Consider the following 143,614-nt stretch of genomic DNA (forward strand, 5'->3'; position numbering starts at 1 on the left):
CAGCCAGACCGCCTGGGGGACAAGCTCACTGCATGTGTGGCCGTGTGCTCACGTGTGTGTGTGTTGTGTGTGTTTAAGATGGTAATAGGATTGTAGCGAAATTATAGAGAGAGAGCACGAGGGCAGTATATGAAAAGATGAAGTTAGTGATGCAGGGAACTTGGAGAGAAGAGCAGGAAATCATTTTGATCCCCACGCCCTACCGCCATACACCCCCCCCCACCTCCTACCGCCACACCCCCACCCCCCACTACACCCACCGCCACCCCCTACCGGCAAACATCCCCCCGCCCCCTGCCACCATACACACCCCCGCCCCCACCGCCACACCCCCACCCCCCACTACACCCACCGTCACCCCCTACCGCCATACAACCCCCACCCCCTACCGCCATACACCCCCCCACCCCCTACCGCCATACACCCCCCCGCCCCCACCGCCACACCCCCACCCCCCACTACACCCACCGTCACCCCCTACCGCCATACATCCCCCCGCCCCCTACCGCCATACATCCCCCCGCCCCCTACCGCCATACACCCCCCCACCCCTTACCGCCATACACCCCCCCACCCCCTACCGCCATACATCCCCCCGCCCCCTACCGCCCCCTACCGCCCCCTACCACCATACACCCCCCCACCCCTTACCGCCATACATCCCCCCGCCCCCTACCGCCCCCTACCACCATACACCCCCCCACCCCTTACCGCCATACAACCCCCCACCCCCTACCGCCATACACCCCCCCACCCCCTACCGCAATACACCCCCCACCCCCTACCGCCCCCTACCGCCATACACCCCCCCACCCCTTACCGCCATACAACCCCCCACCCCCTACCGCCATACACCCCCCCACCCCCTACCGCCATACACCCCCCCACCCCCTACCGCCATACACCCCCCCACCCCCTACCGCCATACACCCCCCCACCCCCTACCGCCATACACCCACCATCACCCCCTACCGCCATACACCCACCATCACCCCCTACCGCCATACACCCCCCCACCCCCTACCGCCATACACCCACCATCACCCCCTACCGCCATACACCCACCATCACCCCCGACCGCCATACACCCACCATCACCCCCTACCGCCATACACCCACCATCACCCCCTACCGCCATACATACTTTCATCCCCTTCCTTCCCCTTTCATCCCCTTCCTTCCCCTTCCATCCCCTTTCATCCCCTTCCTTCCCCTTCCATCCCCTTCCTTCTCCTTTCATCCCCTTCCTTCCCCTTTCATCCCCTTCCTTCCCCTTTCATCCCCTTCCTTCCCCTTTCATCCCATTCCTTCCCCTTTCATCCCCTTCCTTCCCCTTCCATCCCCTTTCATCCCCTTCCTTCCCCTTCCATCCCCTTTCATCCCCTTCCTTCCCCTTCCATCCCCTTTCTTTCCCTCCCTTTCTCTGTCCCTGTGTATCTACCGTTGTTGTGTGTACTGTTCACTACTGCCTCCCACCTTTGTCCGCTCTACTTGCTCCCTCACTCATCGGGGCCGTTAAAGAAGCCTAATCCGGGTTATTTGCTTTCCCATGCTTGTGGCAGGTTGGCTGGAGGTTGCCTGGTGTTTGGCTGGGGGCTGGCTGCCACATCCCTCTCTCTCTCTCTCTCTCTCTCTCTCTCTCTCTCTCTCTCTCTCTCTCTTTCAATTCAAACCAATTTGCTTTATTGGCATGACGTAACAATGTACATATTGCCAAGGCTTATTTTGGATATTTACAATATAAAAATGAGGTCTCTCTCTCTCTCTCTCTCTCTCTCTCTCTCTCTCTCTCCATTCCCCCATCCCTTATTTATCCATAAGATGTGGTCGATGAGGGTTGGTGAGTCAATACGATCTCACCTCCACTCTTTAATCTACTCTCTACATTCCCTGTTGCTCCAGAAAGCCCTTTGTCTGCCTTTCTATTCCCTGACATCCATTCAGGCCTCAACGAGGAGTCCCTAAAGAGTTGTGTTCTCATAATGGGGCCTAATTCATTACTGTAAATAGCAGTGGCAGTCATTGCATTGTCTCCGTGAAGCAGTTGGTTTAGAGGCTCTTTAGGCTGGTAATTGTATTAATCCCAGTGGTGGTTCTTTTGGGGGTTTTTGGGGCCTTTATCTGGGCCATGAAGCAGAACATGGACCCTGGTGGCTTTCTTAACCCCCTTAGGTATGTGTGGAGGTAGGGGAGGTAAGGGAGGGAGGTATGGGAGGGAGATACTTGAGGAGTATGCAACTCTACATTAAGCCATTGTATGGTGAATAAACTGGAGTCTGTAGTGTTGCTTCCAGAAGAAAATGCTTTAGTTTCTGTGTGTTATTTGGTATACTTCTTTATTTGGTGTGTGTGTGTGTGTGTGTGTGTGTGTGTGTGTGTGTGTGTGTGTGTGTGTGTGTGTGTGTGTGTGTGTGTGTGTGTGTGTGTGTGCGTGTGTGTGTGTACACACGCATGTGTAAGTTGCTCTCTATGTGTAATTCTCACAGTCAAACTTTCCGCTCAACCTCTGTAAACCTGAGTTTGAAGTACATCTTGGTGCTTTTATTTTACATTCTCTCCATCATGTACCTCTCAGGGTATCTGGCTTTGCCCCTGTGGTGTCAGCCACCTCACAAAAGTCTGCCCAGCGCCAGCTGTTCTCTGATCCCACCAGTCGTCAGAGCATTGGTTCTGCATCCTAAATGGCGCCATTTTTTCCTACATAGTGCACTACTTTTGACAAGAACCAAGAAGTGGTGCACTACATAGGGTGGCATTTGGGAGACACATAGAGCAGAGGCCTGTGCTTACAGCATGGCCTCTCGTCCCCTCGCAGGCCGTGTTTATGTTCTGTGTAATCGCAGGCCTCAGTCTGAGCAGCAGGCCAGTGTCTGTCAAAATAACCCCCCGCTCTCCACTCTCTCTCTATGTACTCCCCTCCATGCTGTCCCAAATCACATTAACTCTCCAACCGCCCTCACCTGGGTGATGGCAGGGCAGAGCTGAGAACACTAATACTACTACTACAACAACTACTTATAATTCTAATACTACTACTACAACAACTACTTATAATTCTAATACTACTACTACAACAACTACTTATAATTCTAATACTACTACTGCAACAACTACTTATAATTCTAATACTACTACTACAACAACTACTTATAATTCTAATACTACTACTGCAACAACTACTTATAATTCTAATACTACTACTACAACAACTACTTATAATTCTAATACTACTACTACTACAACTACTTATAATTCTAATACTACTACTACAACTATTTATAATTCTAATACTACTACTACAACAACTACTTATAATTCTAATACTACTACTACTAAAACTACTTATAATTCTAATACTACTACTACTACTACAACTACTTATAATTCTAATACTACTACAACTACTTATAATTCTAATACTACTACAACTCATCAGTAGCCTACCATGGAGACCTGGATTCAGAAAGGATATAAGCTGTTAGAGCAGAGATGGGCGACTGGTGGCCCTCCATTTTTATAGGGGGGGGGGGGGGTGACTCAATTAGCCCGTCTCAGCCAAGAAAAATTTGATTGGTAAGCCAGGCCCCCATTGATAGTCAGATATTATATACAGAACTGGAAACATTTGTCTCCATCCTATGGCAAAATTAGCAGAATAGCGTGAAACTATTTTTTATCTCTTCACTGTAAAAGGGGTATTCTAAAACGTTTTGTGCGCAAGGTGTGGGGAGGGGTGTTTCGCTTTGGGCCCCGAAAAGGATACACTCTCATGTGTGGTTTCACAGACCCGCAAGACACTGCGGCTCTTCAAGATGAGTTCTGATTTTTAGTTTCCCCCACCCCCATTCAAAGTTGCCCATCCCTGAGATGGGTAATTGATCTGTGACCAAAGAGACAAGGTCTATCTTTAAAACGGACCACAACTACTCTATCAACCAGCTACCGACTGGCCCAAAGGCCTCCTCTATCAACCAGCTACCGACTGACCCAAAGGCCTCCTCTATCAGCCAGCTACTGACTGACCCAAAGGCCTCCTCTATCAACCAGCTACCGACTGACCCAAAGGCCTCCTCTATCAACCAGCTACCAACTGACCCAAAGACCTCCTCTATCAACCAGCTACTGACTGACCCAAAGGCCTCCTCTATCAACCAGCTACTGACTGACCCAAAGGCCTCCTCTATCAACCAGCTAATGGCTGACCCAAAGGCCTCCTCTATGAACTAGTGAATACACACCCAACCACAGATCCAGACCATAACAAGGCCTTCAGCTACAATAACCGGCAGCTCTGACCACAACCTCTGACCCTAAATCAATGATCACAACCTCTGACCCTAAACCAATGACCACAACCTCTGACCCTAAACCAATGACCACAGCCTCTGACCCTAAACCAATGACCACAACCTCTGACCCTAAACCAATGACCACAACCTCTGACCCTAAACCAATGACCACAACCTCTGACCCTAAACCAATGACCACAACCTCTGACCTTAAATCAATGACCACAACCTCTGACCCTAAATCAATGACCACAACCTCTGACCCTTAAGCAATGACCACACCCTCTGGCCCTAAATCAATGACCACAACCTCTGACCCTAAATCAATGACCATAACCTCTGGCCCTAAATCAATGACCACAACCTCTGACCCTAAAGCAATGACCACACCCTCTGGCCCTAAATCAATGACCACAACCTCTGACCCTAAATCAATGACCACAACCTCTGACCCTAAACCAACGACCACAACCTCTGACCCTAAATCAATGACCACAACCTCTGACCCTAAAGCAATGACCACAACCTCTGACCCTAAACCAATGACCACAACCTCTGACCCTAAATCAATGACCACAACCTCTGACCCTAAATCAATGACCACAAATGGACCTCTATGACCTGATGTGACCGTGGATACTTGACCACATCCCTCTACTCCCAGTCAGGGAGAGAGAGGGAGAGAGGAAGGGAACCGGTTAGAGCAGGCATGGGCATCTCCAGTCCTCGGGGGCCAGAGATGTGCCACACTTTTTCCCCATCCCATCCATTATGAACTGAAAATCATCAAATTAAAAATAATTATATTGGTTGCATACATATGTTTAGCAGATCTTATTAAAGAAGGGAATTAAGAAATATAAGGACGAGCAAAGTCGGAGTCGGGAGCATAAATATATAGACAACATGGACAGGATATGGATAGAATATGTCGTATATCTGTAGAATAGTTTATGTACAACAATAGTTAAATAGGGTAGGCCTTGACTAGAATACAGTATCTACAGTGCATTTGGAAATTATTCAGACCACTTTACTTTTTCCACATTTTGTTACATTACAGCCTTATTCTACAATGGATCAACATACACACAATACCCAATAGTGATAAAGCAATTAAAAAAAAAAATGTAATGTGCAAAATGCATTTAAAAAAAACTGAAATATCACATGTACATAAGTATTCAGAACCTTTACCCAGTACTTTGTTGAAGCATAATTGGCAGTGATTAGCCTATAGTCTTCTTACAAGCTCAGAACACCTGTATTTGGTTTAGTTTATCCTATTATTCTCTACAGATCTTCTCAAGCTCTGTCAGGTTGGATGGGGAGCGTCGCTGCACAGCTACTTTCAGGTCTCCCCAGAGATGTTCGATCAGGTTCAAGTCCGGGCTCTGGTTGGGCCACTCAAGGACATTCAGAGACTTGTCCCAAAGTCACTCCTGTGTAGTCTTGGCTGTGTGCTTAGGGTCGTTCTCCCTTTGGAAGGTGAACTTTCGCCCCAGTCGGAGGTTCTGAGCGCTCTGGAGCAGGTTTTCATCAAGGATCTCTCTGTACTTTGCTCCTTGTTGCTCTTTTCCTTCACCTTTCCCTTGATCCGGACTAGTCTCCCGGTCCCTGCTTCTGAAAAACATCCCCACAGCATGATGCTACCACCACCATGCTTCATCGTAGGGATGGTGCCAGGTTTCTTCCAGACGTGACGCTTGGCAGTCAGGCCAAAGAGTTCAATCTTGGTTTCATCAGACCAGAGAATCTTGTTTCTCATGGTCTGAGAGTCCTTTAGGTGCCCTTTGGCAAACTCCAAGTGGGCTGTCATGTGCCTTTTACTGAGGAGTGGCTTCCATCTGGCCACTCTACCATAAAGGCCTGATTGGTGGAATGCTGCAGAGATGGTTGTTCTTCTGGAAGGTTCTCCCATCTCCACAGAGGAACTCTGGAGCTCTGTCAGTGACTATCAGGTTCTTGGTCTCCTCCATGACTTCATGGCTTGGTTTTTGCGCTGACATGCACTGTCAACTTTGGGACCTTATATGGACAGGTGTCATTCTAATCATGTCCAATCAATTGACGTTACCACATGTGGACTTCAAACAAGTTGTAGAAACATCTCATAGATGAAAAATGGTAACAGGATGCACCTGAGCTCAATTTCGAGTCTCATGACAAAGGGTCTGAATACTTATGTAAATAAGGTAATAAGGTATTTTATTTTTAATAAATTAGCCGGGGCAAAAATGGGCTGGGGCAAAAGTGTGACACCAGTCAGGCCCCCGAGGACTGGAGTTGCCCATGCCTGGATTGAAAGGTAAAATTCCTTTACGTTCAGCCTGGGACCTAGCGTATACAGTGGCTTGTGAAATTATTCACCATCCTCGTCATTTTTCCTATTTTGTTGCCTTACAACCTAGAATTAAAATTGATTTTGGTGGGGGTTTGTATTATTTGATTTACACAACATGCCTTTCACTTTGAAGATCCAAAATGTTTTTTATTGTGAAATAAAACAAGAAATAAGACAAAAAAATCTTGAGCGTGAATAACTATTCACCCCCCCAAAGTCAATACTTTGTACAGCCACATTTAGCAGCAATTACAGCTGCAAGTCTCTTGGGGTATGTCTTTACAAGCTTGGAACATTTAGCCACTGGGATTTTTGCCCATTCTTCAAGGCAAAACTGCTCCAGCTCCTTCAAGTTGGATGTGTTCTGCTGGGGTACAGCAATCTTTAAGTTATACCATGGATTCTCAATTGGATTGAGGTCTGGGCTTTGACTAGGCCATTCCAAGACATTTAAATGTTTCCCCTTAAACTACTCAAGTGTTGCTTTAGCAGTATGCTTAGGGTCATTGTCCTGCTGGAAGGTGAACCTCCGTCCCAGCTTAAATCTCTGGAAGACAAACAGGTTTCCCTAAAGAATTTCCCTGTATTTAGCACCATCCATCATTCCCTCATTTCTGATCAGAATCCCAGTCCCTGCTGATAAAAAAACATCAGGGGTAATGAGAGGTGTTGGGTTTGTGCCAGACATAGCATTTTCCTTGATGACCAAAAAGCTTAATTTTAGTCTCATCTGACCAGAGTATCTTCTTCCATATGTTTGGGGAGTCTCCCACATGCCTTTTGACAAACACCAAATGTGTTAGCTTATTTTTTTCTTTAAGCAATGGCTTTTTTCTGGTCACTCTTCCGTAAAGCCCAGCTCTGTGGAGTGTATGGCGTAAAGTGGTCCTATGGACAGATACTCCAATCTCCACTGTGGAGCTTTGCAGCTCCTTCAGGTTTATCTTTGGTCTCTTTGTTGCCTCTCTGATTAATGCCCTCCTTGCCTGGTCCGTAAGGTTTGGTGGGCGGCCCTCTCTTGGCAGAGAGAGGGGGCGGCCCTCTCTTAGTTTGTTGTCGTGCCATATTCTTTCCATTTTTTATAATGGATTTAATGGTGCTCCATGGGATGTTTTAAGTTTCAGATACATTTTTTTACCCAATCCTGATCTGTACTTCTCCACAACTTTGTCCCTGACCTGTTTGGAGAGCTCCTTGGTCTTCATGGTGCCGCTTGCTTGGTGCTGCCCCTTGCTTAGTGGTGTTGCAGACTCTGGGGCCTTTCAGAACAGGTGTATATATACTGAGATCATGTGACAGATCATGTGACACTTCGATTGCACACAGGTGGACTTTATTTAACAAATTATGTGACTTCTGAAGGTAATTGGTGGCACCAGATCTTATTTAGGGGCTTCATAGCAAAGGGGGTGAATACATATGTACTCACCACTTTTCCATTTTTTATTTTTTTGAATTTTATGAAACAAGTTATTTTTTTCATTTCACTTCACCAATTTGGGCTATTTTGTGTATGTATATTGTATGAAATCCAAATAAAAATCCATTTAAATTAGTGAGTTATTTTGCAAAGCACTGTAACTCTGTGTGTGTTTGTGTGTGCGCTCCGCTCAACCCACACACACAGCGTCACTCCGGCACCACTACTCATAGAATTCCAGAGCTTTTCCCACCAATTTAGACAATTACCAGTCCCGGTCACAGTGCTCAAAGTCAGAGTTTATGACCCCAGTCTCCATTGACAGCCCTAGCAGCTCAGCCGTGTCTCCTTTGTATTCAATAAACACCAGACCTCTCTGACAAATTCATCATTGACCTCTCAGTGACAGGCTCCCTGATTTGTTGATTGGTGATCATAATGCTCTCTGATTGATGTAATGTGTGCTGTTACGCAAAATGTGGCCCACCACCTTGATTTGGTTGTATGTACAGTAGCAACATTTTATATTGTGTTTTTTACATTGGATGAAAGCAGAGACTCTGCTCTAGAAAATGGTATATCTTACACTGCAGTTGAGGAACAATGGGAAAGTAATTCTGCTTTGAAAGTTGATACACTTTTAACCCCACTTTTGAGAAAATGGTCCGTGAATATTTTACTACACCTACTGGAGAGCTCTTCTTTTTCTACACCCATTCAGCATCTTTCACACCATATTTAGCCTTACCCCCATTCATCTCTTTGAGGATTCATGTGTGAGGTCATGTGCTAAACACAGTCAGTAAAGTAGTGTAGTAAACAACCAAATATTAAGACTAAAAGTGGTTAAAAAAAAAGTAGTAGAAAAGAGTAGTAGTAAAAATACACAAAACAATCTAGTTGTTGGCCTATATCCGAATCTGACTTTGGTGCAGGTCATGTTGTTCTTCACATTACCATCTCTAGTAAATACACATTATATCAAATAAAATGTAAGTTTATTTGTCACATGCACAGGATACAGAAGGAGTCAACGGTACAGTGAAAAATGGTTACTTGCATCGTGGAGTCTTTTGTTTAGACCCAAAATCCTATCTCATACTACCATGCACCATACATGAATCGGCAGGTAGGTAATTCTCACCAACTAGGCTCAATTTTAGCTAGCTAGCTAACATTAGGCTGGGTTGGCGCCCCCCCTTGGGTTGTGCCGTGGTGGAGATCTTTGTGGGCTATACAAAGGGGGACTAGGGTCAGTTTGTTATATCTGGAGTACTTCTCCTGTCCTATCCGGTGTCCTGTGTGAATTTAAGTATGCTCTCTCTAACTCTCTCTTTCTCTCTTTCTTTCTCTCTCTCGGAGGACCTGAGCCCTAGGACCATGCCTCAGGACTACCTGACATGATGACTCCTTGCTGTCCCCAGTCCACCTGGCCGTGCTGCTGCTCCAGTTTCAACTGTTCTGCCTGTGATTATTATTATTTGACCATGCTGGTCATTTATGAACATTTGAACATCTTGGCCATGTTCTGTTATAATCTCCACCCGGCACAGCCAGAAGAGGACTGGCCACCCCACATAGCCTGGTTCTTCTCTAGGTTTCTTCCTAGGTTTTGGCCTTTCTAGGGAGTTTTTCCTAGCCACTGTGCTTCTACACCTGCATTGCTTGCTGTTTGGGGTTTTAGGCTGGGTTTCTGTACAGCACTTTGATATATCAGCTGATGTACGAAGGGCTATATAAATAAATTAGAATTTTGAATTTGAACTAGCAATATAAATGGATTTCTGAGATACAAATAATATTACTACACAGCTCATACACATAACGCTAGCTAGCAAAACAGCTAACGTTAGCTAGCTAGCTAGCTAAAAGTACGCTTTAACTTGCAATTAAACTTATTTTTGGACTAAATTAGAAGCGTATAACGCCGCGTTCAAAACAACTGGGGACTCAGAACTGGGAACTTGGAAATCTCCACCCACCGACTTTAGTGTATTCAAGACGACTGGGGACTCGGAACTGGGAACTCGGAAATCTCCCCCCACCGACTTTAGTGTATTCAAGGCGACTGGGAACGAGTTCGGACTGGGATTTTTTTTTTTAACTCGGAATTGCAACTCAAAAACTCTGGCCTCTTTCTAGAGCTCTGACTTTCCAGCCTGAAGATCACTGACGTCATGATTTGACCTTGTATTTTTCTGAGTTCCCAGTTGTCTTGAAAGCACCATAATATCTGAAAATGTAGCTACTCTTACCCGTATGCATGGATGAACACTTCTACCTCTCTATCATGGATGCCATGGTTGCCCTTAGTTTGAAGATATAATCCGGAGACAGGTGTTTTAAACAACAGCCATCTGCACAATCATAAATTGCTTCCACCAGGCATTCCACTGATTTCAAAACTCTGTCAACTTTTTCCGTGACAACAACACTGTTTCTTCCCCATCACTGTCATCAGAAGACTCTACAATGTCTGGTTCAATGAAAATGGTTTTACTTAAATCAGGGATTTCCTCATCGTCTGATTCATTTGCAAAATCAGAGAGAGTCAGCCTGGCACGATCGTCCTCCAGAAAGTAGTCTATCACAACCTTTTCCCACAGATCTTTGTCGATAGCACCTGTTAAATTTAGTTGTGAGCAGTAGCAGCACTTTTGCAGTTCTTCGTGATTTCTTTAAAAAACGCTGTGGTAGAAAGGATTATCTACACATACTGAGCTTCTCATGTTATGGACAGAAGCATGCTACATGGCAGACCAATCCGAACTCATCTCTCGGCATGTACAGCCCATCCATTATCTAAGCCAATCATGGCTAGCGGGAAGGTTCCTGTTTTTTCCCATGGCTAGACCAACTAGGCTCGTAATTTAACAATTCTATTGGTATTTACAGCTGGCATAAACATTTGTTATTAAGCCACATGAAAGTTCACATGTTCCAGAAGGCATTTCTGCCCAAAAACGCATTTAGATTAAAAAAATATATTGATGTGCGACATATGCCTAGATTCCTGTAAGGGAAATAGTTAGCTTTCAGACATAATGTGAAGGAATGCAAGAATGACAGTTATATTATACTAGAATATATATATATATTTATACTAGAATATATATATAATATATACAGAATATATTTTACTAGTTTGGGTAATTATGTCGTTGCTTATTGTGTTTATGTACAGCAGCAAACCACCCTGCATACCACTGCTAGCTTGTTTCTGAAGCTAAGCAGTGTTGGTCCTGGTCAGTCCCTGAATGGGAGACCAGATGCTGCTGGAAGTGGTGTTGGAGGGCCAGTAGGAGGCACTCTTTCCTCTGGTCTAAAAAAAAACATTATAAAAAAAATATTTGAGATCCCATGGCACTTATCGTGAGAGTATGGGTGTTAACCCTGGTGTCCTGGCTAAATTCCAAATCTAGCACTCAAACTATTCATGGTCACCAAATAATCCCCAGTTTACAATTTGCTCATTCATCCCTCTCCCCTGTAACTATTCCCCAGGTTGTTGCTGTAAATGAGAATGTGTTCTCAGTCAACTTACCTGGTAAAATAAAAAATGTTGATGTAGTCTGATAGATTTGCACTATAAGATTGGGAGTAGAGCACTTCTCAAACCTGCATGCCATTAGCCCCACACAAGCTCCTAACCCTAAATGTGTTGTATTTGTCATGCTGCTAAACATACTGAGGATAGAAACATTTTACTACTACTCCTCTGCATGATTAGTCACACTTAGTCTAACAGATATTTAGGAGACCTTATGAGCTGTCCTAACCATTGAAGTTACCAACAGACGTCTTGCAGAGAGTCACTGGTTCCTGCGCCAAATGCAATTGCTTTGGAGTTGTTAAAATAATGTTTTGATATACTGTTTGGTATGATCAATCCATAAATAATCTTGACCTACATGCAACAGTATCAACAGTACCGCTTTCGACAAAAATATCACAAGGCCTATTTCACATTAAATGCCTAAATAATTTTAACCAATGACTAAACACGTTTTTCTTTCCATAATTTAATGACCTACATCATGATTTTTCAAATTATCCCATTGAAGCGCAACATCACGTTGTTAAAAAATATATTTTGGGCATGCCTATACATTGGCCAATTAAAGGCATCTAGGGTTTATGTTAACTTTAATTGTGTTGTATGAAAATTATAGACCTTTCAAATGTTGTATGCAACATTGTACTCAACATTACCTGCAAGTGACTCGATACCTACTGTGCTAAAGGGACTTTTTGTTAAATGGGAGTGACGAGTGTATTGATATAACATATTGTCCAACAACCATCAGAATGTTTAGTTTATTTATTTAACCTTGATTTTGACAGGGAGACATGCCTAAACAAACTTCTGCTTTTCAGAAGATCTCTGTAATTACAAAAAATATACATATCAATACACTACAAAAAGCAAACATATCAGGCAATAATTGGGAGTAGGCAAAGTGATCTAGTCAGGCCCAAATGACATCAAACGTTTTATCATTGCAACATTTGATGGACAATCATATTCACTGTGGTTGTCTGAAGTCTGCTATAGAGTTCACAGCTGGTGCTGCCTCATTGCGTTTGGTTATTCCCAGTGATTTGCAACAATGGCATTGGGCGTCATCACTATCTTTCCTTTGTGGCACCTCAAACTGTCATGATTACCAGCTGAGATAAACTTTTATTCAAAAGTTCATTTTACTCCTGTCCCAGAGTTTGTCTGGGCAATGTCTTAACATCATCTCAAAACCTACTTCCTAAAACCTACTCTCAGAAACATGAGTTTCCTGTGTTTTATATATATTTCCACACTATGAGGTTGGAATAATACTGTGAAATTGTGAACATTATGATAATGCCCTTTTGGTGTAAGAGATGTTTGAAAATTCAGCCTGGTTTGGTGGGATGCAGTTTTGGCCTGTCTGGTGACATGACCAAGCGGTAGATTAGTTAATAGACCAATAAGAAAGATAGTTCCAAACCTCTGCCAATAACATCTTGTTTTTTTGTTTTCCCCTTTACACTCAGACCACTCCCAGACAGTCCGAGCAAAATTCTTGCTTGAGAAATTTCTCCTTGTTAAGAAGCAATTTGAGGTTTTTTTTTAACCATTTTAATTTAACAGGTACTTAATTGTTACCCAGAAATGATTGATATTGAGATTAAAAACAGTTGCATTGGACCTTTAAAACAGGTTTTAACAGCATTCCTACTGCAGGACCTTTTCTGGGATGCTTTGTGGATACGGGCCCAGGTATCAACCGTCATCATGGCAGTTTACCTCTTTGCTGAGTCGACAATCATGAACAAGGTCATTTATGTTTTTCCTGTATTTTGTTGAGTTCATAAAGGAGTGCAGAATTTGCTGTGTCTATCCAGCGGGGAAACATTTTCCCATTTCGTTTAAACTGCCCTTTTCTAAGAAATCTGTTTGACTGTAAGAAAGGGTTAAGATTATTTATTTATTTTATGTATCATGTCAAATACAGTCTATACTTTTATTTAATTAGGCGAGTCAGTTAAGAACACATTTTTATTTACAATGACGGCCTACCCCTGCCAAACCTGGACGACGCTGGGCCAATTGTGCGCCGCCCTATGGGACTCCCAGTCACGGCCGGATGTGATACAGCCTGGATTGAAACCAGGGACTGCACTGGGATCTTGCATTATAGATTACGTTAGAGTTTCAACTTAATTAGAGTGGAATTGACGTATGAAGCAATATGAGAAAAGTGAATAAACTTATTGGATAATAAGCTTGTTTAATGGTGTTTTTATCACGGTCACTTTGATCAAGCTGGCTGGCACAAACTCTTAAAATGGCAGTGTGCATTAAATTTAGCCCAGGGCCTGTACATATGTAGGATCTTCATTTGAGCCAGTTTGCTATGGCAGCAACATTATCCTGCAGTAACAGGAAATGTCAATTATTATGTGAATTTTAATTAATGGACGTTTTTGTAGGGGTTGATACATTTTTCGTAAGGGAAAATCAAGTCTGAAATGTCATGGTGGAATGAGTTACCGCAAAGGAAAGATAGTAGTAGTACTCATTGGGTTGTGTCACAAAGTGTAATCAAACAGTTGGTGAGAGAAATGATATACATGGATGAATAGGGAGGCCATGACAGGCCTCAGACTCCAGTACGGTAGGTGGCAGTGTATGCACCTTTCAATTGGTTGCGATTCGTCAATACATATTCAAAGAAGAGTAGACTAGATGGACACATAGTAAATGTAAATCCAGGATACTTACAGTGCCTGAATAATTTTGCACGCCCAATTTTTCAGTTTTTGATTTGTTCAAAAAGTTTTAAATATCCAATAAATGTCGTTCCACTTCATGATTGTGTCCCACTTGTTGTTGATTCTTCACAAAAAAATACAGTATTATATCTTTATGTTTGAAGCCTGAAATGTGGCAAAAGGTCGCAAAGTTCAAGGGGGCCGAATACTTTCGCAAGGCACTGTACATTAGTATGATACAGTGTGTTATGTTTGGTATGGTTACAGAGGACAGGTTGTTACTTAAGACAAAAACAAAAGTAGTATAATGTGAAATTCTATCAACCCAAAGATTGCGAGTTCGAATCTCATAACGGACAACTTTAACACTTTAGATCATTTGCAACTTTTAACTACTTACTACTTTGTTGCAACTTTGCAACTACTTAGCATTTCAGCTAACCCTTCCCCTAACCAACCCTAACCCTTTTTATCAACCCTTCCCCTTTAACCTAACTCCTAAACTTAACCTTAACCCCTAACCCTTAGCCTAGCTAATGTTAGCCAGCTAGCTAACGTTAGCCACCTAGCTAGAATTCATAACATATTTATTGTATGTTTTGTAAATTCGTAACATTTATTACGAAATGTAATTTGTTAAAATATCATATGAAATGGTTGATGGACAACAACAAATGAATACATGGCATATACGAAATGTAAGATATCATACTAAATGGAGTGTTTACGATTTATGTACATAATAATTCAAAACGCTCTGAAACCAGGTGGCTTTAGCACACTTCAGACAACCACAGTGACTGTGACTGTACATCTAATATTGCAATGATAAAATGTTTGATTTCATTTTTACCTGACACGATCACTTTGCCTACCCAAAATGATTGCCTACTACACTGGCATGCATCATTTTTTTTTAACCAATTCTGATGGTTGTTAAAAGCGGAATTTTGACTATTAACGTTATATCAACACAGTCAGCACTCCCGTTTAAACACTCTAAATCACTTTTGCACAGTAGGCATCAAGTCACTTGCCAAATCGCTTTATCAACTCATTTGCCAGGAATGTTGCGTACAACGTTGCATACAACATTTGAAAGGTCTATAATTTTCATCCGACACAATTAAAGTTAACATAAACCCTAGATGCCTTCAGCTGCCCAATCAATATATAGGCATCTTTTGTTTTAACAACTTGATGTTGCGCTCCAAAGAGATCGTTTGAAATAACATGACGTAGGTCATTAAATTATAATGATTTATAAGCCTAGTGGTTCGAAGTATTTAGGGATGTCATGTGAAATCATTGTCAAAAGTGCTACTGTTGATACTGTTGCGTGTACGTACGTCTAGATTATTTATGGATTGATCATACCAAAACAGAAAATATCAAAAGATGATTTTGAACAACTCTAAAGCGTGTGACGCAGGAACCACTGACTCTGCTCTTTTTTATGATCAAGACCTTTGCTGGTAACGCTTAACTGCTTAGGACAGCTCATGAGGTCTCCTAAATATCTGTCGACCAGGTGGGACTGTTATGACTAAAGAGCTTTATTTTACCCATAAGAGCAGAGGTGTAAAGTACGTAAGTAAAAAATACTTCAAAGTACTACTTAAGTAGCTTTTTGGGGTATCTGTACTTTACTATTTATATTTCGGGCTACTTTTACTTTTACTTCACTAAATTCCTGAAGAAAATTATGTATTTTTTACTCCATACATATTCCATGATACCTAAAAGTACTCTTTACATTTTGAATGCTTAGCAGGACAGGAAAATGGTCCAATTCACGCACTTATAAAGAGAACATCCCTGGTCATCTCTACTGCCTCTGATCTGGCGGAGTCACTAAACACAAATGCATCTTTTTTAAATTATGTCTGAGTGTTGGAGTGTGCCCCTGGCGTTCAATACATTTCAAAAACAAGAAAATGTTGACCGCTGCTTTGCTTAATATAACGATTTTGAAATGATTTATACTTTTACTTTTGATAATAAAGTATGTTTAGAACCAAACGCTTTTAGACGTATTTTACTGGGTGACTTCCACTTTTACTTGAGTAAATTTCTATTAATGTATCTATACTTTTACTCAAGTATGACAATTGGATACCTTTTCAAGAGTAGAAGTAAAATGTCTCTATTCTCCACCCCCTCTCTCTCTCTCTCTCTCTCTCTCTCTCTCTCTCTCTCTCTCTCTCTCTCTCTCTTTCTCTCCCTCTCTCCCTCCCTCCTCCTCTCTCACCTTCCCTCTCTCCCTCCCTCCCCCTCTCTCTCTCTCTCTCTCTCCTTCCCTCTCTCCCTCCCTCCCCCCTCTCTCTCCCTCCCTCCCTCTCTCTCTCTCTCTCCCCTTCCTTTGCTCCCTCTCTCAGTTGAATGCAACCTCATATCACCATTACAACCAGGAAAGTTTATGGTGAAGTAACTATTAAATGATCCCGTTTGCTATACTGTGTTGACTACCACTACCTATAATAATCCTCAAGCCGCATGTCTGGCTGTCAAAAACACCCACATGCGTTCCGGCGTACCCCTTCCCGGCACCACCATGGGTCTCTGCCCAGCACCCGTCTCCCCTCATCTCCCCTCTCTCTCTCTCTCTCTCTCTCTCGTTGCGTCTCAAATAGCACCCTATTACCTATTTAGTGCATTACTTTTCAGCAGAGCCCTATGGGCTTTGATGGGACTCTGGTCAAAAGTAGTGCACTAAATAGGAAATAGGGTGCCCTTTAGGATGCCCACCCTCCTCTCAGGTTGCGGTGCGGGCAGTAAAGATGCTGTTTCATCGCAGGTGTCCCATCAAAGCCCAGGCTTGACTCGGTCCGCTGGCTGGATGACATGGCTGACTGGGAAGCGAAGGTAGGGCAATGGCAGGCGTGGGTCGGGGGCACAACTGAAGGGGCCTGAGGGGGCTGAGTTGGCCCCTATGTGGGCTGTCTGAGGCTCGTGCTGCAGGGGGGTGTCATCCCGGGGGTGTCTCAATCTGAAGCCATCTGGGCCTCTCTTTCTCCTCTGCCGGCCTCTGTGATTGAACATGTATTTATTGTAGGACCGGAGGCTGGAGGCTGAATAGAGGAGAGGGAGAGAAGAGGGAGGCTACTGCACATAGAGATGTGGCTGAGGTTACAGCAACAGGGCCTGGCTCCTCTTCAGCAACACCAACTCTCTCTCTCTCTCTCTCGCTCTCTCTCTCTCTCTCTCTTTTGGCTGAATGCTTGTATACTTCTCCCGCTCTCGCTCTTTCTCTTTTGGCTGGATGCTTGTATACTTCTCCCTCTCTCTCTCTTTCTCTTTTGGCTGAATGCTTGTATACTTCTCCCGCTCTCTCTCTTTCTCTTTTGGCTGAATGCTTGTATACTTCTCCCGCTCTCTCTCTTTCTCTTTTGGCTGGATGCTTGTATACTTCTCCCGCTCTCTCTCTTTCTCTTTTGGCTGAATGCTTGTATACTTCTCCCTCTCTCTCTCTTTCTCTTTTGGCTGGATGCTTGTATACTTCTCCCTCTCTCTCTCTTTCTCTTTTGGCTGAATGCTTGTATACTTCTCCCTCTCTCTCTCTTTCTCTTTTGGCTGGATGCTTGTATACTTCTCCCTCTCTCTCTCTTTCTCTTTTGGCTGGATGCTTGTATACTTCTCCCTCTCTCTCTCTTTCTCTTTTGGCTGGATGCTTGTATACTTCTCCCTCTCTCTCTCTTTCTCTTTTGGCTGGATGCTTGTATACTTCTCCCTCTCGGCTGGATGCTTGTATACTTCTCCCTCTCTCTCTCTCCTTCTGTTTCAGTCAGCCATAATTGAGGACCTGAGGGCCCATTACAAATGATTATCCTCAGTACATCTTGTAATTTCTCAGGAAATTCTGTCTTCATTTACTACTCTGAATTATGATATCAACGTCCCTGACTTGCGCTTGGCACTTGAATAAGAGTTTTTTCAAGAAAGCAATGAGAAACGTGTTTAGGGTTTAGGGTTGTGATGGCTATGTTACATTACCCTCCTCAGTGACAGACAGTACATAATGGATTTGGAGAGATGTAGAATGTTCCGACAGGGAGAGTATCTGTGAAAGAGGCTGTTTACCGTTACTGCTATTTTTTTTTTACCATACATTAACTGTTGAGTAGAGTACAGGAGACTAGAATAGACCATTGGTACAGAGTCTAGGATCATGAACCATTCAAAAGTGCTTATGGAGAATACTAGGGTCCTCATCTCTCCTGTGGAACCGGACTAGGTGAAGAGTGTTGGACTGTTGGTCTCAGGTCTGCACCCCATTAGACTAAAGCAGAACAGTTTCCCCTTGTCAGGGGGGGGGGGGGGGGGGGGGGGGGGGGGGTGTTTGCCTGCAGACGGTGGGGGGGTGGGGGGGGGGGTATGTTTGCCTGCAGACGGCTGGGGGGGGGGGATGTTTGCCTGCGCTGCAGACGGCTATATCGGTCTGCTAATACAGGACTAGTAAAGGCCCAGTGCACTACTTTTGTTAAAAAAATTATAATAAGGTTTTATATTTTATAAATACTTTTTTGAATTACCAGGTAATAACATGGCTATATACAGGGAGTACCAGGTAATAACATGGCTATATACAGGGAGTACCAGGTAATAACTTGGTTATATACAGGGAGTCCCAGGTAATAACATGGCTATATATAGGAAGTACCAGGTGATAACATGGCTTCATACAGGGAGTACCAATACAGTGTCGATGTGCAGGGGTATGGGGTAATTAAGGTAGCTATGAACATATAGGTAGGGGTAAAGTAACTAGGCAGCAGGATAGATAATAGACTGACTGAGCTGAAGCAGCAGAGTTTGTGGAACAGTAGTAGTAGTGTATGAGGTGAGTGTGAAAGTGTGTGTGTGTGTGTGTGTGTGTGCTCTCAGTATGCATGTGTGTGCATGTTATGTGTGTGTGTGTGTTGGGGTGTCAGTGTAAATATGGGTGAGTGTGTGGGTAGAGTCCAGTGTGTGTGCATGGAGTCAGTACAATAGAGTTAGTTTTTTTTAATCGCAGATAGTCCGGGTAGACATTTGATTAATTATTTAGCAGCCTCGTTTATCAGTTTAATGGCTTGGGGTTAGAAGCTGTTCAGGGTTCTGTTGGTTCCAGACTTGGTGTACTGGTACCGCTTGCCATGTGGTAGCAGAGAGAATAGTCCATGGCTTGGGTGGCTGGAGTCTTTGACCTTCCTCTAACACCACCTGTTAAAGAGGTCCTGGATGGAAGGGAGCTCAGCCCCAGTGATGTACTGAGCCGTAACCAATACAATCGCCGGCAGCATACCACCCTGCTGGCTTGCTTCTGAAGCTAAGCAGGGTTGGTCCTGGTCAGTTCCCGGATGGGAGACCAGATCCTGCTGGAAGTGGTGTTTGAGGGCCAGTAGGAGGCACTCTTTCCTCTGGTCTAAAAAAATATCCCAATGCCCCAGGGCAGTGATTGGGGACACTGCCCTGTGTAGGGTGCCGTCTTTCGGATGGGACGTTAAATGGGTGTCCTGACTCTCTGAGGTCATTAAAGATCCCATGGCACTTATTGTAAGAGTAGGGGTGTTAACCCCGGTGTCCTGGCTAAATTCCCAATCTGGCCCTCAAACCATCACGGTCAGCTAATAATTCCCAGTTTACAATTTGCTCATTCATCCCCCTCCTCTCCCCTGTAACTATTCCCCAGGTCGTTGCTGTAAATGAGAATGTTTTCTCAGTCAACTTACCTGGTAAAATTGCCAGACGATGCAGCCAGTCAGGATAACATTATAACAGGATAATGAGGATCTGAGGGCCAAATCTTTTCAGTCTCCAGAGGGGGAAGAGGTGCCGTCGTGTCCTATTCACAACTGTGTGGGTGTGTGTCGACCATGTTAATTCCTCAGTGACGTGGACAGGAACTTGATGCTTTCGACACGTTCTACCCACTCCACAGTCTAGACATGTTTTTCTCTCCCTTGAGTATAGAATAGTTCATGTGACATTGCTCAACACTCAAACTTTCTCCACCTCATCAAAAGATATGACCCATAATTGTTTATGCTATTACCTTGTTCAGTCATGTTACCTCATTAGCTAGCTGTAGCTAACAACCTGGGGGTACATTCAGCAGGACGTAAACGTTTTGGAACGTTCAGACAGAAGTATGCTATGTAGAACAGACATGCCTCTCTGACATGTTGAATAAGGAATAACGTTGGCTCTATTAACAGAAGTTTTATCTGCAACGTTGCAGAACATTTAGCAACTGAACGTGGCCTTGGGAACTTTACCAGTAGCCTACAGTATTTGCAAAAATGTTGTGGCACAGAAAGAAAGGAAAATGGATAAATATCTTTCTAAATCCCTCTAACCACTACACTATATCTGACTGGATAAATATCTTTCTAAATCCCTCTAACCACTACACTATATCTGACTGGATAAATATATTTCTAAATCCCTCTAACCACTACACTATATCTGACTGGATAAATATCTTTCTAAATCCCTCTAACCACTACACTATATCTGACTGGATAAATATATTTCTAAATCCCTCTAACCACTACACTATATCTGACTGGATAAATATCTTTCTAAATCCCTCTAACCACTACACTATATCTGACTGGATAAATATCTTTCTAAATCCCTCTAACCACTACACTATATCTGACTGGATAAATATCTTTCTAAATCCCTCTAACCACTACACTATATCTGACTGAATAAATATCTTTATTTTGAGTTAATGGGGACCCAGTGACTCAGACTGTTGGACTGGGACTCGAGCATGGACACTCAGATTTCAGCCATAGGGACTCATGACTCGACCATGATTGACTCGGACTTGTAGTAGAGGTGCGTGGGTCTGGGAAGCCAGTCCAGAAAGAATATTACAACCTACTGTGTGTGTTGTGATAATTGCGTTGTTTGCTCTAGGACCTGTTAGTTCATATGCCTTGCCACTGTGATATATAGGCCTAAGGCCGAGACAGTAAGAAGACATAGTGGCAGAATAAATTCAACCACACCTTTGTTTCATCACAAAACCGGAGAGAAACCTCTGTCTGTCACAAATCATATTGCATGTAGCAAACAGTTATATGACCTACAGCATAATCAAGCAAGTTAATGTTTCTGGCTTTTTACTAAACAACTATTGATTTAGAACCACAGAGAGTTAACATAAGGAGCTGCCTCCACTATTCCAAGCACCATTTCTACTTCAACATTTCAACATCATCAAGTCAAATCACCTTCTAATACGGTGAAAGACTAAAAGATACCAAAAACGATGTGGTCCAATCAACGTAAGCTAGATATGATGTCAGATATGATGTCAGGTGGATACTCTACACCTACTGAGACAGAGAGGCGCTGTTACGTTCACCCGGATGCTTTCTCCTGTGAGATACATTCAGCCTCTTGCAAATTGAAGAACATTTATGAAACACAGAGAGATGAAAGATCAATTAAATTGAATGTTTTTTTCTTGGTACATTTATTGTGGAGGCCTGACTTCCCTTGGCATCCATGACTACACATCACTGCAGACTGGGACTCGGACTGGAGCGCAGGGGACTTGGGATTCCAGGTTTAGCGCCTCGACTACATCACTAGGCGAAACAGGCATTTGCCCCCATTCTACTTCTGGACATCAGTGTGGCATCTGTGGAACGTTGACAACAATGACTTGCCTGGCTATCCAAATTCCTTGCTCCGCCCAAACTCTACGCTACACCCACGCATGTTAGCTTCTTCTCCGCAATGAGTCTGGATCTGAGTACCTCGGCATTTTTTTTTTACGTGAACACATTCTAACCCTTCTGATTGGTCACACAGAGAGACAGAAAACACGTGGTTAGAGCGACGGTTTCAAAATCCGTCATTGGCATTGACACTCTGATTGGTTAGAGATTATCCAATCGCTGATTACTTTGTTTTGTACAACACCCCTCATTTTGAAGTCAGCACAGATGAACCCATACAAAACCTATACTACTTTACCAATACTTTGAGGTACCATCTGGTGATTGTGCTCTCTCTCTGTCTCTCTCTCTTGCTCTCTGTATCTCTCTCTCTCTCTCTCTGTCTCTCTCTGTCTCTCTCTCTTGCTCTCTGTATCTCTCTCTCTCTCTTTCTCTCTCTCTCTCTCTCTCTCTCTCTCTCTCTCTCTCTCGCTCTCTCTCTGTCTCTGTCTCTGTCTCTGTCTCTGTCGCTGTCTCTCTCTGTCTCTCTCTCTCTCTCCCTCTCTCTCTCTCTCTCTCTGTCTCTCTGTGATAACTATGGAGGCTGAATTATGAATTTACATGGCCAGATAATTGATTTTTATTCTTATATATATTTGTCATATTTCTGCTGTTGGGAAAAGAATAGGATGTGTACGTCCATTGGATAACATGACCAGTGTGTATTCAGTACATCAAAGTTCAAAAGTGACATGTTTGATGGCAAACATTTTTGATACTTGAAAGGGATTTTAGATGTCTCTTCGATCAGTATCTAGTGTAGCATCACACTTTGAAAAAGCACTTAGCATTTACAAACACACTAACGCTAATTGTGTGGTGGTCTTTGAACATAAAGGCACCGGTGGAGGCCACGGGGCATCAGTAGTGTGCCCTACTACTCTCTCCCCACATCTGTCTCTGCTTGGATCCAATCTATTCCTGAGCTGTTCAAAATGATCTGCGGGTTTTCTTAAGGCGGCATCTGAATGTGATTTTCTCCTTCTTAACAAAGAGGAAGGAAATCGCTCTGAAAGGTTGCAAATGTGTCCCTTTTGTGCAGCCTCCAGGAGGGCGGATGGCGTGAGTGGGCCTTGAAATCGCCCACAAAAGGAGCCAAGGCACAGTAGTAGCCCTTGGCTGAGGACTGTTATCGCTTGCATCCGCTGCCTGCCTGCCTGCCTAGTTGCCACCGCGCTAAGACACCATGGCTAAAACAGAACCACTACTGGTATCTGTTGAACCTTCTGCTGGAGGCAAGAAAAAAGGGGAAGGACCAAAGAAAATAGTCTGCTAACACGACTGGCTAACTGAGAAATCACCTCAGCGAATAGCGACTAGGTCTTATTTTTTACGGGCTTGCCCGGGGTAGGCTCTTTAGCTCTTTGGCTGGCAGTCGGCATGACAATGGTGTTCCAGAGATAAGTTAAAGACGTTGGGCTGGGATGAAATGCTGTCCGCTAGCATTGTCTCGCCTGCGATTCTCTGACTCCCCTATGACGAATCCCAGTAACAGAGACACTTGGCAAACCAAAGTGGGCCGCAATAAAAGGGCCTCCGCTCCAGGAGAAGCCAAAAGAGAGCCCTTTAAAAAAGAGCCAGATGTAATGCAGATTTTTGACGCTCATTCTGGGTCTCTGATAGACAGCGGCATGGATTTGTATCCCAGTTACACTGAAAGGGTTGCTGGACTGGATCGAGCTTTAATGTGACGGGGGAAAATCGGCCCTCAAAGGCACATTTCAACTGGAAAGCCTTTCTTTTAAGCTGTCACTCCTTGGTGGTTGACAATCCTATTATGGCAACAACTTATTGTAATTAAGGGGAGAAGAGAGGTACAGGGGGAAACATCGCTCATCGGCCATCGCAACACAGATCTAACTTTTGTCGCTGTTATTGTGTTTTCAGGGATCTAACAGTGCTGACGGTTCAAATCGACTTATTTTGCATTGATGTGTGATTGACAGGTGACGGCTTGGGCCCAATTTTTTGGGGGGGCTCTGTCACTTCGGCACTGGGCAGCGCTTTAAAGAAGAGACGTAATGGAAAGTAGGTTTCATGGCTTTTCTTTTCTTCCAGTTTGGGGGTCGGGAGAAAATGGAACTCTTAAAAAGAAAAGCCTGGTATATAATGATCCCTTACCTCATCAGCCTCTTTGCTAAAGTAGAAATACGTTCTGCACCAAAATGGTGCCCAAACCCCAATATAAACCACATCTGGAGGAATTGTGTGCGGCTCGTCCATATGCCACTATTTATTTCCCTGATAATAAGAGGATTCTTTCTTTCTCTCTTTCTCTGGTCTGCTTTTGAACTAAAGGACAGACGATAGGCTGCCATTTGGGCCCTGATGACAGCCGTACAAAGTCACTCTTGCATTGTGGGTGGAACAGGCTTAGATTTGGCGATCTTGCTTGGTTCTGTCCTCCCAGGGAACAATGCTGCATGCATTTTGATCCACCCCAACCCCACCCCCACTTACTGAACGCCTCTCCAAGATTTCTGGGTCACAGTGAAGGCATGTGAAGAACACACCAATCATAATTTTTGTACACTGACAAATTCCTCTGCTTTTTCTTGTTTTGTGTTTGGCATGTTTAAGCAGGGCTAGTAAGGGCAGAGGCCCTACTTACAGCAGGACTGTACATTTCACCTCTGACCCGGTTGGTCAGAAGCACTGTGCCCTGCCCTATCGTCACTCCCCTGTGCCCCCGTAACCTCCGCACCCATCCCCTACCTCACCCCGCTCTCGGTCACTCACACACACACACACACACACACACACACACACACACACACACACACACACACACACACACACACACACACACACACACACACACACACACACACACACAGGGAGTATTTCTCACTGGGAGGCTAATTGGCAAGGGCCTGCTCCGCCTGTCCTAATGCTTCTCAAAGGACGGAGCAACAGCCCATAATGAATTGGTGTTAATGAGCTGTTACAGTATTTTACAATCGCTAGTAACCATTTCTCAATACTTAGGTCACTTTTTCAAAACTCTTCACACAGTTCTCCTAACCAACTTTCAGCTTGGCACAGCAGTTAATTTCACATCTAAAATGCACTAAAACTACCAAAACACTTCATACATGTCTCAAATCAACTCATTCTTCCATAACACTAGCAAAGGTTGTCACCCAACAAGCACTCTTTGTCACTCATAAAACAACGACCTAAAAAACACTAACAACAGGTAGCATTACACAATGTTTTCTTTGGCAAAAAACAAGAATGACACCTCTCTACTGTTTAGAATTCCCTGCAGTATATGTTATAGGAATGAATCAGACATGATGCAATATGCTTCAATATGTTTTGTCATTCTTTAGCATTGAGTGATTCCAAAATACAAGAATTTGTATATACACCATCTACCGATACAGATACAGTAGCAATGCTAGTCAACCCCGTCTTCTGCATTTGGCCACAGGTTCTCATCCACATCCACATCTTGGGCAATACACCTAAAAAATAATATTTTGGCATGCCTGGTCCATCCCTGGCAATCTTCTGCAGATATGTCCAGGCATCCAGCATTCATTGCGTCCAGGAGGAACATTTGATCATGTGGACGGTGGTCATAAACCTTCCACCTCCATGAGGAAAATAATTCCTCTATGGGGTTGAGGAATGGAGGGTAAGGTGGGAGGAAAAGTGCCACCATCCTGGGATGGGCTGCAAACCACTCTGTGACTGCAGGAGTGGTGAAATGTCACATTGTCCCATACAATTACAAACGTTGGCCGATTCACTGCAACCCTTTCCTCACCTGGCACAACCCTTCCATAGAGGTCATCCAGGAATGTAATGAGACGCTCGGTGTTGTACGGCACAACCCTTCCATAGAGGTCATCCAGGAATGAAAGGAGACGTTCGGTGTTGTACGGCACAACCCTCCCATAGAGGTCATCCAGGAATGAAATGAGACGCTCGGTGTTGTATGGCACAACCCTCCCATAGAGGTCATCCAGGAATGAAAGGAGACGTTCGGTGTTGTACGGCACAACCCTCCCATAGAGGTCATCCAGGAATGAAATGAGACGCTCGGTGTTGTATGGCACAACCCTCCCATAGAGGTCATCCAGGAATGAAATGAGACGCTCGGTGTTGTATGGCACAACCCTCCCATAGAGGTCATCCAGGAATGAAATGAGACGCTCGGTGTTGTACGGCACAACCCTCCCATAGAGGTCATCCAGGAATGAAAGGAGACGTTCGGTGTTGTACGGCACAACCCTCCCATAGAGGTCATCCAGGAATGAAATGAGACGCTCGGTGTTGTATGGCACAACCCTCCCATAGAGGTCATCCAGGAATGAAAGGAGACGTTCGGTGTTGTACGGCCCAACCCTTCCATAGAGGTCATCCAGGAATGAAATGAGACGCTCGGTGTTGTATGGCACAACCCTTCCATAGAGGTCATCCAGTGTTGTACGGCACAACCCTTCCATAGAGGTCATACAGGAATGAAAGGAGACGCTCGGTGTTGTACGGCCCAATTAGCGGTTTGTGTAACAGCAATCCAACAGAGGATATTGCTGGACACATTGTGATGTTGGCACCCCTCTGGCCCGCGACATCCACTGTGGCTCTTTTCCCAATACATTCCTTCCTCGCTGCCTTGTTTTTAGCCAAGTTGAAACCAGCCTCATCCACAAAGATGAATATGTGGGGTGTTTGCCTGGCTTCAATCTCCATGATCTCCTCTAAAATAAATCCACAAGGCAACATAAGAGTTAGGCTATTACGGTAGTTTACATTATACCTTAAAACATGCCATTGTGTGCCTCTGCCCTGTTTGGTTTTGTTCAAAACCAGTTCTGTATTTTATAGTCATCTTACCTGGACACATTGGAGTTGCTTGACTCATTCAGAGTTCCTCTCAAAGGGGACAATGTACAACTGGTTCATCCTGATGTTGTTTCAGGACTCTAGAAATAGTTGTTATGCTTACATTGTGAATATTTCCAAATGTAATGTTGTCTGCCAACACTGTCCCGAATCTCTGTGAGTTTTATGCCATTGTTTCTGATGACCATATCAACAATTGCAGTTTCCTGCACAGCAGTGAAAATCCTACCTCTCCCGCCTGTGGAAGGTAACCGTTGGGTCCTAAGCAGAAATACAAAAACAATTACACACAAGTGGGTTTGGAGGCTTTGCTCAATTTACTTCTGTAATGTGCAGTTCAGTCAGATGCTCATCTTACCTGTTGTTTTAATGGAAATTTCTCACAATAGATGCCACTGTTGAGCTTTGCAGATTTGTCTGCACTCTCAGACCAGCCTCTCGTTGATAGACCATGATTTATTACAGGATCAATTATAGTAGCCCTAATCTCATCTGAGACTACAGCTCTTGATCTTTCTCTCGGTCTTCTTCCACCACGCATACGTACTCCTCTCCCTCTTCCTCTTCCTCTCCCAGCCACTCTTCTTCCTCTGTCAGCCACTTCTCTATCTCTGTCTGGGTCCATGTTTACATTGCAATACAGCATAATTCCTAAAATGTCCCCTTTTGTATAGATGGTAATGAAATTGAAAGACTAACACCTGGGTGGGTGTTCATCTACAATGGGAATCAGCTGTGGTTGGTCGAATTGTTTTGATTGTATTTCATTTTTTAGATTTTGAATATATTTCAATACGGTATTACAGTAGAAATGTAGCAAATTGATGTCTTATTCAATCTTATGAGCTTACGTTGAACAGTTTTGAAAAGAGTATGTTAACATGTGCTAATTGGCCTGTAGGTACATAGAGTTTTGGTGGTGGTTGTGTCTGAGTGAGAAAATAATTCATGAAATTTGAAAGATGTAGTCATCAAATCAAATCAAATCAAATGTTATTGGTCACATACACATGGTTAGCAGATGTTAATGCGAGTGTAGCGAAATCCTTGTGCTTCTAGTTCCGACCGTGCGGTAATATCTAACAAGTAATCTAACAATTTTACAACAACTACCTTATACACACAAGTGTAAAGGAATGAATAAGAATGTTTACATATAAATATATGAATGAGCGATGGCCGAACAGCATAGGCAAGATGCAGTAGATGGTATAGAGTACAGTATATACAAATGAGATGAGTAATGTAGGGTATGTAAACACTATATAAAGTGGCAGTGTTTAAAGTGACTAGTGATACATTTATTACATCCAATTTTTTATTATTAAAGTGGCTAGAGATTTGAGTCAGTATGTTGGCAGCAGCCACTCAATGTCAGTGATGGCTGTTTACAGTCTGATGGCCTTGAGATAGAAGCTGTTTTTCAGTCTCTCGGTCCCAGCTTTGATGCACCTGTACTGACCTCGCCTTCTGGATGATAGCGGGGTGAACAGGCAGTGGCTCGGGTGGTTGTTGTCCTTGATGATCTTTATGGCCTTCCTGTGACATCGGGTGGTGTAGGTGTCCTGGAGGACACGTCACACACATCACACATCACACATCACACATATACATTACACACACATCACACATATACATTACACATTACACACACATCATAAACACACATCACACATTACACACATACATCACACACACACATCACACATACATCACACACACGTCACACACACATCATAAACACACATCACACATTACACACACATCACACACACATCACACATACAGATTACACACACATCACACACACACATCACACACACATCATAAACACACATCATACATTACACACACACATCACACATACACATTACACACACATCACATCACACACACACATCACACACACATCATAAACACACACACACATCACACATACACATTACACACACATCACACACACACATCATAAACACACATCCCACATTACACACACATCACACACACACATCACACATACACATTACACACACATCACACACACACATCACACACACATCATGAACACACATCACACATTACACACACATCACACACACACATCACACATACAGATTACACACACATCACACACACACACATCACACACACATCATAAACACACACACACATCACACACACATCATAAACACACATCACACATCACACAATACACACACGTCACACACATCACACATCACACCACACACACACATGTCACACGCATCACACACACACATCACGCACACATCACACAATACACACATACATCACACACACACACACATCACACACACAGCATACATCACACAATACACACATCACACACACACATCACACACACATTACACAATGCACACATTTATCAGACACATCACACACACATCACACAATACACACATCACACACGTCACACACATCACACACACATCATAAACACACATCACACATCACACATCACACAATACACACACATATCACACACATCACACACACACACACACACACACACACACACACACACACACACACACACACACACACACACACACACACACACATCATGCACACACATATCACACACACACACACACACACACACATCACACAATATACACATACATCACACACACACACACACACACACACACACACACACACACACACACACACACTACTATCCCGCCCAACCCACCCCGTCCCCCAACTCACACATACTCCCTCCCTCTCTCACCCCCCACTGACTCAAGCTCAATGGGCCCTTGCTAGGAGGCAGTCCATCTTCCTCATGTTGACATGTGCTAAAGCACACACAGAGCCGCTGTGTTGGACAGGTTCTCAGGCACTCCTCCAGCTCTGGCAGACAGGCAGGCAGGCAGCCACACAGGCAGACAAGCAGACAGCCAAACAGGCAGACAAGCAGGCAGCCACACAGGCAGACAAGCAGGCAGCCACACAGGCAGACAAGCAGGCAGCCACACAGGCAGACAAGCAGGCAACCAAGCAGGCAGTCACACAGGCAGACAAGCAGGCAGCCACACAGGTAGACAAGCAGGCAGCCACACAGGCAGACAAGCAGGCAGCCAGCCACACAGGCAGACAAGCAGGCAGCCACACAGGCAGACAAGCAGGCAGTACAGTGGGAACCACTGGGAGCTGCAGCACAAAGGCTCTCTCACCCTCACAATGCTGACAATGAGGAAACCTATGTAATGCTGATCCTGAGTCAGATAAGCATGCGCTGCACTTCCTCAAACACACACAACCCATCACTTGAGAACCGCTGGGTGAAGAGAAAACAAATATCTGTTTGTTTTTCTGTTACGCCCTCACCTGAGGGGTCTGTTTGTGTTTTACCTTTATTTAACCAGGCAAGTCAGTTAAGAACAAATTTTTATTTACAATGACGGCCTAGGAACAGGTTACCTGCCTTGTTCAGGGGCAGGACGACAGAGTTTTACCTTGTCAGCTCAGGGATTTGATCTCACATCTTTTCAGATACTGGCCCAAAGCTCTAACCACTAGGCTACCTGCCGCCCCAGTGCGTGTTTGTGCATCTTTGCGCGTGTGTGTTTGTGTGTGTGTGTGTGTGTGTTTGTGTGTTTGCGTGTGTGTTTGCATGTTTGTGCGTGTTTGCGCGTGTGTGTTTGCATGTTTGTGCGTGTTTGTGTATGTGTGTGTGCGTTTGTTTGTGTGAGTGTTTGCGTGTGTGTGTGTTTGTGTTTGCCTGTGTGTGTTTGCGTGGGTGTGTTTGCGTGTGTGTGTGTTTGTGTTTGCCTGTTTGTGTTTGCGTGTGTGTGTGTGTGACTTTAAAACATTCTGAGGTAAAAGGCCAATTAATGGAGGATGCTCTAAAGTGATTTGGGAGGCTGTTTGGAGATTTAAGGAGAGGAAGAAACGTGGCTGCCAGCGAGTTGCTTTATTAGCCTCTGACAGCGTTCCACCTCTAGAGCTAACAGATGGACCAGGTGTGAGCTCTTTGCTGTCAGTACACTGCCTGCTTCGTTAGGACTACCTCTAACAGGGGGACTGTGCTTTAGAGAAGGGCATGAAGTCTCTCTCTCTCTCTCTCTCTCTCTCTCTCTCTCTCTCTCTCTCTCTCTCTCTCTCTATAGAGAGAGAGAGAGAGAGAGAGAGAGAGAGAGAGAGAGAGAGAGAGAGAGAGAGAGGTGTTTGTCATAGAGGATCGGGCATTCTTTCCCTGTTTGTTGTGGCATATAAAATGCCTCAGATCCAAGGAATGTATAGTTTCTGTGATAACACTAGACAACATTTTACAGTCCACCGTGTACAACCGTCAAAACCACCAAATGTGTGTTTTTAAGTGACCCTTTAACTTTTTCTCCGTCGTCACAAAATCTGTGTATTACATTAGAACAGGGACATTTACTGGGCTTTGATGATGCAACAACAACGGTGTAGAGAAAGGGAGTTTTTTTTTACACCTCTGAACAAGAATGCAATTAAACCCCAGTGAGTAACTCTTTTATTGAAAAGCACTTGATGTGCAATGAAACATTGATTATATGCTTATTAGAGGTACTTAATCAGCAAGTGCTTCCTAGAGCGGCTCTACCTCGCCGGGGGGTGGACAGGGAACATGGGGGAGCAGAGGGGTGTATGGGATTCTCCTGCAATAATTGTAATTTGGGCGATAAGGAGCTTAAGAACCAATTGGGGGGGGGGGGGGGGGGGGGGGGGGGGGGGGGGGCTTGGGAGGAGGCATACAAAAGATTATTATTTGGAGGGCACCACCCCCCAACCAACCCTCATCTCTCACCCAGCAATATTAGCTACAGGTCAGTCATCCCTAATACTGCCCGAGCTGTCCAGGGTGAACAAAGGTGTTCACCTCGGTCCTCTCCCCCAGGGTTGGGTAATGAACATTATGACCTGGTTCAGTGGCTAAAGCTATGCAGGCATCCACTCAAAGAGGCTGTTTTCTTTGACGATCCTTTCATTTTTTTTGTGTGTGTTGGAGTGGTTATCCCCCATGTCACAGGAACTGGCCGCACTGCTTGTAAAAATGACATCCCTCTATCTGTCCGTCCGTCCGTCCGTCTGTGTGTCTGAGAGGGAGAGGAGGAACTGACTGGAGAGACATTTAGCAGACCACTAAACTCCACTCAGGCGACCGCAGGACTCCGAGAGACTTCTCTGTCAAACTTTTCAAACACCAACGTAACTGTTGTTGAAGCAGTGTGTTCAACCTTTTGCACTTTCTTTGTGTTTTACTCCTACCCAAATGGCTTCATCCCTCGGTCCCTAGCATAGTCTCTCGCACAACCTTCCACATCTAACAGACTACCCAGGATGTTCCTCTCAGGAAAAACCCTGAGAAACCCTGTAAAAGATTGAATGGACCCATTTCATGACAGAGCTGCTGTGTCAGTCAACATGTGGTGACATCATCTGGTGTAACTCCTAAAGATAGACAGACATGTTGGGACAAGAACATGCTCTTCCTCCCCTCCACATAAAATCAGAATTCATTTTAGAGCTCGCAAGAAAGGACTAATTCCACAACAGAAGATTATAGGTTGGAATCTCCCTGATGCTGTGCCACAATAAAAAAGTGAATGTGTTTGCATGATTAATGCAGAAGCAAATGAATTTTCATGTGTCCTATCTGTGCTTATAGTTCAAAACAGTTAACCCAAACTAAGCTAGCTGTGTATTTAAAAGTGCTTATTGAAACATGTTCTCTGAACTGAACAAATAACCTAAAAAGTCCATTCTCAGAACGTTAATAAAACCTACCAGGAAAACATTCAGGGAACCATTGTAAAACGCTCTCAGAACCTCCCTGCAATGTAAAAATGTACGTTCCCAGAACAGGTTAAATTTTCAGTTCCGTTCTCAGAACGTTTATAAAACGTTCTGTTTTACCGGTCAGGAAACGTATGGCTTCGTTCCCAGAACCAATGGGAAACCAAAAACGTACGCTCCCACAACTTCCAAGGAACCAAATGTGCTAGCTGGGACTCAACACACTTACCGTGTATCCTTGCACAACCTCCCTAACACACACACATCATCCCTCACTCCTTCCATCCTGCCACACTCCCCTGGGGACTTTGATGCCTTTTACTTGATGTGTATGACAGTAATCTGTTTCACCCCTCCGAAATGAGAGAGCCATGGGAAGAAAGCTTCCGCTCTATCTTTCGCCCCAGCTCTCGAGTGAGACAAAGTTCTCCGTGGAGCGTCACGGTGCGGTTCAACTGCCGCTGAAAAGACTTGACCAAATCCCCTGTCATAAACAACAAAAACACTGTAGCCTTTTCAGTTACTGCCCAGAGAGAAAGGCTCTCTGTGTCTATCCCGCATCACAGATGTTGACACTGTTTGTTTTTGGTTAAGATGCCTCTCTAAAAGACCATTGTCTCTCTTGTATCTCCTTCGTTATTTCAGAAAGAGAGTTTCCCTCTCTTTCTGTGAGAACCGGGGCCCCCCTCAGACTGGAAGCTTGGCCCTGGCCGAGAGAGGGAGAGCAGTGAAAGACCTCCGGATGGCGGCTGGAGCTCCAGGGGGTCTTTCTGCCCATAGCGGCCTAGCCAAAGGGCCTCATTGTAGGGATCAGCAGGCAGCTGTGGAGGGCTGTGATGGCTGGATGGGTCCCTCTCCAGAGTGAGGACCAGGGGTCAGACCCCCACTGGGCTGCTGCATACAGATGTAGGATCTTAATTTGAGTCAGTTTACAACAGCAGGAAAATAATCCTGCAGCAACAGGAAATGTGAATTATTAAGTGGATTATAATTAATGGACATTTTTATTGGGGTTGATACAGCAACCATGAAATGTCAAAGTGGAAATTACAAACTTCAGAAGGCTTTTTAAACCTCAAACTACAAGCTTTACATTTCCTGCATTGCAGGAAAGTTCTCCTGCAGCTGGGTGATCAAATGAAGATCCAACATCTGTACCTGCTCTCCGCTACAGTCCTAGGGAGAGGGAGGCTGAATAGAGAGCAGTCAACAAGGCATAAAGCTCTTAACATTAAGAGGTAGCAGAGCGGACAGGCTGATTCCGTGCAGTCTCCTTTTTTCAGTGTAAAGGTAACTGAATGAATGGGTCTGTAAGAGGCAGTAGTGAGTGGTGAGGTCTTGTGGATAAGCTCAGAACAAGTCCATACCTTCTCAGGATAAAAAACGTATCTCTGGCTGAAATCAAAACTCTGATGGTACCTGGACTAGTTCCATTGTTGATATAGGTGTGTGTGTGTGTGTGTGTGTGTGTGTGTGTGTGTGTGAGTGTGTGTGTGAGTGTGTGTGTGTGTGTGTGTGTGTGTGTGTGTGTGTGTGTGTGTTTAGGGGGGGTGGAGGATGGGGGGGTCAAGAGGATGGGGTGGTAGAAGACCATGTCAAACATATGCTGAGCCAGAACCCATTCTTCCTCCTTATCACACTCCTGTGCCTCCAGGGAATCTCCAGAGTCATGCCTGCATGCACCGTCAGCAAGGGGAACACAAACACATAGTTTTCTTTGACCACACAGAGTTTAGAAATGTGAAATATGGTTTAAATATGGAATATCGTGTAGAAATATGGAATCAGCGTCCACTTCACCACACACAGATGCTACTCCGAACAACCTTTCCTTCTCAGAGTTACAGTACCAGTCAAACGTTTGGACACACCTAGTCATTCAAGGATTTTTCTTTAATTATAAAATGTTCTACATTGTAGAATAATGGTGAATACATCAAAACTAAGAAGTAACACACATGGAATCATGTAGTAAAAAAGTGTGAAACAAGTCTAAATATATTTTAGATTTTATTTTCTTCAAAGTAGCCACCCTTTGCCTAGATGACAGTTTTGCACACTCTTGGCAGGTAGTCACCTGGAATGCATTTCAATTAACAGGTGTGCCTTGTTAAATGTTCATGCACTTGAGCCAATCAGTTGTGTTGTGCCAAGGTAGGGTGGATATACAGAAGATAGCCCTATTTGGTAAAAGACCAAGTCCATATTATGGCAAGAACAGCTGAACTAAGCAAAGAGAAACAACAGTCCATCACAACTTTATGACACGAAGGTCAGTCAATCTGGAACATTTCAAGAACTTTTAAAGTTTCTTTAAGTGCAGTCGCAAAAACCATCAAGTGCTATGATGAAACTGGCTCTCATGAGGATCGCCACAGGAAAGGAAAAGCCAGAGTTACCTCTGTTGCAGAGAATAAGTTCATTAAAGGTACCAGCCTCAGAAATTGCATAAATTGATAAATGCTTCACATTGTTCAAGTAACAGACACATCTCAACATCAACTGTTCAGAGGAGACTGTGTGAATCAGGCCTTCATGGTCGAATTGCTGGAAAAAAAACACTACTGAAAGACACCAATAAGAAGAAGAGACTTGGGACAAGAAGCTTGAGCAATGGACATTAGACCGGTGGAAATCTGTCCTGTGGTCTGATGTCCAAATATGAGATTTTTGGTTCCAAACGCCGTGTCTTTGTGAGAACGGAAGGTGAACGGATGATCTCCGCATGTGTGGTTCCCACCGTGAAGCATGGAGGAGGAGGTGTGATGGTGTGGGGGTGCTTTGCTGGTGACACTGTCTGTGATTTATTTCAAATTCAAGGCACACTTAACCAGCATGGCTACCACAGCATTCTGCAGCGATACGTCATCCCATCTGGTTTGCACTTGTTTTTCAACAGGACAATGACCCAGCACACCTCCAGGCTGTGTAAGGGCTATTTGACCAAGAAGGAAAGTGATGAAGTGCTGCATCAGATGACCTGGCCTCCACAATCACCCCACCTCAACCAAATTGAGATGGTTTGGGATGAGTCGGACCGCACAGTGAAGGAAAAGCAGCCAACAAGTGCTCATCATATGTGGGAACTCCTTCCAGACTGTTGGAAAAGCATTCCAGGTGAAGCTGGTTGAGAGAATGCCAAGAGTGTGCAAAGCTGTCGTCAAGGCAAAGGTTGGCTACTTTGAAGAATCTAAAATATATTTAGATTTGTTTAACACTTTTTTGGTTACTACATAATTCCATATATGTTATTTCATAGTTTTGATTTCTTCACTTATTATTCTACAATGTAGAAAATAGTAAAAAAAAACAATAATAATAATTCAATGAGTAGGTGTGTCCAAACTTTTAACTGGTACTGTAGATAACCTGTTCGCAACCATGAATTGCTTGATTAAAGGCCCTGCAGTGCTATCTAACACTGTCATTGGTTTAGTTTAATCTGTTTAAATACATAACAATTTAACAGTAACATAGTGGTTTGTCATTTTGTTGACTTTTAACTCTATCTAGCACTGTCATTGGTTTAGTTGAATCTGTTTTAATACCTAACAATTTAACATTAACATAGTGGTTTGTCATTTTATTGAGTTTTAACTCTATCTAACTCTTCTTGCACAGACCCACTCCTTGTCAAGATATTTTTAACACTTTAATTAAGCCCTTGTCTTTCCCCACAACTTCAATATATTCCAAGTATTTCATTTGGATCAATCAGCGGTTTTGTTGTTCACCTCAGCTAGAAACCAGAGTGACTCAGTCAAAGACTCTATTCTGAGACAGAAAGCCATCAAGTAGCATCGGTAAGTGAGAGAGAGAGAGATGAAATAACTTAATTCACGTAGTGTCTGAAAGTTTATGACAGAGGACTAGGTATGGTCAACAATGAGTGCTGCTGTCAGTGAGTAATGTATGAGGGGCTGAGGGGCCACCTAAAACCCCGACCCTCAGTCGCCTCTCACAGCCACCGGGGTGCCCCCCCTCCTGCACTCCCCCCTCTAAACTCACCGCATTGTGTTCTCCCCCTAATCATTGTGTGTCCCGCTAAATAATGTCCCCCTTGTATTCCTCATTGATTCCTCCACTCCTAAACTAGAACGCTCACAACCTCCAGAGCAGCGGGGTAGAGTGGTGGCCGTGCTGCCCAGCGTGAGTGTCCTCCCAACGGGAGCTTGACCAGGGGCGGCAGGTACCTTTCATCCAGACTGGAAGGACAGTTCCAGCATGCTGCTGCTGGAAATGTGCAGTCCCCCTCTGGGTATCTTTCTGGGAGTGTCAGGCGCTGGGCTCCTGATGTGAGATTTGTTGATATAATAACTGGATTCGGCCCCAGCATGGATGACATGGTGGCAGAGAGCCAGCCATCGACACCCAGGGAGGGCCTGATCCCACTCCTTAACCTCGCCTCCGGAGATGGCAATTAGTGCTAGTAATTGGTTAATTAGCATGCTGGGCCCTGGCTTCATAGATTCTCTCTCTGTGATTGGGAAAGATATAGCAAGGGTCTGGAGACCTCTGTTTCTTGTCATCATCTTGTTTGTCCCATCACAGCCTTTTCATCTACTTTAAAACAGTCCTTTCAGAATGTTGATTTGCGTTGGCAACTGATAAAGTTTTATCAGAATGTTGGTTAGACTATTTCTAATATAAAGTTGGCTCTCTGACGGTCTGGATGAGAATATATTGTGGTCAAGGACTGTTTTCATAAAGTGTCTCAGAGTAAGAGTGCTGATCTAGGATCCGTGTTTTATTTTAGGTCAAAATGTACAAGATGACGTACAGGTGTAGGATCTTAATTTGAGCCAGTTTGCTACAGCAGGAAAAGAATCCTGCAGCAACAGGAAATGTGGATTATATTATACGTGTGTTATAATTAATTAACAATTTTGTATATTTTTCTTAGGGCAAATTAAGTGGAAATTAATAACTTTAGATGCCTTTTAAAAAGTCATATACACTACAAGTTTGCATTTCCTGCTTTGCAGTAACAAAATAGTTAGCAAATTAAGATCCTTCATTTGTAGACAGGGGTGACCTGATCCTAGATCAGCAGTCCTACTCTGGGACTCTTTATGAACATGTTTCTGGTCAGAGTGCTTTGTGTTGATCAGGTTGATGATTGGTCCTGGTCAGACTACAGTGTGTTGATCAGGTTGATGATTGGTCCTGGTCAGACTACAGTGTGTTGATCAGGTTGATGATTGGTCCTGGTCAGACTACAGTGTGTTGATCAGGTTGGTGATTGGTCCTGGTCAGACTACAGTGTGTTGGTCAGGTTGATGATTGGTCCTGGTCAGACTACAGTGTGTTGATCAGGTTGATGATTGGTCCTGGTCAGACTACAGTGTGTTGGTCAGGTTGATGATTGGTCCTGGTCAGACTACAGTGTGTTGATCAGGTTGGTGATTGGTCCTGGTCAGACTACAGTGTGTTGTTCAGGTTGGTGATTGTGCTGACTGGGCTGATTCTAGAAGGCTCAGTCTGTGTCCCAAATAGCATCCAATTCCCTATAGGCACAACCTGATCAACACACTGTAGTCTGACCAGGACCAATCACCAACCTGATCAACACACTGTAGTCTGACCAGGACCAATCATCAACCTGATCAACACACTGTAGTCTGACCAGGACCAATCATCAACCTGATCAACACACTGTAGTCTGACCAGGACCAAGCATCAACCTGATCAACACACTGTAGTCTGACCAGGACCAATCATCAACCTGATCAACACACTGTAGTCTGACCAGGACCAATCATCAACCTGATCAACACATTGTAGTCTGACCAGGACCAATCATCAACCTGATCAACACACTGTAGTCTGACCAGGACCAAGCATCAACCTGATCAACACACTGTAGTCTGACCAGGACCAATCATCAACCTGATCAACACACTGTAGTCTGACCAGGACCAATCATCAACCTGATCAACACACTGTAGTCTGACCAGGACCAATCATCAACCTGATCAACACACTGTAGTCTGACCAGGACCAATCATCAACCTGATCAAAACACTGTAGTCTGACCAGGACCAATCATCAACCTGATCAACACACTGTAGTCTGACCAGGACCAATCACCAACCCGATCAGCACATTGTAGTCTGACCAGGACCAATCATCAACCTGACCAACACAAAGTACCAGCCTATACAGGTAATAGGTGACATTTGGGAAACAGATTCATTCTGCTTGTGTTTGCCATTTGCATCATAAAACTGTAGCCGAAGGTCTTATAACGTTTCATCCATTTCATGTTGGGAATGGGGAAATACATGTGGCGACTGTATACTGCTAAGCAAGGATGTCTCCATGGTTACAACCAGAGGCATATATTTAGATGGCTCTGGCTACAACTATACCCCAGCATAATATCATCTACAGTATCATACAATAACATCTATATGGTTTTATTTGACTGAGACAGACATTTCAGAGGCAGGAGTTTAAATTAAATGGAGCTGTATGGTCTAATAAAAAAGACATACATAAATAGAAATATACACTGAGTTTACAAAACATGATGAACACCTGCTCTTTCCATGACATAGACTGACCAGGTGAATCCAGGTGAAAGATATGATCCCTTATTGATGTCACTTGTCAAATCCACTTCAATCAGTGTAGATGAAGGGGAGGAGAAAGGTTAAAGAAGCACATGTAAACCAGTTCAACTTTAAACCAATTCCGCCAATTTCTTATTAAAATCTAACTCATTAAAATTCCACCAAAGTTGCAATTGTTTCCACTGGGCGGGATTTGCATATCAATTTTGACCAGGACCAATCACCAACCTGGTTACCTCACTTGCTTTAATCAGGAATTCCAATGGGCTTCAGGGTTTGTGGAGCTTGTCAACATTGGTGACCTCTGACCCGAGCCACACTGTGGGGTTTTTTCCGACGGATTCAAGGTGTTACCATCTCTGTCCGACCCCTCTTCTATGATGGACTCTTTCCCCCCTCCACTCTCTTTCTCCAGGATACCTGCTGTGTCCAGTGTCACTGCGGTGGAGAAGCTGCTTACTGTGGGCTCTTTTGTTTGCCTTCATCAACTCCTCAACCCTAAAGAGAGAGAGGGGAAAAATAAATCTGTCTTCTTTGAGGACACATACTTGTTTAGGGTTTAACTTGTAGGCACACAGTTTCAGCTCCCCTAGTCACTTTAATCAGAAAAAAGAGCAGCAAGAATACCATGACCACTATTTGGAGCTCTTTAATGGCAGATACATTGTGTGTGAGTGTAGGCTGTGCATGCATGTTTGTGCACGTGCATGTGCGATTGCTTGCACACATCCAAGTGTGTGGATGTGGTTAATATGCAGTTGTCAATGTGTAATTGATCCGGGCAAGTGTGTTTGAGACGGTGCTTGCGCATCTTTCTAATCTGCATTGAGTTACCCAGGAATCCCTGGCATGTGCTGGTTTTGACTGTTGACGTGCGAGGGAGGCTCTCATTGACTGTGAAACTGGGATGCGTCCTCTTTGGGAATACTTCTGACGTCTGTGTGGTTGGCCTCATTTGGTAAGATCGTAGCACAAATCAACAACGGGAACAGTCCCCTCGTTTTAAACCCTTACAGATGGAGAACATGGCAGTGACTCACAGCCATGCTGCACCCAAGGTGGCACCCTATTCCCTATAGGCCCTGGTAAAAAGTTGTGCACTTTATAGTGAATAGGATACCATTTAAGACACACACCTCCATTACATTTTCAATCTGTGATATCTCACCTTACTCATCTTATTGAGGAACGAACACTCAGTCCCCATTAGGAAACATTGGAAATCATTTCCATACAGAATCAGCACACGTCATTCCGCCATACGTGTCGCTATACATTAAAGTGTATAGAAATGCTCTGTGATTGGAATGGAAATTATGTTTACTGAAAAGTAAGTGGCTTTATAAACAAACTAATTCTCTATTTACACCCAGCCTCTCTCTACTGATGGTTTGCTGGTAGATTGATGCTCTCAGATGATTCCTACTGCTGAGTCATCGTTGTTCTGTCTATTGGTAATAGTTGTTCCTCTGACTGAGCGGAGTGCACCTTTGACATAGCAGTGGTAACTAAAGAACTGACAGGGGAAACTTTAAATCTGTTGATTCTCACTGGAGGACAGCACTACCTAGTGGAGAGAATTGGAATGGGGACACATAAGTATTTAGGTGTATATTTTCCTAAACTTAGCTTAAACTCAACACATACAGTGTCAATAATGATTATGCTTTATATGAAATATTACACAATGTTTTTCAGAGGGCCTAAGAGATATGTACTTATACATATTGTACAAAACCATTAGTATTGAGTCTGCCAATATGATACAATCCTGCCATCTAATGGCTATTCTATACTATAATGTCAGAAAGCCATTCCATCCCATCAAGAGAATGAAGAGATATTCCATACTAATTTTATGCTTTTACTAGTAATCTTTGACCTGGTCAATGGTATTTAATACAGTACTGAGAGTGGTTATCCATATACCACAGTGCTTGGACTGAAACTGGATCTATATTCATGTAAATCTGGGTTTAAATAATGAATGTATTGTGAGATGTATTTTTTACATTTGAAGTCAGGATGCAGCCTATAATGAGCATTGGACAGGCTGCCTCCAATTCAATCTCCCTGGCCATGCCTCAAATGGCACCGTATTCCCTATATAGTGCACTACTTTTGACCAAAGCCCTGGCCAAAAGTAGTGCACTAAATAGGGAACAGGGTGCCATTTGGGATGCAGACCATGCCTCCAGTGACATGTGACCTGGGCCCTGTCACAGCCACACAGCTGATGGCCCTGGGCACTTTGAAGAGCTTTGAAGAGTTCGAGAGAGAGCCACAGCTCTGCTACGCAGTAGGTCAGAACTGGTCAACTCTCCATCCCCTCCAATTTCTCCCCCCTCCCCCCCATCCCCCTTCTTTCGCTCTCTCCCTCTCTATGAGCAATGACAATGGCGTCATTCAGCCCTCCAATAACATGTGATGACAGTGGGTTCACCGTTGGCCCATGCCCCCCTCCTCCTCTTCTTCTTCTTCCTTGGTAATGAGGCTGGCTTCCTGCCCTGCACCTGTGCTAGCTGCTAGCTGAGCTCCTCATAAAGGGCTTAATTGAGGCGTTTTCCCTCCAGGGCCATGCCCGGGCACTGACCTGGGTCACCCCAAACACACAGCTCTTCTCAGGGGCTCCACTCCACTACCTTTGTGTTGACTGATCCCCAGCCTGTGAGATAGAGAGGTTCCATACATTGTCATGTGTTATTTCTTTTCACCACTTTGTCCATATTGTTAAATGTGCTCAGATAACTTAACCAGTTTATTCCTTTTTTTGTTACAAACCTTTTATTATTTATTTTTGACCACTTTTTTTGTGAGGGTTTCAGATCACAGACAGGCAATTATAGAACAATAGTATATATCGCAGTTGTAAATGACAACTTGTTCCCAACTGGCCTACCTGGTTAAATAAAGGTGAAATATATTTTTTGTATAAAAATATATGAAGAAACCAAAAACAGTAGAAAATGAATGTTGTGAACACATCTATGCATAAAACAAAACATCATGGGTAACTCATGATTGTAAAAGTGTTTGTGTGACCAAGGCACACGTGAATAGAATCACCCTGCATATATCAGTATTTGACACAGATATTCAAAATGATAACAATTGGTCAATTCAAAGATGATTACATTACATTAACTCATAATAAGCTTTTGACCTTTTCGACTGCTCTATTGAATGTATCTAATGTTGTTTCCTTGGCGCTGCTCACACGAGCCATGTAGAACTCTAGTGAAAGAATGTCAAGTAAGTTTTGTAGCCATCGAGTTATGCTGAGTTTATGTGGAGTCTTCCATCTTGTCACTAACATTATTTTTGCCGCAGTCAGTCCAGACAACCATACTCATTTCTTGGGCACTATAAGAGTCAGTCTTTTCATACAACATCTGTGCTTTGAAGGAATTCCTCTCTGAGTCATCCCCATACACATTATTGTAATGAGTAGAATAATTATTTGTCTATTTCAGATTACATAAGTACCAGTGTACTGTGGTAACAGTAGGCTGTGTTTTCCCACACATCGTCTCATGATGAACTACCTTTCATTCAACTCTAGCACCACCTACTGGTGTGGAATGACAGTGCACTTAACATACTGATGTACAGTGTCCATATTAGGACAGCCTCTGTATTGATACTACTAGTATGTATTTATCTGAAGATGTGTTACAGATATACAAAACCCCTCTCCTCAAGCCTCCTTCAAGTTTTGTCCCTAAACTGGCACACCTGATTTAATTAGTCAACTAATCATCAAGCCATTGACTAATTGAATCAGGTGTGCCAGTTTAGGGTTAATACAAAAATGTGAAATGTCTGTGGGGGACCAACAGGAGAAGGTTGGGAAAAGCTGATCTAGGCAGTGTTACCTAGGGAAGGGTTATAGCTAAAGCAGCGTTTCCCAAACTCAGTCCTGGGGGCCTTAAGGGGGGCACGTTTTAGTTTTATCCCTAGCACTACACACCTGATTCAAATAATCAAAGTTTGAAGATTGGTTGATTATTTAAATCAGCTGTGTAGTGCTAGGGGCAAAATACAAAATTGTGCACCCCCTGGGGTCCCACATGACTGAGTTTGGGAAACGCTGAGCTAGAGGATGAAGGTAGTGAGTAACATGCTACAGATGTGTCATGTGGATGGCAGGTGTGCCCCTGTGACCAGTTTTAGAATCAGCAGGAAGCCGATACAGAATAATTTGTTATGTAAAAGGCTTGTTAGTTTGGAAATGCAGTATAAAGCATCAGTCCAAGTACTCCATCGTGGCCTCGATTCAATCAGATCCAGAGCTAACCGGCGATAGCCAACACCAGCATAGCTGATGATTTTTGTCGGAGGTGTTACTGGAGCTATTGATCACGAAGCCACAACTGTCCCACCCACTCACTCAAGTTCAGAATGAGAAAGTGGAGCTATGCGGATATCGGCTAAAGCGGATGTTTATTTATTTATTTCACCTTTATTTAACCAGGTAGGCAAGTTGAGAACAAGTTCTCATTTACAATTGCGACCTGGCCAAGATAAAGCAAAGCAGTTCGACAGGTACAACAACACAGAGTTACACATGGAGTAAAACAAACATACAGTCAATAATACAGTATAAACATGTCTATATACAATGTGAGCAAATGAGGTGAGATAAGGGAGGTAAAGGCAAAAAAGGCCATGGTGGCGAAGTAAGTACACTGCTCAAAAAAAGGGAACACTAAAATAACATCCTAGATCTGAATGAATGAAATATTCTTATTAAATACTTTTTTCTTTACATAGTTGAATGTGCTGATAACAAAACCACAGAAAAATGATCAATGGAAATCAAATTTATCAACCCATGGAGGTCTGGATTTGGAGTCACACTCAAAATTAAAGTGGAAAACCACACTACAGGCTGATCCAACTTTGATGTAATGTCCTTAAAACAAGTAAAAATTAGGCTCAGTAGTGTGTGTGGCCTCCACGTGCCTGTATGACCTCCCTACAATGCCTGGGCATGCTCCTGATGAGGTGACGGATGGTCTCCTGAGGGATCTCCTCCCAGACCTGGACTAAAGCATCCGCCAACTCCTAGACAGTCTGTGGTGCAACGTGGCGTTGGTGGATGGAGCGAGACATGATGTCCCAGATGTGCTCAATTGGATTCAGGTCTGGGGAACGGGCGGGCCAGTCCATAGCATCAATGCCTTCCTCTTGCAGGAACTGCTGACACACTCCAGCCACATGAGGTCTAGCATTGTCTTGCATTAGGAGGAACCCAGGGCCAACCGCACCAGCATATGGTCTCACAAGGGGTCTGAGGATCTCATCTCGGTACCTAATGGCAGTCAGGCTACCTCTGGCGAGCACATGGAGGGATGTGCGGCCCCCCAAAGAAATGCCACCCCACACCATGACTGACCCACCGACAAACCGGTCATGCTGGAGGATGTTGCAGGCAGCAGAACGTTCTCCACGGCATCTCCAGACTCTGTCACGTCTGTCACATGTGCTCAGTGTGAACCTGCTTTTATCTGTGAAGAGCACAGGGTGCCAGTGGCGAATTTGCCAATCTTGGTGTTCTCTGGCAAATGCCAAACGTCCTGCACGGTGTTGGGCTGTTGGGCCCTCATACCACCCTCATGGAGTCTGTTTCTGACCGTTTGAGCAGACACATGCACATTTGTGGCCTGCTGGAGGTCATTTTGCAGTGCTCTGGCAGTGCTCCTCCTGCTCCTCCTTGCACAAAGGCGGAGGTTAGCGGTCCTGCTGTTGGGTTGTTGCCCTCCTACGGCCTCCTCCACGTCTCCTGATGTACTGGCCTGTCTCCTGGTAGCGCCTCCATGCTCTGGACACTACGCTGACAGACACAGCAAACCTTCTTGCCACAGCTCGCATTGATGTGCCATCCTGGATGAGCTGCACTACCTGAGCCACTTGTGTGGGTTGTAGACTCCGTCTCATGCTACCACTAGAGTGAAAGCACCGCCAGCATTCAAAAGTGACCAAAACATCAGCCAGGAAGCATAGGAACTGAGAAGTGGTCTGTGGTTATCACCTGCAGAACCACTCCTTTATTGTTGGTGTCTTGCTAATTGCCTATAATTTCCACCTGTTGTCTATTCCATTTGCACAACAGCATGTGAAATTTATTGTCAATCAGTGTTGCTTCCTAAGTGGACAGTGTGATTTATTGTCAATCAGTTTTGCTTCCTAAGTGGACAGTGTGATTGACTTGGAGTTACATTGTGTTGTTTAAGTGTTCCCTTTATTTTTTTGAGCAGTGTACAATATAGCAAGTAAAAAAAAACATTTAAAATAAATAAATAAATAAAACACTGGAATGGTAGATTTGCAGTGGAAGAATGTGCAAAGTAGAGATAGAAATAATGGGGGTTCAAAGGAGCAAAATAAATACAGTAGGGGGAGAGGTAGTTGTTTGGGCTAAATTATAGATGGGCTATGTACAGGTGCCGTAATCTGTGAGCTGCTCTGACAGCTGGTGCTTAAAGCTAGTGAGGGGGATAAGTGTTTCCAGTTTCAGAGATTTTTGCAGTTCGTTCCAGTCATTGGCAGCAGAGAACTGTAAGGAGAGGCGGCCAAAGTAAGAATTGGTTTTGGGGGTGACCAGAGAGATATACCTGCTGGAGCGCGTGCCACAGGTGGGTGCTGCTATGGTGACCAGCGAGGTGAGATAAGGGGGGACTTTACCTAACAGGGTCTTGTAGATGACCTGGAGCCAGTGGGTTTGGCGATGAGTATGAAGCGAGGGCCAGCCAATGAGAGCGTACAGGTCGCAGTGGTGGGTAGTATGGGGCTTTGGTGACAAAACCAAAACCAAGTCTATCACTGTGATAGACTGCATCCAATGTGATTGAATGGACCCCCTAAAGTTCCCTTTGATTTGATTACATTCATTAGGATCCCCATTAGCCGACGCCATTGGCAACAGCTAGGCTTACTGGGGTCCGACACATAACGAAAAGGACATTACAGAACACTTTACAATTTACATACATTTAAAAACATTGACATGAAGTGTGTGTGTGTGTGTGTGTGTGTGTCTATCAGTTACACATACATGTCAGTACATACACACAACAAGTAGGTCACATGTCAGTACATACACACAACAAGTAGGTCACATGTCAGTACATACACACAACAAGTAGGTCACATGTCAGTACATACACACAACAAGTAGGTCACATGTCAGTACATACACACAACAAGTAGGTCACATGTCAGTACATACACACAACAAGTATGTCACATGTCAGTACATACACACAACAAGTAGGTCACATGTCAGTACATACACACAACAAGTAGGTCACATGTCAGTACATACACACAACAAGTAGGTCACATGTCAGTACATACACACAAGTAGGTCACATGTCAGTACATACACACAACAAGTAGGTCACATGTCAGTACATACACACAACAAGTAGGTTACATGTCAGTACATACACACAACAAATAGGTTACATGTCAGTACATACACACAACAAGTAGGTCACATGTCAGTACATACACACAACAAGTAGGTCACGTGGGGGAGAGGCGTTGTGCTGGTTTGCTGTTCACTTGTTCTATATGAGATGGAAAGGAGGTCCATGCAATCATGGCTCTGTATAATACTGTACTTTTCCTTGAATTTGTTCTGGACCTGTTGACTGTGAAAAGACCCCTGGTGGCATGTCTGGTGGGGTAAGTGTGTGTGTCAGTGTTGTGTGCAAACAATTTGGAATTTCCAACACATTAATGTTTCTTGGAAAAACAAGAAGTGATGCAGTCAGTCTCCTCAACTCTTAGCAAAGAGAGACTGTATTAATATTATTATTCATAGTATTAATATTCATATTTGTATTAATATTAGCCCTATGATTACAATGAAGAGCCTGACTTGCCGCTCTGTTCTGGGCCAGCTGCAGCTTAACTAGGTCTTTCTTGGCAGCACTTGACCATATGACTGAACAAAAATCAAGATAAGATAAAACTAGAGCCTAAAGGACTTGCTTTGTGGACTGTGTAAAAAAATGTTTTTATGACGGACAGACCTCTCCCCATCTTTACAACCATTGAATATATATGTTTTGACAGTTTACAATCTCAGGTAACACCAAGAAATGTAGTCTCCTCAACTTGTTCAACAGCCACACCATTCATTACCAGATTCAGCTGAGGTCTAGAACTTAAGGAATGATTTGTACCAAATACAATGCTCTTAGTTTTAGAGATGTTCAGGACCAGTTTATTACTGGCCACCCATTCCAAAACAGACTGCAACTCTTCGTTAAGGGTTTCAGTGACTTCATTAGCTGTGGCTGCTGATGAGCATGTGGTTGAATCATCGGCATACACAGACACACAGCCTTTGTTTCAAGCCAGAGGCAGGTCTCTTTCTTTAGGAGTACATTTTTTTTTTATATATATTTTGTCATCAGTAGACAATGCAGAGAGAGCCTTCTACCATGACTGGTGACTGGTGACTGGTGACTACCATGACTGGTGCTTACAGGAACAACATTTATTTAGTTTTGAAAATAAAGAATAGTATCTTCAACTATGTACAAATTAAACTATTATTATCATGTTATAGCATACGATGTAAATAGTGATATACACTGAGTATACAATACACAACATGATGAAGGGGAGGAGACAGGTTAAAGAAGGAGTTTTAAGACTTGAGACAATTGAGACGTGGATTGTGTATGTATGTCATTCAGAGGGTGAATGGGCAAGACTGTATTGTGTTACTGTGTTGGACTACTGTGTTACTGTACTGTAACGTTTTACTGTATTGTGTTGCTGTGTTACTGTATTGTGTTGCTGTGTTACTGTATTGTGTTACTGTGTTACTGTATTGTGTTGCTGTGTTACTGTATTGTGTTACTGTGTTACTGTACTGTAACGTTTTACTGTATTGTGTTGCTGTGTTACTGTATTGTGTTACTGTGTTACTGTACTGTAACGTGTTACTGTATTGGACTACTCCTAGGCTGTTGCACCCCAAAGACATCGGCTGATGTAAAAACGGCTTCATAGATACATTTGATTGATTAATATTTTTGTGTTTATTTAATTTTCAAAAAAGATGACTAACATTCCCTATTTTCTTCCGCCTTACCCCATCACTAGGGCTTTGTGATGTGCACAATCATGTGAACCCCCCCCCCCCCTCTAATCACAGACCCACAGTCTCTGTCACCTTGACTGGCCTCAGCGTGATCTCCTTCCTGTAGGAAAAGTGAGTCAGGTTGACCCGTGTGTACAGCCTCTCCCTGCGCTGGAGCAAGCTGTACAGAGACAGGGTGAACTTAGCCAGCACCAGGGTGCAGCCTATCTCCACCACCAGCATGGCTGTGTAGGATATCATCTGGGCCCTGCACTGCGAGGTCTTGCTCCAGGCCTGGCGGGTGTAGTAGGAGGAGGACGGGCGACGAGAAGGTGCTATGTTGGGACAGCTGAAGATCCTGGGCGTGGTCAGTGGATCTGTTGAATCTCTCATGGTGGTTCTTGTGATGGTGGTTGTTGGGATAGTGGTAAAAAGTGTGGTGGTGGGTATTGGGGTTGAGACAGTGGTTGTGGTTGTGGGTGTGGCTAAGGTGGTTGTAGTTGTGGTAGGGGCTAAGGTGGTGGTTGTGGTAGGGGCTAAAGTGGTGGTTGTGGTAGGGGCTAAGGTGGTGGTTGTGGTAGGGGCTAAGGTGGTGGTTGTGGTAGGGGCTAAAGTGGTGGTTGTGGTAGGGGCTAAAGTGGTGGTTGTGGTAGGGGCTAAGGTGGTGGTTGTGGTAGGGGCTAAGGTGGTGGTTGTGGTAGGGGCTAAGGTGGTGGTTGTGGTAGGGGCTAAGGTGGTGGCTAAGATGGTGGTTGTGGTAGGGGCTAAGGTGGTGGTTGTGGTAGGGGCTAAGGTGGTGGTTGTGGTAGGGGCTAAGGTGGTGGTTGTGGTAGGGTCTAAGGTGGTGGCTGTGGTAGGGTCTAAGGTGGTGGTTGTGGTAGGGGCTAAAGTGGTGGTTGTGGTAGGGGCTAAAGTGGTGGTTGTGGTAGGGGCTAAGGTGGTGGTTGTGGTAGGGGCTATGGTGGTGGTTGTGGTAGGGGCTATGGTGGTGGTTGTGATAGGGGCTATGGTGGTGGTTGTGGTAGGGGCTAAGGTGGTGGTGGTGGTAGGGGCTATGGTGGTGGTTGTGGTAGGGGCTAAGGTGGTGGTTGTGGTAGGGGCTAAAGTGGTGGTTGTGGTAGGGGCTAAGGTGGTGGTTGTGGTAGGGGCTAAAGTGGTGGTTGTGGTAGGGGCTAAGGTGGTGGTTGTGGTAGGGGCTAAGGTGGTGGTTGTGGTAGGGGCTATGGTGGTGGTTGTGGTAGGGGCTAAGGTGGTGGTGGTGGTGGTAGGGGCTATGGTGGTGGTTGTGGTAGGGGCTAAAGTGGTGGTTGTGGTAGGGGCTAAGGTGGTGGTTGTGGTAGGGGCTAAAGTGGTGGTTGTGGTAGGGGCTAAGGTGGTGGTTGTGGTGAGTGAAGGGATGGTGGTCAGAGGAGATACAGGACATATGAGCTGGTCCTCTTTGAGAGACATGATTTCTTGTCCCTTTAAATCCTCCGGCTGGTTACAGATCTCAGGAGTCGTAGACTTGATCTTGCCAGGGTTTGCCTTCATCCAATTGAAGAGGGGGACCAACCTGCAGTCACAATGCCAAGTGTTGTTGTTTAAATAGACTTTGCTGAGTTTTGGTAAGGGGTCAAATACACCCTCTGGAAGTGTCCCCAGGATATTATGAGCCAGTCTAAGGGTGGTTAGTGATGTCAGCTTTTCAAAGGTGTTTGCTTTCAATGATTTGATGTGGTTGTATTGAAGATTGAGTTCTGTTAGCTTCTCAGGGCCCTCAAAAGACTCTTCAGACACGGTTAACAATTGGTTGTTAGACAGATCCAACTTCCTGAGTTTCTTAAGAGGACTAAATACTCCCTGAGGAAGGCTGGTAAGACTGTTTCGACTGAGACTCAACTCAGTCAGTTTGGGCATCTCTCCAAAGAGGACAGGAGGTAGACTTGCAAGTTTATTTCCATTTAGTGTCAATGCTTTAAGCAGAGGAAAGCCCACAAATATTTCTGGAGGCAATTCAGTCAACATGTTATTGTCCAAAAGTATCTTGTTTAATTTGTCTTTATGTGGGAACAAATTTGCTGATATTGAAGTGATGTTGTTACTCTGTAGAGCGATCTCCTTTAAATTGGATAGATTTTCTAATATATTGTCAGGAATGGCGGTAAGTTGGTTCTCATAGAGCCTCAGTACCTCCAGTTTGTGCAGCTTCGAGAACAGGGCGGAGGACACAGAACTGAGGTCGTTTTTGGCCAGATGGAGGGTCCGAAGGTTTTCTAGGTCATCAAATGTCCCCTCCTCAATCGTGTCAATCTTGTTTATGTGCAATTGGAGTTCTCTCAGTTTCTTAAGACCATCAAACAATCCTTTCTCCAGACTACGGATCTTGTTGTGTTTCAGCAGAAGTTCTTCCAGGTTGTGCATGTCTTGGAAGACATCTACAGACAAGGATGTTAGTGGGGTATTGGAGATCTCAATATGCTTGAGGTTGACCAATCCCTCGAAAGCACCGTTCTCTACGGACACGGTGGGGGTGTTGATGAATGCTACCTTTTCCAGCTTCGGGTTGGTGGCGAAGGCCCCCTTTGGGATGACAGTGATGTTACTGTCCACAAAGAAGACCTCTGTGACACCTGCTTTCAGACTTACTGGGATCTGTGTCACGTCCAATCCATAAACATCCTGGTTTTCTTTGGAACAGTCCTTCTGACAGGACTGAGATGAATACCCAATCAGTAAAGGCAGAAGACAGATGAAGGTGTGTCCTCTAGTCATTTTTCCTGAAAATATATAAAACATTTAATGGAAAGATTTTGTTTTTGATATTGCAAATAACTTGATATATTCACCTTTATATTACTGATTCACAGAGAAAAACATCTCTAAAGTGATATCTGCAGCAAAACGATAAATGCTAAGCAGAGCAATGACGGTATACTGTACAGGCTAGTCAACTTTTTCATGTAAGTGACGTCTGACACAAAAGCAAACAGCCATACCTGATGATTTCCTCTCGTCTTGAGGCTTATAATCGACAGAGGCGAGTAAGACAGTTATAGAGAGAGTCAGGCAAACACACCGTTATATAGTTTACTCCTGTTAATCAGCTTATCTAAGTCCTACAGCAAGCTTCTAGTGTGCTATCGTGGGGCGTGAATAGAGAACCCTCTGCTTTCAGAGATAAGAAGGAACAGAGGCGTGAGCCCATAGAACACACATTGGGGAGGTGAATGTACATATTCATAAACTAGCAGGTTCATAAAGTATTAGGTAGTTTCTATCATTCATTTAGGAAAGTTAAGGTGGCAATGTCTTCATTTACCTGCCGAAAGTTGGCGGAAAGCTTACATGCTGCATTATTCAAGATAGCCTATGAAGCCCTAAACCAGCTCTCTTGCAGTTGTGTATAATTGTGTGTTAAGTTGTTTACTTCCCATTTCCTGTCTGTTTGAATTTAGCCTCATGTGTCCTCCACCACCACTCAGTTGCACCATTCTTCATTGGCAGCTTTCTTACCAAAATACTACAGGTACAATCAAATGTTCCTTTGTCAAACCAAGGCCTGGCTAGAACGAATCAGTTGGACGGGCATTTGATTTTATGAGACTTCCTTGCACTCACAAACTGTTTTAATTGGTTTTATAGTAAAGAGACTGAAAAACAGCTTCTATCTCAAGGCCATCAGACTGTTAAACAGCCACCACTAACATTGAGTGGCTGCTGCCAACACACTGACTCAACTCCAGCCACTTTAATAATGGGAATTGATGGGAAATGATGTAAAATATATCACTAGCCACTTTAAACAATGCTACCTAATATAATGTTTACATACCCTACATTATTCATCTCATATGTAAACGTATATACTGTACTCTATATCATCTACTGCATCTTTATGTAATACATGTATCACTAGCCACTTTAACTATGCCACTTTGTTTACATACTCATCTCATATGTATATACTGTACTCAATACCATCTACTGTATCTTGCCTATGCCGCTTTGTACCATCACTCATTCATATATCTTTATGTACATATTCTTTATCCCCTTACACTTGTGTCTACAAGGTAGTAGTTTTGGAATTGTTAGCTAGATTACTTGTTGGTTATTACTGCATTGTCGGAACTAGAAGCACAAGCATTTCGCTACACTCGCATTAACATCTGCTAACCATGTGTATGTGACAAATAAAATTTGATTTGATTAGATTTTTAACTATAAAATGTATTACCTTCCTAGAGTCGATGTCTGCTCCCCCAGAAATCGAATTAGCATAATATTAAAATATAACCATAAAAATCTGTCAGTTTAAGCTAGAGATATCTGTTGGATGCGTCTCAACCCATCGCATCAGCCGATGTCGGACTTCCGCATCTGCGGTGAAAGGTGACAGAGCTAGAGTGGTGTTTGTCAGAATATGAGACATCCCAAAAATCGGTCTTCTCCCAAAATCGTCTGTAGTGAACCCCTCTATGGAAAGATGAGACTCTCCCAAACACTCTCCCAAACACTCCCTCGCAAGCGTCTTGGGATTCTTCTGAAGTCGGTACAGCCGATCTGCCAACTTCTGTCTGTAGTTTCCCAACAGTTTGGGCTACACACTAATAAGGTGAGACTCTCATGGACACATATATGTCGGTTGTTTTGATCTAGGACTCCCACAGGCCTCAGAAAACAATCTTGAAAAAATGAATGGAAGTACAGTATATATGGAGACTGTTCAGTTTAAAAAATAAGGGGTTAAATACAATAAAAATAACAAATGATTCCTGATATTTCTTATATCTCTCAGATATAGGACAGACACTTCAGAACAAACTTCCTTTTGATATTTTTGGGGGACAATCTGTTGATCTATGTAGTGAATCTGTTATTCAATGTGTTTGTATGGGCTAATAGCAATAAGTTCAAAATGTATTTTTCATCAAATCATTTTTTATATACAGTACCAGTCAAAAGATTGGACACATCTACTCATTCAATGTTTTTTCTTTATTTTTATTATTTTATATGATGTAGAATAATATTGAAGACATCACAGCACTTAGTGCAACTATAATTTATTTTTCAACAGGACAATGACCCAAAACACACCTCCGGGCTGTGTAAGGGCTAATTGACCAAGGAGAGTGATGGAGTGTAGCATCTGATGACCTGGCCTCCACAATCACCCGACCTCAACCCATTTGAGATGGTTTGGGATGAGTTGGACTGCAGAGTGAAGAAAAAGCAGCCAGCAAGTGCTCAGCATATGTGGGAACTCCTTCAAGACTGTTGGAAAAGCATTCCCCATGAAGCTGGTTGAGAGAATGCCAAGAGTGTGCAAAGCTGTCATCAAGGCAAAGGGCAGCTACTTTGAAGAATCTAAAATCTCAAATAGATTTTGATTTGTATCACTTTTTTGGTTACTACATGATTCCATATTTTTCATTTCTTAGTGTTGATGTCTTCACTATTATTCTACAATGTAGAAAATAGTTTTAAAAAATCAAAATAAACATTGGATGAGTAGGTGTTTCCAAACCTTTGACTGGTACAGTATATTTTTTCGATAATTCACCCCCTCCCCCTTAGACTGTTATGGGTTAATGTGGCATGAACACAACCAGTCATTATTTTTCATCTGATTGGTTTGGCAATCACAGTTACCTTCTCACATTCATCCAAAATAATTCCAGCATCTGAACAGTGCATTGTGCAACTGCCAATTCGAAAGTGGCTAAAACTATCTCACCGGAGAAAGTGTCCGAGCCAAAACAGCTCCCCTCTGTCTAACTACATGTTGCCCATGTATTCGATGCTGTCTGGCCAAAAAGAGTATGACATGCCATAATATTTCTGTCCAGACAGAATCAGATACATGGGCTACACATACGGAGGGGTGCTGTTTCGCTCACTCGGATGCTTTATCTGCAATTGATGCAACTTTGTGTCGGTGCACGTCACAGTCAGATTTTGCCCATGCCAATATTTTATTTTGCTGGGCAAGGAGGTATGGTAGACACTGTGACACTGCATGTTTGACACAGGACCGGCATGACGGGAGGGCCTTAGTGGGGCCTGGCCCGCCCATAACGCTGGCCTTGTGTCAAACAGGCAGTTTCACAGTTTTCCCCAGAGGAGAGGGATTGATGCTTATGCAACGGAAATACTGTAAATTGTAATATATAATACTGCTATTACAATGCGAATCACTATATTCAATATTCAAATGTTGAATATGCAAACAATTCATCAGTTATTTTGAAGAGAAATTGTCTTCAAGAGGCCAATGCTGTCAGAAATGAAAGGCCCGGGACAAGGCCTAATATCTTTTTCCATAATGAAGTGATTAAGGCCTATTCTTTATGAGCAATTTCATGTAGCCTAGGTAGGTATACTGTATTACTGGTTTTTATTTGATTTAACCCTTATTTTACCAGATAAGTTTGTATATTACTGATTTTTATTTTATTTTGCCCTTATTTTACCAGGAAGGTTTGCAGAAATTCACATCCTGTAGCTCTAACTCCAAAAAGATTTGGGACACTGTAAAGTCCATGGAGAACAAGAGCACCTCCTCCCAGCTGCCCACTGCACTGAGGCTAGGTAATATGGTCACTGCTGATAAATCCATGATAATCGAAAATGTCAATAAGCATTTCTCAACGGCTGGCCATGCCTTGCTCCTGGTTGATCCAACCCCGGCCAACAGCTCCATCTCCCCCGCAGCTACTCGCCGAAGCCTCCCCAGCTTCTTTTTCACCCATATCCAGACAGCAGATGTTCTGAAAGAGCTGCAAAACCTGGACCCGTACAAATCAGCTGGGCTAGACAATCTGGACCCTCTCTTTCTAAAACTATCCGCCGCCATTGGTTGCAACCCCTATTACCAGCCTGTTCAACCTCTCTTTCGTATCGTCCGAGATCCCTAAAGATTGGAAAGCTGCCATGGTCATCCCCCTCTTCAAAGGGGGTGACACCCTAGACCCAAACTGTTACAGACCTATATCCATCCTGCCCTGCCTCTCTAAAGTCTTCGAAAGCCAAATTAATAAACAGATCACTGACCATTTCGAATCCCACCGTCCCTTCTCCGCTGTGCAATCCGGCTTCCGAGCTGGTCACGGGTGCACCTCAACCACGCTCAAGGTACTAAACGATATCATAACCGCCATCGATAAAAGACAGTACTGTGCAGCCGTCTTCATCGACCTGGCCAAGGCTTTCGACTCTGTCAATCACCGTATTCTTATCGGCAGACTCAATAGCCTTGGTTTTTCTAATGACTGCCTCGCCTGGTTCACCACCTACTTTGCAGACAGATTTCAGTGTGTCATGTTGCCCGGACCTCTGGCAGTCTCTATGGAGGTACCACAGGGTTCAATTCTAGGGCTGACTATTTTCTCTGTATATATCAATGATGTCGCTCTTGCTGTGGGCGATTCCCTGATCCACCTCTACGCAGACGACACTATTCTGTATACTTCTGGCCCTTCTTTGGACACTGTGCTAACTATCCTCCAAACGAGCTTCAATGCCATACAACACTCCTTCCGTGGCCTCCAACTGCACTTAAACACCAGTAAACCCAAATGCATGCTTTTCAACCGTTCGCTGACCGCACCCGCCCACCCGACTAGCATCACCACCCTGGACGGTTCCGACCTAGAATATGTGGACAACTATAAATACCTAGGTGTCTGGCTAGACTGTCAACTCTCCTTCCAGACTCATATTAAACATCTCCAATCAAAAATCTAATCTAGAATGGGCTTTCTATTTCGCAACAAAGCCTCCTTCACTCACGCCGCCAAACATACTCTAGTAAAACTGACTATCCTACCGATCCTCGACTTCTGCGATGTCATCTACAAAATAGCTTTCAATACTCTACTCAGCAAACTGGATGCAGTCTATCACAGTGCCATCCGTTTTGTTACCAAATCACCTTATACCACCCACCACTGCGACCTGTATGCTCTAGTCGGCTGGCCCTCGCTACATATTCGTCGCTAGACCCACTGGCTCCAGGTCATCTATAAGTCTATGCTAGGTAAAGCTCAGCCTTATCTCAGTTCACTGGTCACGATAACAACACCCACCCGTAGCACACGTTCCAGCAGGTATATCTCACTGATCATCCCCAAAGCCAACACCTCATTTGGCCCCCTTTCCTTCCAGTTCTCTGCTGCCAGTGACTGGAACGAATTGCAAAAATCGCTGAAGTTGGAGACTTTTATTTCCCTCACCAACTTTAAACATCAACTATCTGAGCAGCTAACCGATCGCTGCAGCTGTACATAGTCCATCTGTAAATAGCCCACCCAATCTACCTACCTCATTCCCATACTGTTTTTATTTTATTTACTTTTCTGCTCTTTTGCACACCAGTATCTCTACTTGCACATCATCATCTGCTCATTTATCACACTGTATATAGACTTTATTTTTTCTACTGTGTCATTGACTTGTTTATTGTGTTATTGGCTTGTTTATTGTTTACTCCATGTGTAACTCTGTGTTGTTGTCTGTGTCACACTGCTATGCTTTATATTGGCCAGGTCGCAGTTGCAAATGAGAACTTGTTCTCAACTAGCCTACCTGGTTAAATAAAGGTGAAATAAATAAAACGTTAAAAAATATATATTACTGGTATACCGGTATAATAATTACTATAATTAAGCATTAATAATTATAGCTTACCAATGTTTTTGTAAACTCTCATTCGTTCACTGCCAGCGGGAGATACCAAAAAAGTATTTGTATCTGTTGATACACACAAAGACAAATCTATACCACATCTATACAGATCCCTGCTCTCGTGTGCCAAAGGAATTAGATTTGGGAGCCAAATTGAAGTTCACCCAGCTCCCAGCATGCTCAAGTTTCATGGATAACAGCTTTGAAGTGTGAAGTCGACAAAGTAGGAGACCTTCTTCTGCTTCAAGTTGTCAGTTTTAGCTTAGCTAATAGCTATTTGTGGATAAGTATTTTTATTTGCTTGAAAGCACAGTATTAGTTTTACTCCTAAATACACACAAATAACAAGTTAGAGAGTTTAAGTTAACTTTTTTTCTGTTCAACTACCTAGCTAGCTAGCTACATTTGGTCAGTCTGACTAGCTATTCAGCCAATACTCAGTTTTTCCTGATAAATATAGCTATTGTCTAGGTGAATGTGTGTTTTCTCATCGTAATGTGTTTGTTTTCTAGGTACAGTAGCTGTGTGACAAATAACTAGCTTAATGCTATTTAGTCCTACTATTTTAGCCTAGTTAGCTAGTCAACTAACCTTGCTTTAGCCTCTGGATTTTATGGTTTGTGAAATTTTGTTGAGCATGACAGATCAAATATAACTTATTATGTGTCTTCTAGATGGGAGTGTTTTATAGTCTACTCTAATGAAGTGTAAAAACCATTGGTTGATTTGTGACCCACTGCAGTATACAGTTGAGATAAGGTTTACATTCCGCCACTAAATACCATCAGCGAGCATTAGACACATGGAATGTACAAGGTTAAAGTCAGAATCTCGCCCACACACAACCAGTGGGTGCCAAGGTAATTGCAGAGCTCTTAATGTGAACCCCAGCCAACCTCATCATGAAACCTTGGCATAAGCCCATCTGATCATGAATCTCTGTTGTAGCCTACTCAGAATGCAATCCAAATTTGATTTGTGTGTTGACTTCTCACTCCAATAGCCAGGACTCAGTTTTCCTGAAGAACAAGTGTTTGTGATTTGCAACTTGATCAAATACTGAAGAAGAGAAGTTGAATGCCCTCACATCAATTGAACACATTGTTGTTGTTAAAATGTCATTTTTAACACACTGTGCCACACAATGAACCCTTGTCTCTTAAGCATTTCAGAATATCACTAATATGTAGCGTATTTATTAAATATAACAGTCATTTTACTTGATTTGTGTGTGTGAAGCATAACCATTTGCAATGAGATGAAACCAGCCTACAGTGCATTCGGAGAGCTACTTACTTACGTATATGTGATATTTAAGACATTTTCTAAAAACCTGTTTTTGCTTTGTCATTCTAGGGTATTGTGTGTAGATTGATGAGAGAGAAAAAAAACTATTTAATCCATTTTAGAATAAGGCTGTAACGTAACAAAATGTGGAAAAAAGTGAAGGGGTCTGAATACTTTCTGAATACACTGTATATCTATTAATTAGTGCAATAAGTCTTGACATTAGATTTGTTCAGTATGAAGTATTTTTCCAGTATTGAAAAGAAGAACATGCATGGCATTTTGTGCATACCATCCATGCCATTTTCATGTGATTATTGTTACAGTTTATATCTTGTTTTTTTTGTGCAAAACATCAGACCACAACAAGCTTGCTAAAGAGCTTCAAGAGGGACTTATTATGTAATCATATCATATCAGTAATCATATTATGGAATCCCAATCAGAGCCACTTATTCCATCAGAGTGGACTTTCCCAAAAGTCAGGGCCAAGCTCGTCGGTCGTTGGTCATGGGTTCTTAATAGAGACATGATGGGTTCCTGTGCTAACATGTTTGGGAAAAACCACATCAGAATGTTATTTGCTCTGGCATGTTCAGCATTACTGTACAGTACACCTCTTATGTGGTGCTCAGGCCTCTGGGCCAGTCTAGATGACTGAGTTGTTTTTGTTCCTGCGGCCAAGATTGCGGCTGCCTCTCTTGTTCCTCCTCCAACAGACGCAGCAGACGATGAGACTGGTGATGACAGCGGTGCAGACTACCGCGGTGATAAGGATCTGCGTGTTCCTGGACACGCCCTCTCCGTTCCCCCGCCCACTACCGGTGTCCTCCCCCTGCTCCTGGGTGGGTGTGGCCTCTGCAGCAGGAGAGGGGGTGCTTGTCTTGGAAGGGGGGGTGTGGGGTTTCCTCCTCTTCTCTGTGGGGGCGATATCAGGGATGGCTGTCGTAGTATCCTGCATCAGCTCGTCGTTGGTCAGATTGGCTATGCTGTAACCTCTCAGGGCAGAGGGCGTGAGGCACACCACAGCACTGAGGTTGGTCTTGGTGGGGTGCCGTGTCAGCCAGTCGCGCAGTGGCACAATATCCTGGTCGCACCTCCAGGGGTTGTCAGCCAGCAACACCTCCTTGGCCACTGTTAGGGTGCTGAGGAGCTCTGAGGGCAGGTTGGGTAGGGAGTTGTTGTGGAGGACCAGCTGGCCAAGTTGTGTCTGGCCCTGGAGAAGCCCTGCGGGGAGGGAGCTGATGTAGTTGTGCTTGAGGGAGATGTTGACCAGCTTGGGCAGCCCCTGGAAGGTCCCTTCCCGCAGGCTGGTGAGGAGGTTGGTGTGCAGCGACACTTCCCCCAGCTCGGCCAGTCCACTGAAGGCCCTGGGGGACACAGAGCTGATCTGGTTCCGGCTCAGCACCAGCAGACGTAGCTGGGTCAGGTTGCTGAAGGTTTTGCCCTCCAGGCGTGTCAGCCGGTTGTCATACAGCCATAGCTCCTTCAGAGCCATGGGCCCAAAAACCCCTGGGGACAGACTCTGGAGCTCATTCTCATACAGGGAGATCTGGGCCAAGTTTGGGAGGTTGAGGAAAATCCCCTGTGGGAGGGAAGTCAGCCGGTTGCTGGAGAGATAAAGCTTCTGCAGGCTCTGCAGCTGGGAGAACAGGTTAGCGGAGAGATGAGTGATGTCGTTATCCTGCAAAGAAATCTCCTCCAGGCTCACCAGGTCATCCAACGCTCCGGCAGGGATCTCCCTGAGAGTGTTCCGGTTCAGACGCAGGGATTTGAGATTTCTCAGGCCCCTGAAGGTGTCCCTTGAAAGCTGACTGATGTTATTCCTGGCTAGGGAGAGATGCTGCAGCTCAGTGACAGAGCGAAAGGCCTCCTCAGGTACAGACGTGATGAGGTTCTTGCTAATGTCCAGGGTCCTAAGAGCAGTGAGGGAGTTGAGCCAGGCAGGGCGGAGCACCAGGAGCTTGTTGCCACTCAGAGTCAGAGATTCCAGCTTCACCAGATTTAGAAACAGGGCCTCAGGCAGGTCATTCAGCTCAGTGCCGGTGAAGCCCAGGGCACCCAGGTTATGACTGAGGTCAAAGGTGCCAGGGAACACCTCTCTGATCCCAGTGTCTTTGACCACAAAGATGCCAAGGGCCTCGGCAAAAGTAGCCAAGTCATGGGGTTTGAGAGCGGTAATGTTGGTGTTGGAGATGTAGAAGGTGGTGGTAGAGCCAGGCACTGAGGACGGGAACTCTGTGATTGACCTGCCTTGGCAGAGGATTTTGCTGTCTCTGCACTGGCATACATCTGGGCACACTCCAAGAACTCCACTGATGGAAAAGAGGAGGAGAAAGGGGTAGAGATTGATTGACAGGTCCATTGATGCTCCTAGAAAAGAGGAAGAGGGGTTAGCTTTGTTTGATGCACACACAAACAAAATGTCAAGTTAATAAAGCAGTATGTGTTTGCACGTGACACTAAACAAAAAATCCACAAAGTAAAATAAGATGTTATAAATAAAATGAGTGATGTGAAAAATGCTTCAGACAAATAAAGCTGCATCATAATTTCTTGAAATTGTGTTTTGTAAAATTGGTTTTATGTGGATATAAGATCATGGGAGGGTGCAGGCCAAAGAGACTACTAGCCTATCGTCTAGTACTGGAATCTTAAATCTCTGTTGACTTAGGGGCAATCGGCAGTTGCTATATCCATTTTTTGTACTTATTAATTAATGATACACTACATAACCAAAAGTATGTGGACACCTGCTCATCGAACATCTCATTCTAAAATCATGGGCGTTAATATGGGGTTGGTCCTCCTATTGCTGCTATAACAGCCTCCACTGTTCTGGGAACGCTTTCCACTATATGTTGGAACATTGCTGCAGGGACTTGCTTCCATTCAGCCACAAGACCATTAGTGAGGTCAGGCACTGATGTTGGACGATTAGGCGTGACTCGCAGTCAGCGTTCCAATTCATCCAAAAGGTGTTCGATGGGGTTGAGGGCAGGGCTCTGTGCAGGCCAGTCAAGTTCTTCCACACCAATCTCGACAGACCATTTCTGTATGGACCTCACTTTGTGCACGGGGGAATTGTCCTGCTGAAACAAGAAAGGGTCTTCTTTACTGGAGTGTTAAGACTTTACCTCACTGGAACTAAGGGGCCCATTCCATGACAAACAACCCCAGACCATTATTCCTCCTCCACCAAACTTTACAGTTGGCACAATGCATTGGGGTAGGCTGCGTTCTCCTGGCATCCACCAAACCCAGATTCGTCCATCGGACTAGCAGAGAGTGAAGCACGATTCATCACTCCAGAGAACGCGGTTCCACCTCTTCCAGAGTCCAATGGCGGCGAGCTTTACACCTCTCCAACCAATCACAATGCGTTGCATATTGTGATCGTAGGCTTGTGTGCTGCTGCTCGGCCATGGAAACCCATTTCATGAAACTCCTGAAGAACAGTTATTGTGCGGACGTTGCTTACAGAGGCAGTTTGGAACTCGGTGAGTGTTGCAACCGAGGACAGGCAATTATTACGCGCCACGTGCTTCAGCACTCGGCGGTCCCGTTCTGTGAGCTTGTGTGGCTTACCACTTCCCGGCTGAGCTGTTGTTGCTCCTAGTCGTTTCCACTTCACAATTACAGCACTTACTGTTGACCAGGGAAGCTCTAGAAGGGCAGAAATTTGACTAATTAACTTGTTGAAAAGGTGACATCCTATGGCGGTGCCACATTGAAAGTCACTGAGCTCGTCAGTAAGGCCATTCTACTGCCAATGTCTGTCTATCAATATTGCATGGCTTTGTGCTCGATTTTATACACCTACAAGCAAAGGGTGTGTCTGAAATAGCCGAAACCACTGATGTGAAGGGGTGTCCACATACTTTTGTATATGTATTGTATGTAACTATTGATTCTTGAAGAATATAACTTAGAAATGCCTCATGAACTCTGTCACAAAATATAAGCTTGTTTTACTCCAATGTTTGTAAACAAAGTAAATGTAAACAAATAATAGCCTCAAAAAATGAATAAAACTATAATGTTGATGTCATAGATGGTCAATCCTTGCGTCTGTCCATGAATTTGAGAGTGGTTACATTTCTCCAGCCCCACTCCTCAGCTTTTTTAGCAAAACAGGGGAGGGGATCCACTTTGTTATTGTTTCAACTGCTTAGTCCCCATTTAATAGTACTTCAGCGTTGAACGGAATGGGACGATTAACCTAATATGAGTATCACACCTTTCTATTCAAACGAGGGAAAACCAAAAGTACGACCATACATTCATAGTTTACAAGAAACTGCGTGTGATAGGCTACATAAGAATGGGATGTTTTGGTTTTCATGTTTCTCTATCTTTGAAAAAAGGGAATATGTAGTGTTGTTCTATGTGGTTGGTATTTAATATGAAGTTTTCAGCATATTTTTGACAGAACATTATTTTAGTGTTTTGATGCTGTCTTTTACATGGTCTGAAACGCCAATAGTGTTTTCACAACACTCTTTGGGTGTTTCAGAGTACTTCAATTCTATTTTGAAATACATTCGGTGTATCCAGTTTGTTGTTGTCATACTTGAGTAGAAGTATAGATACCTGAATAAAAAGTTACTCAAGTAAAAGTGAAAGTCACCCTGTAAAATTCTACTTGAGTAAAATTCTAAAAGTATTTGGTTTTAAATATACTTAAGTATCAAGGGTAAATGTAATTGCTAAAATATACTTAAGTATCAATAGTAAATGTATAAATCACTTCAAATTCCTTATATTAAGCAAAGCAAACAGCATCATTTTCTTGTTTTAAAAATGTACGGATAGCCAGGGGCACACTCCAACACTCAGATATTATTTTCAAAAGATGCATTTGTGTTTAATGAGTCCGCCAGACCATAGGCAGTAGAGATGACCGTGTATTCTCTTTATAAGTGCGTAAATGTCAAAATGTTCCTGTTCTGCTAAGCATTCAAAATGTAACGAGTACTTTGGGTTGTCAGGGAAAATGTGTGGTTCTCTGTCTTTGTTGTAAATCTTTTGTGGCCAAACTGGTGGCAGTTATGAAAAAAGACAATAGTTGGAAGAGTTCATTGAAAATAATGCCATATGTTCACTTTTCAGGCTGTTGTCTCTAAACCATATGGTCTATCCACTAGAAAATCATGGATCATATGGACACAGATATAAAAGAAAATGAATACTATGTATGAATACATTTTTTTAAAGTTATTCAAGTATAAATTAGCTAAATTACCATAAATTACCTGTTAATTACCAAAATTACAGAAGATTCCGGTAACCGGTAGCTTTGCAACCCTAGTTAGCAGACACTCATATGTAGAGCCACTCGAGTAAGTGCTTCAAATAAGGAAAATGAAACCACCTCAAATATCGTTAGGAAAAACGGCAAAAATAAGTCCACTACTAACATGTTATTAATTGAATGAAAGGTGAAAAGTTGCAAAGTACCAGTAAAAGAAGTGCAAAATTCAACATAAAATATAAAACATTTAAGTGTGGCTTAGTTCACCACCAAGTGCTGTAGTTGGAGGATGGCCACGCCAAAGCCATAGCAGACTGGTTGACTGCAGCTGTCTGGGGCTGTGGACTGTTTCAATTGTTTATAATGACAGAGGAGGCAGCTTTTACCACCCACTGGGCACAGACGTCAATTCAACGTCTATTCCACGTTGATTCAACGTCATTTCTTTGCAATTACATTGAAACAATGTTGATTCGACCAGTGTGTGCCCAGTGGAAATGCTCTACCAATATTAGAGTCCGTTTGGTTTCGGGCTCTCTCCATAAGGACCCTGGTTCGTTATTAAAATCAAATGGCAGCAGAATGCTATTTTCTGTGTGGCTAGGACGTATTAAAACCTCTACAGGATCGGTGGGTCCCCCACGGGACGGTTGAGCTAATGTTGGCAAATGCGATTAGCATGAGGTTGTAAGTAACAAGAACATTTCCCAGGACATAGACATATCTGATATTGGCAGAAAGCTTAAATTCTTGTTAATCCAATTTACAGTAGCTATTACAATTAAATAATACCATGCTATTGTTTGAGGAGAGTGCACAGCTATGAACTTGAAAAGTTATTAATAAACCAATCAGGCACATTTGGACAGTTGAACAGAAATGCAATGGTTCATTGGATCAGTCTAAAACTTTACACATACACTGCTGCCACCTAGTGGCCCAAAACCTAAATTGCATCTGGAATAATACATTATGGCTTTTCTCTTGCAATTCAAAGAAGATGGTACAAAAATGTTTTTAAAACGCATGTTTTTTTCTTTGTATTATCTTTTACCAGATCTAATGTGTTATATTCTCCTACATTCATTTCACATTTCCACAAACTTCAAAGTGTTTCCTTTCAAATGGTATCAAGAATATGCATATCCTTGCTTCAGGTCCTGAGCTACAGGCAGTTAGATTTGGGTCTGTCATTTTAGTCGAAAATTGAAAAAAAGGGACGGATCCTTATTAAGATGCAAACAGAGTCTTTCAGAGGAAATGTATTTCCAAAGCAGCGTGTTTGTCCTTCCATTGAACACAGCCACAGAGGAATTGTTTTTATTCAGGCCATGTATTATTATTTTTAAATAAAGAATATAAAATCGTTCCTGGTGTTTCCCCAGATGTTACCCATTTCAATACACTTTCAGTTCAGTTAGTATGTAGCCTATTTGCTTAGAGTTATAATAACGTAGTTATAGTTTATTATCAAAATATCGGTGTCATATCATATGACTGCGACTAGATTTTGATAACTTTTGTCCTCGTCAAAAACATAGCAACCTGTGTGGGTGTGTATGTAACATGTTGCTCCCCATGGGACATAATGACAACCACTGGAACTTGGTCAGTATTGACTATAGCAGCGGTATAATGACAAAATCGTTCCCTGACTTTATCGCTGACTCTTAGGCAGATGTTTCATCTGAAGAAACTGTAGTTGAACATTATCCTATCGCAGTTCCCCTTTAAGTGTTGGGAGGAAAGACATGACAGACATGATTTAACAGCACCATTGGCCAGCAGAGGTCATTCTGAGGTTATGAATCGCAACACATGCACTATTTTGCCATTCGATAGTATGCCATAAATAAGGTAGAATCACTGCCGTATTGCAGTAACACACAGAATAATCTGAAAATTGTGTCTATTTTATATGCCTCTTCTGACTCCTCAGCAATATTCAATTCTTATGGTCCCTATTTGAAAGAGCGCTGACATTTAAAACCACGACTCCTCTCTGATATAATCTGTCCCAGTTTCACCAAACCACAGTCTGGAGTGGGCTGGAACTTTCTACAGTATAATGGCTAAAACATTTCCAGTTCACCATTAATTGCTGAGATCTTTTTCCCCCCGATTTCCAGGACTGAATTATCAGCAATTTGCCTGTCACAAAAGATCCATCCAGCAAAAAGGAGGGTGAGCATATGTGGAAAGTTACACAGACTAACAACATCACAGAGGTAATTGAAAGTGACATGAATAATGATTTTTTTTACGAAAGTTCCTGAACAAAATCTGTTATGAGCTGAAAGTGTAGTTTCAAAAACAAATTTCTATTCAGATTCCCACATCATTTGCAAATAGTAAGACCCCCAAATGGTACCGTTTTTTTATTCAACTAGGCAAGTTTGTTATTTACAATGACGGCCTACCCCGGACAGCGCTGGGCCAATTGTGCGCCACCCTATGAGACTCCCAATCACGGCCGGATGTGATAAAGCCTGGATACGAAACTGGGACTGTAGTGACGCTTCTTGCTCTGAGATGCAGTGCTTCAGACCGCTGCGCCACTCGGGAGTTCATTTTAAGTTATTCACGTTGGTTCACAGCCTAATGATTTATTGATGGTTACAGAAACTCACTTAACAGTCGTCTACTTTATAATCACAATGATAGCTTTGGTTTTGCTTGGACAATTAAAACTTCACAATAAAGTTTAGAAAACACTTAACAAGTATTAAGTGGTGTCCTGCTAACTATTGTAAAACAAGATGCTGTAGTCTACGTGGTAAAGAAGAGCTTACCTTGTACAGTACTTGGCAGAGGAGTGAACTGGGAAATTAGTTGGTGTTGGCCGTCTGTTATCTTTTATCCTCTCTCGTCACTATGCCTCTTCTCGTCAGACTGTCTGATATGATTTAAATAGAGATTCCAGTCTCGTCCAGAACCACACATCATCACATTGTTCTACTCTTCGTCATCAGGTCCATCATTCTCATCAATATTTCCTCCCTTGCTTGCAACGCCCTGTGCTCTCTCTCTCTCTCTGTCATACCCTCTCTCACACATTTTTGGGAAGTGTGGTGGAGGGGAAAGCCCCACCCTTTGTGTAAAAGGGCTGGGTTTGTATTTGTGTGAGTGTGGGCTTGGGATTATTTGCATGAATGTGTGTTCCTTGGAGCGTGTTTGTGTGTCTTGTTGTGTGTGTGTCTTGTGTCTTGTTTGTGTGGAATTGTTGCATGCAATATGAATGTATATACTGTATAATTCAGGACTGTTAAGAATGTGGGGAAGGGGGATGTGTGTGTGTATGGGACTTTATTGTTGTGTGTCTGCACGAGCATAAGTTAGCATTTGTGTTAGACACTGACATTGAGCTTTCGATATGGGTTGGAGGGGCTGCCCAATTTACCGATGACCAAAAGCCTGATCATGTTCCCCACATAAGAGGGGCCGGCCCAGGGATTCTTCTCATGCATAGCTCAGAGGCGTGCAGAAATACTAGCCTAGAGATCAATCCAAACAGATAACCACTGTAACTGGAATGACTAGAGAACAAAAATGTTATAGTCCTTGAGTGGCCCAGCCAAAGCCCAGACTTGAATCCCATTGAAAATCTGTGGAAAGACTTGACGATTGCTGTTCACCAACGCTCCCCATCTAACCTAACAGAGCTTGAGGAAATCTGTAAGGAAGAGTGGCATAAAAATCCAGATGTGCACGCTGATAGAGACATACCCAAGACAGAGCAAAGCTTTACTCGCCGCCAAAGGTGTTTCTACGAAGTATTGACTCAGGGGTTTACTTTTTACTTATGTAAATGAGATGTTTCAGTATTTCATTTTCCATAAATTTGCAAAAATGTCTAAAAACATGCTTTCACTTTTTGTGTGTACTGTAGATGGTAAAAAAAAACATTCTGAAGGCACTGTAGAGAAAGGAGGGTTTATATTCACATATTATTCTCGTTAACATTTCGCTGACTGTTGCTGTAAAAGAGAAATCCATTTGTTTTACGACACAGACACAGAGCAAGGGCACGGATACCCCCACTTCCCCCTGAAACAAGATAGCAAGGGTGGAGTTAACATATATCTCAGAGGGTCCCAGCAGCACCCAAGACATTTAGCCTACTTTACGAGACCAGCATTGTCAAAATACAGATGTAAATGATTACCATTAAGGAACACTTAACTAACCCTTTGCAAATGCTTTGGGTGTTTTTTTCCTGTGCAGTTTAGGGTTGCAAAGGTACCGGTAATTTACTAAAGTTACCGGAATCTTAAGTAATTTAGGTAATTAACAGCTAATCTATGGCAATCTGTGGTAATTTTGGTGATGTATACTTCAATAATTTATCATATAAACTATAGAATAAATGTCTTATGTCTGTGTCCATATTGTCCATAAGTTTCTAGTGGATAAACCATGTGGTTCAAGAGAAAATAGCCTGATTAATGAAAAAACAGCACCTCATCAACAATGGCATTATTTTCAATGAACTCTGCAACTCTTACCACTATTGTCTTTTTTACCAACTGCCACCAGTTTGGCCACAAAACATTTACAACAAAGACATAGAACCACACATTTTCCCTGACAACCCAAAGTACTCGTTACATTTTGAATGCTTAGCAGAACAGGAACATTTTGACATTTACGCACTTATAAAGAGAATACACGGTCATCTCTACTGCCTATGGTCTGGCGGACTCATTAAACACAAATGCATCTTTTGGAAATAATATCTGAGTGTTGGAGTGTGCCCCTGGCTATCCGTACATTTTTAAAACAAGAAAATGGTGCTGTTTGCTTTGCTTAATATAAGGAATTTGAAGTGATTTATACATTTACCCTTGATACTTAAGTATATTTAAAACCAAATACTTTTAGAATTTTACTCAAGTAGTATTTTACAGGGTGACTTTCACTTTTACTTGAGTAACTTTTTATTCAGGTATCTATACTTCTACTCAAGTATGACAATTGGGTACTTTGTCCACCACTGGATACACCGAATGTATTTCAAAATAGAGTTGAAGTACTCTGAAACACCCAAAGAGTGTTGTGAAAACACTTTTGGCGTTTCAGACCATGTAAAAGACAGCATCAAAACACTAAAATAATGTTCTGCCAGACTGTCTCTCATACAATCAAATCGTTTTTAATTGAAAATGGTTTATTAAATAAATATTGATTGATGATGATTTTCCCTCAATAATCTGATAAAACATTTTTTTAAAGACACTGAGAATTGAATACTTTTTATATATATATTTAACTGCCTTCCTCTTAGGCCAGAGGCACAATGTATGAATTTCTGGTTGGATCAGAATCGCTGTTAAAATCGTTGACCAGTACGGAGAATTAAGTAAAACCACAAGTCCAAATTTCCATCTCCATACAAGGCTAAAGGGACAATTTTAGCTAGCTTGCCACTGCAGGACAACAACACAACGACATGCAACAATTCAAATTGTTTTTGTCAATGATTTATTACTCTCAATGTGATGTGATTGGAGTGAAGCCAAATCCAAACATGTTTTTTTTTGGTGTGCCAGGTCCATTCACAGTTGAGCTCACTCAGTTTAGCTCAACGCTGATTGATTATTATTTTATACTTTTTTTAATCAAGGGAGGCCAAATGCTAGCTGGCTACCCTTCCATTCAATGCTAAGGGGGCGGAAACAATGCTATATTATTTTTGACCAGAAATCATCAGATACAGTGGGGAGAACAAGTATTTGATACAGTGCCGATTTTGCAGGTTTTCCTACTTACAAAGCATGTAGAGGTCTGTAATTTTTATCATAGGTACACTTCAACTGTGAGAGACGGAATCTAAAACAAAAATGCAGAACATCACATTGTATGGTTTTTAAGTCATTCATTAGCATTTTATTGCATGACATAAGTATTTGATACATCAGAAAATCTGAACTTAATATTTGGTACAGAAACCTTTGTTTTCAATTACAGAGATCATACGTTTACTGTAGTTCTTGAACAGGTTTGCACACACTGCAGCAGGGATTTTGGCCCACTCCTCCATACAGACCGTCTCCAGATCCTTCACGTTTCGGGGCTGTTGCTGGGCAATACGGACTTTCAGCTCCCTCCAAAGATTTTCTATTGGGTTCAGGTCTGGAGACTGGCTAGGCCACTCCAGGACCTTGAGATGCTTCTTACGGAGCCACTCCTTAGTTGCCCTGGCTGTGTGTTTCGGGTTGTTGTCATGCTGGAAGACCCAGCCACGACCCATCTTCAATGCTCTTACTGAGGGAAGGAGGTTGTTGGCCAAGATCTCGCGATGCATGGCCCCATCCATCCTCCCCTCAATACAGTGCAGTCGTCCTGTCCCCATTACAGAAAAGCATCCCCAAAGAATGATGTTTCCACCACCATGCTTCACGGTTGGGATGGTATTCTTGGGGTTGTACTCATCCTTCTTCTTCCTCCAAACACGGCGAGTGGAGTTTAGACCAAAAAGCTCTATTTTTGTCTCATCAGACCACATGACCTTCTCCCATTCCTCCTCTGGATCATCCAGATGGTCATTGGCAAACTTCAGATGGGCCTAGGCATGCGCTGGCTTGAGCAGGGGGACCTTGCGTGCGCTGCAGGATTTTAATCCATGACGACGTAGTGTGTTACTAAGGGTTTTCTTTGAGACTGTGGTCCCAGCTCTCTTCAGGTCATTGACCAGGTCCTGCCGTGTAGTTCTGGGCTGATCCCTCACCTTCCTCATGATCATTGATGCCCCACGAGGTGAGATCTTGCAGACGCAGATCATTTATTGAAAAAAAACAACATGTTGCTCGGGTCAATATTGTCATAGTTGGGCTCAAGCTCACCACCTCTGTATGACATCATTACAGTCTGTGTCATAATTCCTTCCTCCCCAAAATGATCTACACTGTGGATTGCGACAATCTCTTCTCCATCCTCCAACACCAGCATGCCCAACCGTCTGTAACTCCCTGACATTCGCCGAATCACCACCCACCCTTCACCCACTGATGTATCGGCCCCCAATTTCCCCACAATATTTCCTCCAACACTCCTGCTTAGCTCCGTTAATGACGTTCCTCGCTACTGCACATAGCTTTTTATTGTCAACCTCTGAACTCTCTATTGAATATAGTCTCAGGTTTCTGTATGATACATTTCTAGCACAAAACTCAGCACCACCGTCCTTGTTCCACCAGGGCACACTGATCCATGCCTTAGAAGGTCTTTTCTGTGGGATAGTAAGCGCAGAAACTTGATTTATCATTGAACACATGGATTCATTCCATTCTTCAACGGAGCCATCGCTATTAACCTTTTCACTCCTTCTGCACATTTCTCAGCAAATTCCTCCCATTGAGCTTTTCCAAAGTCCTGGCATCTAGGTTTTTCATTCACTTCCACCAACAGTTTTCTGCCAAATAAGCTCAGAATCGGGAAATGGTTGCTCCCAATTGTATACCGGTTCATTACATCCGAATCGCCTCTTCTTGCTGGATCCCCCGATGCCAGCGTCAGATCAATGCAGGACATATTTGCCTTTCCAATCTGAAATCTTGTTCGCCATCTATCGTTTATTCAAACTAATCCATAGTTATCAAAGAATTTTCAATAACTTCCCCGTTCTGATCCATCTTTGTACTACCCCTCAGCAGCGGGTTGTGAGCACTAAAATCCCCTACCCACATCACCGGAGCCTTGACCGCAGCCATGATCTCATCAAGCGCCCCAATCTCGAGCACAAGGCATGGACAATCCACACTCCAACCACTATATATTCCAACTCAGTTCTCAACATTAGTCTTCCATACTGTACCCCTAATTTCAGAAATATTGCATACCCACCCCCCACTACCCAATCAGCCCGTATGGCTACATACCCAGGCAAAACAAAATCTAAACACGGTTTCAACCACATTTCCTGCATACAGACTATCTCAAGCTTATCCTTAAATATATCCACAAACCTCTTACATTACAGATTCAACGTCTTGCATTCCACTGCAGCATCATGAACGTCAGTGCATATCATCTGGTTCCGACACATCCCCAACGCCGCAGTCCTCCTGAGACCCACCTCTCCTCACTGCCTGTACTGTAAGTAGGAGTGAAAACTCACTGCTGATTGATGCTTGATCCCTAAGAATGTCTCTGCTTGCTTAATCACTGCATCTTTCAGGCCAGATGACGTCTTCACCTGTTTTGCTACCCACAACACTTCCACCATAAGCCCAACAACTTATTTTTCTTCATCACGTACAAGTTCACTGGAATCACTGGTGCTGGCGGAGGGGCCATCCTTGGAACCTGCACTACCACTCTGACCCCCATTTGTCCAGCAGCGCCGCCCAATACTCGTTTCGCAGCCTCTGCCTACGATTCTCCCTCCTCCACTCAAATCTTCAGTACCTGCTCAGCTCGAACATGGTGCTCACAGCCTCGAAAATGCTGCCACGTGGTTTCCCCACAATTACAATACACCGTCTCTCTTCCTGCACTCTCTGAGTACTCAAGATCACTTCCACATTCCCCAGATCTTCTTGTCTGCCAGCACACCGCCGCCACATGCCCATGTCTTTGGCACTTATAGTACCGCAGTGGAGGCCACACATGTGACTAGTCCGTGAAGTTCAGGAGTCCCAGGTTCACTCTCTGTGGCAAGGTTTCCTCACCGACTGTAACTAACACAGCCGTGCTCTCGCTTCTCTTTCCATTTTGAGTCCCCTTGAACCGGAATGTGTCTATGATTCGAGCCCCTTCCAGAATGTTCCTCAACTCATCCTCCGTTATTCCAGCGATACCCCATTAATGACTCCCTTGGTTTTTTGGTTCTGTCCTGGGACATAGCACTCCACTGCCTTTTCCCACAGTGTTTTCAGTTTCGAGGCTTTGGTCCATTGGACCGCAAATTTGCAAAAGATTAACAGGATTTTCGCATGGAGGATGTCTCCAACCTCCTAGTGCAAGGCGTCTGATACTTTAAGTGGGTTAATGCTACTGCGCATCTCTCTCTCCGTAAACTTCACAATAACCTTCAACTCTCCCCCACTTTGTTCAATTTTCATAACCTTTCCACTCAAGCCACCTGGGTCACTGTTACTGCCACTCTCCTTCTCCCTCTCTTTCCGTTTTAATAAACTCTTTCGATTAGCTACCTACCAACCAACCATCTCTCTTCCCATCTTTCCCCCCTCCTAGCATGATGTTGGTGTAACCGACCGACCACTTCTCGCAGGGATACAGCCCCTTACGATGACAGTATCATGCACTGCAAATCTAGTCGCACTAACAAATACTGCTACTATGTGCAAGCCCCAGCTAGCTCTCTCTGCCTCTCACCAAGGCCCATGGAAAACCACAGCAAAAAAAATGGATAACATAATGTTAGATTGAATGAATCAACGTGTATTAAGATTTTTTTAAATGCAATTGCGTTTAAAGTGTATGTGAAAGATCATGTATTGTGTGATGTGCTACAAAGTCAGCTTTATAATTCGGAAGTCCTCCTGTAGCTAGCAAGCTAGCTAGCTAACTGCTAGCACTTGCTCTACCTAGTTAGCTAGCTATGCTTCAAAGGGGGCACAGTGGGGCTGCTGGTGCCTCATGTCTTGGCCCTACGGGTGAATGAATGGTTCTAGCTAGCTAATGGTAATACTGTCAAATTACTGTCAAACAAATCACTTTGTTTGGACTGTGTAGAGCAAGGCTCTCCAACCCTGTTTCCGGAGTGCTACATGTTGAAATGACTTAGTGAATTCGCTACCTGACTAACTATCAATTTTTTTAATAATACAGCTGTCATTGTTTCTGTAGCCTGCACATCTTCATTTTTATATAATACAGCTGTCATTGTTACTGTAGCCTGCACATCTTCATTTTTTATAATACAGCTGTCATTGTTACTGTAGCCTGCACATCTTCATTTTTTTATAATACAGCTGTCATTGTTACTGTAGCCTGCACATCTTCATTTTTATATAATACAGCTGTCATTGTTACTGTAGCCTGCACATCTTCATTTTTTATAATACAGCTGTCATTGTTACTGTAGCCTGCACATCTTCATTTTTTATAATACAGCTGTCATTGTTACTGTAGCCTGCACATCTTCATTTTTTATAATACAGCTGTCATTGTTACTGTAGCCTGCACATCTTCATTTTTTTTATAATACAGCTGTCATTGTTACTGTAGCCTGCACATCTTCATTTTTTATAATACAGCTGTCATTGTTACTGTAGCCTGCACATCTTCATTTTTTATAATACAGCTGTCATTGTTACTGTAGCCTGCACATCTTCATTTTTATATAATACAGCTGTCATTGTTACTGTAGCCTGCACATCTTCATTTTTTATAATACAGCTGTCATTGTTACTGTAGCCTGCACATCTTCATTTTTTATAATACATCTGTCATTGTTACTGTAGCCTGCACATCTTCATTTTTTATAATACAGCTGTCATTGTTACTGTAGCCTGCACATCTTCATTTTTTTATACCGCTGTCACAAATCCTGTTTTGCCCCAGAGCAGATTTTCTCGTTGTCATTTGACTATGATTCTTGAAGATCCTGAATGGTTTTGTGATACTGTCAACTCTGTGATATTAAGCACATAACTATTTTATAACAAATGAATGTAACTTTTCTTAAGATGCCTATGCACACTCTAGAATGACATATGACGTGGTTATGATGCCCATCATTCCATTGAATGTAATAATGCGACACAGAGTTTGGTAAATTATATAACGCCCTGTTATAACATCTGGTCGGTAGACCCTTACAGTATGCAGCATGTAATAACATTTGGCATAAGTTGTCATGCAGACTGTGTAATAACAGCTGTTATTAGCAGTTGACATTAGAACATATGACAAGAGGATGAATAGTCATCTATAACACCCATTATAACTAGTGTTATAACATGTTATGCGTTACTATTTCAAACTATGATGGCTTATGAAACATGTTATAATTAAGCAATAAGGCCTGATTAGGTGTGGTATATGGCGTTGCGTCATTCCCAAGAACAGCCCTTAGCCGTGGTATATTGGCAATATACCACAAATCCCTGAGGTGCTTTATTGCTATTATAAACTGGTTACCAATGTAATTAGAGCAGTAAAAATAAATGTTGTCATACCCGTGGTTTAGGGTCTGATTACCATGGCTTTCAGCCAATCAGCATAGCTGTTATAATGGAAAGGACACTTACAGTAAAATGTTTCAGACTAACTTATCTTTTCTCATGTCCTTTGTTTGAGCATAATACTGTACATTTGACCTTTTGGAATGACCGATTAGGAGTACGTAAACACACCATATAGAACAAGGAATATACAGTAAGAGCAGGGACTTCCAATTACAGGAGCTATTTCTGCAGTAGACAAGATTCAAAACATCATCATGGTATTTAGGAGCTTCAGTGCGAGGAAACAGCATCAAAACAGAAGGGATCCAATTCTGCACTACACAGGACTCGATACACCATAACAGCGTTTTTCAACCTTTTCCGTGTTAGTGCTCCCAATCTCTGGCAAGGTTTTGCACAACTCTTGATTATGTGGTGTTACAACACTCCATGTCATGTTTCAGAACACCTCAGGATGAATGTTTCAGGACACATTTAATCTGTCCCTACACCCTCAACCATGTGTTTCAATACTCCAGAAAAGTTCATGTTTAATCTCCTTTAAGGTGATGGCAGCTCAGTTGCCATTAGTTTTGAAGTGTTACAAAGCACTTCCTTTTAACAGTGTGCTCAGTTGATTTCTTTGGAATTCTCTTCCATGAATTGAAACGTTTGGATTAGCCAGTTTACAATGACTTCCTATTTACTGAAAATATTCTGACGATTCAAACTCTAACCCTATAACGGCTGTTTTTATAGCATAGTTCTCATGACTTACGGTTATGGGTAAAAATAGTGTTGCTATTTCCTGTACAGACTCTAACTCTTTTTCAATCAGATCCCGTGTTTGACGTGAGCTATTGAGTGTGCGTCAGTGATGTGAATAGTGTGATCTCTGCCCACTATTATGTGAGCTAAACGTACTGGAAACGCTTAATCACCAGTCGCCATAGTGATGAACTTGGTGCTTTTCAGCAATTCATTCTCTTTTGTTCTCTGTTTGTTTTATTTTGTCAGGGAATTTATTTGCCTGGCTTCCCAAACTACTTGCTCCGGCCAAACTCTATGCCATGCCCACGGACGATCGTGTCTGCTCCGCAATGAGTCTGCATCTGAGTACCTAACCAACGATTTCTAGAATGGAAAAACATTCTAGCCATTCCGATTGGTCCCAGAAACCGATGGGTTGGACTAGAGCCAGAACACACTTGGGTAAAGTGGCAGTTTGGCTTTGATACTCTGATTAGTTAGAGATGATTCAATAGCTGATGACTTTATTTTGTACAACACCCCTCATTTTGAAGTCAGCACAAACGACTTCAATCAGGGCAGTCTCAGACTGAAGTATGTAACGAATGATAGAGCAACGGAAGAATTGAGTTTGAGTCGTCAGGCAAGGAATTTGTGCCCTTTCAGATTTGATAACCCTTTCAGGGACTTAAATCCTAGTACTATGAACTTCTGTTCAAAGTACTTATAGTTCTTAAATCTGCAAACACAATTGTAATGGGATAAAGCAATTGTATTGAAGAATATGCAATTTTGTACATGATGATAAATTAATCCCTTATGCAATGTTTCATATTGATGCTGTTTTTATAACTGAAGAATAATATACCATCAGTATAACTTTCTGTCCTTTTCAGTTAGACCAACACCTCAAACCACTCATAGGGAATGCTAACTATGTCCCCATCATTGTGGTTTTGTTTGTTATGGTGGTTTCTTAAATTACTGGCTCTATTTTTGGAAGGAACATTGGAAGGAACATTTCCAAACGATAATTTGTTACTACAATATGAATGAAATTGAGTAGACATTGTTAATGTTGTAAATTACTATTGTAGTTGGAAACGGCAGATTTTCTATGGAATATCTAAATAGAAAACCCTTTTGCAATCATGTTAGCACAGCTGAAACGGTTGTTCTGATTAAAGAAGAAATAAAACTGGCCTTTAGACTAGTTGAGCATCAGCATTTGTGGGTTCAATTACAGGCTCAAAATGGCCATAAACAAAGACCTTTCTTCTGAAACTCGTCAGTCTATTCTTGTTCTGAGAAATGAAGGCTATTCCATGCGAGAAATTGCCAAGAAACTGAAGATCTCATACAACACTGTGTACTACTCCCTACACAGAACGGCACAAACTGTCTCTAACCAGAATAAAAAGAGGAGTGGGAGGCCCCGGTGCACACCTGAGCAAGAGGACATGTACATTAGAGTGTCTCGATTGATATACAGACGCCTCACAAGTCCTCAACTGGCACCTTCAATAAAAAGTACAGTGAAGAGGCGACTCAGGGATGCTGACCTTCTAGGCAGAGTTCCAAAGAAAAATCCATATCTCAGACTGGCCAATAAAAATAAAAGATTAAGATGCGCAAAATAACACAGACACTGGACAGAGGAACTCTGCCTAGAAGGCCAGCAGTGGGAGAGGCAGGAATACGATTGTCTTATGACAATAAAACAGTATGACCTCTATCAACTGGAACATTTCTGTCTACCTAATAAGCCATGATCACTTTCTTCCCCACTGTTTAGACGTAGCCTATCTTTGTATCGCTGAAAGCATGCATATGGTCACCATAGCCTAATGGTTAGCTTTGGGCCAGTAACCGAAAGGTATGCTGCATCGAATCCCCGAGCTGACATGGTAAAAATCTGTTGTTGCCCCTGAGCAAGGCAGTTAATTCACTGTTCCCCGGGTGCTGAAGACGTGGATGTCAGTTAAGGGAGACCCGCGGCACCTCTATGATTCAGAGGGGTTGGGATAAATGTGGGAGACACAATTCAGTTGAAAGCATTCAGTTGAACAGCTGACTAAGTTTCCCTATATGGCCATGATTTTAAGTATTTCTTTTGACTTTATCTTGTGATAAAGAATTGCAAATTGCTAGGATTAATAAAAGGTTGCTTAGCTTATACTGTAGCAGGCAATTTTTCCAACTGCTTGGGGGAAACATGGTTCACTCAACATAAGTGAGACATATTTAGCTAAGTCTGTGTAGTCATCAATACTGCTGACATCAGTTACTTTCACAATAATACAAAAAAGAGTTAGTCTTAATCTGTAAGGCTCTGGGACCCTCAAGATAACCATTATTTGTGTCTGTAGTTCAAAGGTCATACCACTGGCAGGAGCTGAGATCTTGTCTGAACCATTTCACCACAATATTCTGCTTTTAATGATTCAAGTGAAAACGCAGTATGAAAACAAGCGACATATAATATACGCCTTTGCTAAGGAAGAGGCTACAGTTTATCGTGGTGTTTTTGCTTTTTCTATGATATTATGGAGCGTTTCGTGTTTGTGAGCATTTGTATTTGTTACGGATCCCCATTAGCTGCTACAAAGGCAAAATTAAGGCAGTTATACCATTTTTAAAACATTACCATACATTCATTACAGAATTCACAAAACACTAAGTGTGTGCCCTCAGGCCCATATTCCACTACCACATATCTACAACACAAAATCCATGTGTACATGTGTGTATAATGCGTATGTTATCATGTGTGTTTGCATGTGACAGTGCCTATGTTTGTGTTGCTTCACAGACTCCGCTGTTCCAGAAGGTGTATTTTTCTCTGTTTTTTTAAATCGGATTTTACTGCTTGCATCAGTTACCTGATGTGGAATATAGTTCCATGTAGTCAAGGCTCTATGTAGTACTGTTCTGGACTTGGGGACTGTGAAGAGACCTCTGGTGGCATGTCTTGTGGGGTATGCATGGGTGTCTGAGCTGAGTGATAGTAGTTTAAACAGACGGCTCGGTGCTTTCAATATGTCACCACCTCTCACAAATACAAGTAGTGATGAAGTCAATCTCTCCTCTAATTTGAGGCAGGAGAGATTGACATGCATATTATTAGTGTTTGCTCTCTGTGTACATCCAAGGGCCAACCATACTTCCCTGTTCTGAGCCAATTGCAATTTCCTGAAGTGTCTCTTTGTGATCACATAACTGAACCGTAGTCCAGGTGCGACAGAATAGTGCTTTATTATGGACAGACTGTTTTGACCATGACAGTTTACAATCCAGGGTTACTACAAGCAGTCTAGTCTCCTCATCTTGCTCAATTTCCAAATTATTTATTACAAGATTTACAGTAGTTGAGGTTTAGGGTTTAGTGAATGATTTGTCCCAAATACAATGCTTTTAGTTTTCAAAATATTTAGGACTAACTTATTCCTTGCCACCCATTCTGAAACTAACTGCAGCTCTTTTTTTAAGTGTTTCAGTCATTTCAGTTGATGTAGTAGCTGACGTGTATAGTGTTGCGTCATCCGCATACATAGGCTTTACTCAAAGCCAGTGGCGTGTCATTAGTAAAGATTGAAAAGAGTAAGGGGCCTAGACAGCTGCCCTGGGGAATTCTTGATTCTATTATGATGAGGGCTTCCATTAAAGAACACCCTCTGTGTTCTGTTAGACAGGTAACTCATTATCCACAATATAGTAGGCAGTGTAAAGCCATAACACATATGTTTTTCCAGCAGCAGACTATGATCGATAATGTAAAAAGTTGCACTGAAGTCTAACAAAACAGCCCCCACAATCTTCTTGTCATCAATTTCTCTTAGCCAATCATCAGACACTTGCGTAAGTGCTTGATGAATGTCCTTGCCCATAAGCATGCTGAAAGACTGTTGTCAATTTGTTTCCTGTAAAATAGCATTCTGCTCAAACACATTTTTTCCCTACACTTTACTAAGGGTTGATAACAGGCTGATTGATCGGCTATTTGAGCCCATAAAGGAGGCTTTACTACTCTTAGGTAGCGCAATGACTTTTGCTTCCCTCCAGGCCTGAAGGCGCACACTTTCTAGAAGGCTTAAATTGAAGATGTGAAGATATCATCTGTTATTATCCTCAGTAATTTTACATTCAATTTGTCAGACCCTGGTGCCTTGTCATTGTTGATAGACAACAACAAAAAAATGTACCTCTTCCACACTCACTTTACCGAATTCAAAATTACAATTCTTGTCTTTCATAATTTGGTCAGATATACTTGGATGTGTTGTGTCAGCGTTTGTTGCTATCATGTCATGCCTAAAGAATCTGTAAAAGTAGTTGGCAATATCAGTCTGTTTTGTAGTGAATGAGCCATCTGATTCAATGAATGATGGAGCCTTTTTTAATTTCATTGAAGGTGCTCCAAAGCGTTTTACTATCATTCTTTATGTCATTGATCTTTGTTTCATAGTGTAGTTACTTCTTATTTGTATTCAGTTTAGTCACATGATCTCTCAATTTGCAGTATGTTTGCCAATCAGCTGTGCAGTCAGACGTATTGACATTTATTTTGCCTCATCCCTCTCAACCATACAATTTTTCAATTCCTCATCAGTCCACGGGGATTTAACAGATTTTACAGTCATTTTCTTAATAGGTGCATGCTTATTAGTAACTGGAATAAGCAATTTCTTAAATGTGTCAAGTACAACGTCTGTTTGCTCCTCAGTACACACCACGGACCAACAAATATTATTTCCATCAACAACATAGGAATCACTACAAAACGTATTGTATGACCTCTTATACACTATATTTGGCCCAGCCTTTGGATCTTTGGTTTTCCTAGATATGGCTATTGTATTGTGATCAGTACATCCGATGGATGTGGATACTGCTTTCAAGCCATTTCTGCAGTTGCTGCAGACAGTTCCTCCCCAGGTTGAGGAAGACGTCGGAAGCTAGGTGAGCAATGGCGTTGTTGCTGACCTCCAGCTCGGTCAGGCTCTGCCAAACCTCAAGCAGTACGGGTCAAAGGACTCCAGACTGTTGGCGTCCAGATGGAGCTGAGGCTGACCAGGGTGTTGAACGCCCGGGGAGGGAGGTTGACTTTGAAGAACAGCATGACGGAATTAGCTGCGGAGCCACGTGGAAGGGATCGTTCGATTGCACTGATCACTTCCCTGAGTGTTAGCTACCGGTGATTTAAGTTAGTTGAAATTTATCTGTTTAAAGAAAACCAAACAATTGATTTGTTTCTCCTGGCCAATAGACTACTTTTAATACTGAACTTTCTCTTTAATTGTCTCCATTCACAATTTCAGAAGACTAGTCTAATTCCCCGTAACATTGTGTTGGGTTTTCTCTTTTTTTTCCCACTGAAACCCCCCTTTCTTATTTTGGGTCTGCTTGCGTGCATTTGTGTGAGGCTGCAAGCTTAGCCGCTTTTTTAGTTGTTTTGACTAGGCCATCAGTGATGAATAGTTCAGCCCTCCTGTTGTCAGCTCTTTTCTTGAGTCAGTGTTGCTTCAAGGCCACAAGTCACCAGTTTCTCTCTGATGATCCATTGTTATTTTCTGACAGTGTAGCTGATGGCACAGACTGACTGGTTTCCCAGAGGCCTCCACCCACTACGGTCTATCTCTGTGTATGATTCAGATAGAGTCCTATCAGTGAAGCTGACCCGACCTTTGACTCATCTCCCATCAGTCTCTCTTCCTGAAATACCAATTACACACGTAGCCAAGACAAAGGTTAGCATGATAATATATTATTTATTCAATGTAGGAAACAGTAACACATTCAAAAAGCAATACTTTATAATATTTGACTATGGAAAGTAAAATGAATTGCACCACTGCCCCCATTTACCACTAGGGGAAGACAAAGTCAACATTTTGAGAAGAGGGCGGTTCCTCTGGGTGTGGAAACTTTATGCACCAAGGCCTTTGCCAGCAGATCGTTGGTTAAGACAACAACACTCTCCGTCTTAGAGAAATGCTAGTACGCCCTGGTCATGCTAGTATACCCGAGTCATGACGACTTCAGCAGTACAATATGCGATGAGTGCATTAGTTATGTTACAACATTTCAACAGTTGGTGATGGTAATGGGGAGTTGTTTTTATGTCTGTGAGCGTATTGAGTCTTAAGGCTTTGGAGGGTTAGGGCGATGCAGCAGGACTCAGAAGAGTTTCTCTCCCTTAGACTGTCATACACAGTACTTCCAGAAACAATCTGTGGACACAGAGAAAAACACTGTTCAGTCTCTCTTGCACTATTAGATGGAGGAATATCATTTTGTTTTAAAACTAAGTCCACTCCAGTAAATTAAATATGTTGTGACTTGAAAATGATTGCTATCACCAACAATCATCAATAAGAAAAGTGCACTCACCCCTTTTCCTCGGTATGGACTTGTCCTCTGCTAATACGTTGGATGAGAGCTCCCTCTCCAGCTCCAAGCCCTCCGTCAAAGCCTCTAGCTGTAAGTAGAGAACACTGGTTACAGGCGGTCAAAGGAACACTGTGTTTGTTTCTATGGAAAGTGCCTTTTGCTGATGAATCCTACAAAGATGACATCCAGAGATAATTCTCCAGAGAATGTACAAAGTACCTCAGTCAAAGATAACTATGTTCATCTATTCGTCTCATAAACCCTGCCTAAAAAGTATTTTATCTGCTAAGGAAAATAAATACTGGTATGACTGCACATCTAATATTTTACTGTACGTAACAAAAACGCATTAATGACTTACCTCCTCCAACTCTGCTAGTTTGTTGTCCAAATGTAAACCTGCAGAGAAGAAAATCGGATAACATCATGACAGAAGGCAAACCCAAGAAACACTTGGTCAATCCATGTGTAGTATTATACATCATCAACATTGAGACTGTTAGTGGTATTTGTGTGCTGCTATACTGTAAATGCCTTACCTAAAGCGTAATTTCTTTCAACAGGTTCTAAGCTTTTATGTAGTAGAAATGCTAGAATCTTGTTCTGGCCATCTGTGCCTTCCCTTGGCTGATAAACATGGTTTCCTGAATATGTGGGAAATGACAATACATCTGTGATTACTACAAAGAACTTGAAAATGAATCTAGAATTACACAATATTCACTTAAAACTCCACAAATGTAGTATTCAGAGTATTGTTAGAAGAACAATTGAATTGGAAAGCAAAAAAAATGTCATTTGCTTGCCGCATAATACCAGTAACATATTCATCCTCTTTGCATATCATTCGGAACTATTGAATAATGTTCTGCATGACAATGTATTTTCTGAGCTCGTCAATAATAAAATTATTCATATATGCATGATGAATGGCTTGTCAAATGTAAGAACTATTGAAACTACCTGTTGCACATCTTGTGCGCAATTTGCCCTAATTATTCACCAGGAGATCTTTCTCATGGCTACATTTTGACAAAAAGTATAAAGAACTAACAGTGCATGCAAGCGCCAGTGATGGAAAGGAGCCCATGGTTGCATCCTCCAACATCATCAGGTAGTCAATGCCTCAAATAAGCCAGCTAGTACATGCAGCAAGCTAGAACATTCACCAAGCCAGCAGACTCACCAGGGTTGAAGATGCTTCTGCCCTCCACACTGACTACCCCTTGTAGGAGCAGGAAGGCTACCAGTCCCAGCCAGTACTTCACAGAGACAGTCTTGTCCATGACAATGAAGCAACTGTCCCAAATAAGTGTTCAAGTATCAGCTGGTTCTCAACCTGCCCAAAGGATCTACTGCCTTTGGTCCATCCCAACCACACTTTTATCCTGTCTGACATGGAAGGAGGAGACGGGGGTTCAGCCCCGGTGCTCTCAATCAATAGGTAGCCACCTTCGATTTTGTCAATGGACCACTGTCCTTTGCAAGAGGGATGTTGTAGTGGCTGACCAGCCTGGTCTCATAGACTAGACGTAAGATAGTAAATGTAAATCAGGGACACTCAAATTAATATATGTTATGTTTGGTATGGTTACATAAGACAGATGGTTACTTAAGGCAAAAAATAAAGTATGATGGTTGGTCGGGGTGGATGGGTAGGTGTATAACGTGGCTCAAATCTCATCACGGACCACTTCAGCATTTTAGCAACTTTTCAACTACTTACTACTTTTTAGCTACTTTGTAACTACTTAGCATATTAGCTAACCCTTCCCCTAACCCTAACCCTTTAAGCTAACCTTTCCCTAACCTTAACCCTTTTAGCTAACCCTAACCCTACCTTAACCCCTAGCCTAGCTAACATTAGCCAGCTAGCTAACATAAGCCACCTAGCCACCTAGATAGAATTCATAACACATTATATGTTTAGCAAATTTGTAACATAGTGTACATTTTGGAAATTTGTAACATAGTGTACGTTTCGCAAATTCATATTATATTGAACGTTTTGCTAATTCGTAACCTATAATCAGAATTGTCATTTGTAAGATATCATACGAAATGGGTGATGGACATCCACAAATTAATACATACCATAAGAAACCTAACATATCATAATAAATGGAGCGTCTCTTCTGTACATACAGAATAATACGAAATACTATGAGACCAGTTTGGGCTGACAGATCTGGGGCCAGAGGCCCTTCATCAATGTGACAGATACAAAGCCAGCAGAGTGAGGAAGTTGTCAATCACCTATTATTTACGGGAGAGGACAGTCAGATGTTCTTGGCACTTTCAGTCCTTAACTTTTATATGAATGAGTTCCTTAAGAATGTAGAGGGAGAATTTTGGACAGGGGTAAGAGTCTGAGAAGTGAATTGATTCTGTCCCTATAAAGTGCACCATGCCCGGAGATGAGCTCTTCAGTCTTGGCTCCAGGTCTGAGCATCGGCAACAATGTGGAGCTGATTGAACATCCATCACCGAGGTCAAACCACGTGACCCTGGCCTGTCTGTTGCATCCGGAAATCATGACTCAATGCCTGCGTCAGTGAAATGGCTGCTGTATTTATGTACGGTAGTTTTAGTTAAATTAAGTGTCTGGCTTGTTTGCCTCATAAAGCTCCTTGGCTGCTATTTCATTGACGCCTTGTGTCTCCCGCTGAGGAGGTTATTGATGGCTAGTCATGTCTCTCATCCAGAAACCCATCACATATCCATCTACTTATGATACGGATTTTGGGAACTTGAGGACTTAGAGAACATGATTGAGTGAGTCACAGTGAATGAACCTTGTTACATCAAGGAGATATTGCATCTTGTGAAGTAGTTCAGTAATTTTTATTGAAAATGTAATCAATTTCTTGATGGATCTCCAAGCATGACTCACATTGCAGAGGATAACATTCCTAGACACTGTGTGTTCCTCTGTACGATGCTCTTCTGGAATCATTGAAATCAAATCAAATTGTATTTGTCAAATGCGCCGAATACAACTGGTGTAGTAGACCTTACCATGAAATGCTTACTTACAAGCCCTTAACCAACAATACAGTTTTAAGAAAAATAAGAGTTATTTTATATTTACTAAATAAACTAAAGTAAAAAAATAAACAACACAATAAAATAACAATAACGAAGCTATGTATACAGGGGGTACCGGTATAGAGTCAACGTGTGGGGGTACAGGTTAGTCAGGGTAATTGAGGTAATAGGTACATGTAGGTAGGGGTAAAGCAACTATGCATAGATAATAAACAGCCGCATAATTAAAAAAAAATAGATTTTGGTCAATGCAAACAGTCTGGGTAGCCATTTGATTAGCTGTTCAGGAGTCTTATGGCTTGGGAGTAGAAGCTGTTTAGAAGCCTCATGGACCTAGACTTGGCGCTCCGGAACTGCTTTCAGTGCAGTAGCAGAGAGAACAGTCTATGACTAGGGTGGCTGGAGTCTTTGGTCATTTTTAGGGCCTTCCTCTGACACTACCTGGTATAAAGGTCCTGGATGGTAGGAAGCTTGGCCCCAGTGATGTACTGAGCCGCACGCAATACCCTCTGTAGTGCCTTGTGGTCGGATGCTGAGCAGTTGCCATATCAGGTGACGATGCAACCAGTCAGTATGCTCTCGATAGTGCAGCTGTATAACTTTTTAAGGACCTGAGGACCCATGACAAGTATCTTTTCAGTCTCCTGAGGGGGAATAGGTTTTGTCATGCCCTCTTCACAACTGTCTCGGTGTGTTTGGAACATGATAGTTTGTTGGTGATGTGGACAGCAAAAAACTTGACGATCTCAACCAGCTCCACTACAGCTCCGTCGATGAGAATGGGGGCGTGATCAACCCTCCTTTTTCTGTAGTCCACGATCATCTTCTTTGTCCTGATCACGTTGAGGGAGATATATTTGCCTTGGCACCACACTGCCAGGTGTCTGACCTCTTCCCTATAAGCTGTCTCATTGTTGTCGGTGATCAGGCCTACCACAGTTGTGTCGTCGGCAAACTTAATGATGGTGTTGAAGTCGTGCTTCACCACGGAATAGTGGGTGAACAGGGAGTACAGGAGGGGACTAAGCACGCACCCCTGAGGGGTTCCCGTGTTGAGGAGCAGCATGGCAGATGTGTTGTTGCCTACCCTTACCATCTGGGGGCGTCCCGTGAAGAATCCCAGGATCCAGTTGCAGAGGGAGGTGTTTAGTCCCAGGGTTCTTAGCTTAGTGATGAACTTTGAGGGTACTATGGTGTTGAATGCTGAGCTATAGTCAATTAACAGCCTTCTCACGTAGGTGTTCCTTTTATCCAGATGGGAAAGGGTTGTCTGCAGTGCAATAGAGATTGCGTCTTCTGTGGATCTTTTGGGGCAGTATGCGAATTGGAGTAAGTCTAGGGTTTCTGGGATGATGGTGTTGATGTGAACCATGACCAGCCTTTCAAAGTACTTCATGGCTTCAGATGTAAGTGCTATGGGTCAGTAGTCATTTAGGCAGGTTACTTTGGTGTTCTTGGGCACAGGGACTATGTTGGTCTGCTTGAAACATTCAACAGATTACGTTCTATAATGGTGTCAAAGCAGATATTTCTGGCCTGACAGATTGTTCTTATGTTCTGAGAGTCAAATCTTATGTTCTGAGAGTCAAATCTTATGTTCTGAGAGTCAAATCTTATGTTCTGAGAGTCAAATCTTATGTGCTGAGAGTCAAATCTTATGTTCTGAGAGTCAAATCTTGTGTTCTGAGAGTCAAATCTTATGTGCTGAGAGTCAAATCTTATGTTCTGAGAGTCAAATCTTATGTTCTGAGAGTCAAATCTTATGTTCTGAGAGTCAAATACACGTACTTGGAGTGTTATCTCTATTGTGAACGTCTATTTAGATTTATACAATGGGTGGGTCTAATCCTGGATGCTGATTGGTAAAAAACATATTCCAGCCGGTGTCTATTTAGAATTACATGGCTTATCTTTTCCTTTTATTTGGATGATAAGTCATTTAAAAATGCAATTTCATCACTTTCTTAAGAGAACAGAGAGATCAAGACTACCAAGCAGTGTTTCCAATCCGTCAGTCTGGTTCATACCATGAACTCCAGTAGCTCTGCATCTCCATGTACTGATTTGTAAGGTGGCTGTGAGTATGCAGCAGGATCAGTAATATGATTAATCTAAGGTGGCTGTGAGAGTGCAGCAGGATCAGTAACATGATTAATCTAAGGTGGCTGTGAGTGTGCAGCAGGATCAGTAACATGATTCATCTAAAGTGGCTGTGAGTGTGCAGTAGGATGTATTAATCTAAGATGGCTGTGCAGGAGGATCAGTAACATGATTAATCTAAGATGGCTGTGTGTGTGCAGGAGGATGTATTAATCTAAGATGGCTATGCGTGTGTGCAGGACGAGGAGGAGGAGCAGTAACTAATTTGATAAATCAATATGTAAAGAGATCAGGACCATTCAGTAGTGAAGACCCACTGACATCTGCAAAAAAATGTTTACATACACCTGTGTGCAGAGGATACTGTTATGTATACTATTGCTCCCACGGTTGACCAAGCTCTTTCGGGGTCTTTATTGCTTTGCAGAAAGCAAATGTGTACTTAATGCAGGAAAAAACAAGTGTATATGTCATTTTCCAAAACACTTTAAATGTATCTGATGATTTTGGCACATGTACATTGGATGGTGCCCACATTGATCGTGTCCCTGCTTATAAATATCTGGTCATCTGGATTGACGGAAAGCTATCTTTCAAAAAACATATTTATGAGCTAGTTAAGAACTTAAGAATTTAAAATGTGCCTCCTTTACAGGAATAGGTCATACCTTTCATTAAATAGCAGAATACAAGCTATTCAGTCAACATTCATTCCGGTTATAGATTATGGATATATCGTCTATAAGAATGCAGCTGTTACTGTATTGAATGCAGCTGTTACTGTATTGAATGCAACTGTTACTGTAATGAATGCAACTGTTACTGTATTGAATGCAGCTGTTACTGTATTGAATGCAGCTGTTACTGTATTGAATGCAGCTCTTACTGTATTGAATGCAGCTGTTACTGTATTGAATGCAGCTGTTACTGTATTGAATGCAGCTGTTACTGTATTGAATGCAGCTGTTACTGTATTGAATGCAGCTGTTACTGCATTGAAGCCATTGGAAACAGTTTATCATAGCGCACTATGCTTTATTACGGGCGACAGGTTCAGTGCACATCACTACATTCTGTATCAGAAAGTAGGCTGACCCTCTTTAAAGTCTCATAGATTGATGCATTGTGGTGTTATTGTTTAGAAAGCCTTGCACAAACTTTCACCGTACTTTACTTCATAGTTAACCTGCAGATGTACGAGTTACCAGACCCGGTCTCAGGGATGGCTAACTCTGGAGATCTGTTCCATCTCCAATGATTTAGGTAAATCTGCTTTAAGTTTTTTTGCACCTTACTTGTGGAATAATCTCAAACTCTGAAATTTGATGATTTGGTGCAATGCAGTCAGAGATACGCCAAACAAAAATTGGATTCACATAAATATAAATTCTTCACATTTTCAAACAGTCCATTTTTACTTTTCAACAGGGCTATACATTTGGGAGAGGTTTTTTTCTTTTCGGAGTAGCCTCGTTTCACTGCCATAAATCAAATGAAACCATCTAGTGTTCAGCGAAATAACAACACAATGTCAAATACAGGTAGCCTCGTCAAATAATTAACATCAATCACATTAACCGTTACTCTCTCGCGGGAATTCCACTAACGGTCCGTATGTAGCCAAACGTACATTCCGTTTGCTCGAAAATTGATAAATGGTTAAAAAGAGTAAGGCCTGCGTCCATAGAGACACATACCTGCTACTACCAGCAGTACTACACCTGCACCTGTCGAAGACACAACTTGTTCTGCTTCCACGAGCACATCCAATGCTAGCATCAGTAATTCTACATTTGTTGTTAGCCCAGCTAGCTGACAGTTGTGAATCTGATGCAGTCGAAGAGCTACTGCCCCCTTAACCAGGAAAGCACCAAACAACAGACAGGGACGTTGAAACCATCAAAGAAGCGCAAATATGATGAGAATTACATTAATTTGGGGTTCACTTATATTGGGAGTAATGCCTTTCCTCAGTCACAGTGGATTATATGTGCAAAAATACAATCTCACAACTCGATGAAACCTTCAATCTTGCGCAGACACGTAGAAACAAAAAAATGCCAATTTGAAAAATAAGCCACTGGAGTTTTTTTGAGCGAGAATTAAGATGACTTTCGAGTAGTAAGACATGTATAAAAGCAACAGATACCGTCAATAAGACGGGGCTAGAAGCGTCTTATATGGGGTTATGGTCAGTATATATGATTACTGGTAGGGCACTGGAACCAATATATACTTCAAAGTGTTGCAGAGATAACAACAAAGCAAGAGCTTCTTGTTCAATAATTGCATAATTTGTCTGACATTGGTTGAATTTACGAGAAAAATAACAAACGGGATGATCCACTCCACTCTTGTCCTGCTGCAGTAGAACAGCACCAGCACCTCTGGCACTAGCATCTACATCTTAAACGGTTGTTCAAAATCCGGAGCAGCAAGTACAGGGTTATTACATAAGAGTGCTTTAGCAGATTCAAAAGCTACCTGACAATCAGGGGACCACTCAAACAATAGTGCCGGACAGAGCAAATCGGTCAATGGAGCAACTACTAAAGAGAAGTTCTTACAGAAACTACGGTAGTAGCCAACCATCCCTAAAAAGCGGCGTAGCTCTCGTCTGGTGGTAGGTGTGGGAAATGTAGTTATAGCCAAGACCTTGGCATCAACAGGGCGCACCTGTCCATGGCCCACCTCTTTACCGAGATAGGTAAAAGTAGACTTCCCAAACTCGCACTTTGCCAAGTTCAGGGTTAGAGAAGCAGCTGCCAACCGTTCACATACTACCCTTAGAGAGTCAACATGATCTGACCACTCAGACGAATAAATCACTAGATCATCAAGACATGCACTACAATTGGGAACACCAGCTAATAGAGAGTTAACCAGTCGTTGGAAAGTGGCTAGTGCATTCCACATCCCAAAAGCCATGACTGAGTACTGTAGGAAGTTGTCTGGGGTTACAAAAGGCACGCGAGGTTAACGGAACCTGCCAGTAACCTTTTAAGAGGTCCAACTTAGTTACATAAGTAGCAGCACCAACAGTGTCAATACAGTCGTCTAGTCTGGGTAACGGGAACAAATCTGGCATTGTGACAGAATTTACCTTTCGATAATCCGTACATAACCTGGATGTACCATCAGGTTTAGGAACCAGAATGCAAGGAGAACTCCAAGGGCTTGAACTTGGCGTAGTCCCCTGATTGTAAGATAGCTTTTGAATCTGCTAAAGCACTCCTATGTAATACCCCTGTACTTGCTGCTCCGGATTTTGAAAAACTGTTTAAACCTGAGGTAGATGCTAGTGCCAGAGGTGCTGGTGCTGTTCTACTGCAGCAGGACAAGAGTGGAGTGGACAAATGTGGAGTGGAGTGACAAATGTCAGACCAAACTATGCAACTATTGAACAAGTGGCTCTTGCTTTGTTGTTAGCTCTGCAATACTTCGAGGTATATATTGGTTCCAGTGCCCTACCTGTGAACGTATATACTGACCAGAACCCCTTAGTGTTTCTCCACCGGATGTACAACCAGAACCAGCGCCTTATGGGTTGGGCGCTTATTGTTCAGAATTAGAATTTGGAGATCCGCCACAAAAAGGGTTCTGAAAATGTGTTGGCAGATGCTTTGTCTCGTGTTTAGAAAAAATATTTTTGTATGTTTTGTAAGTAGTGTAGTCTCAATCCCCCCCTAGGGTTGCTCTTTTAAGGGTGGGAGTGTTGTTGTTTTCTCTGGAGCTCGATCTCTCTGTGTTTCAATCTCTCTCTCTCTCTCTCTCTCTCTCTCTCTCTCTCTCTCTCTCTCTCTCTCTCTCTCTCTCTCTCTCTCTCTCTGTATTTTTGGTTAGTTAGTTAGCTGTATTGAAGTAGGCTAGTCTAGCTTAGGGGTGTTTTTGGATATTTGTTTCTTTCCTTGGGTCCAGCTCAGCCCCTTTTCCTGCCCCCATTTACCGTGTGTTAAAAAATAAACCCTGAGTGTTTGACAGTAATTTAGTTGTCTGTGGTTTTCGTTCTCACTGTTACTTTTTCACTGTTATAATTTGCATGAGTTATGTTGCGGGTCTCGATACCATCCCCCTGCCAGGCCAAAGGGATTCGTAACAGTGAGCTACCTAGTGGATAGGACAGGCAAGCCCCATACTATTGTGGAGGACTTCATTCTTTCTGCTGCCGCGGATATGGCTGAGACAATGCTGGGGGAAAAGGCCAAAAAAACTATACAGACAAAGACTTCATCAAACAACACTGTTTCACGACGCATCAGTGACATGGCAGGAGATGTTTTGAAACAGTTACTGCTTTGGATACAAGACATTGAATTCTATGCATTACAGCTGGATGAGTCAACAGATGTGGCAAGCCTGGCACAGCTCCTGGAATATGTCCGTTATGTTTATGTGTGGTCAATTAAGGAAGACATCCTCTTTGGCAAACCACTGGAAACCAGGACAACAGGAGAGGATATTTTTAAAGTACTGGACAGCTTTGTGACATCATATGGACTTTGGCGATCAAGATGTGTTGGTATATGTACAGATGACGCAAAAGCCATGACAGGGAGACATAGTGAAGTGGTAACGCGCCTGCAAGCAGTTGCTCCTGGCGCCACATGGGTACACTGCAGCATCCACCGAGAGGCTCTTGCTGCCAAGGGAATGCCTGACAGCTTGAAAGACGTTTTGGACACTACAGTAAAAATGGTTAACTTTCTTAAAACAAGACCCCTGAACTCTGGTGTATTTTCTGCACTATGCAATGATATGGGCTGCGACCATGTAACGCTTTTACAACATACAAAAGTTATCAAGGGGCAAAGTATTGGCACATTTTTTTTTACATTGAGAGACGAGCTTAAAGTTTTCTTTACTGACCATAATTTTCACTTGTCTGACCGCTTGCATGATGATGACGTTTCTCACAAGACTGGCCTGTCTGGGTGATGTTTTTCCTTGGCTGAATGATCTGAATCTAGGATTACAGGGACTCTCCACAACTATATTCAATGTGCGGGACAAAATTGAGGCTATGAATAAGAAGTTGGAGCTCTTCTCTCTCTGCATTAACAAGAACAACACCCAGGTCTTTCTATCATTGTATGATTTTTTGTGTGCAAATGAACTCAAGCTTACGGACAATGTCAAATGTGATATAGCGAAGCACCTGAGTGAGATGGGTGCGCAATTACGCAGGTACTTTCCTGGAACGTATTACACAAACTACTGGATTTGTTATCTCTTTCATGCCCTGCCTCCAGTCCACTTACCGATATCTGAACAAGAGAGCCTTATCGAAATTGCAACAAGCGGTTCTGTGAAAATTGAATTTAATCAGAAGTCACTGCCAGATTTCTGTATAGGGCTGCGCTCAGAGTATCCTGCCTTGGCAAATCGGGCTGTTAAGACACTGATGCCCTTTGCAACCATGTACCTAAGTGAGAGTGGATTCTCGGCCCTCACTAGCATGACAACTAAATACAGGCACAGACTGTGTGTGGAAAAAGACTGAGACTCTCTCCAAAACAACCAAACATTTCAGAGTAATGTGCACCCTTTCCATTAACCTGTGGTAAGTTAGTCACAATTTTTGATGAACACATTTTTTCATTCAACTAGGTAAGTCACTTACAAACAAATTCTTATTTTCAATGACAGCCTAGGAACAGTGCGTTAACTGCCTTGTTCAGGGGCAGAACGACAGATTTATTTTTTACCTTGTCAGCTCAGGGATTCAATCCAGCAACCTTTCAGTTACTGACCCAACGCTCTAATCACTAGGCTACCTTCCACCCCTATGAATTAAGGTTTTATATGTAAGATGGCTAAATAAGAGCAAAATTATTGATTATTTTTATTTGTACCCTGGTCCTATAAGAGCTCTTTGTCACTTCCCACGAGCCGGGTTGTGACGACAACTCACACTCATTATTATGTTTAATAAATATATCGTATAGTGTGTGTGTGGCAGGCTTACAATGATGACAAAAAAACAACATTTGAGAGTGCGCTGACCCTGGTGCTAGAGGTGGTACGTAGCTATAGGTTGAATGTTTGAAGGGGTACAGGACTATGAAAAGGTTTGGGAACCATTGATTTAGGGCAATTCAGACGGCTGATTGAGGACCTCTTTACTTTAAATGTGTTTGTTTTCTATGATTGTGTTTTGCGTCTCCGTTTTGCTTTTCATAGTGTATTGATATATATATTCTTTGTATTTAAAGAGCTCTTCTGTAAAAGAGACCTTGGTCTCAGCATGACTCTCTGTCAAAATAAAGGTTCCTTAAATAAAATAAAAACAAGGAACACTCAAAGACCAAAGATAGCTTTATGCTATGGTGGTGCATTATGGTTATCTGGTAATAGCACCATTGATTGAACTTCCAATAAACTAAAACAATTGGCATCATCTGTCACAATCATTCTCACACACTGTAACTTGTGAGAATGCTTTGATAAATGTTATTATTGTGTACTTTGGTCCTGCATTTAACAGGGGAAGCAACTGTGACATCCATGCAGAAAGGAATTTTGTGACATGTGCTATCAGAAAACGGGCTTATGTGTCTGTGTTTTCCCCAGTGAAGATTTAAATCAAACAATTATTTTTGAAAACTGATTGAAATACAATTTGCTTGACTGGAGATGGTTCTCAAAATTGTCAATAACTATCTCATTCATACTAATGATTTATTGTTTGGTAAAAAACAAACAAGTGATTACAACTATGTCGTGTGCAAATAAGGACATTGTTTTATGTTGATATTACACCTTCATTTTCTCTTTTGTTTTTACATAGATAAATAGCCTAATCTCCTCTATCCTCTTTAATTCGTCACATATTCAAAAGTGAATAATATGACCCGCCCTGCATCCCGTAGCTGGTCTTGAAGCAAGCCAGCAGGCTAGCTAATGAAATCCACAGCTGCAAAGGAGGAGGAAGAAGAAGGAGGGAGGGTCTGTGAGAGAGAGACCCACACGAATCGGACTGGCAAAGGGAGGTTTAGAGGTGGTTAGGTAGCTACTTGATACTAATCAAAGGGACACCCGTACTAGTATTGGAATCATCAATTGGGTTTATGACAAAAAACAATAAATCAGATTCCGGTACTGTACCCTTCGGGAAATCGTGGAAGCGTAATTCAACGTGAACGGCGTTGACACCTCGCTGACATCATGGCTGAATTTAGCATCGATCAGAACAAACTGCCTGGAGTAAAAGAAGGTAACGTTTGCTAGCTAGCTACTTAGCAGCACGATAGATAAACTGTAGCTAGAGCTAGCCTCGATGGTTTACACCTGTCTGACAGGTGTCAAGTACCTGCATCATATATGCTTAATCTATGTTTCTTTTGTCAAATAGCTAAACTGGCAAACTAACGTTAGCTAACGTTACACTGGGTGACTTTTAAGTATCTGGCTTTCATGTTTTTGCTAGTTAGCTAACGTTAACTGGGGACAAATAAATTCACACGTGATTCTGGAATTTGTTATGATTGTGCGAGTGTTTAACTGTCTGGCAGCTAACGTGTAAGATAGCTATCTCTGTTCTGCAGAGGTGGCAATGGATTTTCAACTTTTACTGCAAACTGTCTGCTTTTCCCCTGGCTAGCTAGTTTTTGTATTCAATGGCATTCAGGAGGTTTGCATGTAAAGTGGTTGAGCCAGATGCTGTCACTCAATCTCTCCAGGATACGGTCTGGACATCTAAAGATGCTGTGGGCAACATCAGAGCATGGTTTTGTAACGTTTCTCACCACCTGTTCTGAGCACACACTCCGTGTTCCCCTGACAGATGAATGCACAGATTGGTGGACCATGCTATATTGTCCCACCTAGCTATGTGTTGAAAAAAAATATGCCATGTTAGTGTGCAAAACATTCCCAAACGAATTTCCTTTACTCACAAAGTTTCCTCAAAATGGCCTAGAACAAAATGTTATTCAGAATTTGAAGAGTGGTGAGCCCTAACTCTTGTCCAATACAATAGCTCATAACAGCTGTTGGGATATGAGTGGACACTACAGACAGACCATAACACACTTAAAACAATCCCCTTGTTTGGATATCTTCTACAAATATCATGTTCTTGTGTATGCTTTCAATCTGCTCGGATTGGGGATGTGGAGCAGACTGTCTCTTCCTGAGATTGGGAAACAGCTGCTCTGGTCCAACTCCATGGAATTTTTGACATGGTGGTCTGGAGGAGAGCGTGATGGGAGAACGTGCCTTTCCACTGCTGCGTGGCTGTCTCCAGAGAACCATCCAAGTGATACATATGGTTGTTTGAGATGGTTCCACCCCCACCCCCTGTTTATTAATTTATTCCTGCTTACAAATGACAAAATTATTTATATTCACTGGGAAAATAAGAATTTATTGCCAGCCTCAGTTAACTTTTGGATTTAACAGTGTGGGTTATTTATTCCAGGCCTGATCTAGGCCTGTTCCTAGAAGTGCAACCTCAGCACGTTTCATGGTAGACAGACTTTTGCTTTGCTCTTTGTCCGTGATCCACGCATGGCACTGTAGAGGGCCATGCATTGAAACATTGAGGCACATTTTAATGGAGATATAACAATGTTCAGTAGGTTAGGTCAGTGCTAGATTGAATCTCCTGGGGGGGGGGGGTTCAATTAAGAGATTAAGCATAAGGTTTAAACGTGGTCAGTGTTAATCAACGTTTATGTGAGCCTGTCTGGGGTGGGGGTTTTATGGAAATGGGACCTAATTCATCCTCTCTCACTATGACACATCCATCTATCTACCCCCTCCCTGCTCTGCCCATTCTCTATCTATTAACCCCAGTGGAGCTGCAGCTCATCCCTCCCCTGCCCAGCAGTGACATGTGTCAGGGAAGTTTGATTCACTATGGGGCTGTCTATTAATCATAGAGGCTCTGGGTTGTCTTCACATGGCACTACAGCAGCTGAGAAATACTGCTGCACAGTTTGTGGACTGCTGCTTTTGTCATTAATTATGTATGATATGGATGAGGTCATCTCTGAGAACAGATTGTGGCTTGCCTTGCTATGTGAGGTTGAACTGTGGCAGGCTCGCTAGCAGAGAGAGAGGGAGGAGAACTAGTCAAATTTAAGGCCTAAATGGTAAGTGGAATAACCAAGTGGACATAGGCCCATCTTTAGGCTATGTCCCTGAGATTGGTAGGGCTATTTGAATATTATTCGAAAGAAACATCTGACATGGTAGTCAAATTAGTCTAGACGTTAGCCACGCACTGCCAGTAACAGAGAGATACATGGTTAATAACATATTTATAATGACAGTTTATTTGTATCCTCCTCAAAGATGTTCACCACAGTTTGGTGCCAGTAAATGGAACGTCACTTAATAGCATTTCCAGAATGATTCCATTCCAGTTAAACAGAAGAGGTTTAAGTACAGTTTACCCAGCCTATAAAACAGAAACCATTTTGAATGTTCATCAGCAAATATTGCCTGTGTTGCTCACCTTGAGAATGTTCTAGATGAAAACAGCCCCTACGGCAGCAGGGCTCTATCCAAGTTTATATGCTTTATTGGACTGATGGAGTTAAATGCAAAAAGACATGAGCATGTCCTTTCGAATAATCATTTTCTTGTTGGGTGTCAACTGATGGAGATGGGTTGTGGTGCATACAGGTTTATGTGAAACACACTAGAACTTCGTTTTGTTGTCTCTTTCTTTCGGTTTTGTACACCAGCTTCTAAACCGCTGAAAATACAATATTTTGGGTTATTGAAAATATATTTCACAGCAGTTTAGGTGGTTTAATTAGACTATTGCTTGTTTAATCACAAACTGAAATTTGTCAAACCTATATTTAGAATTTTAACAACCAGGAAATGGCGGAGCGATTTTTGCATTTTTCACCTGTAAGAGTCCATGTTATCGAAGAAACCGAGTCAACCGCACGAATGCCCTGCCCTCCCGTCTTCAGTCAGCTTGTATTTATTTTTACGGTTATGGAGGTTATTATATTTTCACGAGTGTCTTCATGCATAACCATCACTTATACGGTAATTGTCCCAAACCTAGATTAGGGTTTTCCTATGTAATCTGGTTGATCCCCCTTAAATTATGAAGATTATGCTAATAGTGCTGGTTATCATATGAATATCGCATCAGCACTACTGTTAACGCTAGTTTGCATGTTGACTGGCGGTTCAATTCTCCTTCAAGTGATGCCCAGGGGGAAACCTACAACGCTCGTTGCCAGAGACGTCCATCATCTCTGACAGACTTTCAGATTCCTTCCATGAGTTTCATTCCTCTGTCTGTAATTTCTGCTCCTGTGATTGTTCTTGTTCTCTTGATCTGATTCGTCTTAAGCTATGGCACTTTGCCTCTTCACAACTGCTTTGCCTCCGTCTGGCAGTCTGAATGCTTTTTGACAGTGTTGTGCTGCCTGTTTGGAAGCTGCTGCCTCCATCCTCTTCCCCATAAACTAATCAAAAGGTTTGCATGTCCTCAGCGAAAGTTAATGTGGTTTCAGAAGTGGCTCAACATATCCCAGAGACAGCAAATAAAGAGCTTTACTATTCTGACTGAGTGACATCTAAGAAGGCTCATTATAACGAACACTTTGCCATGCTGTCGTGCCTTGGAAGCTAGGACTTCATTTTTTATAAGACTTAATAACTAATTACTGACAGTTTGTTTTTCTACATAAAAAAAACATTTAAAAAAGTAGATTTACCACAGCATGCTTAGGCTTGGTTTAGGTAGGCTGATATGGCCTAGCCTAATTCGAAATGAGCAAATCTATTGATTTGTTGGAGAAAAAAAAAAAACTTGCTTCTACCAACAGAACAAAATCATCAGTCTTTATTTAGCCCAGGGTCGCTTGCTCAACCCCACTTTCAGTTAATGCTTTTCTCTTTATTTAAATATAGACTCTTCTTTTAGGGCCCCTACTTCAGACATGGGCAAGTTCAGCTTCTCCTTTTGTCTTCTAGATATGAATGGCTAGAATGGCTTGTTAGTGCAGCAATCGTCCTTTTGACCATAAAAGCAGGTCATGGGCTTCCCCTCTTTGGGCCTGATGTTCTGTCTGATTGTTACAACGGCCTTGACATTTCTCCAGTTGATGTTGTAGTTCAGCCCCAATAGCTGCCACAGGTGCAAAGTGTAAGATTGGCCGTCAAGGTTAAATTGGGGGCGCTTGTGTTATTAGGGTCACAAAACCCTTGTTTAGTCTTTGGTGCTCTGTTTCTAGTTAATTTCCTGCCCTTGATCAGGGCGTATCTGTTGTTATCAGTGCTGCAGTAGAACATCATGTGTCGGTGGTGGACACAATGTCTCGTAACATGGAACAATGGTTATCAAGCTGAGTTCTTACAGTACCAAACAGAAAAACAGCTTCTCAAAAGGCCTTTTGGTCTGTGTTTCCATAAGAACTTTAGCCATATCGCCCCAACACAGACAACTTTAACACAGACAAAATATCGCAACGACACAGACGTAACTTCCCAAGTGTGGAGTAGTATTGCCTATTTTCATTACAAAATTTAATTTTGAAGTAACTTCCTGTCTCTCTGTCTACAGTTGTTCGGGATTTTGCTGTTCTGGAGGACCACTGCCTGGCCCATAACCTACAGGAGCAGGAAAGTAAGTATACTACCACACCTGAGATGACCTGGAATCAGCTTTACTCTCCCATCCCTAATGGTTTCAGGTCGTCTTGGCTGTTCCCAAAGCAGAGCCCTCTGGATGCAGACAGTCCGCTTTGTGCACAGTAAACCTCCTCCATCGAAGTCTCCTTTACGTCTCATTATCTAGAATAGTACTATTTTAGGCAAGCACATTGAGATTTCTTTGCAGCATATGGCTATTTCATGTCAACTATTCCAAGTAGCACCCTTTTTTTGCTTTCTTTATGGGAATACAAACTATCAAAATGTTCCATGCATTTGGAATTAGAAAAGTCTGTAATGAAAACACAAATGGTCCCGTGATGCCCCTGAAAATCTCATGTCTGACCCTAAACCTCAGCGTCAGTGGTAGCAGGCAGTAAGCAGCTGCAAAACACAGCTGCTAGTCTGCAGCCACAACAATGGCACACTGGTTCTGTGGTGGCTGTTAGCGGGCTGGGCTGGGCGTTTGCTCACTGTGTCTGGATCACATTATTAATGCCCGTCTGCAGTAGTACAACAAACCAGTCCAGTCTGGTCTCTCTCTGTCAGACGGGTCTAGTCTGGGTGGACTTTAGGCCCTCACAATCAGTTTAGCAGGGATTGGAGATGTCATCAGGGAAACTTTAGAGATTCTATGATTTTTCTTGAGAAACCTGTGTGTATGTTTGTGGTGTGTGTATCCCTGCATGAATTATTGATTGCGTGTTTGAGTTACGGATCTATAGCCTAAAAATCATATTGATTTTGGTGAAAATTACAATGTATATTGTGCATCGCCTGTATCAAAAAAAATATAGTGGTAAATGTTTTCGCTAAATAAGCAATGTTGTCAAATACACTGCATTTCAAACAGTCAGAAATAATCTAATGAGTTCAGGGCTTGTGAAGTTGTACCTAGGCTACATTTAAGCCTTCCACAACCATAAGACCCACTAATAATTTAATTTTTTGGTCAAAATAGTTTAACCTGCTTTATTTTTTGCAATAATCCATGATCTGGTTTTCAAGTCTGTCTATGAAAATGCCCTTTTTACAAACGTAACTAGAACCATGCATAATTAAGCAATAAGGCACGAGGGGGTGTGGTATATGGCCAATACACGACGGCTAAGGGCTGTTCTTATGCACGATTCAATGTGGAGTACCTGGATACAGCCCTTAGCCGTGGTATATTGACCATATATCACAAACCCCCGAGGTGCCTCATTGCTGTTATAAACTGGTTACCAATGTAATTCGAGCAGTAAAAATAAATGTTTTGTCATACCCGTGGAATACGGTCTGATATACCACGGCTGTCAGCCAATCAGCATTCAGGGCTGGAACCACCCAGTTTGTAATCACTAATAATGACTAACTTCTTGTAGCAGGCGTTAGGCTATAGAACATTAACATGGATCTCATCAACAGTCTCTCAAGCCCACGTGCTGGTGATTAGCCATCTAATCTTTATATTTCATGTTTAGCCAACTTGGATCTATTTGCTAGCCAACAAAGTTGAACTGTTTTTTACATTTATTTATTTCACCTTTATTTAACCAGGTAGGCAAGTTGAGAACAAGTTCTCATTTACAATTGCGACCTGGCCAAGATAAAGCAAAGCAGTTTGACACATACAACGACACAGAGTTACACATGGAGTAAAACAAACATACAGTCAATAATACAGTATAAACAAGTCTATATACGATGTGAGCAAATGAGGTGAGATAAGGGAGGTAAAGGCAAAAAAGGCCATGGTGGCGAAGTAAATACAATATAGCAAGTAAAACATTGGAATGGTAGATTTGCAATGGAAGAATGTGCAAAGTAGAAATAAAAATAATGGGGAGCAAAATAAATAAATACAGTAGGGAAAGAAGTAGTTGTTTGGGCTAAATTATAGGTGGGCTATGTACAGGTGCAGTAATCTGTGAGCTGCTCTGACAGTTGGTGCATAAAGCTAGTGAGGGAGATAAGTGTTTCCAGTTTCAGAGATTTTTGTAGTTCGTTCCAGTCATTGGCAGCAGAGAACTGGAAGGAGAGGCGACCAAAGAAAGAATTGGTTTTGGGGGTGACCAGAGAGAAATACATACTGGAGCGCGTGCTACAGGTGGGAGATGCTATGGTGACCAGCGAGCTGAGATAAGGGGGGACTTTACCTAGCAGGGTCTTGTAGATGATGTGTTTAATTGTTATGAACACACCCTTCTGTTTCTCTCCAACAGTTTGAAAAACATGTTAGCCTGTCCACTTTGTTCTGATGTTGAAATCAAGTGGCCTACCTTGTTTCTCAGAATGAGAACAAGTTGCCAATTCCATATATATTGTATATAATTGTGTTATGCTTATTGCACATTTCTAAAACACAGACTAGACAGCTAGTACAAGTGTCTTTGGTTCAGGTGCTAGTGGTACCCTCATGTCACTCACTGAGCGTTAATGAGTCCGAATCAATGTAAATTGACACTTGTTTTAGAGGTGTCTGCTCTCTGTGAAATCTGAGTAGTTGGGACATAAGGGTATCGTTAGAAAAGATATCTCTTATTACAGTAAAATAATGTCTGTGTTTTGGTGTCCATATGAACGATTCTGTTGGACCAAACCTCAAATGCAAATAGCAAGTTGAAACCGCTTGTCAGGTATTAAGATGTGATCGCTCAACCTTGTTGGCGTGAGGCAGGGGGAAAGGGCTTGGTTGTGTGTAAACCATAGAGGAAGAGGTATAAAGCGAGAGTGAAGTTAAAATCTTTCCAAAATAAGGCCAATGTGTTTCTATGGCCCTAAGCTTGTCGCCTGCCTTCCTGCCTTTGGGACAACAACTCCCATTTGTTAGAGCGGTGACGTGCATCGCGTCATTATACACAGATCTCAGGGGGAAATGGGAAGGTGCAGACAAAAGAGCGAAGGAGACGACCAAACATACAACATGAGAAAAAGCGGAACTAAACTCTCAAAAAAATGGAAAACAACAAATCGTTGATTCTTGCGATTCAGGCATTCGGAATATCTCGCAAAAACATTTAGAATTAATCAAATTCATTCGATATGTCGCCCAGCTTAGTTTGAGTATTTTTAGATGAATGTCATCTTTGTCATATCAGTTTCTTTGTGTCCGTCTGTGTGTGTTGTTGTGAAGCCCCTCTTCACTGTTTCACTCAAAGCCTAGCCTTCTACAACGGACATGTCATCTCACTGTAATTGGCTCCCTCCTAGTATTCCTTAGCTGTTGAGGTCAAAAGGTCACAACACAGAATGGATGAAAGCCCATGCCTCTGAGGTCAGACATAACAGAGTCTTTCTCTTACTTGTGCAAATAACATCTCCCCATCTTGGGGATAATGTTTAAGGTCTAACAAGTCAGCTATACTACGCGTTGTCATCGGCATTGTAAATCATCTTGGGGATAATGTTTAAGGTCTAACAAGTCAGCTATACTACGCGTTGTCATCGGCATTGTAAATCATCTTGGGGATAATGTTTAAGGTCTAACAAGTCAGCTATACTACGCGTTGTCATCGGCATTGTAAATCATCTTGGGGATAATGTTTAAGGTCTAACAAGTCAGCTATACTACGCGTTGTCATCGGCATTGTAAATCATCTTGGGGATAATGTTTAAGGTCTAACAAGTCAGCTATACTACGCGTTGTCATCGGCATTGTAAATCATCTTGGGGATAATGTTTAAGGTCTAACAAGTCAGCTATACTACGCGTTGTCATCGGCATTGTAAATCATCTTGGGGATAATGTTTGTCTAAGAAGTCAGCTATACTACGCGTTGTCATCGGCATTGTGCCAGTTGCCGTTCTACCTGCTACACTGGAAACCAACCGAAATCAGTATTTTTATTTTCAAATCAATTAGAATTTTTGGGGAACTTTTACCATCTAACTACATAACATAATGGTAAACATTTATTTGAATGGAAAATCTCTTTTGATAAACTGGTTAAGTCAAGATGTAGCCTAGACCTATTTACAATATAGCTGAATGCATATTCAATAGGAGTGTGTGCATGCATTGAGTTATTTATACAAAACAAAAATATAAATGCAACAATTTGAAAGATTTTACTGAGTTACAGTGTATATAAGGAAATCAGTGAATTGATATAAGTTTATTAGGGCCTACTCTATGGATTTCACATGACTGGGCAGGGGCATAGTCATGGGTGGGCTTTGAAAGGGCATAGCCACACCCACTTGGGAGCCAGGCCGAGCCAATCAGAATGAGTTTTTCTCCACAAAAGGGCTTTATTACAGACGGAAATACTCCTCAGTTTCATCAGCTGTCCGGGTGGCTGGTCTCAGACGATCCCGCAGGTGAAGAAGCCGGATGTGGCGGTCCTGAGCTGGCTTAGTTACACGTGGTGTGCGGTTGTGAGGCTGGATGTACGTACTGCCAAATTCTCTAAAATGACTTTGGAAGCCGCTTATAGTAGAGAAATTAACATTAAATTATCTGGCAACAGCTCTGGTGGAGATTCCTTCAGTCAGCATGTCAATTGCACGCTCCCTCAACTTGATACATCTGTGGCATTGTGTTGTGTGACAAAACTGCACATTTTAGTGGCTGTTTATTGCCCCCAACACAAGGTGCACCTGTGTAATGATCATGCTGTTTAATCAGCTTCTTGATATGCCACACCTGTCAGGTGGATGGATTATCTTGGCAAAGGAGAAATGCCTCAATGATTTCACGTATTGTCCAGCATCACTGTCTCATGCACTCTGTTGCACTCACATTGTCCAATGCTGTCTGGCCCTTTTAGTATGCCAGCCGCAGAGAACTGGAAGAATTAGTCGGTTCAGAAACTTCTGAGGCTACGCCAAGGTTGAGTAAACACGAAACCTTTATCTTGACTTCCTAGAAATACGGCCAAAAGTAATTTGTTTTCCCCCAGAGAAAAGAATAGCATTAAACATAACAAAATGGATTGTTTTCTGACGTTGTATGTTTTCCCCCAGAGAAAAGAATAGCATTAAACATAACAAAATGGATTGTTTTCTGACGTTGTATGTTTTCCCCCAGAGAAAAGAATAGCATTAAACATAACAAAATGGATTGTTTTCTGACGTTGTATGTTTGCCCCCAGAGAAAAGAATAGCATTAAACATAACAAAATGGATTGTTTTCTGACGTTGTATGTTTGCCCCCAGAGAAAAGAATAGCATTAAACATAACAAAATGGATTGTTTTCTGACGTATGTTTGCCCCCAATTTTGTGTGGCACCGAAAACCCACTGCACAACCGATCAGCGTCGTCCTATAATCGATATGTCAGCCTATTGGTTTCCTTCATATAGCTGTGATTCACTGCCCCCCCCTCCCCGTTGTCGTCTCGCAATCTCAGAGTAGGAACGTATGGAGCCTCTAGTAAATTGTGGCGTAATTTGATACTTTTAACTTGGAACCTACCAGTGGATAAATAACCAGTCCAGTGGAGCTGAATGAGTAGCAAGGGGTTGAGTGATGCTCCTCCACCTATTTTGAGCTGGTAGTGCGTCAGCAACGAAGATTTACAACCTTCCCTGTCCAGCACTTTGGTCTGTCTCTCATCCAATGGGGCCAGCCTTGGAATGGCAACTCCTGGGCTAGTTTGTCATGTCCTGACTCATTGAGCTTGGCTCTAACTTCAGGGCCGAAGCGTCCGTGTTTATGTCCCTCGTCTCCTCCACAGTGTACACTACTAAACATGCTACTTGTCCTGTCAAAATGGATATCCAAATGTCTGTTAGAAATCAACACCCTCTCGGCTCCAGTACTTGCATCCGAGACCTGCGGTTTAAAAGGCACCAAAACAAATTAAACTGGAGAGTTGTGAATGATGTTGTCCATTTTTGTTCCTCAGCATTGTGGGTTGGCCGGATGACCTGTGAGAGAGTGAAGAAGAGGGTGTGTACTGATTCTGAGTGCTGTGTTTGTTGCTGTGTTTGTCTCCGCAGTCGAGAGCCACTTGGCTTCCAACGTCCACAAGAGCCGTCTGGTGCAGCAGGACGTAGCATTGGCCAAGCAGCTGCAGGAAGAGGAGGACCGGAGGGCCAAGGCCAAGGCCCACAGACAGCACAGAGACATGTGAGTGAGATCATATTAACCACATCATTCCACCTCACAATATTCCCAGTGCGCGCACACACATTCGGTGTGCTCTAGAGATAGCGAAGGGTACGTCATGGAGACTCACAATCTTAACTCTTTAACCTTAAAGATGGAGACCGCATAACTAGTGTGTTAGATTGTGAGTTTCCCTGACCTACCCTCTAGAGCCTAGTACACTAAGTCATACCGTATTTGACTATATACCGGTATTGCTGCATGGCCCTGTTTGGGTTTTTACTTTACCTTCGATAATGGTATTTGTTAAAGCGTAACGTACATTTTTATAATTCAATCTGCTCCTTAAGTCCACTCACTCACTCTCACACACACACATATTCCACACAGACATAGCCCCACCACTCGAGGGCATTTGTTGTATAATAACACAAGTAGGTTGTGTTTTCTTACATCTGCAAACCGCTAGTTTGTCTTTTCTTAGCAAGTTGCCACTAAATCGTGTTAGCCGCTAATGCTAGTTAGCTGGCTAGCTAATAAATGTAGTCAGAACAAATGTAGCTAGCTATACAGCCTGATACCAATGATGGTGTAGGCCTAAATCAGCATGTTGTTTGTGCATCAGGAAACACTGATCAACACTGGTTCATACCCAGGCACAATCGAGTGCATTCGGAAAGTATTCAGACCCCTTGACTTTTTCCAAATTTCGTTACGTTACAGCCTTATTTTAAAATGTATTAAATAAAAAGATTTCCCTCACCAATCTACACACAATACAACATAATGACAAAGCAAAAACAGATTTAAGTCATTTTTGCGAATGTGTTAAAAATACAGCTGAAATATGACATTTACATAAGTATTCAGACCCTTTACTCAGTACTTTGTTGAAGAACCTTTGGCAGCGATTACAGCCTCACGTCTTCTAGGGTATGACGCTTTACTTCTCTGCAGATCCTATTAAACTCTGTCAGGTTGGATGGGGAGCGTTGCTGCACAGCTATTTTTCAGGTCTCTCCAGAGATATTCGATCAGGTTCAAGTCAGGGCTCTGGCTGGGCCATTTAAGGACATTCAGAGACTTGGCCCGAAGCCACGCCTGCGTTGTCTTGGCTGTGTGCTTAGGTTCGTTGTCCTGTTGGAAGGTGAACCTTCACCCCAGTCTAAGGTCCTGAGTGCTCTGGAGCAGGTTTTTATCAAGGATCTCTCTGTTCTTTACGTTCATCTTTCTCTCAATCCTAACAAGTCTCCTAGTCCCTGCTGCTGAAAAACAACCCCACAACATGATGCTGCCACCACCATGCTTCACTGTAGTGATGATATTGGCTAGGTGATGAGCAGAGCCTGGTTTCCTCCATACTTGACACTTGGCGTTCAGTCTTGTTTTCATCAGACCAGAGAATCTTGTTTCTCAGAGTCCTTAAGGTGCCTTTTGGCGAACTTCAAGCGGGCTGTCATGTGCTTTTTACTGAGGAGTGGCTTCCGTCTGGCCACTTGGCCATAAAGGCCTGATGGTTGTCCTTCTGAAATGTTCTCCCATCTCCACAGAGGGACTCTAGAGCTCTTTCAGAGTGACCATCGGGTTCTTGGTCACCTCCCTGACCAAGGTCCTTCTCCCCTGATTACTCAGTTTGGCTGTGTGGCCAGCTCTAGGAAGAGTCCTTATATAGACAGGTGTGTGCCTTTCCAAATCATGTCCAATCATTTGAATTTACCACAGGTGGACTCCAATCAAGTTGTAAAAACGTCTTGACGATGATCAATGGAAACAGGATGCACCTGAGCTTAATTTCGAGTCTCATAGCAAAGGGTCTTAATGCTTATGTAAATAAGGTTTTTCTGTTTTATTTTTCATACGTGTGCAATATTTCAAAAAAACTTTTCACTTTGTCTTTATGGGATATTGTGTGCAAACTGATGAGGAAACTATGTAATTTAATCCATTTTAGAATAGGGCTGTAACATAACATAATGTGGAAACTGTGAAGGGGTCTGAATACTTTTGTACAAAAGGAAAATGCTATTGCAACCTCTTTGCAATAAGGAATTGAGACCAAAAGCACAAGAGAAGTTAAGTGTTTATTACCAAGGATACAGTCAGCTGAGTGCATCTATTTTGAAACCTCACAACACATTTTATACTCTTCCCTTATAGGAGTCACCTCCCCAGCTATACATTTTATGGCCCCAATGAGTTTCCCTCTTTTCCCCTGTGAAATGTTATGGTCCTCTCTTTGTTTAGCCAGATGTCAGAATCCCAACCCGTCCATCTTCTGTTCTGGTCCTGACCCTTCTCTCTGATCCCAGGCCATTTCCTCTTCTCTGAGTAGGTCAACCTGTCTAAATGAGCATCCACACAGTTTCATGGCCTAAACTTCATTAATTCTCACAGTAACCATTCACAAAAAAGGATACAAACTAACTACAGTTTAACATTTTAATAGAATCCATCATCACTCCAAATGCACAATAACTCTTCCCTGGCATTTTCATTCGTTGTCATGTCAAACACTGTATTCAAAGTGCCCACTAATATACTCGAACTATAGAATTAGTATTATCATTATATTTCCATGATTCCAACAGTTCACCCAAGTGTTTTGATCTAAATCTCAACTGCCACATTTGGTAAAAAATAAGCCCTAGGTTGTTTGCCACGTAGGGCTGCACGATATTGGCAATGTGGAAATGATCTCAAATGAGTACAGGAAATGCAGAAAATCATAAAAAATGCTGACATTTTTGGGGGGGTTGAAGTTTTATACTGCTCAATTCAACTATCAGAATGGAGAGAGACCTGTTGAAATCACTTAGAATGTATGTGTTGACACGCTGAGGCAATGCACTACTTATGAAGCAGATTTAGAAATGACATCGCCGCACTCTTATGCTTATCCCCCCCCAACACCACAGCCACATGTTATACACCCCACACTATTCTGGAAACAGAGCTTTGGGTGTCAGATGTGGAGGAAAAGGCTCCAGTCTTTCCTTCCCCCGTGTGTTATTAGTCCGATATGCTGACACACTCGAGTCACCCGCCCTCACGCTCGCTAGCAGCAGAGCAGCACCCCCAAGAGAAAGCCAGATGCCCCGCCGCCCATACAGCCTGGGCTAATGCCGATTTGGCATGCTAGAAGCTTCTGCTGCCATCCTCTCTACCCTCTGCCCAATACCCATCTCTACCTCGCTCTCGCTACCGATATTCCCTGTCACCCTCAGACGCCCATCACTTTTAGGATACACTAGGACCTGTATTCACAAACCATGATTTAAAATACACTACATCCCTCAAATTCAAATCTGGACCTCGGAGCCAGCAGCACTGTTTTTTCCCCCCATTCTTCCCCTCTAATCAGGTACCCATTTTTATGGTTGTAAATTCATTATCAAGTGGAACAGCAGTCTCATCACATTCTTCAAGGACTGGCTGCAGATGGAATCATTATCCGTTCTGAAATGTGTCAAGATATGAGAACACCTACCTGGGCCAGAGACAGAGATGCTATCAGTCTAAGCACTTGATTAGTATTAGAATCCTTGTGTTCAGTAGCCTTATTACTGCCATCAGCGCTATGAAACAGGGTTTGTATCAGCATACTGTGTATATACTACCCATGCATGCCTGATGTGTTTGTGTAGATGTTAGAGGGCGGCAGGTAGCCTAGCGGTTAGAGCGTTGTGCCAGGAACTGAAAGGTAGCTGTTTCGAATCCCGAGCCAACATGGAGAAGAAAAAAATATATATATATATATATATATATATATATATATATATATTTATATATTTATATATTTATTATTATTATGGAAGGAGAAGCAGGAACACAGTCTTGTCTCATACATTAGATTGAACATTGTTCTCATAAGCCACATTCTGAGATAAGTGACTTGATTTTTGAGCTGATTTGAGTTAACCAGAACCTTGGGCAGGGTACAAGTTTTGGGGCAGTTGTGTATCTACTTCTGATGGTGTTTTCTCATCTTGTTTGTCTCCTCCACACACACACACACACACACACACACACACACACACACACACACCTACCCAGTGAGCGCAGTGACAATGAGATCGCCCAGGAGATTCAGGAGGAACTGGTCCGACAGGCCAAGCAGCAGCGGATGCAGGAGGAGAAGGATGCGGTAAGTGACACTACACCCCTCCCCCTTCTCCCGCCTCAACCAGTCAACATGGGCATACCTCCTCCTCCCTCCAATCACAAACTGTAGTATCGATGGGTCACCATGGGCGGATCACCCGATTGGCTTGTTGAAAACCACTGCTGGTGTTACAGCCTGTACTTGTTTATTCTACTTTAGTGTTAGAAAGAATGTCTAGCCCAATGGTGACCTCATGTCTGGTGACATCAAAGACTATACTGATCAAAAATATAAACACAACATGTAAAGTGTTTGGTCTCATGTTTCAAGAGCTGAAAAAAAAGATCCCAGAAAATGTCCATATGCCCAAAAAGCTGATTTTTCTCAAATGTCTTCACATTCCTGTTAGTGAGCATTTATCTTTTGCCAAGATAATCAATCCACCTGACGTGTGTCATATCAAGAAGCTGATTAAACAGCATGATCATTACACAGGTGCACCTTGTGCTGGGGACAATAATAGGTCACTCTAAAATGTGCCTGTTTTGTCACAACACAATGCCACAAATGTTTTGAGGGAGTGTGCAATTGGCATGTTGACTGCAGGAATGTCCACCAGAGCTGTTGCCAGAGAATTGAGGCAGTGCTGGGTGCAGAGGAGTATTTCTGTCTAATAAAGCCCTATAGACTCCCAGGCCCACCCATGGCTGTGTCCTTGCACAGTCATGTGAAATCCATAGATTAGTGCCTAATTCATATATTTAAATGTACTGATTGCCTTTAATGAACTGTAACTCAGTGAAATCTTTTAAATTGTTATGTTGCGTTTTATTTTTGTACAGTATATATGACATTTAAAATAGTTGAAATAGTTACTCTTTGGAGGGACCTGACCAAATTCGCATAGAAATTGGAGTTATAGATCTGTTATTCTCATTGAAAGCAAGTCTAAGAAGTGGTAGATCTGTTCTAAGTGAGCTATTTATATGCTTCCTGTTAAATTGAGTTTACTTCTTTTACTTTCGGTTTTGTACACCAGCTGAAATTATAATATTTTTGGTTATTGAAAAGATTGATTAGATGGTACATTCTCTACACGATACATTGTTTTGTCACATAAACAGAAATTAGGGCAACTATTTATTAGAATTTTAGCAACCAGGAAATGGTGAAGCGATTTTCTGAATATTGCACCTTTTAAATCTGTGCTTGATAGTCTACCTGGTTCAATGGAACCAATATAATAATCCCAACACTTTAAACTCTCCATATTTGGCACTAGCCCAAATGCTCAATGTATTTATAAAATGTCACATTTGTATTTTAATCCAGGTCTCATTGGAACTGGCAGGCCTATTCTGCTGATTCCTTATACTTAACGTCTCAATCTAGGGTAAAAATAAGAAGTGATGTGTCGGCAGTTTGGAGGGGTTTGTTTATTTGTGTGTGTTTGTCTCAATGCGTGTTTCCAGGCCATCGCTCGTAAACTGCAGGAGAAAGAGAGGAAGGAGGAGAGGAAGCGACAGAAGCAGCTGGAGGCCAACTTTGAGGAGGAGTACTACGAGGATAATGGTACTGGCTCGCTCCCTGTCTGTGGATATAGGATTATATTCCTGTTGAAGTGAAGGATTAGGATTATATTCCTGTTGGAGTTAGGATTATATTCCTGTTGGAGTGAGGGATTAGGATTATATTCCTGTTGAAGTGAGGGATTAGGATTATATTTCTGTTGGAGTTAGGATTGTATTCCTGTTGGAGTGAGGGATTAGGATTATATTCCTGTTGGAGTTAGGATTACAGTGCCTTGCCAGTGCCTTATTCAGCCCCCTTAAGTTAATACTTTGTAGCGCCACCTTTTGCTGCGATTACAGCTGTAAGTTGCTTGGGGTATGTCTCTATCAGTTTTGCACATCGAGAGACTGAAATTTTTTCCCATTCCTCCTTGCAAAACAGCTCGAGCTCAGTGAGGTTGGATGGAGAGCATTTGTGAACAGCAGTTTTCAGTTCTTTCCACAGATTCTCGATTGGATTCAGGTCTGGACTTTGACTTGGCCATTCTAACACCTGGATATGTTTATTTTTGAACCATTCCATTGTAGATTTTGCTTTATGTTTTGGATCATTGACTTGTTGGAAGACAAATCTCCGTCCCAGTCTCAGGTCTTTTGCAGACTCCATCAGGTTTTCTTCCAGAATGGTCCTGTATTTGGCTCCATCCATCTTCCCATCAATTTTAACCATCTTCCCTGTCCCTGCTGAAGAAAAGCAGGCCCAAACCATGATGCTGCCACCACCATGTTTGACAGTGGTGATGGTGTGTTCAGGGTGATGAGCTGTGTTGCTTTTACGCCAAACATAACGTTTTGCATTGTTGCCAAAAAGTTCAATTTTGGTTTCATCTGACCAGAGCACCTTCTTCCACATGTTTGGTGTGTCTCCCAGGTGGCTTGTGGCAAACTTTAAACAACACTTTTTATGGATATCTTTAAGAAATGGCTTTCTTCTTGCCACTCTTCCATAAAGGCCAGATTTGTGCAATATACGACTGATTGTTGTCCTATGGACAGAGTCTCCCACCTCAGCTGTAGATCTCTGCAGTTCATCCAGAGTGATCATGGGCCTCTTGGCTGCATCTCTGATCAGTCTTCTCCTTGTATGAGCTGAAAGTTTAGAGGGACGGCCAGGTCTTGGTAGATTTGCAGTGGTCTGATACTCCTTCCATTTCAATATTATCGCTTGCACAGTGCTCCTTGGGATGTTTAAAGCTTGGGAAATCTTTTTGTATCCAAATCCGGCTTTAAACTTCTTCACAACAGTATCTCGGACCTGCCTGGTGTGTTCCTTGTTCTTCATGATGCTCTCTGCGCTTTTAACAGACCTCTGAGACTATCACAGTGCAGGTGCATTTATACGGAGACTTGATTACACACAGGTGGATTATATTTATCATCATTAGTCATTTAGGTCAACATTGGATCATTCAGAGATCCTCACTGAGCTTCTGGAGAGAGTTTGCTGCACTGAAAGTAAAGGGGCTGAATAATTTTGCACGCCCAATTTTTCAGTTTTTGATTTGTTAAAAAAGTTTGAAATGTCCAATAAATGTCGTTCCACTTCATGATTGTGTCCCACTTGTTGTTGATTCTTCACAAAAAAATACAGTTTTATATCTTTATGTTTAAAGCCTGAAATGTGGCAAAAGGTCGCAAAGTTCAAGGGGGCCGAATACTTTCGCAAGGCACTGTATATTATTCTGTTGTTGGGGGCATATAGGATTATATTCCTATTGGTTTGAGGGATATAGGGTATGTGCCACTCTGGGTATGTGTAAGGGTGGGTGGGTGGGTTATCAAAATCAAATATAGGGGTGTGTGTGTGGATAGTAGTGTGTAGTAGTGTGTTAGAATAGAGTTGATTTAGGATGGGGATTTAAGAGGGCAGTTTTAAGCAAATAGCTGACCTTGAGGTAGAGCGTTTGTGCGTAGGTATTGAGGAGTCATTTGTCATCTTGCTCCCTCCTCTCTGCCCATTTTACACGCACACTGCAGTTCTGCTCGTTCGTGAGCTGAGGTGGTGCTTTGCAGGGCTGCGAGAGCAGCTTTGACTCAACTGCAGCAATAAGGGCAAATAAGCTTGCCTGATGTCAGAACTTCAAGGAGCCTTTTGGCAGTTAATATTTCTTCCGTTGTGGGTTCCAGTTTCCCCATCCCCCTGCCTTAAAACAGTAAGACATTTTATCTCAATGTCTCATTGGAAATATTTTTTTTTAAACAAGTTAATGCAGAACCAGCTCTGGTGTCCACTAGTACATTCTAGTACCTTGATTCAACCCCAAATTCACAGCGAAACTATTTGAATACTTTACCAGATTTGTAAAATGAGTTGTGGTATTGAGTAGAAAGACTTCACTTTACAATAGATTTGAGTGAAAATGTCTGAATTCAATGTGGTGTTTTGGAAACGGACAAGGTCTATATGATCAGGACTGTTTTCTAAGTCAGATGACCTTTTTTTAACATGACCAAAGTATCCCTTTTTATAGAGTCAGGTGAACTCGTGGGTACAATTTTAATGTCTCCTTGTCCAGTATGAAGGAAGTTAGAGGTAGTTTTGCTAGCCAATGCTAAGTAGCGTTATCCATAGACTTCAGTCATTGCGATATCTGCTAGCATGCAGGCTGTGGTTACGGTATGTAGGTTAGTATGAGCAGGGCTGAAGGGACGGTCACTGCTGTCGGGAATGTTCTGGTTTCCCCTGTCTCTGAGCGTTGGAATGAAGGGACAGTCACTGCTGTCAGGAATGTTCTGGTTTCCCCTGTCTCTGAGAGTTGGAATGAAGGGACAGTCACTGCTGTCAGGAATGTTCTGGTTTCCCCTCTGTCTCTGAGAGTTGGAATGAAGGGACAGTCACTGCTGTCAGGAATGTTCTGCCGTCATGTCTTTCCACACAAATCTCTTCTTTCCCAGGGAGTATCCTCTTCCTGTAGATGCACAACCAATCCAGGGCCATAGCCACAAAGTCTCTCAGAGTAGGAGGGCTGATCTTGGATCAGCACAATGAATAAGATTATATGGACACTGGGGACCTGATCCTAGATCAGGACTCCTACTCTGAGAGGCTTCATGAATATGACTAAAGCCGTATGTAGTACTACCTCGCCCTGCTCTCTCATGTATTACTGTCTAGCTGGGCTGGCTTTAGAACCCAGGGCTCCCTCTGTATTACACAAGCAAACATTCTGCCATGCTGCCGTGGCTGTGCTTGAGCTGGGACGATACAGCCAACAACTCTTCCACACCGAACCCTTTTCATGGACACTTTGCTCATATTATCGTTCATTACAATAAAAAGTTTGAAATTAAATAAGTCTTCTAATCTGGGTGATTGTTGATGGGACATTTTTAGAATTTACAGCATTTTTAAAGTAGTAGTATTAAGAGTAATAAAAAAATAACTGTGGTGCACTTTGTTATAATCGTATCGTCCAATTGATCGTTATTGTGATAATTCAGTCAATTTGTCGCAATGGGGATTTTAAAAATATATATGTTATATCGCCCAGCTCTATTGTGTACGTGCTCCTCCACACACACACACACACTCTGCCACTTCTTATCTCGGGCTTCTCACTCAGAGAGAAACAGAGGTTGGTTTAGTGTTCAGCTTCTGCAGATAAACCACTGTGGGGGAGAGCGAGGTGTGAAGAGGTGGTGAGACAGAGGAAGGAAAGACGTTTATCTGCGTTTTTGTTATTGAGAGAGAAAAGCAGACCAGAGCATCATTTCCATCCTTAACTGCTCAGTCAGCTTATAAAACTGACAGTTGACTGATGGAAAAGTAGTTGGCGATCTGCCATAATTCAGAAAACAGCCCATTGTTGAGGGTTACGGAGCATTTTAAATGATTATGTAATTAAGGACTAGGTGATTTCGACCTGGCCTTTTATTTCAACATTTACAGTTGCTTCTGTTGATCAGAGTAACCAGCTGCTACTGGGTGGCTGACATTCCATTGGGCTGACGGCAGACACACCTGTGTCCTTCACACATTGTTTGTTTTCACTCAAATGCAGGCCTGTGATTTGTCAGTGCATGTTAGGAAGGTTAACTGTGGTTTTTAAAGTTAATTTACATTTGAGTCATTTAGCATACACAATTATCCTGAACGACTTACCGTTAGTATGTTCTTCTTAAGACAACCACATATCACAGGCATAGAAAGTACATTTTCTTCTCAAACTGTCAGTAGCTGGTCTGATTTTTATTATGTTTTATATGTACAGTTGAAGTCGGAAGTTTACATACACCTTAGCCAAATGCATTTAATCAAATCAAATTTATTTATATAGCCCTTCGTACATCAGCTGATATCTCAAAGTGCTGTACAGAAACCCAGCCTAAAACCCCAAACAGCAAGCAATGAAGGTGTAGAGGCACGGTGGCTAGGAAAAACTCCCTAGAAAGGCCAAAACCTAGGAAGAAACCTAGAGAGGTACCAGGCTATGTGGGGTGGCCAGTCCTCTTCTGGCTGTGCCGGGTGGAGATTATAACAGAACATGGCGAAGATATTCAAATGTTCATAAATGACCAGCATGGTCGAATAATAATAATAATAATAAGGCAGAACAGTTGAAACTGGAGCAGCAGCACTGTCAGGTGGACTGGGGACAGCAAGGAGTCATCATGTCAGGTAGTCAGAGAGAGAGAGAGAGAGAGAACACAACACACCACACACTTAGATTCACATAGGACAGGAGAAGAACTCCAGATATAACAAACTGACCCCAGCCCCCCGACACATAAACTACTGGAGGCTGAGACAGGAGGGGTCAGGAGACACTGTGGCCCCATCCGAGGACACCCCCAGACAGGGCCAAACAGGAAGGATATAACCCCACCCACTTTGCCAAAGCACAGCCCCCACACCACTAGAGGGATATCTTCAACCACCAACTTACCATCCTGAGACAAGGCTGAGTATAGCCCACAAAGATCTCCGCCATGGCACAACCCAAGGGGGGGCGCCAACCCAGACAGGATGACCACATCAGTGAATCAACCCACTCTGGTGACGCACCCCTTCCAGGGACGGCATGAGAGAGCCCCAGTAAGCCAGTGACTCAGCCCCTGTAATAGGGTCAGAGGCAGAGAATCCCAGTGGAAAGAGGGGAACCGGCCAGGCAGAGACAGCAAGGGCGGTTCGTTGCTCCAGAGCCTTTCCGTTCACCTTCCCACTCCTGGGCCAGACTACACTCAATCATATGACCCACTGAAGAGATGAGTCTTCAGTAAAGACTTAAAGGTTGAGACCGAGTTTGCGTCTCTGACATGGGTAGGCAGACCGTTCCATAAAAATGGAGCTCTATAGGAGAAAGCCCTGCCTCCAGCTGTTTGCTTAGAAATTCTAGGGACAATTAGGAGGCCTGCGTCTTGTGACCGTAGCGTACGTGTAGGTATGTACGGCAGGACCAAATCAGAGAGATAGGTAGGAGCAAGCCCATGTAATGTTTTGTAGGTTAGCAGTAAAACCTTGAAATCAGCCCTTGCTTTGACAGGAAGCCAGTGTAGGGAGGCTAGCACTGGAGTAATATGATCACATTTTTTGGTTCTAGTCAGGATTCTAGCAGCCGTATTTAGCACTAACTGAAGTTTATTTAGTGCTTTATCCAGGTAGCCGGAAAGTAGAGCATTGCAGTAGTCTAACCTAGAAGTGACAAAAGCATGGATTAATTTTTCTGCATCATTTTTGGACAGAAAGTTTCTGATTTTTGCAATGTTACGTAGATGGAAAAAAGCTGTCCTTGAAATGGTCTTGATATGTTCTTCAAAAGAGAGATCAGGGACCAGAGTAACGCCGAGGTCCTTCACAGTTTTATTTGAGACGACTGTACAACCATTAAGATTAATTGTCAGATTCAACAGAAGATCTCTTTGTTTCTTGGGACCTAGAACAAGCATCTCTGTTTTGTCCGAGTTTAAAAGTAGAAAGTTTGCAGCCATCCACTTCCTTATGTCTGAAACACATGCTTCTAGCAATGGGCAATTTTGGGGCTTCACCATGTTTCATTGAAATGTACAATGTAATCTCAGTTTTTCACAGTTCCTGACATTTAATTATAGTAACAATCCCCTGTCTTATTTCAGTTAGGATCACCACTTTATTTTAAGAATGTGAAATGTCAGAATAATAGTAGAGAGAAGGATTTATTTAAACTTTTATTTATTTCATCGCATTCCAAGTTGGTAAGAAGTTTACATACACTCAGTTAGTATTTGGTAGCATTGCCTTTAAATTGTTTAACTTGGGTCAAAGTTTCAGGTAGCCTTCCACAAGCTTCCCACAATAAGTTGGGTGAATTTTGGCCCATTCCTCCTGACAGAGCTGGTGTAACTGAGTCAGGTTTGTAGGCCTCCTTGCTTGCACACCCTTTTTCAGTTCTGCCCACAAATGTTCTATAGGGTTGAGGTCCGGGCTTTGTGATGGCCACTCCAATACCTTGACTTTGTTGTCCAGTAGCCATTTTGCCACAACTTTGTAAGTATGCTTGGGGTACATTTGGAAGACCCATTCTTTAACTTCCTGACTGGTGTCTTGAGATGTTGCTTCAATATATCCACATAATTTTCCTACCTCATGATGCCATCTATTTTGTGAAGTGCACCAGGCCCTCCTGCAGCAAAGCACCCTCACAACATGATGCTGCCACCCCCATGCTTCACGGTTGGGATGGTGTACTTCGGCTTGCAAGCTTCCCCCTTTTTGCTCCAAACATAACGATGGCCAAACAGTTCTACTTTTGTTTCATCAAACCAGAGGACATTTCTCCAAAAAGTATGATCTGTTGTCCCCATGTGGAGTTGCAAACAGTAGTCTGGCTTTTTTTATGGCGGTTTTGGTGGTCGAAAAACTAGTTTTAATGACTCCAAGTGTTGGAGTCATTAGGAATTGTGAAAAACTGGGTTTAAATGTGTTTGGCTAAGATGCATGTAAACTTCTGACTTCAACTGTATAACTAACCAGCCCAGCTTCACTGACATCTCTGTTATTGTCTTGTTCCATCCATCCATGTCTTCCTTCCATCTCTTCATAGCCATCCTCCCTCCCCTCAACCCAGCCAGCCGAGCTTCTCTGGACCTGGATGACAAACCCAGGTGGCCTGGTTCTAACTCTCTCTCTTCGGAGAGAGATGCTGTGGAGACTAGAACCAACTCTCTTTCTAGATACCCTGAGCACCATTTAGAGGGTAGGGAGGGGAGAAGGGGCAGGCATGGAGATGCACACCCTGAGCACCACCGCTCCAGTAGCAGGGGCAAACATGGAGACAGGTACCCCGACTACCACCACCCCACTGAGGGTAGAAGCAGAGGGAAGGAGGAACAGAGGAGCAGAGACCACCAGGGGTCCCAGTCAACCTTCTTTGCAGACAACCATAAGCCCAGGAGACAGCGAGAGGAGGAGGGGGATAGGGTGGTCAGGAAGAAGGAGAGGCCCGCCCGGCCGCCCCCACCATCCCATATCCCTGTGAAGAGAGACGAGGCTTCGGATAGAGCGAGACACCGGGAGTGGGAGAGAGACTGGGAACGAGACAGACAGGGAGAACCCAGGAAAGATGAGGAAATTGAGAGAGACGCACCAAGACAGGAAAGACACGGGGAGCGATTGAGAGACCAAGAGCATAGCCGAGACAAAGACAGACACCGAGAGAGAACCAAGAGCAGGGAGCGAGGTCTGGATGAAGTTCAGGACGAGCCCATCCCCAGTAGCCGCAGCAGGGCCTGGGACAGTGGTGGGGAGGATGCCCCTAGCCCTGGGGATGATGAAGAGGGGAAAGGGGGGGCCAGGGCCCGCCTGACGCTCCTCTCTGGCCCCAGTGAGCTGTGTGAGGAGGCGGCAAGGAGGAGCCCCAGGATGGGGAGAGAGCGAGGGGAGAGGGGACACAGGGACCCTGGGGAGGGCCCCAGCACGGGCAAGGAATGCTCCCATACTCACCCCGCTCCCAGGGAGTCAGGTACGGCCTAGCGCCGGCCCTGTGGCCGACCATTTGTGGGTGTGGTGTGTGGGTTCTTGATTGGCCCATGGCTGGGAGCTGCTGGTGGTGTTTTTGTCTCTCTAACTAAATAATCATTCATCAACAATCATTTTCCTTTTTGTCATCATCATCATCTTGGTTTAGCAGCTTTCAGTCATTAGGGTGGAATTCCACAGTCAGTTACAATACAAGGCCCTGCTGCCAAAGGCCTCTGTGAAACTGTTGAATCAGGTGTGTGTGACAGAGCGCCCAGGTAGAAATATACTGCGTAGAACAGACATGATTCTAGTATTGATCAACTTCTATACATGACATTTCTTTCTGTGATGTTTTTACCGTTGCACTCCAATTCTATTCCTCAAGGGCTTCTGTCGGCATGCACTTTCATCCCTGTCTAGTCTACTCACCACAACTGATCAAGTACTGGCATGGATTTGCCATCAATTTGTCCACACTTACCTACTCTGACCATGAATCAGACATTGATTAAAATAGCAGTGATTTAAACCAGTAGACACTGCAGCCCTAGAAGAATCAGAGTTGGGGATTCTGTGGTTGTCTCATCCACTCTACTCTGGTGTTCCCTGGTTCTGGGGTCCCACAAAGCTGCACGTCTTAGTTAAAAAAAAAAATCCTGATTCAAGTTAAAGGCTTGACGATTAGTTGAATCAGATGTGTAGTACTTGGGCAAAAATAAAGAAGTACACTCTTGGGTCACCAGGGACAGCATTGGGAAACACTGTTCCAGACTAAAAACAGCTGTATTTACTCTGTTGTATGTGGCGCCCCCTGCAGGTCGTATCGTGCAAGGAGGACCAGGGGGTCGTGGAGCAGGGAATTACGGGCTGGGTGAGGCCACCCAGGGCATCACTAAGCTGGACCTGCGGGAGCAGGAGCTGCTGGACATGGAGGTGGCCCGGAAACTACAGGAGGAAGAGGTGAAGGTGAGAGAACTGGTCAGTGACAGAACTTACCTCTTACAACACAGTTATTAGGACAATATAACACCCTTATTAAAACATCATAAAACCCTTGGACAACATGGTAGCTAAAACTCTGTCCCATCGTTTAGTTAACATACATAATGTTCAGTAGACCTCAGCTTTGTATGGTGCAGCTTCAGATCTGTGAGAAATGCTCTGTCTCAACAGTCACTTCCTATGTTATGTCATGATAGAGCCCAGGGAACAGAATGTTCTATGCTGAGGGAAAATATGACTCAATTGGTTCTTAATTATTTTTCGGTTCCAGGCAAGCAAGATGGACAAGCGTGCGGCCCAAGTGGCTCAGGATGAGGTGAGTGGACGGCCGGCTGCTTCTCTGTCTGGAACAGTCGTCACTGACCGACTCGCTTTCTCACGCTCTCTTTCATTTTATCTCACTCTCTTGCCCTGTCTCTCAAGTCTCAACTTTTGACACATCAACGAAGCAAGGTACTGAGTGTAAAAGTTGTTTACCTTTGTTAAATAAATGATGTCCCTTGGTTCATTCATTCCTTTTGGTCAGTGTTAACCTGAGTAATCAAATCTCACCACATCATGGTTATATCCGTGTGTGGCGGGAGCCATATGAAGCAACACTATGTGCCTGAAAGGGACAATCTCAGATTGGAGGAACAACGTACCGTTACCCCACCTCTTGTTTTAGTAAACAGCTGGAGAAATGGAGCCACTCTCAAATTCATTGGGAAAAAGTGTCTGTTTGTACTGTAACTGTATAGTAAACGTTGTATTGGCGTTGCCAGGGGACGACCACGTTGTATTGGGGTTGCCAGGAGACGGACAGGTTGTATTGGGGTTGCCAGGAGACGGCCACGTTGTATTGGGGTTGCCAGGAGACGGCCACGTTGTATTGGGGTTGCCAGGAGACGGCCACGTTGTATTGGGGTTGCCAGGAGACGGCCACGTTGTATTGGGGTTGCCAGGAGACGGCCACGTTGTATTGGTGTTGCCAGGAGACGGCCACGTTGAATTGGTAGCCCGCTCCATCGGTGTTGCCAGGAGATAGCCCGCTCCATCAGCAACCGGGCTTAGAATAACCACGTTGTATTGGTGTTGCCAGGAAATAGCCCGGCTGCTGATGGAGCGGGAGAAGATGGAGTACAAGAAGTCCAGAGAGAAGGAGAAGCAGGGGATGAGGCCCGAAGAGAGGAGGAGGCCAGAGGGAGGAGACTACAAGGTAACTCTCTCTCTCCTTATTTTTCTGGATGAGATGACTTTATGATTTCAGAACTACATGTACAGTATTCTGATCATCAAGATATGTTTCATACTGTAATGGCAGGCTTTCCAATGAATTAATTAGTTGATATGATCTGGGTTTTTTTTTTTACATAGGAGTACTGTAGTAAGAGCAGCACAGTTTACATTTTAGTCATTCAGCAAACGCTCTCTTTCAACGCAACCTACTGTTAGTGCAGGTTTATTGGCACAGTTTAAGGGGCATTTTTTTTATCAACTTGTTGATAAGACCAGACTGAAGATGATGTCTGTCTGTGTGTGTTCCAGCCAAGCTCAGAGGAGGTAGTGCATCCCAGACTACGAGAGGAGGAATACCAGAAGCCCAGGAACCACCAAAAGCCTGCCAGGTGCTGGCCTCACTCTGTCATTAGCCTGCCAGGTGCTGGCCTCACTCTGTCATTAGCCTGCCAGGTGCTGGCCTCACTCTGTCATTAGCCTGCCAGGTGCTGGCCTCACTCTGTCATTAGCCTGCCAGGTGCTGGCCTCACTCTGTCATTAGCCTGCCATAAATAAACAACATGAATACACCCCGTGTTGCAACAATATTATGGCCTTAAAATAATATTTTCTCTCTCTGCCCTCTCACAGGCCTTCTCAACCTCCTCCCCATGACTATGAGAATGTGGAGTCCAGCTTCTCAGGGAGCCACTATTCTTCCGGGTCTCCAGCGCGACCTGAGGCGTCTTACAAAGGTAAATTCAGTTATTTTTGTCGGGTTTAACTCGGGCCTCAACCTAAAACCCAAAGAATTAAGATTTAACACTTCTCATACAGCTAACGTTCTATCCAGCATACCACATGGTTGGCATACACCAAATGTATTTCTTAGAGAGCTCCAACCATTCTAGCCAGTGGTTATATTATTAAGTATTAAAGATCAAGCTAATGCGTTCTCTCTCTCCTCCCTATATGTTCTAGGTGTCTATTACAGACAGTGACCGAGGCTTCCTAAACCATCCATCTGACTTTTTATTTATTTATTTTTTTCATTGCTGTATTTTTAAAACTCCCATCACTTTCTATTGGCCAAGAGCCTTGGAACAATGGACCTAGTCGTTGGCAGTGGGTTCGGGGAGGGTGTTGGCCAAGAGCCTTGGAACAATGGACCTAGTCGTTGGCAGTGGGTTCGGGGAGGGTGTTGGCCAAGAGCCTTGGAACAATGGACCTAGTCGTTGGCAGTGGGTTCGGGGAGGGTGTTGGTCAAGAGCCTTTAAACTATGTACCTAGTCGTTGGCAGTGGGTTCGGGGAGGGTGTTGGTCAAGAGCCTTTAAACTATGTACCTAGTCGTTGGCAGTGGGTTCGGGGAGGGTGTTGGTCAAGAGCCTTGGAACTATGTACCTAGTCGTTGGCAGTGGGTTCGGGGAGGGTGTTGGTCAAGAGGGGCAGCTGAGAGCTGAAACTCGCACCATGTCATTTGTTTTCTATTTTAGTTGGCGCGACAACAAAGACAACCGAAAAGAGACACATAGTGATATTCTAACTCCTGCTGGCTCTTAGCTGTGGATGATGGTGATATTCTAACTCCTGCTGGCTCTTAGCTGTGGATGATGGTGACATTCTAACTCCTGCTGGCTCTTAACTGTGGATGATGGTGACATTCTATCTCCTGCTGGCTCTTAACTGTGGATGATGGTGACATTCTATCTCCTGCTGGCTCTTAACTGTGGATGATGGTGACATTCTAACTCCTGCTGGCTCTTAACTGTGGATGATGGTGACATTCTATCTCCTGCTGGCTCTTAACTGTGGATGATGGTGACATTCTATCTCCTGCTGGCTCTTAACTGTGGATGATGGTGACATTCTATCTCCTGCTGGCTCTTAACTGTGGATGATGGTGACATTCTATCTCCTGCTGGCTCTTAACTGTGGATGATGGTGACATGCTATCTCCTGCTGGCTCTTAACTGTGGATGATGGTGACATTCTATCTCCTGCTGGCTCTTAACTGTGGATGATGATGTGGAAGATGAAGATTTAAAAAAGAGTGAAGTGTTCCTGTTTTGCTGTATTAGTCGTTTGCTGGTGTTTCTGTCCCTCCGTGGATCATGCTCGTCATGGTGGATCAGGCCTTTGCTGGATATATAACTGTGCAATCTCTGTCTCTGTATCTATGGCTGTCTATGGGATGTGCCTGTCTTTGGAGCCAAAATGGTGGCCGCGTGGTTCTGTGCACTCCCAGGTTCCAGTTCTCCTGTCCTTGTATCGTGCTGCACATCAAGGCTGAACAACAACATGACCGACCCAGTCCAAAACTCTATTATATCAGGAGAATGGATCTTTGTATAAACATCTTCCAGTCCGGAAGCGAATGGTGATCGTATGTGGACTTGTTGCTCTCTGCAAGCGCTCTACCTGTGTTCCCATGTCTTTCTAAGGGGCTGGTGTATATAGCTGCTGAGAATACGAACTTGGAGGTGAAGTGTTATAGGACACACTGCTATCATTGTGTTTTTACGTGCATACTTACTGAATGTGTTCTGTTCTCTTTGTGAAACTCTGACACACTCTTTGTTAGTCAACTAGAGCACAAGCCACCGCAAACCCCAATGAGTTGTTTTGTGGATTAACAAAACATGCTATTTTTAATATTAGCCCTAATATATTTGATTGGATGTGCCGTCAGTATTTGATTTTGTCTTATCTGCTTACAAACTGGCATTGGCAAATGCTTTCAACGCTAATTGAAGTGGACCAGTAGGAATTGAATGCATGTACATTTCAGATCTGTGCCAAACATAACATTGTGCTTGTTTTTACAGAGCTGTATTCACTAGGAACGGGACAAAACGGGGAGGGACCAACCTGAATTTGTCCAATAGAAACTCTTGTTTTTGTTGCAAAACATTTTCCATTGCGGTATGTTTTGCTACAGTGTACAAAAATGAATACTCCCCAGGATGTGTTTTTCCTAACCGACAGTGTCCATTGATTGAATGGTTGACTCGTTGGTCGCCTGTTAAAGTGCAAGTCACGTCTGAATTACTGTTTCTGCATTTTATTTACTTTTATATCATTTTATTTAATCTTATTTGGCATCACTCTTAAAGGGCATTTCTTGTTTCCTGTACATTCCATTCCTCATGAAATGCCTTCACTCGCCCTGTCTCACACACACAACACTCTCTAAGAGGGTTATCACTTCCTGTGCGTGTAACATGAGTAAACATTCCCAGGGTTAACAAAGTGGAGGGAAGTATCAGTCATCCACTGAATCAACAGAGCAAGTGAGAACATGATGTAATTCCACTCAATGGGACCTTTAGACTCAGACAGCTGGGTGATGGGGGTCAACTTCTCCCTCCAGCTGGGTGATGGGGGTCAACTTCTCCCTCCAGCTGGGTGTTGGGGGTCAACTTCACCCTCCAGCTGGGTGATGGGGGGGTCAACTTCTCCCGCCAGCTGGGTGATGGGGGGGTCAACTTCTCCCGCCAGCTGGGCGATGGGGGTCAACTTCTCCCGCCAGCTGGGTGATTGGGGTCAACTGCTCCATGGCCAGTTTCGTCTTTGTTGTTTTCCGTATTGAATGAGGGTGGTAATAGTGGCGATAGATTAAACACTTTTTGATTACCAGACTTCATACTTTAATAGGATCCACGCTATATCAAAGGGATTACAGGAGACTATATAGGGACTGTTAGAGAGAGAATACATCACAAAATTGATATATATATATATATATATATATTAGTGCACTACTTTTGACCCAGGGCCAATCGTGCTTTGGTTAAAAGTAGGGATTAGGGTGCCATTTGGGACGGAGACATACTGTACTGCCAATGGTCATGGTACCACCATGTTCATATCATGTATTATAGCCTAATTATTGTGTATTACATATAAAGAGTAATCCCACACAGTTTCCAGTTTGATCTAATGACATGTTATGATTCCGTCGTATTTACATTTTTCCATTGAGGGATGTTCATCCTGGTCTATGATGGTGTTTTTGTTGTTGATATGCTTTGTCCAAGTTGGTAGCGTCTGCCTCAAGACTTTTTTCTTTTTTTGAGACTTCTGTGCGTATCAAAGACATTCTAGATGTGTGAAATGTTCTGACTTGTTGGATGGATGGGATTTGTGCCATAGGGATGTTTTTTGTTTTTTCAGGGACTTGTAGATAACGGGGAATCTCAGCTCCTTCTAGGGTAATGACGGTGAGGAGTATTGGTGTAGAACCGCCCAGAACTGAGATCTGTCTTTTTGTGGGATAATAGCACCATCTTGTGGACATATTGGATATCAAATTAAAACATGTACATTATCTGATCACACAGTCAGTGCATATTGGTGATTGCTGTGTAATGATTGTCCTATATGCTTCGAGTGCAATCTGAACCGAAATCAAGTGTAATATTTTTGTTTTGCCATCCAGAGCCTGAATGCAATCTACAAATGAAATCATAAAAGTGACTGTTGACACTTACTGTGACTGTTTTGTATCATGAACTGAATAAACAGTTGACATTGGCATTTGCATGTGTTTATTTACAATTATTTTTCTAACTTCAGGTTCTGTATCACATTTCTATCAAGACTATTGGAGATCAAAGTATGATGCAAGGCACAAGTGAATGGTTTATGAAAGGCCCAACTAGCCTAAATGTGTTGAGGAGCATGTGGTGCCGTTGGCTGTCCTGGGAAATTCAGACTCAGGAATTTGCTTACAGCATTTATGCTGCGAGTTCCAGGTTTAGTTGGCAGATATTATACAACATGGCTGGAAAACCATATTGCAAGTTGTTCAACAGCCCTGTATCCCTTTCCATTGGCAATCAAAGCACAAGTATTAAACATGTCAGTGTATAGTCAACCATACTTTACATCCCAATGTGCTGCCATTACTCACAACCTTTGAGGAAACCTCTTGCACGTAATATGTCGTCGTACAGCTACTTAGTTATTTTGTAGTCATTAAACAATAGTCACTGTGACACTGTAGGAGTTCTAGATTTGTTGGGGTTCTAGATCAGCTTGACCATTTTGAATAATACACCCACTAAGCCATGCCTTCAATATCATTTCTCAGTGTGTCTTGCCTTTTGGAGTGAATTGTAGAGTTACCACCCATGACTGCATTTGTTAGTGATAGAGACATGGTTGTTGATTTCTATTAATCTTCATTCCTATGGCCTTTAACCAAGTGAGTTGCTAGGCAAATATTATAATTATACTCTTTATGACCATACATTACATATCTCATAAGGCCTTATATGAGGTCTAGTTTCACCCTCCTACAGTTGTCTGAAACCTGAGGTTTACAGGCCACATCAGGCCTGCAAGTAGGGTAGCAAAATTCCAGTAATTTTCTCCAAATTACCAGATAAAGAAAATATATATTCTGGTTTGATAATATTTAAGGAATTTTCCAACCAGGATTCCTGGAAAACCTGGAAAATTTACCAGAATTGTGCAACCCTTCCTGCAAGTCACATAAAGCGTATTCAGATCCCTTCACTTTTCCACATTTTGTTACATTAGTTTTATTCTAAAATAGATTTTTGTCCTCATCAATCTACATACAAACAAATAATATGAACAGAACAGTTATTTTTGTGCAAATTTATTAAAAATAACAAATAAATATCTTATTTACATACAGTACCAGTCAAAAGTTTGGACGCACCTACTCATTCAAGGGTTTTATGTTATTTTTACTATTTTCTACATTGTAGAATAGTAGTGAAGACATCACAACTATGAAATAACATGAAATCATGTAGAAACCAAAAATGTTTTAAACAAATCTAAATATGTTTTAGATTCTTCAAAGAATAATTTGAATTTGATGACTTGATGACAGCTTTGCACACTCTTGTCATTCTCTCAACTAGCTTCACCTGGAATGTTTTTCCAACAGTCTCGAAGGAGTTCCCACATATGCTGAGCACTTGTTGTCTGCTTTTCCTTCCCTCTGTGGTCCAACTCATCCCAAACCATCTCAATTTGGTAGAGTTTGGGTAATTGTGGAGGCCAAGTCATCTGATGCAGCACTCCATCACTCTCCTTCTTGGTCAAATAGCCCTTGCACAGCCTGGAGGTGTGGTGGGTCATTGTCCTGTTGAAAAACAAATTATAGTCCCACTAAGCGCAAACTAGATGGGATGGCGTATCGCTGGTTAAGTGTGCCTTGAATTCTAAATAAGTCACTGACAGTGTCACAAGCAAAGCACCCCCACTCCATCACCCCTCCTCCTCCATGCTTCACGGTGGGAACTACACATGCTGAGATCATCCGTTCACCTACTCTGTCTCTCACAAAGACACAGCTGATTTCCACCAGTCTAATGTCCATTACTCGTGTTTCTTGGCCCAAGTCTCTTCTTCTGATTGGTGTCCTTTAGTTGTGGTTCGCTTGCAATATTTCAACCATGAAGGCCTGATTTACACAGTCTCCTCTGAACAGTTGATGTTGAGATGTGTCTGTTACTTGAACTTTGTGAAGAATTTTTTTGGGCTGCAGTTTCTGAGGCTGGTACCTCTAATGAACGTATCCTCTGCAGCAGAGGTAACTCTGGGTCTTCCTTTCCTGTGGCGGTCCTCATGAGAGCCAGTTTCATCATAGTGCTTGATAGTTTTTGCAACTGCACTTGAAGAAATGTAAAAGTTCTTGAAATTTTCCGGATTGACTGACCTTCATGTCTTAAAGTAATGATGGACTGCCCTTTCCATTTCAGTAATGGATGCAAAAAATGTAACAATGATTTGATGAATGTTGAAAAAATTTACGTTATTTATCTTTGTTTAGTATAAGATTAATCAATCAAAAACACACATGCAAAAACAAAGATATTAAAAACAATTAGAACAAATCTACCTGCAGTAGAGCTTGTTGGATAAAAAGTGAATTTGTTATCATAACTTAAACAAATTGAGTTCACGTGACTTCTCATTTAGTTTTGAGTCAGCACCACATAAACATAAGTAATAATTACTTTTAATTGACTAAAAGACATCTAGTAAGTTGAACTGAGTTAAAAAGCCTTATTGTTTACAGTGTTATAATGTTACACTGAGAACTTGTGTTGTGCTGCATTCCATCTTTAAGGTTCCTCTTGTCAGGGGAAAAGGTTGGTCTGGGTATTCCCGCTTACCCGTAGAGAAAACATGTATACAGGAATAACATCATTCTGGTGATGCTCTGGTTTTACCTTTAGAGAGAGAACATGTATACAGGTATAACATCATTCTGGTATGCCCTGGTTTTACCTGTAGAGAGAGAACATGTATACAAGAATAACATCATTCTGGTGATGCCCTGGTTTTACCTGTAGAGAGAACATGTATACAGGTATAACATCATTCTGGTATGCCCTGGTTTTACCCGTAGAGAAAACATGTATACAGGAATAACATCATTCTGGTGATGCTCTGGTTTTACCTGTAGAGAGAGAACATGTATACAAGAATAACATCATTCTGGTGATGCCCTGGTTTTACCTGTAGAGAGAACATGTATACAGTAATAACATCATTCTGGTGATGCCCTGGTTTTACCTGTAGAGAGAACATGTATACAGTAATAACATCATTCTGGTGATGCCCTGGTTTTACCTGTAGAGAGAACATGTATACAGTAATAACATCATTCTGGTGATGCCCTGGTTTTACCTGTAGAGAGAACATGTATACAGGAATAACATCATTCTGGTGATGCTCTGGTTTTACCTGTAGAGAGAGAACATGTATACAAGAATAACATCATTCTGGTGATGCTCTGGTTTTACCTGTAGAGAGAGAACATGTATACAGTAATAACATCATTCTGGTGATGCCCTGGTTTTACCTGTAGAGAGAACATGTATACAGTAATAACATCATTCTGGTGATGCCCTGGTTTTACCTGTAGAGAGAACATGTATACAGGAATAACATCATTCTGGTTTTACCTGTAGAGAGAGAACATGTATACAGTAATAACATCATTCTGGTGATGCCCTGGTTTTACCTGTAGAGAGAACATGTATACAGGAATAACATCATTCTGGTTTTACCTGTAGAGAGAGAACATGTATACAGGAATAACATCATTCTGGTTTTACCTGTAGAGAGAGAACATGTATACAAGAATAACATCATTCTGATGATGCTCTGGTTTTACCTGTAGAGAGAACATGTATACAGGAATAACATCATTCTGGTTTTACCTGTAGAGAGAACATGTATACAGTAATAACATCATTCTGGTAATGCCCTGGTTTTACCTGTAGAGAGAACATGTATACAGGTATAACATCATTCTGGTTTTACCTGTAGAGAGAGAACATGTATACAGGAATAACATCATTCTGGTTTTACCTGTAGAGAGAGAACATGTATACAAGAATAACATCATTCTGGTGATGCCCTGGTTTTGCCTGTAGAGAGAACATGTATACAGTAATAACATCATTCTGGTGATGCCCTGGTTTTACCTGTAGAGAGAACATGTATACAGGAATAACATCATTCTGGTTTTACCTGTAGAGAGAGAACATGTATACAGGAATAACATCATTCTGGTTTTACCTGTAGAGAGAGAAGATGTATACAAGAATAACATCATTCTGGTATGCCCTGGTTTTACCTGTAGAGAGAACATGTATACAGGAATAACATCATTCTGGTGATGCCCTGGTTTTACCTGTAGAGAGAACATGTATACAGTAATAACATCATTCTGGTAATGCCCTGGTTTTACCTGTAGAGAGAACATGTATACAGGTATAACATCATTCTGGTTTTACCTGTAGAGAGAGAACATGTATACAGGAATAACATCATTCTGGTGATGCTCTGGTTTTACCTGTAGAGAGAACATGTATACAGTAATAACATCATTCTGGTGATGCCCTGGTTTTACCTGTAGAGAGAACATGTATACAGGAATAACATCATTCTGGTTTTACCTGTAGAGAGAGAACATGTATACAGGAATAACATCATTCTGGTATGCCCTGGTTTTACCTGTAGAGAGAACATGTATACAGTAATAACATCATTCTGGTGATGCCCTGGTTTTACCTGTAGAGAGAACATGTATACAGGTATAACATCATTCTGGTGATGCCCTGGTTTTACCTGTAGAGAGAACATGTATACAGTAATAACATCATTCTGGTGATGCCCTGGTTTTACCTGTAGAGAGAACATGTATACAGGTATAACATCATTCTGGTGATGCCCTGGTTTTACCTGTAGAGAGAACATGTATACAGGTATAACATCATTCTGGTGATGCCCTGGTTTTTACCTGCAGCACAAACATGTCTCCTGCAAAAGGAGAGAATAAAAAAAGATGAAAGTGAGTCATGCTGGGTTGCAGTCATCAGGGAAAGTACAATGTCCCATTTCGTCTAACTCTTCCCTGTGAATTGAAGTAGAAAGGAGGGTTTGGTGCTTCAGTAGAGCTGGTTTACCAACATACCTGACATTGTCATGGTTCGCTTGGATGTGGCAACACCACTGAAACTGCCCACAGTACACGACGTCATACAATGGTTCTATTCTCCTTAGAGACACATCACTGCCCCCTGCCTGTAACCATACGTATGAGTGTTACGGCCTGGTTTCCCGGACAGATTAAGCCTAGTCCTGGACTAAGAAGCACTTTCAGTGGAGGATCTCCTTTGATCATGTTTTAATTTTTTAAGGCTTTTTCTGTGACTAGAAACCTTTCCAATATCAGGCAAACTCTTCTCAGGTTATTAAAACATTGTTTCTCACGACTTAAACAGAGGCATTGACACCTGTTGACATACCTGCTACACACACTACCAGAAACAATGACTGAAATTCATCAGCGCATCTCAGGCAAGGTTTCTAGCTGTGTGGGCAACTTGTGACACTTGGAAAGGACCCTGTGAGAAGTAGGCTACTGTTGTACATTGTTACAGTCCTCGAGGAGATTTGTGTCATTAATGCTTTGTTTTATCATTGTAGTTACAACTATTCCAATACAGCAATATGGTTCATTGCTCAAGTATTACCATATATACACTACCGTTCAAAAGTTTGGGGTCAGCTTAGAAATGTTCTTGTTTTTGAAAGAAAAGCACATTTTCTAGGCACAGTTCCTCTGTCCAGTGTCTGTGTTATTTTGCGCATCTTAATCTTTTATTTTTATTGGCCAGTCTGAGATATGGCTCTTTCTTTGCAACTCTGCCTAGAAGGCCAGCATCTTGGAGTCGCCTCTTCACTGTTGACGTTGAGACTGGTGTTTTGCGGGTACTATTTAATGAAGCTGCCAGTTGAGGACTTGTGAGGTATCTGTTTCTCAAACTAGAAACTCTAATGTACTTGTCCTCTTACTCAGTTGTGCACCGGGGCCTCCCACTCCTCTTTCTATTCTGGTTAGGGCCAGTTTGCGCTGTTCTGTGAAGGGAGTAGTACACAGCGCTGTACGAGATCTTCAGTTTCTTGTCAATTTCTCACATGGAATAGCCTTAATTTCTCAGATCAAGAAAAGACTGATGGGTTTTAGAAGAAAGTGCTTTCTTTCTAGCCACTTTGAGCCTGTAATCGAACCCACAAATGCTGATGCTCCAGATACTCAACTAGTCTAAAGGCCAGTTTTATTGCTTCTTTAATCATACAACAGTTTTCAGCTGTGCTAACATAATTGCAAAATGGTTTTGTAATGATCAATTACTCTTTTAAAATGATCAACTTGGATTAGCTAACACAACGTGCCATTGGAACACAGGAGTGATGGTTGCTGATAATGGGCCTCTGTGCGCCTATGTAGATATTCCATTTAAAAAAACACAGTTTCCAGCTACAATAGTCATTTACAACATTAACAATGTCTACACTATGTTTCTGATCAAGTTGATGTTATTTTAATGGACAAAAGATGCGCTTTTCTTTCAAAAACAAGGACATTTCTAAGTGACCCCAAACTTTTGAACGGTAGTGTATGTGTATATATATATATATATATAGACTGTGAATCAGAGTGATACATTTGGAATTACTATTACAACACTATGAATACACAGACTAGTGAATGAAAATCGTCAAGCATACAGGAATTAATGTACCTGTTTTCATTTACAGATAGACTGTGAATCAGAGTGATACATTTGGAATTACTATTACAACACTATGAATACACAGACTAGTGAATGAAAATCGTCAAGCATACAGGAATTCATGTACTACTGACAGGTCAAGGTGTACATTGGCTAACTCACCTGTTTCGGTCTTTCAGCATCATAAAATGTTCCATGTAATAAACATGTCATAATATATCAAGTAGAACGTGAAGTAAACTTGAACTATGTAGATATCAATCGATCCTGAAGAGCAGTCACTCATGTCACACCTGAGAATTGAAATGCAGACGTCTTGAAATGAGAACATGCCGTGTTGAGACATGGAAAACTAGGAAAATACACACGCCCAATTTTATCAGATCAACTTTTCGTGCACTCATTGGAGAGGACAGGACAACTGCTAAACAATTCACCCGAGACAGCAGTTTTACCGTTGATGGCAAGCCCAAGAAATGACCTCTACCTAGTTCCTTTGCCACTCCGAATGTGCCGAACCCCTTTTAATTCATGCCATTTACATTTTTCTTGAGCTGATAAGCCTTGGGCATGTCTTCAGGAAAAACCGGTAGAGGTTGTCGCAGGCAGAGAGGATTTCTTATTATCAGACTCAAGCAAGCAACTTCTGTAACTAAACCAGCCTTTTGAATAGTGTTGACTTTAAACTGTGTGAAATTACTTCATAGGTACTTCATAGCTCCAAAGGTTCTGCTATTTCCACTAAAAACGTAATGGTTAGCAATTAACATTGTCACAGTGCATTGTTTAACTTTTTCTACTGCACTGCAATGAACTGAAATGTGTCAATGTTTGTACATTTTTGCCTTAAAATGATAATGATTCATGGCTTATTTCTTCTGCAGACAGTATTTCAGCCCATGCAGTATTTTATAAAGTCGAAATTGGAGTTAAATTATGGAGTTAATTATTTGTTCAGTTGTTAATGAGAGATCAGAAGAGGGATACTAAAGGAGGGAAAGATTATGGAACAGGAGTAACATCTCCCCCCTCCCTTATGGAACAGGAGTAACATCTCCCCCCTCCCTTATGGAATAGGAGTAACATCTCCCCCTCCCTTATGGAGCAGGAGTAACATCTCCCCCCTCCCTTATGGAATAGGAGTAACATCTCCCCCCTCCCTTATGGAGCAGGAGTAACATCTACCCCTCCCTTATGGAACAGGAGTAACATCTACCCCTCCCTTATGGAACAGGAGTAACATCTCCCCCCTCCCTTATGGAGCAGGAGTAACATCTACCCCTCCCTTATGGAACAGGAGTAACATCTCCCCCCTCCCGTATGGAGCAGGAGTAACATCTACCCCTCCCTTGTGGAACAGGAGTAACATCTCCCCCCTCACTTATGGAACAGGAGTAACATCTCCCCCCTCCCTTATGGAGCAGGAGTAACATCTACCCCTCCCTTATGGAGCAGGAGTAACATCTACCCCTCCCTTATGGAACAGGAGTAACATCCCCCCCCTCCCTTATGGAACAGGAGTAACATCTCCCCCTCCCTTATGGAGCAGGAGTAACATCTATCCCACCCTTAAGGAGCAGGAGTAACATCTACCCCTCCCTTATGGAACAGGAGTAACATCTACCCCTCCCTTATGGAACAGGAGTAACATCTCCCCCCACCCTTATGGAGCAGGAGTAACATCTACCCCTCGTGTATGGAGCAGGAGTAACATCTCCCCCTCCCTTATGGAACAGGAGTAACATCTCCCCCCTCCCTTGTGGAGCAGGAGTAACATTTCTCCCCTCCCTTATGGAACAGGAGTAACATCTCCCCCCTCCCTTATGGAACAGGAGTAACATCTCCCCCCTCCCCTATGGAACAGGCGTAACATCTCCCCCCTCCCTTATGGAACAGGAGTAACATCTCCCCCTCCCTTATGGAACAGGAGTAACATCTCCCCCCTCACTTATGGAACAGGATAAGATGTCCTCTCTCCTCCCTTATGGAACAGGATAAGATGTCCTCTCTCCTCCCTTATGGAGCAGGATAAGATGTCCTCTCTCCTCCCTTATGGAGCAGGATAAGATGTCCTCTCTCCTATATGGAGCAGGATAAGATGTCCTCTCTCCTCTTATATGGAGCAGGATAAGATGTCCTCTCTCCTCCCTTATGGAGCAGGATAAGATGTCCTCTCTCCTCCCTTATGGAGCAGGATAAGATGTCCTCTCTCCTATATGGAGCAGGATAAGATGTCCTCTCTCCTCTTATATGGAGCAGGATAAGATGTCCTCTCTCCTCCTAAATGGAGCAGGATAAGATGTTCTCTCTCCCCCCTTATGGAGGAGGATAGGATGTCCTCTCTCCTCCCTTATGGAGCAGGATAATATGTCCTCTCTCCTCCCTTATGGAGCAGGATAAGATGTCCTCTCTCCTCCCTTATGGACCACTATAAGATGTCCTCTCTCCTCCTATATGGAGGAGGATAAGATGTCCTCTCTCCTCCCTTATGGAGCAGGATAATATGTCCTCTCTCCTCCCTTATGGAGCAGGATAAGATGTCCTCTCTCCTCCTATATGGAGCAGGATAAGATGTCCTCTCTCCTCCCTTATGGAGCAGGATAAGATGTCCTCTCTCCTCCTATATGGAGGAGGATATGATGTCCTCTCTCCTCCTATATGGAGCAGGATAAGATGTCCTCCTACCCTTTTAGAAGCACTAAGAGTTTTCTCAGAATCAGTTGGTTTGAAATGTTGTGGTTGCGGTGCCACACCTTTGGGCTCTGCGTAGAAGTGAGGACTTGAGTAAATACGCAGGGTTCTTGACTTTGAGTAATAGCCTATCTTAATTAACATTGTCATTGACTGTATGACTCCCATTCGCAGAAACAATTAGTCAGTCAGTGTAATATCATTTCGGCCATAGTTTGGGAAGTAGTTTGGGGGTGGGGGTGATGTTGTTTTGCGGTTACAGACGCTATATAGATGTTTTTTTGCGGCTACAGACGCTATATATGTCACGAATACCACCGAAGGTGGCTCCCCTTCCTGTTCGGGTGGCGCTCGGCGGTCGTTGTCGCCGGTCTACTAGCTGCCACCGATCCCTTTTTCCTTTTCGTTTGTTTTTGTCTAATTGTTTTTCACCTGTTCCTTGTTGGGGTTTTGGGATGGGTGTTATTTAAGTTTGTTTAGCCCGCTGGTGTTTGTGCGGGCTTGTGGTTATTTTACGTTAGTGGTGTTTGTGTACTTTTGGGTTTTCGCTGTCCGGTATCTTGATAACAGTGGGTTTGGGTTTTCGCTGTCCGGTATCTTGGTAACAGTGGGTTTGGGTTTTCACTTCCGTTATTTTGGTAACAGTGGTTTTGGGTTTTCGCTGTCCGGTATTTTGGTAACAGTGTGTTTGGGTTTTCCCTGTCCGGTATCTTGGTAACAGTGGGTTTGGGTTTTCGCTGTCCGGTATTTTGGTAACAGTGTGTTTGGGTTTTCGCTGTCCGGTATTTTGGTAACAGTGGGTTTGGGTTTTCGCTGTCCGGTATCTTGGTAACAGTGGGTTTGGGTTTTCACTTCCGTTATTTTGGTAACAGTGGGTTTGGGTTTTCGCTGTCCGGTATTTTGGTAACAGTGGGTTTGGGTTTTCCCTGTCCGGTATTTTGGTAACAGTGGGTTTGGGTTTTCGCTGTCCGGTATTTTGGTAACAGTGTGTTTGGGTTTTCCCTGTCCGGTATCTTGGTAACAGTGGGTTTGGGTTTTCGCTGTCCATTATTTTGGTAACAGTGGGTTTGGGTTTTCGCTGTCCGGTATTTTGGTAACAGTGGGTTTGGGTTTTCCCTGTCCGGTATCTTGATAACAGTGGGTTTGGGTTTTAACTGTCTGGTATCTTGGTAACAGTGGGTTTGGGTTTTCCCTGTCCGGTATCTTGGTAACAGTGGGTTTTCGCTGTCCGGTATTTTGGTAACAGTGGGTTTGGGTTTTCGCTGTCCGGTATCTTGGTAACAGTGGGTTTGGGTTTTCGCTGTCCGGTATTTTGGTAACCGTGGGTTTGGGTTTTCGCTGTCCATTATTTTGGTAACAGTGGGTTTGGGTTTTCGCTGTCCGGTATCTTGGTAACAGTGGGTTTGGGTTTTCACTGTCCGTTATTTTGGTAACCGTGGGTTTGGGTTTTCGCTGTCCGGTATTTTGGTAACAGTATGTTTGGGTTTTCCCTGTCCGGTATCTTGGTAACAGTGGGTTTGGGTTTTCGCTGTCCGGTATTTTGGTAACCATGGGTTTGGGTTTTCGCTGTCCGGTATCTTGGTAACAGTGGGTTGGGGTTTTCGCTGTCCGGTATTTTGGTAACAGTGGGTTTGGGTTTTCCCTGTCCGTTATTTTGGTAACAGTGGGTTTGGGTTTTCGCTGTCCGGTATTTTGGTAACAGTGTGTTTGGGTTTTCCCTGTCCGGTATCTTGGTAACAGTGGGTTTGGGTTTTCGCTGTCCATTATTTTGGTAACAGTGGGTTTGGGTTTTCGCTGTCCGGTATTTTGGTAACAGTGGGTTTGGGTTTTCCCTGTCCGGTATCTTGATAACAGTGGGTTTGGGTTTTAACTGTCTGGTATCTTGGTAACAGTGGGTTTGGGTTTTCCCTGTCCGGTATCTTGGTAACAGTGGGTTTTCGCTGTCCGGTATTTTGGTAACAGTGGGTTTGGGTTTTCGCTGTCCGGTATCTTGGTAACAGTGGGTTTGGGTTTTCGCTGTCCGGTATTTTGGTAACCGTGGGTTTGGGTTTTCGCTGTCCATTATTTTGGTAACAGTGGGTTTGGGTTTTCGCTGTCCGGTATCTTGGTAACAGTGGGTTTGGGTTTTCACTGTCCGTTATTTTGGTAACCGTGGGTTTGGGTTTTCGCTGTCCGGTATTTTGGTAACAGTATGTTTGGGTTTTCCCTGTCCGGTATCTTGGTAACAGTGGGTTTGGGTTTTCGCTGTCCGGTATTTTGGTAACCATGGGTTTGGGTTTTCGCTGTCCGGTATCTTGGTAACAGTGGGTTGGGGTTTTCGCTGTCCGGTATCTTGGTAACAGTGGGTTGGGGTTTTCGCTGTCCGGTATTTTGGTAACAGTGGGTTTGGGTTTTCGCTGTCCGGTATCTTGGTAACAGTGGGTTTGGGTTTTCGCTGTCCGGTATTTTGGTAACAGTGGGTTTGGGTTTTCGCTGTCCGGTATTTTGGTAACAGTGGGTTTGGGTTTTCGCTGTCCGGTATTTTGGTAACCGTGGGTTTGGGTTTTCGCTATCCGGTATCTTGGTAACAGTGGGTTGGGGTTTTTGCTGTCCGGTATTTTGGTAACAGTGGGTTTGGGTTTTCGCTGTCCGGTATCTTGGTAACAGTGGGTTTGGGTTTTCGCTGTCCGGTATTTTGGTAACCGTGGGTTTGGGTTTTCACTGTCCGGTATCTTGGTAACAGTGGGTTGGGGTTTTCGCTGTCCGGTATTTTGGTAACAGTGGGTTTGGGTTTTCGCTGTCCGGTATCTTGGTAACATTGGGTTTGGGTTTTCGCTGTCCGGTATTTTGGTAACAGTGGGTTTGGGTTTTCGCTGTCCGGTATCTTGGTAACAGTGGGTTGGGGTTTTCGCTGTCTGGTATCTTGGTAACAGTGGGTTGGGGTTTTCGCTGTCCGGTATAACACCATACCTACTGTGAAGCATGGGGGTGGAAACATCATGCTTTGGGGCTGTTTTTCTGCAAAGGGACCAGAACGACTGATCCGTGTAAAGGAAATAATGAATGGGGCCATGTATCGTTAGATTTTGAGTGAAAACCTCCTTCCATCAGCAAGTGCATTGAAGATGAAACGTGGCTGGCTCTTTCAGCAGGACAATGATCCCAAACACATCGCCCGCGCAACGAAGGAGTGGCTTCGTAAGAAGCATTTCAAGGTCTTGGAGTGGCCTAGCCAGTCTCTAGATCTCAACCCCATAGAAAATCTTTGGAGGGAGTTGAAAGTCTGTGTTGCCCAGCAACAGCCCCAAAATATCACTGCTCTAGGGGAGATCTGCATGGAGGAATGGGCCAAAATACCAGCAACAGTGTGTGAAAACCTTGTGAAGACTTACAGAAAACGTTTAACCTCTGTCATTGCCAACAAAGGGTATATAACAAAGTATTGAGACAAACTTTTGTTATTGACCAAATACTTATTTTCCACCATAATTTGCAAATAAATTCATAAAAAATCCTACAATGTGATTTTCTGGATTTTTTTTCTCATTTTGTCTGTCATAGTTGAAGTGTACCTATGATGAAAATTACAGGCCTCTCTCATCTTTTTAAGTGGGAGAACTTGCACAATTGGTGGCTGACTAAATACTTTTTTGCCCCACTGTACATGTTTTTTTTTGCAGTTACTGGTGGCTATATAGATGTTTTTTTGAGGTTACAGGCGCTATATAGATGTTTTTTGTGGTTACAGACGCTGTATAGATGTTTTTTGCGACTACAAACGGCTATATAGATGTTTTTTTGCGACTACAGGCGGCTGGCTATATTGGTGATGCAGGACTAGTAAAGGCCCAGTGCACTACATTTTTGAAAAATAATTAAATTCCGATTTTTCAGGGGGTGATGCAGCACCCTCAGCACCCCTACTTTCCCGCAGCTATGATTCTGGCTACCCTCTCAGTAAAAGTGGTGGATTCGGAAACATACATACACTGCTCAAAAAAATAAAGGGAACACTTAAACAACACAATGTAACTGTCAATCACACTTCTGTGAAATCAAACTGTCCACTTAGGAAGCAACACTGATTGACAATACATTTCACATGCTGTTGTGCAAATGGGATAGACAACAGGTGGAAATTATAGGCAATTAGCAAGACACCCCCAATAAATGAGTGGTTCTGCAGGTGATATCCACAGACCACTTCTCAGTTCCTATGCTTCCTGGCTGATGTTTTGGTTACTTTTGAATGCTGGCGGTGCTTTCACACTAGTGGTAGCATGAGACGGAGTCTACAACCCACACAAGTGGGTCATCCAGGATGGAACATCAATGCGAGCTGTGGCAAGAAGGTTTGCTGTGTCTGTCAGTAGTGTCCAGAGCATGGAGGCGCTACCAGGAGACAGGACAGTACATCAGGAGACGTGGAGGAGGCCGTAGGAGGGCAACAACCCAGCAGCAGGACCGCTAACCTCCGCCTTTGTGCAAGGAGGAGCAGGAGGAGCACTGCTAGAGCCCTGCAAAATGACCTCCAGCAGGCCACAAATGTGCATGTGTCTGCTCAAACGGTCAGAAACAGACTCCATGAGGGTGGAATGAGGGCCCGACGTCCACAGGTGGGGGTTGTGCTTACAGCCCAACACCGTGCAGGACGTTTGGCATTTGCCAGAGAACACCAAGATTGGCAAATTCGCCACTGGCGCCCTGTGCTCTTCACAGATGAAAGCAGGTTCACACTGAGCACATGTGACAGACGTGACAGTCTGGAGACGCCGTGGAGAACGTTCTGCTGCCTGCAACCTCCTCCAGCATGACCGGTTTGGCAGTGGGTCAGTCATGGTGTGGGGTGGTATTTCTTTGGGGGGCCGCACAGCCCTCCATGTGCTTGCCAGAAGTAGCCTGACTGCCATTAGGTACCGAGATGAGATCCTCAGACCCCTTGTGAGACCATATGCTGGTGCGGTTGGCCCTGGGTTCCTCCTAATGCAAGACAATGCTAGACCTCATGTGGCTGGAGTGTGTCAGCAGTTCCTGCAAGAGGAATGCATTGATGCTATGGACTGGCCCGCCCGTTCCCCAGACCTGAATCTAATTGAGCACATCTGGGACATCATGTCTCGCTCCATCCACCAACGCCACGTTGCACCACAGACTGTCCAGGAGTTGGCGGATGCTTTAGTCCAGGTCTGGGAGGAGATCCCTCAGGAGACCATCCGCCACCTCATCAGGAGCATGCCCAGGCATTGTAGGGAGGTCATACAGGCACGTGGAGGCCACACACACTACTGAGCCTCATTTTGACTTGTTTTAAGGACATTACATCAAAGTTGGATCAGCCTGTAGTGTGGTTTTCCACTTTAATTTTGAGTGTGACTCCAAATCCAGACCTCCATGGGTTGATAAATTTGATTTCCATTGATCATTTTTCTGTGATTTTGTTGTCAGCACATTCAACTTTGTAAAGAAAAAAGTATTTAATAAGAATATTTCATTCATTCAGATCTAGGATGTGTTATTTTAGTGTTCCCTTTATTTTTTTGAGCAGTGTATTAACCTGTATAGTGATTTAATCAGCACCCTGTTGAATGCTGGTATGTGGGTAGAGCGAGAGCAAGAGAAAGCAGGCATTCACATCATGTTAATAAAAATAGGCAGCGGACCGTTTGGCCCAGGGCACTGTGCTCTTTGAGCTGTGTGCTGTGCCTGATGCAGGAATGACATCGGACTGGTTTGAGAGCAGCAGTCCAGAGGCCTGTGCTAAGAATGAGTCACCTCCAATACATGCCAAAGCAGTCCTCCGCATGTGTTCAATTACATCTCTGCTATAGGCCTCAGCCTACCATGAAGGGACGTTTTGTTTTACTGCATTACTGGTGTTACTTCCTGTACGTAATGTAGTTACTTAACTTTGGTGAAGAGAATGTATTCATGTAGTCTGTATATGCAGATAAGGTACATAAAACAAAACATTAAGTTTGAATGAAAAGAGTTGTATTGCAAAGAAACTGGACAAATTAGTTTATTGTATAGTTAATGTACATGTAGGTCTACATCATTATACTGTACATTGTAAATGCACGGTGTCTGTGCAACTTACTATATAACCTATTAAGTGTGACCAAATGATGACATTTTAGCAGACACTCTTATCCAGAGCGACTTACAGGAGCAATTGGAGTTAAGTGCTTTGCTCAAGGGCATATCAACAGATTTTTTTTCAACTAATCGGCTTGGGGATTCAAACCAGCGACCTTTCGGTTACTGGTCCAACACTCTTTTTTTTACATTTTGTTTAATTTTTACCCCTTTTTCTCCCCAATTTCGTGGTGTCCAATTGTTGTAGTAGCTACTATCTTGTCTCATCGCTACAACTCTTGTACGGGCTCGGGAGAGACGAAGGTTGAAAGTCATGCGTCCTCCGATACACAACCCAACCTAGCCGCACTGCTTCTTAACACAGCGCGCATCCAACCCGGAAGCCAGCCGCACCAATGTGTCGGAGGAAACACCGTGCACCTGGCAACCTTGGCTAGCGCGCACTGCGCCCGGCCCGCCACAGGAGTCGCTGGTGCGCGATGAGACAAGGACATCCCTACCGACCAAGCCCTCCCTAACCCGGACGACGCTAGGCCAATTGTGCGTCGCCCCACGGACCTCCCGGTCGCGGCCGGTTACGACAGAGCATGGGAGCGAACCCATACTCTCTGATGGGGCAGCTGGCGCTGCAGTACAGCGCCCTTAACCACTGCGCCACCCGGGAGGCCCTGGCCCAACACTCTTAACCACTAGGCTACCTGCTGCTCCATGTTCCTTTCCCAAGAGCGACATTATTCTGTGAGATTATTTGTGTGTCCTTTCTGGTCCCCCCCCCAAAAAATGATGTTTAAATATCCTAAGTATGATTTAACTGATCAAATACGTTCTAGATCTATGTCAAAGGTCACAAAGTTCAGTAAGTAATAGGAAAGTGAATAGTGTTTGGGGATAATGAGAAAGGGATAATGCTACATTTGTTATTAGGAAGTGATCATGATATTTCAGGGAATAACTGAGGTCAGTATGTGAGATGCTCTAGTTCACAGATCTGACTGCCACCTGTCACTTGTCTTGTAGATCTGCTACTTAGATTGTCCACTAGATGGCAATCTTATCCCAGAATGACAATGGATAGTTAAGCAACAAGGCCCGAAGAGGTGTGGTACATGGCCAATATACCACGGCTAAGGGCTCTTCTTACGCACGACGCAACACGGAGTGCCTGGACACAGCCCTTAGCCGTGGTATATTGGCCATATATCACAAAACCCCTGAGGAGCCTTACTGCTATTATAAACTAGTTACCAACGTCATTAGGGCAGTAAAACTAAACGTTTTGTCATACCCATGGTATACAGTCTGATATACCACGGCTGTCAGCCAATCATAATTCAGGGCTCAAACCACCCAGTTTATGATACCAGATATACTCTACACTGCACACAGTGCTGCTCCACAGGTATGTACATAGAACAATTAGCTGGCTTCCATTTCAGATCTGGGAATTAAGTCACCATTGTTTTGATTACCGTAATTTAGAATGACCTGCAAAAGAATTGACCTGCAAACATGTTTAACTTGTTGTGTCTGTTTTACCTAGTATGACCTTCGCCGACATTCAGTGAGTAGCCTTGCATTGATTGATTGCAGGGTTACTTCCTCAAACCTGTGACAGTATACAAATGACAAGATAAGAAATTGGAGGCCTGTTTTAGTTGTTGTGGTTGTTAACCTATTGCATTTTTGAGGATACTGTACATTCTATCCAGTGACTATACAGCAAGCCTGGGTTCAAATTATATTTTTAATATTTTAAATACTTTGAACATTTGATGTAGCCTGCCTTGAGTGCCAGATAGGAATGATCTGCACTTTTGGGACTATTCTATTGCTCAATCAATCACAGATAAAGTATATGAAATTATTTCAAATAGAATTGGAACCCATTAAGTGTTGAGCGATTAAACCAAAATATTTGTTATTTTTAGTTTGTTTTTTTACCAACTAGACCTAATTGACAAACATTGGTTCAATTATTTATTTATTTATTGAATCCATTGCGGTCTGAGACAGTGAGATGAGACAGTTGCTGCGTGGGGTATCACTATCTGAAAATACATGATCTAAGATTGATAGTTGGCATTCAGCAGTCATAAAAGTATGCCTTATTTACCTTGAAGAACTTCTGACATAGTGATGTCAGACAGCATCTCTAATTTACTTTAATTGTGACCAACCTGTGATAATGTGCAGCTCAATATCTGTAACACACACAAATACAGGTCCTAAGTGTGATCTAATCAGGATTGTTTGTTAATTAGCCTACTAAACCTCATTTCCAGTAATCAGAACTGGGTGGACCAGCATAGTGCCCCTCCTCCACCTTCTTGCTTTTGTGTGATTCCTACGAGCTTTAGCTACAGCTCATCACCTTGAATGTAAATGGTGTCTCTATGTCAGAGTGGGACTGTATTATGATTATGAATACAACTGCTCAAGGGACAATAATTCTGCTCTAATTATCCATTGTCATATTCTGAACATGACGCGGACCCCCGGACACATCATGATGAGGATGCTGGCCTATATTTCAGTGGAAATCAGTATGGACTTGGGCCAAACAATGGAGTATCTAATTTCCCCATGCTACTGGGGCCACTGTGTTCTTGGGGACCTTCAATGCTGCAGAAATGTTTTTTGTATCCTTCCCCAGATCTGTGCCTCGACACAATTCCTTCGACCTCATGACTTGGTTTTTGCTCTGACATGCACAGTTGTGTGCCTTTCCAAATCATGTCCAATCATTTGAATTTACCACAGGTGGACTCCAATCAAGTTGAAGAAACATCTCAAGGATGATCAATGGAAACAGGATGCACCTAAGGTCAATTTCGAGTCTCATAGCAAAGGGTATGAATACTTATGTAAATAAGATAGTTTTTTTTTTTATATCTCCTAGATTTAGGACTGACAAACCTTGTTTATTATGCATTTTTTTTACTGTAGTTTTTGCAATTTATAAATGTGTTACTCAATATGGTTATATGGGCTTTAGTAGTAAATCTATATTTTTTCAAATGTTTATAATTTTTTGGAGACCTAATGAGGTCCTAAATTTCAAAATCAAATAGCTAAATAATCCATAGAATGACCATCTTAAAACAATTCCATATGTCAGCTTAGCACCACCTCGCCTCCCCCAACGGCTTATAAATAATACATAGCACAGTGTAAATTACAGTACAACATACATAAAATGGCTTTGTCTCTACACAGTCCCCTTTGTGCAGTAAGGTATTTTTTTATACATTTTTTAATATGGTTTTATTTCTAGATTGAGTTTCCTCCACTGGCAGAGTTCCATGTAGT

General features: G+C 42.9%; 3 protein-coding genes across 5 annotated transcripts; 1 reads left to right on the forward strand and 2 right to left on the reverse strand.

The window, feature by feature from the left end:
- Positions 1-48,312: 48,312 nt before the first annotated feature.
- LOC139416766 (slit homolog 1 protein-like) lies at positions 48,313-66,467 on the reverse strand. The gene is made up of 4 exons (XM_071169435.1): positions 66,367-66,467; positions 58,979-60,693; positions 51,342-51,396; positions 48,313-51,122 (listed from the first exon to the last, which is right to left on the reverse strand). The coding sequence occupies exons 2-4, from the start codon at positions 60,683-60,685 to the stop codon at positions 48,436-48,438; spliced, it is 4,449 nt and encodes a 1,482-aa protein (XP_071025536.1). The 5' UTR covers positions 60,686-60,693; positions 66,367-66,467; the 3' UTR covers positions 48,313-48,435.
- A 15,105-nt stretch (positions 66,468-81,572) lies between these two features.
- On the reverse strand, positions 81,573-83,132 carry LOC139415037 (urotensin-2B-like). Its single transcript, XM_071162796.1, has 5 exons — positions 83,033-83,132; positions 82,386-82,490; positions 82,208-82,245; positions 81,847-81,934; positions 81,573-81,686 (listed from the first exon to the last, which is right to left on the reverse strand). The coding sequence occupies exons 1-5, from the start codon at positions 83,130-83,132 to the stop codon at positions 81,661-81,663; spliced, it is 357 nt and encodes a 118-aa protein (XP_071018897.1). The 3' UTR covers positions 81,573-81,660.
- A 10,777-nt stretch (positions 83,133-93,909) lies between these two features.
- On the forward strand, positions 93,910-121,597 carry LOC139420767 (coiled-coil domain-containing protein 50-like). 3 transcript variants are annotated; one of them, XM_071171037.1, is made up of 12 exons: positions 93,937-94,207; positions 98,531-98,593; positions 104,547-104,676; positions 108,709-108,799; positions 110,230-110,329; positions 117,348-118,265; positions 119,082-119,242; positions 119,538-119,582; positions 120,348-120,464; positions 120,794-120,873; positions 121,115-121,218; positions 121,445-121,597. In XM_071171037.1, the coding sequence occupies exons 1-12, from the start codon at positions 94,159-94,161 to the stop codon at positions 121,462-121,464; spliced, it is 1,878 nt and encodes a 625-aa protein (XP_071027138.1). In that variant the 5' UTR covers positions 93,937-94,158; the 3' UTR covers positions 121,465-121,597. The 3 variants fall into 3 exon arrangements, with proteins under 3 accessions (XP_071027314.1, XP_071027138.1, XP_071027228.1); XM_071171127.1 differs by having other exon boundaries at positions 119,082-119,230; XM_071171213.1 differs by lacking the exon at positions 117,348-118,265 and having other exon boundaries at positions 93,910-94,207; positions 119,082-119,230.
- The last annotated feature ends 22,017 nt before the right edge of the window (positions 121,598-143,614 follow it).

The sequence above is a fragment of the Oncorhynchus clarkii genome, chromosome 1 (assembly GCF_045791955.1).
Source record: "Oncorhynchus clarkii lewisi isolate Uvic-CL-2024 chromosome 1, UVic_Ocla_1.0, whole genome shotgun sequence".
In the NCBI taxonomy this organism is placed as follows: Eukaryota; Metazoa; Chordata; class Actinopteri; order Salmoniformes; family Salmonidae; genus Oncorhynchus; species Oncorhynchus clarkii.

What these genes read in the sequence shown, in the direction of transcription:
- LOC139416766 (XM_071169435.1), bottom strand. Translation starts at nt 60,685, where the DNA reads ATGGACCTGTCAATCAATCTCTACCCCTTTCTCCTCCTCTTTTCCATC. An exon ending in GCAGGAACAAAAACAACTCA is followed by an intron (nt 51,397 to 58,978) that starts GTCATCTAGACT and finishes ACTCTCTCTATA; the next exon opens with ACTGTCTTACTCGCCTCTGT. An exon ending in AGACGAGAGGAAATCATCAG is followed by an intron (nt 51,123 to 51,341) that starts GTATGGCTGTTT and finishes ATATATTTTCAG; the next exon opens with GAAAAATGACTAGAGGACAC.
- LOC139415037 (XM_071162796.1), bottom strand. Translation starts at nt 83,132, where the DNA reads ATGGACAAGACTGTCTCTGTGAAGTACTGGCTGGGACTGGTAGCCTTC. An exon ending in CAGAAGCATCTTCAACCCTG is followed by an intron (nt 82,491 to 83,032) that starts GTGAGTCTGCTG and finishes CCACATATTCAG; the next exon opens with GAAACCATGTTTATCAGCCA. An exon ending in AACTAGCAGAGTTGGAGGAG is followed by an intron (nt 81,935 to 82,207) that starts GTAAGTCATTAA and finishes CTCTACTTACAG; the next exon opens with CTAGAGGCTTTGACGGAGGG.
- LOC139420767 (XM_071171037.1), top strand. Translation starts at nt 94,159, where the DNA reads ATGGCTGAATTTAGCATCGATCAGAACAAACTGCCTGGAGTAAAAGAA. An exon ending in CACAGACAGCACAGAGACAT is followed by an intron (nt 104,677 to 108,708) that starts GTGAGTGAGATC and finishes ACACCTACCCAG; the next exon opens with TGAGCGCAGTGACAATGAGA. An exon ending in CCCAAGTGGCTCAGGATGAG is followed by an intron (nt 119,583 to 120,347) that starts GTGAGTGGACGG and finishes TGGTGTTGCCAG; the next exon opens with GAAATAGCCCGGCTGCTGAT.